This window comes from Leptonotus elevatus, chromosome 1 (genome assembly GCF_054856555.1).
Source record: "Leptonotus elevatus isolate MCC_2025b chromosome 1, RoL_Lele_1.0, whole genome shotgun sequence".
Lineage (NCBI taxonomy): Eukaryota > Metazoa > Chordata > Actinopteri > Syngnathiformes > Syngnathidae > Leptonotus > Leptonotus elevatus.
In genome coordinates, this window is record NC_141239.1 from 9,108,780 (window position 1) to 9,234,006 (window position 125,227).

At 39.6% G+C, this 125,227-nt stretch overlaps 6 protein-coding genes and 1 long non-coding RNA gene across 15 annotated transcripts in view; 4 read left to right on the forward strand and 3 right to left on the reverse strand.

Moving 5' to 3' along the window:
• The first annotated feature begins 4,055 nt into the window (after positions 1-4,055).
• On the forward strand, positions 4,056-19,093 carry jcadb (junctional cadherin 5 associated b). Its single transcript, XM_086070828.1, has 4 exons — positions 4,056-4,199; positions 9,905-10,312; positions 11,919-15,626; positions 16,514-19,093. Exons 2-4 carry the CDS (start codon positions 9,987-9,989, stop codon positions 16,521-16,523), a joined length of 4,044 nt encoding a protein of 1,347 aa, XP_085926954.1. The 5' UTR covers positions 4,056-4,199; positions 9,905-9,986; the 3' UTR covers positions 16,524-19,093.
• A 9,755-nt stretch (positions 19,094-28,848) lies between these two features.
• svilb (supervillin b) lies at positions 28,849-71,830 on the forward strand. Of its 7 annotated transcripts, none has more exons than XM_086073327.1 (39): positions 28,849-29,006; positions 31,432-31,495; positions 32,248-32,339; positions 32,406-32,463; positions 32,610-32,755; positions 32,830-33,658; positions 34,472-35,596; positions 35,795-35,968; positions 36,052-36,089; positions 36,442-36,506; positions 36,585-36,721; positions 38,110-38,214; positions 40,186-40,417; positions 40,628-40,687; positions 42,236-42,683; positions 46,337-46,832; positions 50,406-50,535; positions 50,718-50,774; positions 52,456-52,533; positions 55,776-55,932; positions 56,106-56,201; positions 56,284-56,364; positions 57,667-58,023; positions 58,100-58,258; positions 58,324-58,460; positions 59,163-59,310; positions 59,385-59,530; positions 59,639-59,814; positions 61,836-61,986; positions 62,074-62,353; positions 62,426-62,577; positions 63,108-63,213; positions 63,278-63,485; positions 64,857-64,990; positions 65,488-65,643; positions 65,724-65,867; positions 66,880-67,001; positions 68,518-68,673; positions 71,364-71,830. In XM_086073327.1, the coding sequence occupies exons 1-39, from the start codon at positions 28,946-28,948 to the stop codon at positions 71,448-71,450; spliced, it is 7,548 nt and encodes a 2,515-aa protein (XP_085929453.1). In that variant the 5' UTR covers positions 28,849-28,945; the 3' UTR covers positions 71,451-71,830. The 7 variants fall into 7 exon arrangements, with proteins under 7 accessions (XP_085929453.1, XP_085929416.1, XP_085929396.1 ...); XM_086073290.1 differs by lacking the exon at positions 40,628-40,687 and adding an exon at positions 70,529-70,551; XM_086073270.1 differs by lacking the exon at positions 40,628-40,687.
• Positions 71,831-73,287: 1,457 nt separating this feature from the next.
• On the forward strand, positions 73,288-74,521 carry LOC147180615 (uncharacterized). Its single transcript, XR_015094901.1, has 3 exons — positions 73,288-73,392; positions 73,966-73,992; positions 74,075-74,521. It is a non-coding gene; the product is annotated as an uncharacterized LOC147180615 (long non-coding RNA).
• A 616-nt stretch (positions 74,522-75,137) lies between these two features.
• On the reverse strand, positions 75,138-83,132 carry LOC147180616 (leukotriene B4 receptor 1-like). Its single transcript, XM_086076785.1, has 5 exons — positions 82,999-83,132; positions 79,326-79,905; positions 77,801-78,001; positions 77,681-77,724; positions 75,138-76,585 (listed from the first exon to the last, which is right to left on the reverse strand). The coding sequence occupies exons 2-5, from the start codon at positions 79,902-79,904 to the stop codon at positions 76,339-76,341; spliced, it is 1,071 nt and encodes a 356-aa protein (XP_085932911.1). The 5' UTR covers position 79,905; positions 82,999-83,132; the 3' UTR covers positions 75,138-76,338.
• Positions 83,133-85,130: 1,998 nt separating this feature from the next.
• On the reverse strand, positions 85,131-97,448 carry nfatc4 (nuclear factor of activated T cells 4). The gene is made up of 13 exons (XM_086093386.1): positions 96,956-97,448; positions 89,703-89,872; positions 89,137-89,643; positions 88,544-88,701; positions 88,232-88,394; positions 87,827-87,927; positions 87,587-87,688; positions 87,334-87,521; positions 87,118-87,258; positions 86,926-86,981; positions 86,395-86,521; positions 85,620-86,324; positions 85,131-85,393 (listed from the first exon to the last, which is right to left on the reverse strand). Exons 1-13 carry the CDS (start codon positions 97,095-97,097, stop codon positions 85,323-85,325), a joined length of 2,631 nt encoding a protein of 876 aa, XP_085949512.1. The 5' UTR covers positions 97,098-97,448; the 3' UTR covers positions 85,131-85,322.
• A 6,998-nt stretch (positions 97,449-104,446) lies between these two features.
• On the reverse strand, positions 104,447-117,083 carry myadmb (myeloid associated differentiation marker b). Its single transcript, XM_086076798.1, has 2 exons — positions 116,924-117,083; positions 104,447-107,173 (listed from the first exon to the last, which is right to left on the reverse strand). Exon 2 carries the CDS (start codon positions 107,114-107,116, stop codon positions 106,235-106,237), a length of 882 nt encoding a protein of 293 aa, XP_085932924.1. The 5' UTR covers positions 107,117-107,173; positions 116,924-117,083; the 3' UTR covers positions 104,447-106,234.
• Positions 117,084-120,688: 3,605 nt separating this feature from the next.
• Positions 120,689-125,227, forward strand: part of pex19 (peroxisomal biogenesis factor 19) — a 5,607-nt gene continuing 1,068 nt past the window's right edge. The window contains exons 1-8 of one of the 3 annotated variants that reach the window (XM_086097631.1): positions 120,689-120,792; positions 121,125-121,207; positions 121,674-121,845; positions 121,932-122,017; positions 122,231-122,413; positions 122,475-122,633; positions 122,725-122,769; positions 123,740-125,227. The exon at positions 123,740-125,227 is cut by the window's right edge and continues 1,068 nt beyond it. In XM_086097631.1, coding sequence (XP_085953757.1) covers positions 120,729-120,792; positions 121,125-121,207; positions 121,674-121,845; positions 121,932-122,017; positions 122,231-122,413; positions 122,475-122,633; positions 122,725-122,769; positions 123,740-123,829 — 882 coding nt within the window. In that variant the 5' untranslated portion in view covers positions 120,689-120,728 and the 3' untranslated portion in view covers positions 123,830-125,227. The remainder of the gene's footprint in view (positions 120,793-121,124; positions 121,208-121,673; positions 121,846-121,931; positions 122,018-122,230; positions 122,414-122,474; positions 122,634-122,724; positions 122,770-123,739) is intronic. The other 2 variants (XM_086097639.1, XM_086097648.1) reach the window with 2 other exon arrangements.

Below are 125,227 nucleotides of genomic sequence, written 5' to 3' on the forward strand. Positions count from 1 at the left end.
GGGTGACTGCAAGGTTTAAAAGGGTCCAAGTCTGATATAAAATCTCTCCACTTTCCTGTTCAAATGCAAGGTTTTTGTGATATGAAAATGAGACCAGATAATTTGTTTTAAAACTATTTCCTCTATTACCTTGACCTTTGACCTGTGCAACTCAGTTGAGATTTTTTTTTTGAGAGAGAGAGAGAGAGCAGAGGTTAAAAACAATGAGGTTGCACAAGTGTGCACACCCTCATGTAGCTGTGTTCAGAATTTACCAATCGCATTCAAACTCATGTTGGATGGGAACCAGCACTAATGCCACCATTTTAAACTGATTTAGATTACCCTCAAATTAAGTTCTGATGTTCTAGTATGCTTTTCTTGACATCTTGCAAGACAAGCCATTTCCCGTGGAGAGCTTCCGCAAAAAAAAAAAAAAAATATATATATATATATATATATATCCCCCTCAGGCCACATTATTGGTGAGAAAAGTTTAGAAATGATTTGTCTCCTTTTTTTTCTAGCCCAAAAACCTGCCATTTGAACAAGGATTCAAGTTTGTTTTTTTCTTTAGATATTTAGTGGGTTTGTTTTTGTGATACCACAATAGAAATGTACAAGTATGGCAAAGTTAAGAAATACGCTATTGACCTCAGAACCACAATTTAACTATTTGTGATGAATAGCGGTAGAAAATTGGCATAGCAACAAAAGTGCCACTGCTCAGAAAAAAACAAAAACAAATCAACAATAAACTGGTGTCATTTTCTTTACATATACAACAGAACCGCGAGTTTCACAAGTCTTTAGAAAATCTTGTTACATTTTTATATTAAATGTGACCAAAGATAACCACAGAACTGTCATTTTACTGCTCTGTGATGTAACCTATAGCATTAGCATGTTGACTAAAAGCGCCACTCTCCTGGCTGCCAAGTGAGTTCTGTATGTGTGTTTAATCTTAATGTGAAGAGAATCACAACACAAGAAGGAAAGACATCATCTGCACGCGTCGAATGGTAAGTATATACTGTAAATTGTTTACTGTAATGTGGTCATTACCAGCGATTACTAGCCTTTTTTTATATATACTTGAATGGCTGTTGAGAATTTAAAAAAAAAGTGGCATGTGTGATGTTTACAATCAGCAGCAGAGTGTGAGTACACAATTGATCATTTTTGGTTAACTTCTTTAACTTGCACTTGTACGACAGCCCAGTTGTTAGCATGTTGTGTTTTAAGGTGAGACATCAAACTTTCCATACAACACCAAGCGATAAAAATTAGCGTCATCCATCTTGTCTTTTAAACGGAGTTCGAATATTGTAGTAAACCGAAGAGAAATCTCGAGGAGTTGACTTTTGAAATATCTGAAATAATCTTAAAATGGCTGCCTCCAACCAAAATGGCCGACTTCTTGTTTCTCCTTGAGACTTTGCTGCTCATCACACTTTGACACCATGCTCAACCTACATTTGCTGGCATAGGCAATCAATCAATCAATAAATCAATCAATCTCAGTGTCACCCATCTGTCTGGGATTCGTGATTTGTCAACAAAATTTGAATGAGCCAATAGGAGGAAAAAAACTCACAAAAAAGTATACATACTGAAATGAGTAATGGTGACTCAATTTACCAACAAATTGACTTACTCTGTGTGATATCTTAGCCTGTTTATTTATTGAGTTTAATGGCAACAAGTGTCTCGCAGATTCATTTTACTTTCTGCCATCTAGTGGATGAGCGTTTAATTGTCTCGTTTGCATATGTCACTGACATGGATGAACGAAGACACTTTATTTGTCATGAACATTTTCTGACCAATTAAGTGAAATTGAATAATTTGCTGCAGCACACCTGATGATCTCTCATGACATAAGAGGCCAAGCATTTGGGAATTACAGAACTTGTCTAGGATTCGGAGCCCTGGAAATCCCACAAAATGGCGTCTTCCAAGCAAAATAGCCAACTTCCTTTTCCATTTCCTACATGGGTCCATGAGCCTTTTTCATGCACCCTCTCATGATAGACATTTCGACCCAATTTCATGCTCCTAAATGAAATACGTAGCGTATAGGTTTTGGGGACTACATTTTAAAGTACAAGTTGTTTGCAATGTAGCATCTAATTAGGGCTAATTTAATTCCTTATTTATTTATGTATTTATTTACTTAGCCAAAGTATATCAAAAGTCCTGGAAGTTCCACTCAGATGTTTGTGAAAAGTGGAATCGATCACCCAAATATTTAATTGTGGTGTCAAACACGCTAGCTGTGTCAATTTTAGCTTAGCTTTGCATTTGTCATTGGCTTCTCTGTCTTTTCTTGTCATCCTTTGTCAGACTTATTTACAGCCACGCAGGAAATTATTTCTAACTTAGAAGCGACTCCGCAAGGTGTTTAGGCACACTAGTAGCGAGCGGAAGCTGCCGCTAGCTAGCTGCTTCTTTAGTAGCACAGTGCTTCCTTTCCTACGACTGAAAGCTTTTTGAGACAGTCTCTGTGGCTCTTAGTTTTCTGCTTCCTTTTGACGATTGTCTCGGCTGTTAATTCTCAGGTTTGTTATTCGACGTGTTTTAAAGAGGCAAAAAAAAAGAAGAAGCTAATTTTGCTATGCTAACTGCGAAACCGCTAAAAGCCTGCTTTCCTGTTCTTCTTTGACTCCTGGGTGAACCATAAAAGCGTTAAATTACTTATTGGAAGGTCATGCATAGCTGGCCTTTTGTTCACGTTTTAGTTCAAACAGTTGTATGGTAAAAAAAATAAAATAAAAAAAAGGTAGGTTGAGACTACAGATAAGCAGCATTCACTCACTTCATAGTTAGTAGGGATGTAACGACGGCAATATCGCGATATTAAAATTGCCACAATGTCGTCGTCATCATGTCACAAAATTAAAAGCAGCATCTGTTAAAAAGATTCAATTTGACTCTATTTAAATAGGGACCAATTAGACTCCGTTTTAGAGTAATATTTACATTTGGAAGAAAGTAAAATAAAGAATTGGAAAAATTTAAAAATATAAGTGACTCAACGTAGGAAGGAACTCACGACCTTGAGTTTGGGAGACAGCCGATCTGCTCACTGAGCCACGCAGCTCCTGCTATCCGCTAGTATATCGCTCGTGTCAGCTACAGCTGATTTCATGATTGCTTCCTAACTCCATCAGACCAAAAACGATCTTTGGTCTCTTGGAGAAAAGAAAACAGTAGGCATAGCTCAGGTGGTAGTGTGGCAATCTCCCAAGCTGAAGGTCGTGAGTTTGAACCTTAACCCTTGAGTGAGTTTTTTTTCAATTTTTATTTTATTTTACTCTCTTCCTAGTGTAAATTTTAGTTTACTCTAAAAGTCAATTTGGTCCCTATTTAAATAGAGTCAAAATTGACTCTAATACAGTCAAATTTACATTACAGAATGATAGAACTCTCGCGTAGTTAGTTTATTAGTGCAGTGTAATTTTAATTAGGAATGTTTTGTCCACTGCTGCAGTTATCTCTCATGTTATTTATTTATTGTTGGCTGTATCGTGAGCTTTTTTATATCACCAACCTCCACACAATTTCGTGATAATGATCAAGGTTCATATCGTGATGTTTGGATATCATTACCTCCCTAATAGTTAAATAAAGAAACTTAAACATTGTCAGAGTTTGCATCGCTCATCATATCTGCTTCGAACTCGGGCTTATTTGGGCAAATTTTGTACGAATCCTGGATTGCGCCCAAAATGGCCGCTTAAAACCAAAATGGCCGACTTCCTTTTTGAATTTCAGACATTGCTCCTTTGAGATTTGTTTGACCCTCTTGTCAATATATCGACACATCCACCTAATTTTGTTGAATTTGTCACAGGGGCTAATATTGAAAAACTTTCCATTAAGGGACCTAAAAAAAAAGCAGGTTTTGGTACTCGTGCCGTTAAAACGCAAAGTTGAGCCGAGAGTTGGTAACCATTTGTGCAGGCAACGAGCGAGGAGGAGCGGCGGGCCACCCCACCCCACCCACACCCCGCCCTGCCTCCCCCCTTCCTCCTTCCTCCCCTCGCACCCCTCCCTCCCTGCGTGTGTCTCGGGGAGCCCATGCAGTCCGAGGCAGCCAGCAACCGGCGCGTCCTCCCCGCCTACCAATCGGCATGCTCGGCTCGGGCTCCGCGCTCTGTGAGCAAGCCGAACAGCAGCGAGCGGCCACGCACGCACACACGCACGCATCTCGCCAGGTACGTTTCGATACCAAAATTACTTATTTTTTTTGCACGCGTTGTTTCCCCACACCCCGTGCAATGTGCAGCCCATCGCCGGCTGCATGGTTTCTAGGGAGGGGTTGCTATGCATGCATGTGTGCGCGTGAGCGCGTGTGCGCGTCGGTAAACACTCCCAGTTTAGCGCATCTGCAACTTGTGCGTTTTCGCTTTAATTCTTATGATCGGTCTCCTTATTATTATTTTTGGTGGTGTTTTTTTTTCTCTCTCTCTCTCCCCTCCCTCGCACGGGCAGGGTTGGGTCGCAGCATGGCCGCATGTGCAAGTTGAAGTGCAGGTGCATGCAGCTGTCTCCAGGCAGGTATGATGATAGGGCTCATGATGTTGCCATATTGCAGTGCCCCCCCCCCCCCCTCTCTCCACCCATAGCGTAGCATCGTAGCATATAGCATAGCATGGCATGCGGCCACGCAGGCGTGGTGCACATGAAGCATGTATTATGGATGGCCGTGTGTTATGATACGCGTTTCACCTGCATGATTCATTCATGGCAGGAGGATGAGGAGATATTTACGGATTTTTGGGAGAGCGTGTGTGTGTGTGTTTGTGTATGTTGGTGTGTATGTTACTAGGTAAAGATCCAGGTAACACTCCCCATGCTGTGAGACGTGTGAATGTACATTATGTGGGCTGTTAATTTATGCACATTGGAAGTGAACTTTATGTGACCTCCTGCGTGAACAACTTTGTTTCATGGTGGCAAATGTTAGCATATGCACACTTTTTAGTCTCGATAAGTTTGCAGATGCATTTTTTTTTTTTTAATGATCTCCTGTGGTAGCAAAAAGTGATACTTTGGTTGTTGCTATGCAAATTAAAGGGGCTTTGAAGTCATGACCTTGTGTAAGTTGACTGGTGGTGCATTCACTGCCCATCAGATCCAAGAAGAAGTCATGCTGTGCATTTACTTTCCATCTTCTCCAGGAATAAATTAGCCTACTGTATATACTTAACAAGTTGAATGGTAGTGCTTCAGTGTGTCTCTGTTCCAGGAATAATATTGTTAATAGAGTAGCGACGATGCTAATTATTATACCGTAGTGCATTGGGTTGTATCATATTTTATCACAATGTGATGTATGTGATCATGTTCCATCAAATCATTGCTTCGTATCACATCAAATTGTACTGTATCACATTGTTGTGCATGATATTGAAATGTATCGAATCATATACATTAGGGGTATGCCCCAAAAAATCGATTCTCATAAGAATCGTGATTCTCATTTAGTATGATTCAGAATCGATTTTAAATGTCCCAAAAACGATTTTATTTAAATGATTTTATACTGTCTTGCCTTTGTCTGTGTGCGCCTTTATTCGGAACGCTGTTCTTGTTGTACCCGGTTTGGCCACTGAGAGGCAGTGTGGTTCCACGCGTTCTGATACACTGTTAAGTTGTAGCCACATTAGAGAGTAGAAGGAAAAAAAATCACGATCAAGTTATTCCAATAAAAGTTTTTTTTTTCAGCGTGGAGCCGTTCTTTTGAGTGATAAAAGTGCCGCGAGTAGCGCGCTAATTAGCATTAGCGAGTCAGACTGGAGTAGATCGTTACGATTCCTTGCACATCTATCGATTGAAGCAAAAATCATTGTCAATCAAATCATTTTGAATCGAAAATCGCTCCTAATCGAAAATTGATTCTGAATCGAATCGCAGGCCCAAAAATCGGAATCGAATCGAATCGTGAGACATTCAAAGATTCCCACTCCTAATATACATCATATCTTAGTAGCATCTCTCTACGAAAGACGATCCGATACGTTTTTTTGGATACATGCACTCTAAAAAGAGTTGGGTCAAAAATAACCCAGCTATGGGTCAAAACCGGACCGATCCTCTACTTGGGTCTATTTGAAATGGGTCTTTTAGTGTAAAACAACTCATTAATATTGGTCAGATCCTTTACTTGGGTAAAAAAAAAAAAGGTTCATTCTGTATGAAACAACCCAGAAAGTTCGGTCAAATTGACCCATAAAGTGGATCGGTTCATTTTTTATCCATAATTGGGTTACTTCTGACCCAACTGTTTTTAGAGTGTGAGGTGCGAAACAATTCAAGGACGGTTTCGACTCGACGATTTGACTCAGCAGGATTATGATTCGATTTGATATGGTACTCGTGTCACGATACCAACATTTTGGCTTCGATACTACACCCGCATAAAATATCTCGATACCGGTACTGAAACGTTACCTCGACAAAAATCGAAAACATCAGCAAAATGAAAACTGACAAAAGAACTTCAAATGGTTTTTAATTTTTATTCATTCCAAATATTAGGATGTATACAAGTTAATTTATGTAAATACTGTATATATTTATGTATATACTCTATGTGCTTTCACATTGCATTGCCATTTTCTTGAAGTGCTTATTTGACCGCATTTGATGTCATCTGTTTTAAATATTGGTAATACAGTGGCACTCACATGAGTCAACGTAACGTTGCTTGAGTGTGCGTACGTGTCTCTGCTCTTCTCCATTCCGCTCCCAATTAGTCAAATGCGTCATCAAATACTACAAACTGGGAACAAAATAATTCACACTCGGTTACTTTTAAGGGAAATGTCAAAAAGTGCGTCACAACCTGTCGCTCTGTCAGTCATCTGTGCTTATTTTTTTAATGCATTGCTGTGATTTCCTACTGCGTGCCTGTTCATTGAACGCACCTTGAGTCCACCGCAGGGACAGGAGGGATTGTTGCTTTTTCTTCTGCTTTCACCGCGAAAAACATTTGCACTTGTTACAAAACGTCATGTCGGTTGTCTTGCCGTGGCTGTCGGCCATTTAAGAAGAAGTAAAAATAAAGTTCCAGATGACACTTTGTGCACGGCCAGCGAGCGCTTCAGTGTTCAGTGCGTGAAGCCATCTTCCTGCGACCTCACGCTGAAAGAGGCGTGCGGCTTACTTAAGGCGTTTTCCGCATATCGGTAGACAGGCGAGGTATGTGTACCTGCTTTTAAAACAGTTGGCGGGCTGTGTCGTATTTTTTTTTTTTAACTAGTGGTACAAAAAAAAAAAGAAAAAAGATACCGAGCCGTTTTGGACGCCAAAACATTGAGGTACGGTACTGGTACCCGGTATCCCGTTTGACAGGGTATGATATAATTACTTTTTTGTTGTCATTTTAGATTCATTTGAATGAACTTTTCAGTACTGTAAATGTGTCATTTTTTCCCCTAAAATATATCACACCAATAAAAGACGATTTGATACACATCTTGATATGCAGTTTCCCCTCGCTATAACGCGGTTCACTTTTCGCTACCTTGCTCTTTGGCGTATATTTTTAATGCAATTTCGCATGCATTTTTTTTAACAGTAGTAATAAGTAGTATTATAGTAGTATAACAGTAGTAATTATTAAGGTTTGAACAATGAGGGTGTTTAATCGGGGTGCGCCAAAAAAATAATTCTCATTTAGTATGATTCAGAATCAATTTTAAATGTCCCAAAATCGATTTTATTTACATTATTTTATACTGTCTTGCCTTTGTCTTGTGTGCCTTTATTTGGAGCGCTGTTCATGTTGTACCCGGTTTGGCCACATAAGGGCAGTGTGGTTCCACGCAGTCTAATACACTGTTAAGTTGTAGCCACATTAGAGAGTAGAAGGAAAAAGTCACGATCAAGTTATTCCAATAAAAGTTTTTTTTTTTCAGCGCGGAGCACGCCGTTCTTTTGAGTGATAAAAGTGCCGCGAGTAGCGCGCTAATTAGCATTAGAGAGTCAGACTGGAGTAGATCATTACAATTCCTTGCACATCTATAGATTGAAGCAAAAATCATTGTCAATAAAATCATTTTGAATCAAAATCGTTCTAATCGAAAAATCTATTTTGAATCAAATCGCAGACCCAAAAATCGGAATCGAAAAAATGTAAATGAGAAAAGTGTAAAAAATGTGTTACAGCTTAAAAACATTTATAATAAATGTAAAAATTTAAGCTGACTAGATATAATATATAAAATTTGTGATTAATCGTAAGTGAACTAGTGAAGTCATGCAATTAATTAATTAAAAATGGTAATCGCCTCACGCCCCTAATTTTTAATAATTTTTTCTTTTAAAAAAAAGATTATAAAAAATTTGACAAAAATAATAACAATTATTTTATTTATTTAAAAAAGAAAAGAAAAGATTATAAAAAATTTGACAAAAATAATAACAATTATTTTATTTATTTAACAAAGAAAAGATTATTAAAAATTAGGGGTGTCAGGTGATTCAACTTTTTAATCGTAATTAATCGCATGACTTCAGTAGTTAACTCACGATTAATCACAAATTTTATATCTGTTCTAAATGTACCCCCCAAAAAATGTGTGATTGAGTGGGGGGGGGGGGGGTGGTTATATATGAGTGATCAAGCATGTGTTTGGAAGTGAAAGCGCGCACAGCAAGTTGACAACTGAAAAGTATCATCGTTGAATTGACTCGTCTATCATAATGCTACGTCAACAACAACAAAAACGGAGTGTACAAGCAATACTGGCACGTTTAAAAAAAATCTTAACTGTCATACAAGTGTCAAGGGGGGTAAAAAAAAAAAAAAGAAAAAAAAAATACAGAAAAAGCCCCATAAAGCAAAAAAATCACGTAGGCTATTTGATTCCTGTGGTGAAATCCAAAGTTTATGCGTGACATAAATCTTTCATCAAACTGTATGACATCAGGAGCTAATCGTTCTCATGTAGTTTGTCGTGCACATGTGAAGAATCGCTAACATCTCCTTAGATTTTCCAAAACGCAAAGTGCAAAAAAGTCAGGTCTTTCTTAAATGTAAGAAAATACTTTTGCATGCATGTGAACAAGTAACAGTAAATGTCAAGAAAACAGTAATATAAAAAACAACAACCTCAGCCTTTAACTCATTCACTGCCATTGACAACAATAGACGTCAACAATTAATTTGAACAATTTCTATTAGTTTAACATTTTTTCCACTTTTGTTAATAAGAGTATGAAAACCTAAACAAAAATGTATTGTACATTTAGAACAGATATAAAATGTGTGATTAATCGTGAGTTAACTAGAGAAGTCATGCGATTAATTATAAAAAAAAATAAATAATAATTGCAATTATTATAAAAATTTTTTTTAAAGAAAATATTATTAAAAATTAGGGGCGTCAGGCGATTAATTTTTTTTAACGTTAATCACATTATCTGTTCTCAATGTACAATCATTTTTTTCTAGTTTTTTTTAACAAAAGTGGAAAAAAATGTTAAACTAAACAAATGAAATGATGACGTTTATAACCGTCAATGGCAGTGAATGAGTTAAAATTCCATTTTGTTATACATGTATGGGGAAAACAGATATTAAAATAATCGATTCACTGTTTTATGAATCGATACCAGGCCCGAAAAGGAAAATCGATTCAATATTGATTATCCGTTTTCTTAAACCCAGCTCTAATGTATATGTGTGTATTTACGGTATGATGTGGGCATTCAATTATTTATTTATTTTTGCTTTAAAAATAGCATTAAAAGCATGAAATTAGACTTTCTGATACCCGCAGAAACGATATATTGCAACTGTACCGTATTTTATTGGCGCCAATCATATCAGAATGACTAGAAGAAGATATTGTACTTCGTGTGTGGTTAACCTTTTCTTTCTGTTTTTCTTTTGGCGTCTCCTTCCCTAAAGTAATGGCCTCTACTGAACATCACAGCACATAAGGCAACCCCCCCACCTTTACCCCCCCCACCCCACCCGTACGTGTGCCGCCATGTACAGCGTGGAGGACCTGCTCATCTCGCACGGATACAAGCTGCCCAGGAGCGGCCCGCCGTCGGCCACGGCGTACGACAAGCGGCCCGCCGACTGCCAGCGTGAGCTCCTGCTGGATAACCGGGCGGGCCGGGCGGCGGCGGCGGCGGCGCTTAACGGCTACGAGGCGGAGCGTGGCGGGGCCTCGGCGAGCTTGTTCGGCAGCAGGCCGGCGCCCCTCAAGGGTTACGTGGACAACGAGGGCGACAGGAGGAGGAAGGAGGCCTTCATGGGTATCCTAGGTGACGCTCAGCCCTTGGGGGATTCTTTGGCTACTGACAGCGGGTGAGTGCTTCCCCCCACTTTTTTATTTTATTTTTTACGCCTTTCCTCCCGTCAGCATGCAAAAGCTGCACTGCAGGTCCCCCCCCAACTCCCACCGCATCCCTCCTTCCTGCAGCAGCATGGCTGACAAATCTCACGCCGGCCTTCTGACGAACGCTTGTGTGCACGGAGCTAGCTCGACCCCCCCCCCCTCGTGACAGATGAAAACAACAGCGGAGCGGGATGGAGGTCGGGGGTGAATCGAACTTGCGTCAAGACAGCACACAGAGCCGCTCCACTGTAAACACTGGCACACCGAATCCCATCCAGCACGTGCTTTGTGATGTCAGCATGTTGCTGGGCAAGTGTGCCGCGGCTCCCCCCTCAGCCATACACTAGCATATGCTGCTTGTGACTCACACACACACACACACACACACACACATACTCACTTAGCGCAGGTCACACACACATTGTGGTCATTCATTTTTACACCTGTTGAGTTGTTTTTTAATAGATAACGGGGAAAAACACCTCTAATGATGATTGACCCTTTGGAGAACACATTGAAATTCGTGTTGTCACTATCGACTATTTTTAGAATCCGTTAACTCATTAACTGCCATTGACGGCTATAAACGTCGAAAATTCCTTTGAACTATTTCTATCAGTTTAACATATTTTTCCACTTTTGTTAACAAGAGTATGAAAAGCTAGAATTTTTTTTATTGTTCATTTAGAACAGATATGAAATTTGTGATTAATCGTGAGTTAACTAGTCAAGTCATTGATGCTTTATTATTATTATTATTTTTACCAACCGCCCTTTAAGTAAAGATCAGCACAATTAAAAATGCTGATCATATTGCAGAAACATCACAATTTGCGTCTTTAAGGGACGCTGGAGCAGTGGCTGACTTCAGCACTTTGTTGGAAAAGCCATTGCGCACACACAAATGCACACGCACACACACGTGTAGTAAAGTATGTCTGTCGTGTAAAGCCGATCAATGTGTGGCGGAACCTTATCAGTCACATGTTAGCATATTGGCTCTCTGACACTTTGATTTATCTGACGATTATTTTTCGACGTGATGACGAAGGAAGAATATTCCGATAACAGTTCCGTTCTGACCAATCAGCAAATTTAGGCAAGTGGTTGGCCTGTCAAGTCGGCATTTGAATTTCCCGTATTCTAAATTCAGTATTCAGTGTCTGAGTGAGAGAAACTAGCGTAGAAGTTTAGCAGCTAACTAATACTCGCTTGTCCCAATTTGTGATGGAACAAGTTGTCGCTGTTCAAAATGATGGCGAGTGTCTCTCGAACTCAGCTTTGCTACTTTTAGCTAATTAGGTAACGTGACAGCGACAGTATGCTTTCAACACAAAGGGGTATGAGCAATGAGTCTCGGGTGTTAAATTTCCTACTCTGGTCACAGCTGGCAACGTTACACGTCTGTTAGGCCTCCGGTAATATCTCTGAAGCCGGCGAATTCTTGGGTTGACTTCAACCCCTAACATGACCAACATTCTTGCCTAAATCAAAGAAAACCTACAAATGGTTCATGGTTTGTCCTTCAAACACCGCATGCAGTCTTACTAAGACGGAGTTTTTTTGTCTTCACAGTTTCTATGATGTCCCAAGTTTGACCTACTCTGAGCCGCTAAGCCACGACGAGAGGGATATTTCGTACTGGCGGAGGCGAGGTCAAGACTTTAGCATTCTTCTGGACTATGCCGATGGCAGGGAGCTGAGGGCTTCTGCGGGGGCATGGAGACCGCAGGCCCTCATAGCGGCCGAGGAACTCAGGGCAGAGAGGCAAGCGCAGCAGCTATGGGAGGAAATTTCCTGGCTGCGGGACCAAGATGCTCCCGGTCAGCTGAGGGTGACTGGGGAGCGAAAGTGTCAGAGCCTTGGTACTGAGGAGTGGAGGCCCGCCGTGGGCCTGGGCAGGCAGTTGTCGGACGGAGACGGAGAAAGGTGGGCTTTGGAGCAGTATCGCCTGAGGACACCTGATGTTTTTTTTCACCCAAGAACAAAAGCCAAGTCTCAGTCTCTCCCAAGAGTTTTGTCACCTGACGGAACAAACAGCAGAGAGCTTATTCCATCCAGACCAAGCTTACCAGACAGACCGCAAAGGCTAAGCAGCACTCTTTTCTCTGGGCCCTATAGTCGGTATATCTATAGCGGCGCTATTGGCAGGGAACGGTGGGGCAGGACTGCCGGCCCAAGCAGCCATGTTGCACTTTTACCAAAGCCCAGGTTCAGCAGGCCCTTAAAGCCGCCGTCATATGAGATTCACCAGCAAATTAGGGGTAGTGCAGAAATGCTTGCTATAGACCAGGGTCTCAAGCTAAAAGACAGGCCTATCTTTTATTCAAGGGGCGGGGAGCTGCGACATGACTATTTTGCACAACACTCACTCTCTGGAATGGAGCCCCCGGGCTACATCCCGCCCCCATCGTATAAAAGAGCCCCACCCCCAAGATCTCTGTCAATCAATCGTAACGAAATGCTTAACCTGCGGTGGAGATCAGACTCCCTGCAGCCCAGCTCAGACCCCGGGAGGTGGCTAACAAGGCACACAGGTGACTCGTGGCTGGAACACTATGGAGAACGTGGGGCGTCCTATCAAAAGCAAATACCCTCTGGACTCAAAGATCAACAAGGTCAAGCTCGTCAAGTACCAGCTGAAGACGCAAGAGTGAATCAAATCTCAGGAGGGCCCGGCGGAAATTCTCTCACCGACTCAGACAAGATCCGGAACATCAACAAAGAGAATCCATCCGCTAAGAATTTAGGACAATCTACATGTGATAGTGCCTTTCCTCCCCAACAGGGACAATCTCTCAACACGGGTCGCAAGACGACCCTTCCTGAAAATGACAGCAGCACTCGATGGGGAAACAGGGGATTGAACAAAAAAAGTGAGAGTGTAGGTCCTGAACAAAATCGTAGTCAGTTTTTCCCTTCATCTATTCTGGGTAAACCACCACCTCCCCCGTGCAAGCCGCCTGAGCCGGTTGTCCCTGAAACTGTGTCAGAAGTAAAGAAAGTCGAACAGCCCGAACCACCGGACAAGGATAAGTCCAAAAATCTAAAAAAAAGACTAAGCGAAACTATCTTTTGTTTGGTTTCTGTTCCGGTCACCCCACAGCTCACTGGTACAATCCGTGATCAAAACAACAATAATGAGAAATCACCAGACCCAGCTGACAGTCCCAGTGAAAACAAAACAGGCCATTTAACAAACCAAAGTCTCCAAAGCACATCTTCAGCCGAGGCAGAGCTGCAAGCGTTAACTGGTAGCATAGCGAGCAGCAAGACGAGCAGTCGAGCAAGCAGTAAAATGTTCAAAAAGTTGCCTTGTAGACCTCCTAAAATAAACCATTACAAGGAACTGAAGTTGTCAGGATCTTGGCCCGCAAACCAGTACCGTGACCAGGAGACGCAAACTAGCCCAGAGGCCGAAAAACCTGGCCCTGAAAACAAGGAAGCACAAGAAGACCACATACCACATACCACAGACCCTGCTGCTACTGAAGCCCCTGCAGATGGTGGCGGTGTAGCGGGCACTGCCTTCACTTTCCCCATCAAGGGAGTGAAGAGTCTAAAACTTTCGAGCAACAGCGCCTTCTCCCTGACCACCACTTTCTCCAACCAGCTGAATAAGAGCACAGCTCAGCAGCCAGCAGTGCCACCCTCAGGAAATGTGGATAGCAAACCAGCAGCGAGCAGTGGTAAGGAGGTGTTCAAGGTTCCTGAGTTCCTGATAAAACCGATTGTCAGCCAGCGTCCATGGGATGCTGTCAAAGAGCTGGAGGCAATCCAAAAAGAAGTCCAGGATCAACAGCAGCAGCAGCAGAAACAGAGCAGCAAACAGCCTAGCGTTGACAAGTGCATCGAGGACCTCAACGAGGCCTACAAAGACATCTTGGAGCTCGGTGCTGCTAGCAATAAAGTCCCAGATGGAACAGTTGAAATCCCCGAGCGTATCAAAATCCGGCTGACGTCCCAGCCTCTCAACAAACCCAGCAGCCTTAGGCGCAGTGCAGTCAGCTGGTCTGTTGATCCAGAGTACAGGGAAGTCAAGAGCGCCTTCTCTAGGCCCGCCACGAAGTCGGTCACATTCAGCAAACAGCTTAGGGAAGAACTTCCTGTGCCCCCTCGGGAGTCGGGCTTTAGAGAATACAGGGTTGTTCCGCATCTTCCACGTAGACGTAGCAACGACGGCAGGACGGTGAAACTGGATCTGCCGGACGAACCCATTGAGACGCCACTTTGTGACTTCGGCCCGACGACAAACAGCGCGGCGGCGGAGGTGCCATGGGCGGACCGACAGCCCATGCAGGATGCCTCCACGCTGACGAGTCCTCCTGACTATGAAGACATATGTCAGACTTTGCGTCACTCTCGGGATTCAAACGATCCTAATGACCCGGCGGTTCCTCAAGATTTCGATTCAGAGGAGGACTGCCCTATTTGCAAAAGAGAGCTGGAAAACCAGTTGAGACAGGGCCCGCTGCCTCCTCTCCACGAGGAGAACAGTTCAGATAGCTCGGTCAATCCACATGGAAGTCCACCGCAGTGTGCTGCAGCTGAAAGTCCTGCTGAGAATGCGAGCAATTGGGAACTGCAGAACTCGGGTACTAATGCAAGGAAGAAGGATTCATCAACACAAGACAATTTGGCCGAGGTTGAAGAAACAGTAGATGGTTCCGCAGATGGGTCAGCAGACTCAGAAGAACCGAGTAAAACTGAGTTGGTGGAGTCAGCACAGAAAGAAGTCACTGAGGGGGAAACAGCGCAAAGTGTTGAGGCTGACGCTGCACGGGGACAAGAGGGACAAACTGTCGCAACATTGGACGACAAGCAGGAGCAAGAGAGGAAGCCAATTGCTCTAGCGGAGCATAGACTTGTCCTATGGACCCACCCGGGACGAGATCACTCTGGGTTGCCAGAGTTCCCGCCAGAGAGACTGCCCCTTTCAGTCGTGCCAAAGCTAGACCGCAGGCTGTCTCTCAGCTTGGAAGGGGAGCGGCGGAGCGACGCCCTACCTGATAGAATTGAAGCTCTGCAGAATAAGCTAGCCATCTCTCCTGGCCAAGGGGCCGTGGAACGCCTGGGTAGGATGCGGGAGGTGGACGTGATGTATCGCATGAGACGCCTGAGCATCAGGAGCAATGACTCTGGGGAGGGAGACGGAGAGGGCAAGGACTCCCAGGATCCCCCCGCCGCTTCCCAGAGAGGCGGGGAAGGCAAAGATAAAGAGGTGGCTGGATCGTGCCAGGTCTTGGACAAAACTGCAAAGCGAAATGATAATTCTACTTTCAGGTAAGTTAAGAGTTATGCCAGGAGTTGTGGTGTGGTGGTTCTCTTGCCTGATTTTGGTGTAGGGAGCATGGTTTTGGTTTCTACTCAGTGGCACCGTACTTGAAACGCGACCAGTCTAGGGGTGCCTTTCACCTGGAGTTAGGTGGGATAGGCTCCAGCCTGAACAGGATAGTGCTTTTGAAGATGGATAGATGGAGGGAAGGATGGAGTTCTTAGATACTTTTAGGGCAGCGCATTAGATTGTGAGTGTGGTTTGTTTAAATGTGCCCGTGCTCGACCAGGCTCACCTGTAAAGTGGACCATCAGAAATAAAAACAAAATCTTCCAGAATGCTTTATGGCACTTGAATTTGTTCAGATTTCAAAATTAATTTACCTAAAAAATAATCCTGAAGGTCAGTTTACTCTAGGACAAGCTTCCCCAATCCTGGTCCTTGAGGGCCGGAGTCCTGCAGGTTTGAGATATTTTGGCCCACTAACACACCTGATATAATCAACTCATCAGCACGCTCTGCTGAAGCCTGATAATGAGCCTGATCTTTAGCATCAGGTGTGTTGGAGAACGGAAACATCTAAAACCTGCAGGACTCTGGCTCTAGAGGACCAGGATTGGAGAAGCCTGCTCTAGGACATTATACATAAAAGGTTTCATTTGACTGATGACTGCATTAGCATAGGTTACTAATCGAGGTTACATTGCCTCCTCCATTGTAAACCGAGGAGCCCCTGTATGTTTTGCGAGCTGCTGAATCCCGATACTCTGTGATAACATGATACTCCATAGGCTTGAGTGACGAGACCACACCCCAAATCTTCCAACCCCAATTCCTTTTGACCTGACCAAGCATGGCGGTCTCTTGTGCAATGACTCCTCTTTTTACGTGGCAGAACGCTGTGACAGGTGGAGACGGCGTGGAAAAAGACGGCGTCCATCGTGTCCCCATCTCGAGGTTTTAGCGCTCCACACAACACTGTGAACTGGCTGCCTAACTTAGAATGCCTTCATCTTCATCTCTTGACACTGAAATGGCCTTCTTGTCCGACGAGAGCATTGTGTACACACCCTCACCCTCGGCTTGACTTCTAAGAGTGCTGTTCCACTGCCAAAAGGGAGGTGGCCCCCTACCCTACCCTACCCTACCCGGCCCACGATTACCGACTTCTTCAACCCCCCCCCAGTCTTCTCCCGATGCTTTTCTCATTGGCAGACATTATGCAACTCATCCATGCATATGACGACAGTGAATACACTCGAGAATCTGCGCATTATGAATGTAAGCATTAATTTGAGGGTTTTGCTATTATTTGCTGTACCAAAATAAAGTCGCAACTAGCGGCGGTGGCGGCACCGCCCGTCGCGACCGCGTTTGGCTCAAGAACTGTTTTTGATTTCCCGACATCGCTCGGCCTTTACTTAACTCGGCGACATTGTGCCCCCCCCCCACCCCCACCATCCCTCTATCCCCCAGTTGCTAAGCTAATCACATGATCGCCCGCTCAGTTCATGGCATGCCGGTTGCCTTGTTTTCAGGTGAAGTCTAAACGCGCAGATACCTTCAGGAAGCAATAAAAATTGACAGCAACTCTTACAACAATGACAAACAGATAGAATAGAACACATTTTAAAAAGGAAGTGAGATAGAGCAATATTGTTGTACAAATAAGCTGAGCGGTGTCATGGAGCTACCTGTCGGAAGCGTAGTCTTGTGATCATTCTACAGGGACATGGTGTCAGGGTATTTGGGCTGCTGCTTTACATCATCGTCATATGTACAGCGCTTGACAGATTTATTAGACCACTGCCACCTATAGGATGAGAGTCCTCAAGACTGACTGCCCACAGGCAATTATAAAAACTCATTTCAAAGATTCAAATTTGGTAGCAAGGCCAAATCTGTAGGTCTAATTAGTTTTAAGGGACCCTGAAATGATGGCTTTAAAACAAAATGGCAGACTTGCTGCATCTTTTCAGGCGTGGCTTCTTGAGACTTTTTTTGTGGGTTTGAACACGATACACATTGCTGTTAAATTTTATGTAGCTAAGAGAAACTGGTTTTGGGTGCTGTGTTTCTAAGAATTCCAGTAGCTACTGCCAAACATAAGTGGCCCTTAGAAGGCCACTTTAAACCAAAATGGAAGATTTTCTGTGCCTTTTCGGGCATATATTCTTGAGACTTTATTGTGCGCCCACTTGTGGTAGACATTGCTATTAAATATCACATTTCTTAGAGAAACTGGTTTCAAAGGCTGTATTTATTTACTCAAAATTTCTTCAAAGTGGTCCAAGAGCTGCTGCCAAACATATATTTTCATTAAAATGGCCACCTAATCCAAAATGGCAGACTTCCTGTGTGTACTTAGGCATGGCTTCTTGAGTTTTTTGAGCGAGTTTACTGCTGATATACATGATAGACATTGCTATTAAATTTCATGTAGCTAAGAGAAACTGGTTTTGGGTGCTGAGTTTCCAAAAATTCCAAAAGATGTTCCCAAAAATAAGAAAATGACCCTTAAATGGTCACTTTAAAACAAAATGGAAGATTTTCTGTGCCTTTTCTGGCATATATTCTTGAGACTTTTTTTTTGTGTGTCTGCCGTCTACTTCTATTGCTAAGAAAAACTGGTATGGATTTTCACATGACTTAAAATTACTTCAAAATAGTCTTAAGAGCTGCTCCCAAACATAAATCTGAACCAAAATGGCCACTAAAACCAAAATGGCAGACTTCCTTACTATTTAGGCATGGCTTCTTGAGTTTTTTTGAGCGGGTTTACTCATGATATAAATTGCAATTACATTTTATATAGCTAAGGGAAATAGTTTTGGGGTCTGATTTTTCACATATGATTTTATTGATGATCCGTTCTCTTAAATTGGTGGTGGTCTAATACATTTGTCAAGCATTGCATTACATTTCACTGAGTATTTATTTTTCCTATCATCATCGCCTTTTAATCTGTTTGCATAATGTACAAAAAAATAAATATATATGAAATATATTTTAAATATTTTAAGAGGTATTTTGTATTTTTGCCATAAAGTTTTATTTCTCCACATGTGTGTCAGTAGAGTATAATCATATGGACAGCGTCTCTAATTTTCTAGAGCGTTCCAATGGAAGTTTGTTTGTGGCGTTTGTCGCGTCGTCTGCGCCGTGTTTCGTGCGTCGCGTTGTCGTCGTCGTCTCGTCTTCCAGCTTTCACTCGCCCGGCCGGCTCTTCTGTTGTTGATCCCGTGGGGAAAAAAAACACACACACGGAAAATGGTTTCCATCTTTGTTGTCCAACTTCTCGTGTGAAAGCTGAGAGATTAGCATACGCCCCAATGCTAACGTGTGTAACGTCGCTGTCTTATTCCAATACAAGTATCTCCACGTCAACTCACTTCAGTTCTTTTGCACGTTTGCAATTTTTCAAAATCATTGTCATTATTGTAATTGCTACCCTGCTCTCAGCATTCACACATGATTTCCGGGGTGGGGGGGGGGGGGGGGGGTCGCAATTCTTTGGTAGTTGTACTTAAACGCTACAATGCAATGCTGCAGCTAAAACACAAATGCGCCAAAATATCGTGGAATTTTTCAATGCATACAGGGTTTTTAGATAAGACTTTTTAAATAGAGAATAATGAAAAAAAATACTTTAAAAAAAATAGCAGTAGTAGTAAAAATGTGTTTGAAAAGTTGTGTGTGTTTTTGCATTTATCCAGCATTGCATTGTAACAAATCAACAACGGATGTGTGCGAATTATTTGTCATAACGTAACATAATTGTTATGTAGCCTTTTTACACTTGTAGCATTTTAGCGGTTGTCTCAGCATTTCTTGTAAATTTCGACGTCGCCTTACTAAAACAAACGAGGAGTATTAGGGCCACATTGAAAAACGTTTATTTATTTATTTTTTAGAGAGCTCAGTATTGTTCATTCCGTAATGTCATCATCATTGCTCTCTTTTTTTTCTTTTCTTAAAAAAAAATAATTAAAAAAAAGAAAAAGAAAAACGTTTTTTTTTTAGATTAAAGTCATAATAATTGGAGGAAACAGTAGTATATATTTGAGAATGTTATTGTATTCTCGAAATTGTCATTTTTCATCTTGAAGTATGTTATTTTCTTCCTCACAAGATTACAGTTTTTTCTCGAAAATGTACGGCTGCTCTTGAACGTATTTAAACATTTCAATAAAAGATATCTGCCTTTATTGCTTGAAAATTTCAGATTTTCTCTTGAGAATAAATGACTCCAAAAATGTCACTTTTTTTCCTCAAATATTACGGGAAAAAGTTTTTTTCCTAAAAGTATATAACAATTTCCTTCAAACTTTTTTTTTCTCTTTTAAATGGACAATTTCCTTAATGTATACAACTTTTCTCTTGAAAATATTAAACTATTTTCTTGGGGGGGGAGCCTCAAAATATAAGCCTTTTTTTCCCCAAAAATATATTCCTTTTAAAAATTAAGAAAGGCCATATTTTTTTTGCAACTTTTTCTCGAAAATACCATATGGCATCTATACTTGCATATACAAATTTTGTACTTTTGACTTTCACAATTTGTTTTGATAAACACACAACTTTTTCCCTGAAAATATATGCATAACCTTGTAATTATGACTTTTCTCCCCCTCAAGAATAGCCATATATTTTCTGTAACTTTTTTAAAATTATGACTTTTTTGTTTTGTTTTGCAAAACACAAGGTAACTTTATTTGATAACAACTTATATATGATTACACTTTCCCCCCCAAAATATCCAATATTTTTCCTTGAAAATACAGGTCTTATCTTGAAAATATACAACTTTTTCACACAAAAAAAAAGTACTATATTTCTCCCAAGATTTCAATTTTTTCTTGAAAATCTTCAACTGCCCTCAGAAGTATTTTAAAATTCTGAATAATAAACGATGCCTTTTCTCAAAAATATACCTCTAAAAGATAACTTTTTTTTACTTTAAAACATTTTAACTTTTTTTTTCAAATATACAATTCTGAAAAATATCCAGATTTTTTTTAAACGAAATATCTAAACATTTTGAAAATATGCAACTTTTTTTCTCAAAAGTAAGTGACTTTTTTCTATAAATGTTTTTTGTTGTTGTTGCTTTATTGGTGAAGATAAAATACTCTTTTTTTTTAAAACATCCCCAAAAAAATACTAAAAAATGTCTGACCATAGTATTGATAATGTCAGACTTTTTAATCGCAAAATTACAATATTTTTTTTCTCGAAAATATATAAACCCTCTAAAAAATGTACGACTTTTTTCTCGATCGTAAACCCTTTTCTCGAAAATACGTGACTTATTTTTAAATAAACAACTTTGTTCCTCAAGTACATCCAACTTCATTGAGAAATTCCGCCTTGAATTTTAGAGTGTAATCATTTATTGTTTTGAGTGTGGCCCGAGTATTCTTTGTTAATAACAAGCATCGCATCACACTGCAGCCAAATATGTTCTCCAAGTCTACGCAACACTGTCGTCACAGGTCATTTAGTGGTTTTACTTGACAAGTAAAACCGGGGACGCTGTAGCAGATCGAGCGTAAGTTTGCGTTATTTTTTGAAATAACGCATAGCTGACCGCTGTTTTTTATTTTTTATGTACGCAAACTTGCCCCGCCCACATAGAAACGGCCCCCCACGATTGGCATGTGAGCGCTAACACTTGAACGTCGAAATAATAAAAGAGTCTGGTTGGACTTTTTTTCTATACGACAGGTTGACGTGCAACGTGAGCAGTGATTATGCACACTTGTAATATTTTCTATTTTCATAAGAGATTTAAGTGCTTTTTTCTACATCTTTTTTTCTTCCTTGCATGGAGTGCAAGTGAGCGGGACGAGGGGGCAAGAAAATGTTTTCTTTTTCATAAAGTATATTTGCATTTGGTACGCTCTCGTGATTAAAATAAACTTAAAAAAGGGTCATAAAAAAAAAAAGGCGACGACGGGCAAAACGTGTGTGTGTTTCGTAGTTGAATTTACGAGACTATGCCAAGTATTTAAAAGCTATTTTTAGAGTAAATGAAAAGAAAAAAAATGGAAGAGAAGTCATTCATTGTTTCTTTTCGACATGCCTTTGATCTTTGTATCTCTACATATAGCAGGAGAATTCATAGAGTCATTATGATTGTGCTACTGTTGTATGATACTGCAGTCTCATTCACAAATAAACTCTTTGCATGAAACTGCCTCTTGTTTTCTCATCAGTTGAGAATTTAGATGTGGACTAAGTGCTTTTCACGGGCCAGAAATCATCATGTCATATAATACATGATTTTTTTTGACAAAGAATACATATATATATATGATAGAAATAATATAAATATGAATGCATCTTTTAGTCATTGATACAGTAATTTCATAATAATTCATAAAATTGAGTTAAAATTCAAAAATATGTACTGTAATGTAAAAAAAAAAAAAGGTGTGATATTGATTTGTGTTGAGTTCAATTATCTGCCACTAGATGGGATAATTGCATTTGTAAGACAGTGACAGCTCAGTGCATTTTTCTTTTCATATTAAGAGCTATCTTGTGAAATTGTGCACATTTTTTAAATTGTAAAATACAACTCGAGCCCATTCTCCACCAATATATGCATTATTATTACATTTATTGCTGCTACATTTTGACGTGGACGTGTCTGACTGGAATTCCCCCAGTGCAGGCTTTACAAGTAAAGGGTGGTCATTAATCGCGCGTAAAAAAAATAAAATTGTGGTGTTAAAGGAATTTTAACTCAAAATTCACGTACTAATTTTGACACCTCTTATATATATATATATATATATATATATATCGGTTCCGATTCCATACAAGCTTATCTCTCAGAGGAACTATCTCCATCCTTTTTTCTTTGTTGAAGCTTTTGTCTAGCACATTAGACTAATTATCAGGTCCGTACGGTCCAGCCAGGTCCAGTCAGATGACGGCGTCCCGTCGCGCTCTACTCGAGTGCCATCAAAGTGTTGGAGAAGTTGGCACATTTGCGGCGCGAGTGAGTTGGCGGTGGCGGCCATGCTTGGAGGGCAGCCATCTTCTCTCTCTCCTCTCAAAGTAGGAAGTCATATATTGGGTGTTGTTTATTTAAATTCTTTCCACTGATTAATACATTTAATTTAATAAATTTAAATAATTTGATCATTAGTTTTGATTGGAAGTTGTCTTGTCATTCGAGGCTAGTGTATGCCCATACAGGGCACTATATGAAATCAATCAATCAATCAAAAGCATAGTTAGATAAATGTGAAAATTGGTGAAGGATATTACTGTTTTGTGTGGTATTTTTTTTTTCAATATGCAAATCTGATTAACATAACCATTAGTAGTTTCGCGATGAAATTTGCGAAAATTTGAAAACCTTTTTATTTTAAAAATTTAATTTAAAATAGCATCAACAATTTTTGGATTAACTTTATATCTAACAAATTATAATAAATATAAATAAAATATTGAGAACGAATCTAATTACTGCCGGCAATGCGGGCCAAACTCTGACACCGGTCGTACAGGGACCGAACAGCTCGTATCAGGGGGCTCGGTACCTCGAACTCCCGGAGCACCCACACAAGAACAAGATCCCGGATACGAGCGGCCGAAATTAGTTTCCTCCGCAGGGTGTCCGGGCTCTCCCTTAGAGATAGGGTGAGAAGCTCGGTCATCCGGGAGAGACTCAGGGTCGAGCCGCTACTCCTCCACGTTGAGAGAAGCCTGTTGAGGTGGCTTGGGCATCTGGTTCGGATGCCTCCTGGACGCCTCCCTAGAGAGATGTTCCGGGCATGTCCCACCGGCGGGAGGCCCTGGAACGACCCAGAACACGTTGGAGAGACTACGTCTCTCGGCTGGCCTTGCAGCACCTTGGGATCCCGCCGGAGGAGCTGGTTGAAGTGGCTGGGGAGAGGGAAGTCTGGGTTTCCCTCCGAAAGCTGCTGCCCCCGCGACCCAGACCCAGATAAGCGGTAGTAAATGGATGGATGGATAAATAAAATATTATATCTAATAAGACTAAAATAAAATCAGAAATAAAGGAAAATACAAAATAATTATTCAAATTTTTAAGTTAATAATGTGGAAAAAATATTTTAAGAATGTAAATTAAATTTGGGGAAAAATGCAATGTTAAAAAACATACTTTCAGTTCTTGATATGGAGTTGGGCATTTAATTTGTTGAGAGAAAAAAAGTTTAATCACCTTTTATCTTTGTAGTGTATTGCCATATTTCTATTTCATAACATTTTTGAAATATGATATGCAAAGATGTGATTTTGTGTATATTTATGTACAACATTTTGAAACATGCATAAAAAATAACTAATTCAATCAAGTCACAGACATTGTATTACACAAATCTAATACATTTAATTTTTTTGGGTGCAAAAGCAATTTTCCTTTATTATTCATCTTGGGTAAAAAGATGAATTGAATAAAAAACAAAAACTATAATGGACTAACCAGTGCGCTATTTTAAAAGTATGGGAGTTCTTGTCACCGCTAGATGGCGACAAAGGACTAACAGGAAGCTCACTAGCTCACCAAACTCTACAAACCAATTTCCTGCAAGTTAGCATGTGCACTCACATGTTGCAGCCGCATGCGCCTTGAACCCTCTGCTCTAATAATATGCATGTGTAATACCGAGCGTGTCTTTAATCCCACCAATGACTCCCCTCTTGTTGCAATCCCAACAATGTGCCTCAGATTTGATTTAATCCCTTGTGTCGGGTGCGTAAAGCGGGTGGGCCTGCCCCTCCCCGGGGGTGTCGGGACCCTCACGCGGGCTAGCAGCCGATTGGACGGGGGGTCCGACCGGGCTCCTCCCGGCTATTTATGGCAGACGGCGGTCCAGGGTTGAGCCCATACATGGAGGGCCCCGAGGTTGGGTTACCCAGCACACGCCGAGCAACCCTCCCCGCTGGCGGGTCACCTCTCCCACCTGCTCCCGGGTGAATATTGCCGAACTTTAAGTGTGGACTTTATGGATTAATTTCTTCCCAGACAGCACAAAGCAAAGCCGCCACATTTATCTGCGTATGTCGTTTTTGGGTTGTTTTTGTTTTTTGGCTTTACCTGCTCGCACCGGCAGCTTCTGCAGCACCTGAGAAAGGAAGCGGCGAGCCCTGATCTTGGCCTCCAGGATACATGTGAGTAGTGCCAGCCCGTCCTCTCTTCCTTTGATGACGTTTGAAGACGAAAGCCCCATCAGAAACAATCGGAATGTGCCAGATTTGAACCCAAGTCATGCAGAATTTTTTTGCGTGAAAGTATACAACATTTTTCGTAAAGGTCATACACTTGATCTGTGAAAATATAGCTTTTCTTATTTAAAGTATATCTCTTTTTTTTGGCTGGGAAAAAATGTAAACAAGACACTTTTTCTCTCTCACCTACTGTCAAAAATAAACTTTTATTTCTTACTTTTCGCCCCGTAACTTTTTTCCAAGAATGGCAACTTTATTCAAAAAGAAAGTAGCCTTTTTTCATACAAAATATATATTTTTTCCCCAAAATAAATAAAATATATGAAATTGTCTAAAATGAAAATCTTTTTTTTTCTTCCAAAATTCATCTTTTTTAGAATTGACCTTTTTTTCTTAAAATGAATTGACATGACTTTTTTCCTGTCTATACTTCTTTTTTTCCTTGAAAATGGATAGTACTGCTTTTTTTCTTTATTGTTTTTATATAAAAAAAAAATACTTTTTTAAATTATCTACATTTTTAAAACATCTGACTTTTTTTCCTTAAAATTTGCTCTCAAAATATACTTTTTTTCTTATAAGATTCAACTTTTTCCTCACAATGTACTTGAAGGTATTACTTTTATTTTAATAAAAAAAGCATTTTTCAACAACAACAAAAAAAAAAATCTAAAAAACCCCATTCTATTTTCCTTTGGAAAATATTTAAAAATTTTCATAAATGTATTACTCTTTTCTCAAAAATATTATATATATATATATTTCTGACAATTGCAACGTATTTAAGATAGTTATCATCACCCTCATCGCCATCATGATGACATGAATATGCGGCGTGTAGTTCCCACACAGCTGGTCAGCGAGCCGCCTTGTGATGCATGTTGTGCGTAGCGCCAAACACCTGCTCGGCCCGTCGCGACACACATGACCACATGTTAGGACACACATGGCTACAGACAGACACAAACACCAACGTGTGTGTAGTACAATACCGACCATATAAGAAGATCATTATTGTTTATGATGTCACTGAGTGTATGAACACAGTGAAATTGTTTATTCTGGCAATAAGCCGCCTGATTTATACTAATACTTTAAGTGTATTTTGAGTTTTGAATTAATGTGTAGACACAGTAGCTCAATTTCTGTCTACGGATTGTTATGGCTTGCGATATGCGTGTAAACTCATTTGAAATGGCAACATGCGGCATGCCACCGTGAATAGGCTATCAGTAAAGCTTAAGCAAAAATCAATAGAAAAGATTAAATCCATTATATGATTCATGTTTGTTTGATTGTATATTTTGTTGATTTGAGAATAATTAATTTCTTAGAAAATCTACTGCTGGCAGTTTGCTGTTGCAATTTCCTAAAAAGAAAAGATGCACTGTATATTTTTAATAAATATTTCAGTATTAATTTCATCATTTTAAGAAGCTATGTCTGTGTGTAGTTTCATTAGAAAATGGACTCCTTTTATGATGCACTGTCCTAAAATGAAACGATTAAAGTTTTTATATACTAGTAAATATTTAGCCTTCATTTTATACACTACATTGTTTTGTTTACTAGAAAAAAATTCATTTCAGTTTGATGTTGCACTTTCCTAAAAAGAAAAGATGCAAACTGTTATGTACTATGAAATATTGACATCTTTATCTGCCCTGAGTGTGGACTGTAAGGCCCATTGGATGTTAGCCAGCACATCTGGCCTCTGACTTGGTGATGATGATGATGATGATGATGATGCTGATGATGATGATGACAATTAGGGAATGGAGCTTAAGCACCTGATACTTTACCTAGAGCGGTAAAATGACGTTCAAAAGCTCATTGCAACCTCTTAACATAATATGGATTGCGCAATATCACATACATGCACAATCATGGGGGGGGGGGGGGGTTAGGGGGTATGGTGTGTGTGTGTGGGGGGGGGGCACAACAAGGCTGGCTGTCGTCTTGTAAACACAAGCCTCTGCTGGTGGACATGCTGACCTCCTCGCAGCAGCCACTCACAACATATGTTGCCTTATTAGGGGAGAGCCGCCTGGGACAAGTGTGTAAAAGTGCGAGTGTGCGAATGTGTGTGTGTGTGTGTTTGCGTGTGTGTCTGCCTGTGTGAAAGGGTGAGAAAAAGCATCAGAGTCAACAGTGTGATTTGACACCGGGCTACTTTTTGTACTTCAGCGCGTGCACTTTATACATTGAATATTTCAGACATGTGCAAAATACAGTATACAGTACATATACATATAACACGTTTTTTTTTTTTAGACAGTACTTTAAGTCCATAATAAAGTATTGAAAATGACCAGACTAATTATTATCCATCCATCTATCCATCCATCCATCTTTTCCGCTTATTCCTCACTAGGGTCTCGGGGTGCTGGAGCCTATCCCAGCTGGGTTCGGGCAATAGACGGGATACACCCTGAACTGGTTGCCAGTCACTCCAGGCGAATTATTATTATTATTATTATTATTATTATTATTATTATTATTATTATTATTATTATTATTATTATTATATTTAACTTTTATTTAACTAGGTAAAATGTTTGAGAACTAATTTTCATTTACAAACATGACCTGGACATTGTTATTGTTATTGTTATTGTTATTGTTATTGTTATTATTATTATTATTATTATTCTATTTCACTTTTATTTAACCAGGTAAAAATGTTTGAGAACTAATTCTCATTTACAAACATGACCTGGACAGTATTATTATTATTATTATTATTATTATTATTATTATTGAATGGAATATAATGTATTGTCATTGCACAAGTCGAGTTCAGAGCAAGGACATTCACTTAACAGTTACAACCCATCCAAGAGACATAAAAAAACCAACAATGACCAACAGAGGGAGACAGAACAAGAAGCCTGATGGGTCACCAAACAGCAACCCTGATTTTCTTCGATGAAAATGAAAAACATAAGGGAGTGGGGCGGGGGGAGAAGAGCCCCAAAGTATGCTCCCTTAAAAGCATGGGTTTTGGAAGGGAAAAAAAAACAGGGCAAACATTAATTTGAATTAATAATAATAATAATAATAATAATAATAATAATAATAACTTTCAAAATTTATATAAATACAATATATATGAAAATGTGTTTTTTAAGTTAACATTTGAGCAATAACAAGTTGGACAAATATGTAAGGTATACTGTATGCATGCATAGCTAAATGTAAATTGATATTATTTAAATATATTTTCTATTAAATTTTTTCACAATAACATTTATTTGTCATCCATGTCAGAACATATGCAATCCTGTCATTAGGTTTTAACTGTATACACTGTATTTTTTAAAGCAACAGTGTGTAAAATTATTATTTTTTTGTTCCATTCATTATAAAAACTAATATTAATTTCAATAATATGCACAAAAAAAGTTCAATCACATCAATGTACATTTTTTAGAGTATAATTGTAGGTCTAGTAATCGCTAATTATATTACATAGGTTGTGCCGCGCCCTACAGGAGGTTGTTTCGCCGCCATATATCTGCTACAGATACCCAAAGAAATGAGTTAGTTAGTTAGTTAGCTAGCTAGCTGAATACACAAAACACACTATTTTGAGACAAAATTGTTGCATTCAGAAAACCATGGACTCAATTAAGTAACACTTGAAATTAGAAAAAACATAAAGAATATTGAATCATAGCAGATAGCGACCAGTCAGTGAAAGTCTAGAAGTAAACACCTCTTATCACACAATCCTAGACGGGATTATGGCGCAAATGTGTTAGCTTGCTAATGCTAATTGACGTGCATGCAGCTTCACCTTCAGTTGCTGGCCCGAGAAGCACCCCCCCCCCCCCCCATTCCCCGCCCTCGCTGGCACATCGCGTCCAATCCCCTGTCCCGCTGTTTTGATCATCGCGGCTAATTTCTGACTGTAATCTGATTAGGCCGCTGAGCAGCTTTGGCGTCCCGCAGTGCTGTCGTTCTCCGACTCGGGTGACATTGCGATCAGTCCGCGAGGCCGGGTGGTGTCGTTGGCGGGTGGCGGCGGCGGTGGTGGTGGTGGTGGTGGTGCGAGCGCTCGGGTGCCGGTTAGCGACCTCTCGCCTCAAGCTGTCCCTCATCCACGCCGTTAAACATGTTCCGAAACCCTTGGATCTCTGGTTACCATGTCAACCATGTGCAGTACTGCGGCACAGGTAAGGCCTAGTGGTGACCAGATACACTTTTCTAAGGACGTGCCCTCATTTAGCGTTAGCCCCCCAAAATTAAATGCAGTGTTATATCGTGTTGTAGAACAATAGTGATTGGCGGGCATAAAAGGTTTATGTTTGTATAAAAGGTTCTTGTGCTCTAAACTTGAGATGACCAGGTGTCGTGTTTTCAGCTGATGTGCCCTTTTGGGACCAAAAAACAAACTGGATAACAGTGTTGTATTATATCAACATATAGTATCAATAAATTAGTTTTAACTGTACATTTATTACCATATTTCAGTGTGCAAAAACCTTATTTTTAGGTAATGGTTGGTGCTGACCCAGTGTCTACTTTTCCAAGGACTTGTTCTAGTTTTGTGACTCAATTAGTGTTAGCATAAACTATAGATGCAGTGTTATATTGTATCATGGTTTAATATTGACAGGCTGGCATAAAATGTTGACATTTGTTAGCTTTAGCGAAAAATATAGCTCAAAGGGTTCGGGTTAGGTATAGTATAGTATACAGTACTACAGTACTATCTATGTTGACAGAACATTAAGTACTAATTTCTTGCCCGTTATCTGACGATTGAGCTTACGCCACAAGCCAAAATGGCGGTTAACTCGGGGAAAGGAAGCTCTCTGCTCATTGACATTTGTTAGCTTTAGCGAAAAATATAGCGCATGGGTTTAGGGTTAAGTATTGTATTGTGTTATATTGTATCATGGTTTAATATTGAAAGGCTGGCATAAAATGTTAACATTTGTTAGCTTTAGCGAAAAATATAGCGCATGGGGTTTGGGTTAAGTATTGTATAGTGTTATATTGGATCATGGTTTAATATTGACAGGCTGGCATTAAATGTTGACATTTGTTAGCTTTAGCGAAAAATATAGCTCAAAGGGTTCGGATTAGGTATAGTATAGTATACAGTACTACAGTACTATCTATGTTGCTATTATTGACAGAGCATTAAGTACTAACTTCTTGCCCGGTATCTGACTATTGAGCTTACATCACAAGCCAAAATGGCGGTTAACTCGGTGAACGGAAGCTCTCTGCTCATTGACAAGCATTGCACTTTGGATTGTTTGATTTGTGACTATGGGGATTATTTCCATTACAAAATGTGATAAATTGTCATTTGGCTACTATAACAATCTGCCTGGTTTGTGTGCTAGTCACAGACAAAAGCAATACAATCCGCCGTTTGTTGTCACCGTATAAAGGAAGTCTTTGCCTTGTGTTGAATTGGGTAATCAGAAATGCCTGGATATTCAGAATTGTCAATAGAGATGTGAGTCTCTCCTTGGCCTATGTGTCACTCATTGGTTACGTTAGGACTTTATAGCAATAGTCTAACTTTTTGAACAGACTTTGACAGTGGTTGGGCAAAATGGTCTGACCCAATAATTCCATTTTTGACTTGCTTTAATGTTGCAAGTTGGTCCACAACGCAACAAAAAGTATTATGACCTTTTTCTTCCACAAGTCTACTTTTCTGCAGAGAATATTAATAGAAAACCCGAGCTGTCGCCCGGCTAAGCTTTTTTCTGGCACTGGCGGCTTTGAGCTTCCTCTGCCCGTTGGCAGCGCGCGGGCGTTTCCGAGGAAAGCTGAACTGACTTGACGTGCACGGGGCTTTCCGAACGGATCACGCACACATTGCACAAGTCCTGAATGCGAAAAGCATACACATGATCAGTTTTGACAGCCAGAGATCATATCTTTTTTTTTTCTTTTCTTTTTTTTCAACTTGTGTCCTGTTGAAGGTTCAGTGGGGCCAATAAATAGACCCAGATATGTTCTCGTGGTGTCTGGAGCGGTAACTGAATCTGTCTGCGATAAAAAGGGAAACAACTTTACAACAGACTGCTGTGCTTGTTATGGGAGTTGCTATGGACTGCATGTTGAGCTACTGACACGCTATCAACCCCCCCAAAAAGAAAAAAAAATTAACATCAAACGTTAGCAGTTGTTTCTTGTGACTTCTGTTTTATAATCAATGCTATAAATCTTTGCTAAGCTAGCGCAACAACTGTCATTTGATAGTCTGTCTTGATAGTTTGCGGCGTGACCGTCATATAATGTTGCAACGTGACCTGCGAGGAATCTGTACTGGTGCGCATTTGATTGACATGCGTGTCACTGTTATCATGGTCATCGTCGTCAAAAAGGAACTATATGTGTTGATTGCAAAATGCTATAAAATTATAACTTACATGTTTCATTATGTCGATATTTTAAACCAAGAGGGGTGGGCAACCTAACTAATTTTAGTACGGTTTGGATAGACTCATCTAGAATGTAAATGTCAAACAGACAGGCGGTAAGCAAATTTTAGTTTGCACGAGTCGGCAAGAGCATCTTTCTAGAAGTTTGAATTTTAAGGCAAGTCATGAAACTTTGCTTGTGCCCTGGCAGGATTTGGATCAGAAGCCGTGGGCAAACTTTGCTCTTCAACTTCGTTGCCAACAGAAGCCTTAAGGTAAGGAACCATTAGCTCGGGTCACAGACAGAAACTAGGCCTCGCCTCACTTTCACTTTCACCTCACTGTGATGACATCACACCGTTGTGTTTTCCAGAATACAAGTACAAAGCCAACTTTGAGCAAACAAAGTTGCACCAGTTGATTAGAATGACTGCATCGCTGCATATTAGCATTTTGGTTAACACGCTAACAACAACGTAGCATCACTTTACTTGTTGATAGCCAAACTTTGAGCAAACAACAGCGTACCCTATTTTTATGGTTCATGTTTGGTCTACAAGACCTTGTCAGCAAAGGCAGCTTTACATTGTCATGCCTGTTCTGCATTAAATGCTGCTGATGTCTGGAACAGCAAATTCCACACAGATATAAAAAATAAAATAAAATATGAATAACATTCCAATTCCACAAAGCCTCTTTTGCATCGTTTAGAATAACTCTTGCAGTTCTTTAAGCAAACGCCTGTACAGTTCTAACAAGAGCTATATTGTATGAACAAAATTGTCATAGTTAATTGACTTTTTGTGCCAGGTTGATATAGAGTGCCAAGACCTCATTCTTGAGTTGGATCCTGATGGATCATGTGACAATTTCACCTGGCTTCACCTCTTTAAGACGATAGGTCTACGCCATATGGTCAACAGTCACTTACCACAAAACACCCTAGCCGTGCAGTGTGCATTCTGTTTTTATTTTCAGTTCATTTTTTATTTATATTTTTGGGGCATTCTCCTGTTTTGACTTTTAGTTTTCAGAGTGATTTCGCCCTGCACGACAAGGCCACACTGGTCAAGAGCGTTTCAGATACAGATGCCAAACTCCTGGTGGTACTTCCTAAGGGTGCGTATTAATTTCTTGGTTGTTTTTTAGTACCATACATTTTCTTAAAACTGTTCGAAAATTTAGTTTCAGAATTGAAGAAATACTTCGAGGGAGCTGTTCCGACAGATTTTGAGATGAACAGGTATAGACTCACAAAGCGTGGTACAAATAAACTAACTTAAATGTTGTTTTTTTATGTGAGAGACCCCACACATGACAAGAAAAAAATTGGGGTGTACTGGAAATGGAAATTTTTACCAAACAGCAAGCCTTTGCCTTTTATTTCAGGAAGGAGAGGATCGCCCGGCGTCTGGAAGGGATTGAAAGTGACCCGCCAGTCCTCCTGCCCGACGGTTTGGTCGCCAACAGAATGCTGGAAGAGGATCCACCCCGATACACCCGGGCCTCGGACCCCTGCGAGCCTTGCGTGATGGGTGAGCTGACGCCGGACTTTGCCGGACTTTGGGAACTGAAAGATCACGGTGTCTTCGCTTATTTCCGACTGCAGTGAGGCGCTTCAGTCGAGAGGAGCTTGACGCGCCCCAGAAGCCGGTGACATCACCGCAGCGCCAGGCCAGAGGAAGACTCAGCCGCACAGATCCGATGTTGGTGTACGTCGACCCTGTGGCGTTATCTTCCTCGTCGATGCCAGCGTCCGCACCCTCAGATTCTCTGAGTTCCAAGGCCGAACGCATCGCCCGCTACAAAGCCGAGAGACGGCAGCAGTTGTCGGAGCGGTACGGCATCCTCCTAGACCAGGAAGCGGATATTGATTACGCGCCACGCTACCGTGCCCGACTCGATCAAGATGCTGCTGCCGACAGACACTCAGCTGCAAAGAGAGATAGACCAGAAACAGAACCAACAGATAATGAAACCAGTGGCCCGTACCGGTCTGGTGTGGGAAAGGTTTACATGAGAACTCACCCAGACCTCGCACCCGCAATTCCACCAGGCCCGGACAACACAAGCCAAGCTCCGGCCCTTACGCAAGACAGCATATTTTCTGAGCGGGAAAGAGCCATGAACATGGAGAACTACCGGAGAGGTGGTGCCCAAGATCGTACATCGCGAATCAGGGCCCAGGAGCACCACGTGCCTCCACCCCAGCATCATCATTATCATCATCAGCAGCAGCAAAATCCCAAACGCCACCACCACATAGACACGAACCATCCTGAGCCAAGTCCCAATTCCAGCAGGGACTACAGTGTCGCAGCGATACCCAGCTCGCCTCGCACTGCCCGCCGGGCCTCACTGCCATCCACCCGCTACGGTATCTCACCTGGGGATTTGTTTATTGAGCAGCAGGCACAGAGCATCCTCAACAGGCAAGGGTGAGTTCATGAAAAGTAACCGGAATTTTGTTCTGGTCTCAAGACTCGGGGCTCCTTTCTCTTGCTTGGGATTTAGATGATCTGAGTAAAAAAAAAAGTGTCTCAAAAATGATTTCAAAACCTTCCGTTGAGGTTTTTACATAGTTTCTGCAAAATTATTACATCATATACGGAACAGTAGAGCCTATTCGCACAGACCACAATGAAGATATTGTCCTTGTTTTCAGACATATTCCCTCCTTTAGACCTGTGTTTTCAAGCCTTTATTGATCTAAGGCAATTTATTACATTGGAAACATTTCACACCACCAAACTCAAATATCAAAAAAAGTATACATCACATCACATCACTAGCCTGACAGAACAGTTGACTATAATGACAAGTATCTGTGAACATTTGACATAGTCCGTAGCCTTGCTGTTCTGTCAAAGAGCGACTGCTTTCTCAACACAGACACAGAGTGTGATCCTCAGACATTCGTCGGCTGGTCGGCGAGGTATGACGTACCAGTATGAAGTAATGATCTCTTCATTAACTTCTACTGATCACATAATCACCTCAGACGGTTTTGTTGCTAAGACTGACTCATTCCTAACAGTCCTTACTTTTGCGATTGATTTGTAATGGATAGTCTGTGGGTCAAATGAATCGACCGATAGCGATCCTTTGAGGTTTCTACCGCAAACATAAAAAAAAATCTGTTTGCAGTTTACCTACCTTACATCGAGATTTAAGTGCTTGACTGGCTAAACCCTTTTGAGGGTCTTTTTTTTCATGCTTACTGATGTCCCTTGTACATTCCTTTCCCTAAGAATCAGAGGCAGTACACAGAGACCTCCTGAGTGGAGCGCAGACAGACACCACTGTGAGAGATACCGGACTCAGGAGAACCCACTCCCACACGGCCCGGAACTCAACCAGCACAGAACTGTTCCTCAGCCTCAGCCCAGTCAAGGTCACCCTCAGTCTGCACAAGAGTATCACCCTGCTGTTGACCACCAAAACTTCCCCGTGTCTACTGGCAAACTCCACGGTCCCCCGGAAGTTCAACCACGAAGGCGAGTGAGCGCCGACCAAATCTACGCAGCCAACAAGGAAGCACGATTGGAGACCCGGCAGGCCTCCAAAGAAGAAGTCCACACGGAAGGTTTGTTGAAGAGCCGAAAAGCGGTGCTGCCGTCCGAGATACGCAGACGGGAAAAGACGGCGGATGAACCTCAGAGAGTTCCCAGCAAACATACAGAGTGGCAAACCTACAGCCCAGAACAGAGGATAATGAGTCAAGGAGTGGAGGAGGACTGGCATTCACCAAGAGAGCGAAGGCGGGAGAGGAAGACAGAGAAGTTCCGAGAGCGAGCGAGGCACCGTCACTCGGGTCACGAGACTCACGAGGACAGAGTGGTAAGACCCGTGCACCCGGAGAATGCCTCTGAAACCGCCAACCAACCAGAGTCACTCGTGCTTCGGACAGAAACCAGAAAGGGTGCTGAAGAAGATCTTCACAGACAGCATCAGTACAACCCCTCAAGTAAGCCTCAGGAGCCCAAAGGAGAAAACCAGACAAGACAAGAAGCTCATTCGAAGAGAGTGGAGGAGGTTAGACAATTTGAACCCTCAGAACCTCAATGGCAGCAAGAATTGCAGAGGAGTGACTCTGCTGTTTACATTCAGAAGGTTTCTTCGTTACCTCAGGCCAAGCACAAAAGCACAGAGGCAGGCGGAGGGCCCAAACCCAAGGCGCGAACTCGCTCCATGTCAGACATCGGCATCAGCCAGCATTCTGTCGTGTACCGGAGGGACAGGGCTGCCGAGACCTCAGTCAGGCCTGTGCCTCCATCAGGGGTGGCTAATGGCGAGATGGGAACCTTGGACACCCGGGTGTCGGTGGCTCAGTTGCGACACTCTTACTTGGAGAATGCCAACAGAAAGCCTGACTTGTAGGTCCGCCGGCATGGACTCTGTCGTGTTGCATCGCATGACTAACTAAGTGGAAATGTGTGTCAAAAAGGGTGTGCAAAGTTTTGTTCGTCTACCACTGCATGCGAACTATGGCTAATTGCTTACCACGATTGGTACATTTCCACCCCTCAACTGAACTTGTTCTCTCTCTCACTCTTTGTCTCTGTCAACTAAAGCGAGAGCAGCCAGTCCTCAGCAATGGAGGCGGACCCTGCGGCGAGTGGAACGGACCCCCAGGGGGAGCGAGCAGCTCGGAGGCCCCGCCGCTACATCACGCCGGGGGATGGCCGCACATCCGAAAGGAGTCGGACTCAACCCATCACGTCTGCGGAACGTCTGGAGACTGACAGGTGCGAGAGGAAGTCCTCACAGAAAACTTCAAGAGTTAAAATCCTGATTGGATGTTGAAATGCTTTCACTTTTATTTTCGCAGGTCTCATCTCAGTCCAGCACAGCTGCAAGATATCGAAGGTGATTTGTAATGCATTCGCCTAACAAATCCCTAATCTGAAAATGTATCCCTTAATTGAAAGGCTAACTTGAAACGCTAGGGTTAATGTTAGGGTTTGAATTTCTATTATTCAATTCTAACCATGAAATTTGAAAATCGAGCCCTGGCTTGTAAATTGAAACCCTACTTTGAGACCACCCTAATCTAGGCTAAAACGCCACGTGAGATAACTTAATTTGAAACCCTAACCCTTTATTTGACAACCTAAACCCTGGTTTGAAGCCTAACCTAACCTAAAATAATTAAAAAAAAAAACACAAAAAACTAACCCTGACTTGAAACCCTAAATGTTTTTACTCTTTCGCTTTATAGTGGATGAAGAAAAACTGGACGAGCGAGCCAAGTTGAGTGTGGCGGCCAAGAGGTCTCTTTTCAGGGTAAGGAGCTTCCACTTGTATGCACACATCTTCAAGTCATGTTGCGTCTGAAAGTCGCCATTTCCCTGCTCTTGTCAGGAGTTGGAGAAGACTTCGGAGGGTGGCGTCCCCAAGCCTCGCTCTCGAAATGCTGCTGTGGAACGTCGTCTGCGGAGGGTCCAGGACCGCTCGCACACTCAGCCCGTCACCAGTAAGGAAGTGGTCGACGCTTGCAGGTAGGAACACTTTGACATTCTTGTAACCAGTGATGCAAAGTACAAATACTTTCTTCCGTACTTAAGTCGATTTTTCAGGTTTCCTTATTTTACTCCCTACTTTCTGCTCTTGGCCTTGTCAAAATAAGTTTTACCAAGCTCTGTGGGTAACAGTAATGGTAACGGTAACGCCAGTCACGGCTCAACTGTTTTCTGGGTTTCTACATGTAGCATCCGCAAGCTGAGCCCTTAGGCACTGCGATGTTGTGTTCCGTCAACAGCAAGTGGCAAAATGGCTTCCCACTGAGATCTGGTGGATTTTGCTGCTCAATTAATTTTTTTCCACAAACACAATATTAATCAGGACACCGTGTTAAGACTAGTAGGCGCGCATAGACCAAATTATTGTAAAGAAAATTGTTGACTTCACCTTTTATGTAGTTGATCTTGGACTTAATAAAAACCACATAATAACCATTTGGATCTTCATGGTTCTCATTTGGTGGCATGAGCTAAAGGTTTGCTATAGAACTACAAGGAACGTGTGCTAAATTGTACCCAAGAGCGCGTTCCCAATGCGTACAAGGTGAAGAATCACATTTGGGTGCTATGTATACCCTTTATTTTTAAGTTTAAAACCCCCTTTTTTTTTTAACATGTACACCGCCAGCCTAGTAAAAATGGATCTATGACGTCTACAGCCGTCAATGGCAGTGATTGAGTACAAGTACAGATACTTGTGTAAATATAGACTGGTAAAAATACAAGTAGTGATTCAACACCTTAAAAGTAAAAGTGAAAAAGTGCACACTCAGAAATGTGAAAGGGAATTTTTAACTACTGAACACACAAAATAGCAAAATAACTCATTCACTGCCATTGCCGGCAATAGACGTCAGAAATTCATTTGAACTATTTCTATTCGTTTTCCACTTTTGTTAATAAGAGTATGAAAATAAAAATAAAAATTATACATTTAGAACAGATATAAAATTTGTGATTAATTGTGAGTTAATTATTGAAGTCATGTGATTAATTATAATTAATTATATATTAATTATAAAGAAAAAAGATTATTAAAAATTAGGGGCGTCAGGAGGTAATTTTTTTAAATTGTAATTATTCGCATGACTTCACTAGTTAACTCACGATTAATCACACATTTTATATCTGTCCTAAATGTACAATAAAAAAAATTCTACTTTTTCACACTCTTGTTAACAAAAGGGGAAAAAAATGTTAAACTAATAGAAATAGTTCAAATGAATTTTTGACGTCTATAGCCGTCAATGGCAGTGAATGAGTTAAATTACGGAGTGTGCGTACTACTGCCACCTGTGCCTGCAGCAAATGTTGCTTGTGCACCCGCAGTTCTTTTCTTCATTCAAGTTTTCTTTTTCTACTTTAAGTGAGCCTTCCACATCATCACACACTGTGGGAAGCCAAACCAGCACCAACACCAGCACCAGCACCACCAGTTCAGCTGTTGTCAGCACCACTGTGACCACCATCAGGTAACACGACACAATGGCAAAGATGTCATGGAAAATGCAAGAGAACATGTGATCAGGCACAATTTGTCTTGGTGAAGCAACATGCGGCTCATCGCTACTATAATATTTCTATTGAGACGGTATTTTTTTCACTCTGTGGCCCCTTGGTGGTCTCGATGCTGATGTCCCACCGTCCAACCCTCATGAGCGCCTTGCTACACCTTATAGGGGAAGGAAGCAGCTGTGTACACAATAACTCAGCGGTGATGATCCCCAGCATTCCCGCTTGCTGCATTCCTCGCATTCTTACAAGGTCCACATGTCAGAAGTTGGGCACCAGAAACAAATAAACGCTAAACCTTCCCATCCCATTACACACACTTCTCAACCAGTGATTTGTTGTGCAACTTCATCTGACGTAAATCATAAAAAACTGGATGATGCTGACTGGGACACTGGGTTAATAATATTCCGTTGTTTGTCTTTGAAACCCTAACAATTTTTTTTGTAAGCGTAACCCAGGCTTGAAATCCTAATTTGAAAGCCTGAACCTGGCTTGAAACCGCACTTTTGGCTTCAAAGCCTAATAAAAACCCATAATACTTGTTTGATTATTAAATTAAAACCCTAGTTTTGTCTTGAAACTCCCACGTAAAACCTTAATTTCCTGTTTGAAATGCTCATTTGAAACCCTAAATTCCAAATTGATACCATACGTCATATTCGAACCCATAACACTTTCTTGAAATCCAAACTCCTGGTTTGAAACCCTAACTTTGTCTTCAAACGATGACACTTTTAATCAGATTAATCACATTTTAGAATTTTGATTAATCACGATTAATCGCTTAATTAAAAAGGCTTTTTTACCTAAAAAAAAATTCCCGCCAAATTTAAAGAGCACCTGTTATGTGTTAATTCTTTCGACATTTGATGCTATGAGGATGTCTTCAATCAGTTAATTACATGCATAATTTAAAACAAAAAAAATGACCCCAATATTTTGACTAGAACAAACATTTATTAAATGCTTTACTTTAATGCAAGTTATGTTTATTGTGCTACCTTTAACGTAACCATCCGCTGTCAGCTAAAGGATCAACTGCGATCAAAATGTGATTTTTTTGAGAATTTTTTGTGATTAATTAATTAGTTAACGCTTTAACTTTGACAGCACTACTTCAAAACTAAACAGAAATCCATAATCCTCGCTTGAAACCCTAAATTAAAACCCTAACTCTTGTTTGAAATCCAATTGGAAAACCTTCAAACTCAAACTTTAAACCTTAACCCTTTTTTTGAAACCCTAACCAACGTTTGAAACCCGAATTTCAACCCCAAGAATGAAAACCCTAACATGAGACACTACCTTGGCTTCAAACTTTCATATAAACCCTAGAATCTTATTTGAAAATCTTGAAACTATAATCCTTTTAAAAACTGTTTTTAAACCCTAAATTGAAACCCAAACCTATTTTTTAAACCCTACCCCAAACGTGAAACCCTGATTTGACACCTTAACCTTGACTTCAAACTCTATTTTGAAACCCTAACTTTGAAACCTCAGCCAAACTTTCATTTTAAACCCTAAACTCTTGCTGAAACCGATTCCGATAATTCTGATAACGATCACATGGATTATCTGCACATTTTTCAATTTTAGAGCTGCTATTTTACTATTTCAGTAAAATAACTCAAACCCTAACTTGAAACTCAAATCCTTTAAAAAAACAACAACAACAACTCTAATCCAGGCTTGAAATTTTAGTTTGTAACCTAACCTCCAGATGTCAGAAGGTCAGAAGTTGGGCACCGAAACCTACAAACGTATCACACAAATTTCTTACACATTTATATTACTGTAAGCATAACTGTAACAGGGCTGGACTGGCCCTCTGGCATACAGGGCAGATGCCCGGTGGGCCGGCGTCTTTTAAGTCATTTCTCAGTGCGTTTAGCTTCAATTTCTTAATACTTGGACCGTGGTCTCAGTGTCCAAGCAGCTCCAGCCCCCCAGGAAAAGGTCCAGGAGTCTCAGCGCGATGAGACCTCTGAGGTGGAGGGGGACAACCTATCGACACTCAGCTTGGCTGAGAAGATGGCCCTCTTCAACCGACTCGCCCATCCTGCCGAAGAGGCGGCGCCGAAGAATGACACCTCTCGCCAGCGCCGCACGCTGGCCCGCTTTCAGACGCAGCCCATCACTCAGGGCGAGGTGGAACAGGTACTTTGTGTAACATCATAAGCTAAGCTAAGCTAAGCTAAGCTAAGCTAAGTTTTTAGCTGGTGTTTCAGGATCAAGGTTACAATGCCTTTTAAGTTGATCCTGAAATTTTGACCCGACAACCTAACATCCTTCACTTTTAACCTTTTCATTTGAAATGCTTTTAATGTTACATTATATTCCATAAATAAACAGCTGGTGTCCTGACAGGTGTCTGAGCCTCCTGTTGGCTCGTCAGTCGACCATATTGAGTCCGAGGAGGAAGAACATGTAAGGTTTCCTAAATCAGATGGATGCATTTGAATGAGCTAATTAAAAAGCTGCATCTTGTCCCGATTCGGCCTCGTTGCTGCCCCAAACGTACATGATTGGCATACAACACACGGCGGTGGTGTTGTCATGTGACTCACTGTCGTAAAGTTTGTTTACTCCAGCTGCCTCTGTTAGTTGCTGGGTTAGTGCATAACAAGCATGAGGTGTCTTACTAGGGAAATGGTGCATGTTAGTTGCAGGGTGTACCAATATCTTGTCCACTTCTACTTGCTGTAGGTATCCTAATAGATTTTTTTTTTCCGGTATTCACATATTAGAGGTGTCCCAATACTTTTGCCCAAACCTCAGATTTTCTCTTTTTTTTTGGTAACTTAGATATAACAAAGCTAAACAACAAACTTACATTTGGTCATCAGTTTCACATTACAGGAAAAATAATACAGTAATTACAGGTCTTTTTTTATATATATATATATATATATATATATATAGAGAGAGAGAAATGGTTCAAGAGTAACATTTTTTGATTTATAAACACAATCCATTTTTCCCAAAACAGAATAATTTATTTTTATTTTTAAAGAGAGAACTTTAAAGAGAAAGTGACTTTTTTCCATACTTTCAATTAGATTTTCACTTCTTGTGCCCCAAACTTTTCACACACATTTTCTTCTTCACCTTTGCACTTCCTGTGGGTCCTTTTAATTTTGTCCAAACTCTACTTTTTCATTTATTGTAGATGTTCAAATACTAATACAAATCCCACTTTGAACATATCTTAGGTGTTCCAAAACTTTCATCAAAATGCCACTTTTTACTTCCTGGTAGTGTTCCAATATTTTTGTCTAAACTTTCAGTCACACTAGCAGGATTGTCTCTAATCAATTTTACTAAATCCATAATTTACTACTTAGTTGCCTCCACGCTTATGTCCAAACTCAACTTTTTATGGTTTGGATGTGTCCCAATACTTTGGTAAAAAGTCCACATTTTCTTCACTTTTTAGCTATTTTAGGTGTCTCATTACTTTTACATTACTTCACTTATATATCACTAATATTCCAATATTTTCTTCCTGTGAATCAATAATTTTGTCAAAACTCCACATTTTCTTCACTTTTTAGATTCTTGTACCTGTCCCAATACTTTTATCCAAATTCCAATATTTTCTTCCTGTGCATCAATAATTTTGTCAAAACTCCACAATTTCTTCACTTTTTAAATTCTTGTACGTGTCCCGATACTTTTGTCCAAACTCCACTTCTTCACTTATTGTTAGTGTCCGTCCCAATACTTTTGTCAAAAGTCCAAATTTTCTTCACTTATTAGTTATTTTAGGTGTCCCAATACTTTTGTCCAAACTCCACTGTTTTACTTATTGTCAGTGTCCCAATACTTTTGTCCAAACTCAAATTTTTTCTTCTTGTGCATCAATAATTTTGTCAAAACTCCACATTTTCTTCACTTTTTAAATACTCAATACTTTTGGTCATATTTATGAGTTATAATTTTATGTTGTGTTTTTTTTTTTTTTTTAATCTTTAGTTAAAACATAGCAGCCAAGTCAAACTAGAGCCCCTCCCCGCCTCGGTGGTCCGCTCTGTGGCAGCTGCCCCCTCCCATGCTTCCATCACCACGGTAACCGTGACGCCTGCGTGCAGCAGCAGCACTATCGTCTGCGAGGGGAGCTCCACCGCCCAACAACGGACCCCTACCACCGCCGCGGACCACCAGGAGAGGGCATCGCGCTACCTCTCCATGACCCAGAGCACGGGGTACCCGTGCCACCCCAAGCTCCTCCCCAATAGCTCTGAGGGGGCTCTCCCTTCTTCCGTCACTCTTCGCCGGCATCAGGCGCAGGCGGACGACAAGGAGGAGGCGCATCCCGGCCCAAAAGCCCTCGGAGATACCCGGGAGGAGAACGCGGCGGAAGGGGGAGGAGGAAGCCACCACCCGGGAGACGGCGACACCCGCAGCCAAGAACGACTCTCAGGTAGGAGCGGAGAAAAAAAGCGGAGAAAGGGCGGTGGACTCTCCTCATTATCCTCATTGTGCTCCCACGCATCATTGCTCGACGAGACCGGGTGGGGGTGGGGGGGGGGGGCAGTAGGGGCAGGGTGGCAGAGAGAGAGAGGGAGAGAGAGTCACCTCATTAATATTCCGCCGTACCGTGTGGATCTCTTTGTCCCCAAAGAGATGGAGCTAGCGGCACATTTCCTTAAGGTGACCGGTCGCCGTCAGTCGGATTACGCCAACTGGTTATGTAAGGACACAATAGAAGTGTTTTACAATCCGGCTGCCATTTAGAAGGGTAATCGGTCACTTGAGTTGGTGTTACTGGGTCAGACTAACCTCCGCCAAGGCAGATTAGCACCAAACCAGATGACAACATTTTGAGGCTGTAACTCATTCACTGCCATTGACGGCTATTGACGTCAAAAATTCATTTGAACTATTTAAATAGTTTAAATAGTTTAATTAGTTTAAACAAGAGTATGAAAACCTATAATTTTTTGATTGTACATTTAGAACAGATATAAAATTTGTAATTAATTGTGAGTTAACTACTGAAGTCATGCAATTAATTAAAAATTTTAATCGCCTGACGATTTTTGATAATCTTTTCTTTTTTCTTTTTAATCACGTCAGGCGATTACATTTTTTAATTGTAATTAATCGCATGACTTCACTGATTAACTCATGATTAATCACAAATTTTATATCTGTTCTAAATGTACAATAATAATTTTTTTCTAGGTTTTCATACTTTTGTTAACAAAAGTAGATTTTTTTTTATACTAATAGAAATAGTTTAAAAAAAAATGTTTACGTCTTTAGCCGTCAATGGCAGTGAATGAGTTTTAAGCACCAATGCTGTAATTAATCAATGATAATGTAGCAATGTTAGCTACAGATACAGGGCAATCCACTTCTTCCTTGAAAATCATGCTATGTTGTTTTTGGTTCAATCAAAATGTAAATGTAGAATACACGCACAATATGTGGAAACTCACATCGTTGTTTCCCAATGAGAACACCCACGGGTCGCGGTTTTCCTACTTTCCTATTGCAGCGCGTTCAATTCGGTCGCATTACTCGGTGTGCAGCAGTCTTTACGGGTTAGACTTAATGGTTTGTTTGGGAACCTTTACTTTCAAAAGAGACATTTGAGGCCAAATAAAAAAAAACAAATCTGTCTGGAGCCCAAAACATTTGAACGTTGTGAGAAACGAAACAGTGTGTTTAGTGTCGAGTTTAGTAATTTTTGTAATTTTTCCATATTTAATTTTTCATACATTTTTAGACTTTATTGCCTTTCTGTCAAATTTTTGACATTTTTGGCAATTTTATGGATACATTATTATATATTCCTTCTTTTTTTGGACATTTTCTCTGCCTTTTTTATTATCAAATTTTCTGTAATTTCTGGCAATTTTGTGAAAATTTTATTGTAATTTTGGGGATTTCTTCTTTTGTTTTTGGACATTTTATGGTTACTTTTTGAACATTTTCTTTTCTCTTTTTTAGTCAATTCTCTGACATTTTGGGCAATTACATGGACATTTTATGGTCAATTTTTATTTTTTTTTAACTTATGAGAAAAAAAAATACCTTCTGACAACTAAAACATTTGGACTCTTTTTTGCTTTTAATATTTTATTATTGTTTTTTTTTTAATTTAATCATTAATCCATTTGAAGAATATTTAAATATTTATTGTGCTGTTTAAAAAAACATTAAAGCTTTTTCTACATCATGCATGCTCCGCCAATGCCCAGATGAGTACGAAGAGTCCTGACTGTTTTACTCTGACTGCACCTATCAGCTTTTATCTTCCTTTTTATAGTAGTGTGCGGACCCTCACACACAGTTTCTTTGGGGAGCGGAGGGGCGGAGTTTTTCTGACCTCATTTGAATTCATGTCTTCGTTTGTCAACTGTGGCTGTCGCTTTAAGATCGTGCATATACTCGTACGCGCATCATGAACGCGCCTGACACAGATGCTGCAGTTACGCGAGTAAAAAAAAGTGACAAAGATCCTTTCCTCTAAAAGATAAAAATAATTATGTAAAAAAAAAAAGTTAATTTCTACCATTTTATAGCGATCCACAGGAGAGGGACTAAAAGCCACATGAATGTATAATTAAAGCAGGGGTGTCAAACATACGGCCCGCGGGCCAAATCAAGCCCGCAAAGGGGTTTAATCCGGCCCGCGAGACCATTTTGTAAAATTAACAAAAAAATTGTAATGCCAAACCAATTAATTGACCAGCCAAAATCAAAACATATACATTTGCAATTTCGCAAGCAGTCCTCAAATGAGCAATGCAGCGCGTCCTGGATGTCATTATTTTACACACAACTTAAAGTTACGATTTGTTTAAAAAATAAAAAATAAAAAATCATAGACTGACATAAACGTGAATATACAACATCAATTCAATTACTGGTAACACAAATACATATGACAAGGATTAATGTCCTTATAACTTCATAAACTGCGCCACAATGCATTCTGGGAACAATTTGCATTTGTGTTACTTTTTGGAACAATATGATTACAGTTGAGCTCTGTAATTTAGGGCTAGCCCGCAAATAGCGAAGATCTGCGTATAATTGAGGGTAATTGTTCTTCAGGTAAATACCATTATTTTACCGATCCGGCCCACTTGGTATTATATTTTCCTCCATGTGGCCCCTGAGCTAATAGGAGTTTGACACCCCTAAACTAAAGGGATGCTTAAATTATTGCGCCATTTTCAGCAGTAAAAAGTTAATTTTGTCCAGAATTTATTTGATAACTTCATTATTTTTCATATATATATGTATATATATATTTGATTATGCATAAAGATTTTTGATTCAAAATGATTTGATTGACAATGATTTTTGCTTCAATCTATAGATGTGCAAGGAATTGTAATGATCTACTCCAGTCTGACTCGCTAATGCTAATTAGCGCGCTACTCGCGGCACTTTTATCACTCAAAAAAAATGGCTCCACACTGCAAAAAAACAACAACTCTTATTGGAATAACTTGATCGTGACTGTTTCCTTCTACTCTCTAATGTGGCTCAAATTTAGTGTATTAGACCGCGTGGAACCACACTCCCCCTAAGTGGCCAAATTGGGTACAACATGAACAGCGCTCCAAATAAAGGCACACACAGACAAAATCAATTCTGAATCGTACTAAATGAGAATTGCGATTCTTATGAGAACCGATTTTTTGGCACACCCCTAATATACATATATATATATATATATATATATATATATATATATATATATATTTATTTATTTATTTATTTATTTTTTCGGGGAAGTGAACCCACGGCAACCTGCATTTTTGATGTATAATTAATACCTTTAAAAACAAATTTTTCCACTCCTGTGCTGAGGTAACGACCAATCACGGCTCACCTGTTTCCTGGGTCAGCAAACTGAGCCATGATTGGTCGTTACCTACTTCCTCAGCACAGCTGATGTCATCTTCAGTCAACAGCAAGTGGGAAAAAAACGCTTTTAAAGGTATTAATTGTACATGCAAAATAATTCTGAAAATGGCTCAAAGAGTCAAGTATCTCTTTAATGTTGTGGATTATGGGTTAGTCAGACACATATTTTGTGTGTTATCCTTTCAGACCCGCTGGATGGCACCGCACCACTGAGACCATCGATAACCAAAGTGTCCTCCACGACAACATCCCAAGTGTCAAGCATCCAGCAGATCCATCCTGTCATTCAGCCTCCCCAAACTCCACCCAAACCTTTCCTGCTTCAGACCCACGCAGAGCCACCCAAGTCCCAATTATACACCCAAGCATCCCAGTCCCCGCCAACGTATCCCAAACCAGTCACTCAGCCCCAGCAGAGCCAAGCCAAAACTCAGGAATTCCTCCCCAAGCCTCACATCCAGCCGGACCCTCAGCCTCCGCCCAAACTTCAGGTGCCTCCACCCACGCCGCCAAAACCTCAGGGCTTCCCCCAAGCGCTGGTCAAGTCTCAGTCGCTGCCGCTGGAGCACAGCGACGGCTACAACAAGCTCAGCGTTCATTCGATTGATCTGCTGTCACCCACGGGTTCCGCGGACCGGCTGCCTTACGGCATGTCCAGCAAACAGATGTCCATCAAGGAGAGGTGAGGGTGCCAGATGTTGTCAGTCAAAATGCCAAGATTGGATTTTTCTATTGATCGCACCTTGGCACCCAAAATGTCACAGTATGTCACAACCTACTTAAACTCATTCACTGCCATTGACGGCTATAAACGTCAAAAATTCATTGTAACTTTTTTTTATTTGTTTTAAAAAATATATATTTTTTATTTTTATTGTACATTTAGTTTTGGTCATGAAATTTGTGATTAATCGCAAGTTAAGTAGTGAAGTCATGCGATGAATTACGATTAAAAGCTTTAATCACCTGATTATAATATTTTCTTTCTTTCTTTTTTTTTATTCATTCACTGCCGTTGACGGCTATAAACGTCAAAAATTAATTTGAACTATTTCTATTAGTTTAACATTTTTTTCCATTTTTGTTAACAAGAGTATGAAAACCTAGAATTTTTTTATTTTACATATAGAATATGTGATTCATCGTGAGTTAACTAGTAAAGTCATGTGATTGATTACAATTTTTAAAAAAATTATCGCCTCTTGCTCCTAATTTTTTAAAAAAATTTTTTTTTAATGAATTTATGGCAGTGAATGAGTTAATAGATTTAAACCTAGTGCTTAGGAGTAGGAGTAAAACGGTCTGGGTTAGTGGATTGGGTTTAAGGTTACTAGACTGCACTGTTTAAAACAACAACAACAAAAAACTAAAATAACAGAATTTCAATGTTTAATTTATTTTATTTGACAGAGATTTTCCTATATTTTTTAAAATATAATTTAATTTTCACAAGTAGACTGTGATCTTATATACTAAATGTGAAATAACATGGAATCATTGTAAATGTGAACAAACACAATATTTCTGTTCTTTTACCCATAAAACACATTAGAAATACATATATTTATTGTTAAAATATGTTCACAAATGAATCTTAATTTCACAAATATTTGTCAGTTATTGAAGAGAATAAACTGTAAAATGCAACTTTTAGTGAAAAACATTTAAAATTACAAAAAAATAAAATAGTAAAAATTTGATGATAAATCCTTTGCTAATTGACTAATGTTTTTTTTTTTTTTTGTAAAAATAACTACAATTACTGTAACGTCCTAAATGGTAACATTCATTGACTTTGTGTTAACATTTATTTTGAAATCGAATGAGATATAACTTGGGTGAATAATATGCAAAGAATTAAACTTACGGATGCTGCCTCTTCTTCGGGGCTTCCAATTAAGTATACATTTCATGTGATCTAAAATTACAGAAAAAAACAGTGGCGGCATGGCTCAGTGGTAGAGTGGTCGTCTAGTGTCCCTGAGGTTGTGGGTTTGATTATTTTTGTGAACACGTTGAAGGAAAAATGCTATATAAATGAATTACTATGAGAATAAGTTGTTGCAATTTTAAACCCAATATCTAGTTTTTCAACAGTTTTTTTTTACATGTTTTGAAAGATGAATTTTGTGCCACATACATATATTATTACATCAAACACAAATTATTATAAAACCACTTTCCATAAAATCATGTCATCAAAAACAACTAATACCAGCACATTTCTGTAATTTTAAGCCTTACTATTCGTAACACGTTTACCTACTATATTTGTAGGAACTTTCATTATTATAAAATGTGAAAATGTTTCTAGTTAAACATTAAAACAACCTGAAAATAAGACAAAATGTTGTTGGACTAACAACTGCACACTATAGACGTCAAAAATTAATTTGAACTATTTCTATGAGTTTAACATTTTTTAGAGTATGAAAACCTAGAAAATATTTTTTTATTGTACATTTAGATCAGATATAAAATTTGTGATTAATCGTGAGTTAACGAGGGAAGTCATGCGATTAATTACGATTACAAATTGTAATCGCCTGATGAATTTTTACTACTCTTTTTTTTTTTTTTTTACCCATAAATAAAAAATAAAAAAATATCTTTTTTTTAAAGAAAAGATTATTAAAAATTAGGGGCGTCAGGTGATTACAATTTTTGATCGTAATTAATCGCATGACCTCACTAGTTAACTCACGATTAATCACACATTTTATATTTGTTCTAAATGTACAATTTTTTTTTCTAGGTTTTCATACTCTTGTTAACAAAAGTGGGAAAAATGTTTTACTAATAGAAATAGTTCAAATTCATTTTTGACATCTATACCCGTCAATGGCAGTAAATTAGTTAATTATGGTGAAAAACTGTATTTTTATGAGAAGTATGTTCCTTTTCTGTTATTTCACTGTATTTTTTGGGCGCCCCAGCTGCCGGAAATTTACAGTTTTTTTTATTTTTTATTACAATGTGGGTTATGACTAATTTACTGCATATTGATTAAAACATGCCATCCCTTGTTTAGGGTTAGTTGTTATTTTGGGGGGGGGGTGGGGTTTAGGTGTTAAAGTTCATAAATTGCACTAAATGCATTTTGGGTTAGAGTGAGTGTCCGATGTAGCTGTCTTTTAAGAAGTAGTTGAAAATGAGCTCCTTTTGCTTTTTTTGGGTCCACGTTCGGGAGACGTGATGACACACTTTCTCCTCGATCAGCTTTCCTCGTCTACTTGTGCTTGATGTGACCTGAATTATCACAGCACAGTGGATATAAGAAGTCAACATATCTACATTCAAGACCTTTTTTTAGGGGGGAGTAAAAATTAATATTTGAAATGATGTGGTTGCATAAGTGTACACACCCTTTTATAACGGGGATTTGTCAATGTTTTATATTTTCACTTATTATAGGTGTCCCAGTACTTTTGCCAGAGCTTCAGATTTTCACTTCCCAAGTTACGTTAATTCTGAACACAGCCACATCCTAGTTCCAAGAGGGTGTGCACATTTGTGCAACCATATTATTTCATTTGTTAGTTTTTTCTTCTTTTGACAATATTTTTAAGCAACTTCAATTGAATTGTACAGGTTATAGGTCACATTACAAGTGGAAAGTTCTGATTAGGTTTTTTTTTGTTCTACTGATCATCTTCGTGATCCTCATCATTTGACATCATTTTCTATCCTATTTTTGTCTCATTTTTTATTTATCACAAAAACTTGGCATTTGAACAGGGGCGTGTAGACTTTTTATATACACTTCATTAGGGCTGTGCAATAAATCTAAATCTCAATTATTGCACTCTACAATTACAAAATCTGCATAATCGTAAAAAAATAAAGATTTTTAATCCTAATTTTTGAGTTATTTCAGTTGTTTAATTTTTTATATTTGCACCTTTTTTAATTGTAAAATAACTAATTTAATAAATGTTGTTTTATCCAAAAGTAACGTGCATAATTCTAGTGTTTTAAAGAATTTTATATGTCTTAATATTTAACATTTTCTTGTTTTGTACCAAAAAAAATCATCGTCCTAATCGTGATTTGAATTATTACCAAAAATAATTGTGATTAATATTTTCTTCATAATCTAGCATCTCTACACTTTATCTTCATGGAAGGCAAATCAGAATAAACACGACCCCGATGCATGCAAACTGTAACAGCATTTCATGTTTTGGAGGCGCGACCCTCAACAGGCGAGGGTTTTATGTCGCATATTTCAAAAGTTTTTGTGCGTTTGTGCCAGAGTGGCCCTGCTGAAGAAGAGCGGCGAGGAGGATTGGAGGAACCGAATCAACAGGAAACAGGAAGTGGCAAAGGTGGCGTCCGCCGAGGCGCCCCAGCGACAAGAGGCGGAGCCGACGCATCAGAAAAAGGTGCGGCGTCAACACACCGTGACAGTAAAGACTTCATATCACGCATTTGTCATATGCATTACATATTGCCTGCTTGGCAAAAAAGACAAACCCCTTGGTGAAGACCACCCTCCCCCAAATATCGCCGGCTCTCTAACCGCCCCTTGTGTCCTCCCTGCACCCCCCACATCCCTCCCTCTCAGGAGGAAGAGGTGGTCATCCATGACCACTCTGAAGTGTGCGTGTCAGATCAGCTGTGGGTAAGCCAATCGCCTTTAAGTGGGCGGCCGTGTCATCCAATTACATTTGTGGGTTGAATGCACCACCTTTGCCTGCTGGTTGGCGCACTGGCCTGACTTTGTGGAATAGAAGAACACAATTTTGTGTTCTGGAGTTTTTTTGTTGTTGTTGCTTGGAACGCAAAATGTAATAGCAACAAGTCTATCATGAGTTTCAAGACGCCATGCCTGAAAATACAGAAGATGCTGTTTTGATTTAAAAGTAGGAGTAACAAAATGAGTGCATTAATTTCTTGTTAATTTAAAGTTCCTTTAACGCCACCAAAAAAAATTTAACGCGCGATTAACTCATTCACTGCCATTGACGGCAATAGACGTCAAAAATTAATTTGAACTATTTCTATTAGTTTAACATTTTTTTTCCACTTTTGTTAACAAGAGTATGAAAACCTAGAATTTTTTTATTGTACATTTAGAACATATATAAAAATGTTGATTAATCGTGAGTTAACTAGTGAATCTATGCGATTAATTACGTTTAAAAATTGTATTTGACTGACACCCCTAATTTTTAGTAAAAATAATTTTTAATCACGTCAGGCGATTAATTTTTTTTAATTATAATTAATCGCATGACTTCAATAGTTAACTCAAGATTAATCACAAATTTTATATCTGTTATAAATATACAATAAAAAAAATTCTATGTTTTCATACTCTTGTTAACAAAAGTGGAAAAAATGTTAAACTAATTGAAATAGTTCAAATGTATTTTTGACATCTATAGCCGTCAATGGCAGTGAATGAGTTAATTACCTCCCCTTACTTGGAAGGCCAGTACTGGGGGAATTCCAGTCGCAACGCAGCAGACACGTCCACGTCAAAATGTAGCAGTAATAAATTGAATAACACTGCATATATTTGTGGAGACTGGGGTCAAGTTGTAATTTACAATTTTAAAAATGTCCAGAAGTTCACAGGTTACTTCATGTTAAAGATTAGATAGCTCTTAACATGAAAAAAAAAATGCACTGAGATGTCACCAATGTCTTACAAATGCAATTATGCCATCTAGTGGCAGAAAAATTACCTCAATATCACACTGTTTTTTTACAGTAAAGTACATCCTTTTAATTTTAACTCAATTTTATGAATTATTATTAAATTACTGTATCACTGACCAACAAATGCAGCCATATTTCTATTAGTTTAAAAAAAATCCACTTATATGTTAACAGCAGTATCAACACTTTTTTTTATTTTTTATTATTGTACATTTTATTGTACATTTAGAACAGATATAAACTTTGTGATTAATCAAGAGTTAACTTTTGAAGTCATGCGATTAATTACGATAAAACAATTAAATCACCTGATACCCCTATTCAAAAGTATAATTTCCGGGTCTTTTTGGCCATTTCAGTCAGAAATTACACTAGTTAGCAACACTAGTTGTATGGGGTTTTGGGGCGCGCTTTGTGTCAGTTGTAGACCCAAAAACAAAGGCTCTGAACCCGAACCGACTCCTCAAGATTTTCAAAAAACTCCTCCCTGAAGCCAGTCTCTGATAGCAATTTGGTTCGGCATGAAACTGCCATGAAAGTCGCAACTGCTCCCGTCCGTATCTGACGTGCATGCTCATGCATCCTTTCCTGCCCTATCCTCTTCCCTTCACTCTTCCTTCCACCTCTCCATCTCTCAGGAGCCTGTCTTCTCCTCCACATTTTCTCCTCCTTTCTCCCTTGGACAAAAGTGTCAGTACATTGACCATCACGCTCAGGTAAGCAGTGGCGGCTTTGATTTGCCACGCTCGGTGTGCAACCTTGTTTTGGTTGAGATTAGATCCTGGTGAGATGATGTATGCTGTTATGCTTGAGTGTATCAATTCTTCTTCTGCTTTGATGTTGTTCTTGCGCGAGTGAATCTTCTTAAAGGGGAAGTCAACCCCCCCAAAAAATTCTTGACGATAATTTGTTCTATGCAGCCCCACTAGCAGGCTTTGGGGAGTAACGGAATACATGTGCCGCCGTTACGTAATCAGATTGCAAAAAAAATAATGTAACTGTATTCCATTACAGTTACAGGAAAAAACATGTAATCAGATTACAGGTACATTTATTAAAAATGGGGATTACCTCGAGGGATTACAATTTCTACGATGAGAGAGAGAGAGAGATAGCGCTATCTATCTATCTATCAAACTGTGAGGTGTGGTTGCTTTCAGTGACAGCTCGAAAACAGCATATGGTCTTCAATCAATCAATCAATCAATCAATCGCCTACATGCTTTTTAATTACACAAGGATCTTTGCTATTTGTAGGCTGCCCGGGTACCTATCACCCGCAAATAGCAGGGGCACATTGTATAGAATATATAGTGTAGTGGTTATTTTTATTTTGTCTTCATGAGCATACTCAATATGAGAGTAATCCAAAAGTAATCCAGTTACAATACTTTAATATTATGGTACTTGGATTAAGTTACTTACAAAAAAATAGCGGGTAACTTGTAACTGTAATGGATTACATTTTAAAAGTAACCCTCCCAACCCTGCCCACTAGTCTAAACACAGTACTTTGTTAAGCAGCAAAATCCATCAGTTCTTATCAATAGCAGAAGGCAGCCATTTTGCTGTCGAGTGAAGATGACATAACAGTTGCTCAGATCTCAGGTAACAACCAATCACAGCTCAGCTAACAGAAAACAGGTGAGCTGTGATTGGCCGTTGCTTGAGCCCTGAGCAACTCTGATGTCATCTGCAGTCGACACCAAGTGGCAAAATGGCCGCCGTCTGAGATTGATAAAAATGCCTGGATTTTGGCGCATAACTCATATTCCGCAAATGTAATATTAATCAGAATGTCATGTTTAGACTAGTCAGGTTGTCAAGAAATGCTTATGCTTTTGTTTAGTTTTTTCCTTAAGAGCTCAGTATTGTTCATTCGGTAATTTTACAGATTTGAAATGTCATCATCATTGCTCTTTTTTAAAAATGTTTAAATTTTTATTTTGTATGTGGGTGAGTATGTGCATGTGCGTATGTGTGCGTGCGTGTGAGTGTGTACTCATTAGTTCACCTAAAACCTATTAATAATCCCATACCGTTCACCTAAATCGAATACTTCAGAATCCAGCTGGAGTTGTGAGGTTGACAGGAGACCCGAGTCGCCGCCCCCCAGACCCCGACCCCCAAACCCCGGGGACCCCCCGTACCCAGGAAGGATCAAAGAAAAGAAAGGAAAGTGAAATCCAGCACCGACCAGACATTACCTACTACCCACCGGGTTACCAACCAGAATCCTTCACCAACCCCAGAAACATCTAAATTCCACTAAATTAGGGAGACCTCAAGAGACAAAAGGAAAGACTGAGGAAAGGAATGAAGGATAGATGAAGCAGAGTGAGATCCACAGACATCAGCCTCCACCGATTCAACGACCAGAGGAAGAAGCAGATTGTGTCTGAATTTCGATAGATGCTGGTGTGGTGGATCTGGCATGCATGAAAACCTCTACCAAAGAGGGGAGCCGTCGACCCCGGCCAGTACAGAGCAAGCACAACACCTCAGGGCCCCCCAGGCCACGGCAGCGCCAAAGGACGACCCCCGGGCCCTACAAGAGCCACCGGCCGGAGAGCAAACCCAGGAGCCAGGAGCGCCCCTCACCCCAACACGGCCCGCGCCCCCAACCCAACGCAGCAGGACGGGGCACGGCAGGCCCGCCAGGCACCCCACCGGCCCACAGCCCCCGCTCCCCCCACGACCACCCTGCCCCCCATCCACCCCCGCCATCCACCACAACCCAGCCCCACCCACCCCCAGCACTCCCCCACCCAGCCACCCGTACCACCCCCATCCAAGTCGCCGCCCCCCAGACCCCGACCCCCAAAACCCCGGGGACCCCCCGTACCCAGGCATCAGTGCCGGAGAGGGGCTGGACAGCGGAGTGGAGCGGAGAGGGCACCCGCGCCCACCCCGCCTCCCACTGCGTGGAGGGACGGAACACCGGGGGCAGAAGGGGAGATGGGGGCACCGGGGAACGGGCGGCACCCCCGAACCCCAGGCCCAGCGGGGAAAGGCCCCGGTCGTCACGCCAGCGTTCTTAGTGAAAGCTAACCCTGTTACTGAGTTCACCAGCTCGCCGACTGGCGAACTCTACCCCTACACCGTGAATGTGACCCCACCCAGTGTATATACAAGTGTGTGTGTGTGTGTGGTGCATTCAAATTGGGAGCAGGTGAACCGGAGCAGAGGGAAATTATATCCCCACGCTCCGATCCACCCGCCTCCCAGTCATGTCAGAAATGTTTATGGTTGACTTCCCCTTTAATAGGGAGGCTCTTAACTCATTCACTGCCATTAACGACTATAGACGTCAACAATTCTATGAACTATTTCTATTAGTTTAACATTTTTTCATTTTATTTAATTTTTTTATGAAAACCTAGATTTTTTTTATTGTACATTTATACCAGATATAAAATTATCATGCGATTAATTACGATTAAACGGCCCTTATTTTATTTTATTTTTTATTAGGCCCATCAGGCGATTAACATTTTTAATTGTAATTAATCACATGACTTCCCTTGTTAACTAACAATTAATCACAAATTTTATATCTGTTCTAAATTTACAATATTTTTTTCCCCTAGGTTTTCATACTCTTGTTAGCAAAAGTGGAGGAAAAAAATTTAAACTAAAGAAATAGTTCAAATACATTTTGGACGTCTACAGCCGTCAATGGCAGTGAATGAGTTAACTACAAGCTAGTTGCAAAGTAACAGGGCACAAAAAACAGTCAAAGGCATACTGCATGCTTTGAATGGGGAACAGTAGTGCCATCTGGTGGACAAAAATAAGAAATTGAAAATGCCTCTTTGATCTCATAGGGGAATTTTGGTCTAGGTTTTGATATAACCCTATCGAAGAAACTAATCCAAACAAATCCCACCGAAGCTAAACGTGACCCTTGCAGATGACGACGAGCATGAATCTTCTTATGTTTTTGTTGTCGTTTCAGCCTCAGTCGGCCAGAAAGGAGGTGAAAGAGGCCCAGATGACCATCGAGGAGAGGAAGCAGATGATCTCTATGCGAGAGGAAGCCTGGAAGAACAAGGGCAAGGGTGCGGCCAACGATTCCGGCCAGTACACGGTAGCAGCACGCATGGTCAAGAAAGGTCAGCAGAATATTATGTTTTGGTTTCTAGACTTTGTGAAGCAGCATGTGGTTCACCTGCGCTTTTTTTTTTTTTTTTTTACTTACCTTATTCCATGCTGTAAACAATTGCATGTTGGTGATCACAACGTTTGGATGATAGCTTAGCTTGTCCTTTTTTTTTTTTTGGGGCAGGTCTGGCCGCCTCCTCCTCGGTCATCGGGCCGATCCTTTCACCCGTCTCCACCAAGCTCAAGAGCGGCACCGCGGTTGTTGGGAAACCACAGGAGGGTGCGAATTTTTTCCACGCATCCTTTCCACTTAAAATTGTTTCGTAAGCTAACTATCAATGATATCTGTCCTTTGCTTGTAGACATTGAAGCCAGAGCAGATATGGAGTCGGATAAAAAGCTGGACAAGTTGGATACCTTCTTAGGACGTATCAACAGCAAAGGTACATTCTTTGTTAGTTAGTTGGTTAGTTAGTAAGTTAGTTTAGACCAGGGGTCTACAACCTGCGACTCTGGAGCCACATGTGGCTCTTTAAAGAAAATTGTAGAAATTATTATTTTTTTCATATTTATTTTCATTTTTAGATAAAATCTTATTTAAATGAATAGTCAAAGCGTTAACTCATTGGTTAATTATAATTTTAAAAATCGCATTAATCACACTATTAATTTTGAGCGCAGAGGATACTTTAGTTTGACAGCAGATGGTTATGTTAAATGTAATAAATGTTTGTGTATGACATTTAGAATATTTGTTCATGTCAAAATATTGTGCTCGTTTTTTTTTTTTACTCATGCAAGTAATTAACTGATTCGAAAAAGAGGAGGTGGAGAGTGTGCAGTGGATCAAAACATGTTGAAGACGTCCTCGTAACGTTAAATGTAGAAAGAATTGACACATAACAGGTGCTCTTTAAATTTGGTGGGCAAAAAGTGTTGACAAAAGCCTTTTTTATTTTTATTAATTGAGTAATCATGATTAATCAAAATTCTAAGATGTAATGAATCAGATTTTTAAAAATGAATCGTTTGACAGCTCTAAAAATAATAATAATTAAATATTACCAAAAATGTCAGAGTCCAAATTTTTAGGTTTTCAGAAAAAGGGAGACGGTTTTTAAAAGGTACTCAAAATGTCCAAAAAACAATAAAAGAAAGGCAGAAAACTACCATAAAATGTCTTTGGAATTGCCCCCCCAAAAAGTCAGAACATTTTTTTTTTTTAAAGGCAATAAAGAAAACTATTCAAAAGTTATCATAAAATGTCCAAAAACAAAAGCCGAAATCCCGAAGAATTACCATTAAATGCCTACAAAATTGCCAAAAATGTCAGAAAAAAAGGCAAAAAATAATCTTAAAAAGAGCCATAAAATGCATATTAAAGAAAGAAAAGAGAAAGAAAATGACCACAATACGTCCATAAAATTGCCAAAAATGTCATAAATTTTACAGAAAGGCAGAAAAATGAAGTATGAAAGATTACCAAAAAAAATCGGAAAACAAAAGGTAGAAGAAAATGAATCACAAAGTATTGGATGCTGCATATTTTTATGTTATGGTGCAGCTCGAATGAGCTCTTGGACCCTCAATACATTAGGCTAACACTAACACACTGTTTCCCTCATCACAAATCAAATTGATTTCGTCTAAAAAAGCAAAGTAATGATTTTTTTCAGACAATGCTCGTGATTGTTGACCGGGCGTCATTAACTGTCTATAATGCTCTGGCGTGTCGTGTCCGTCAGTGTCCGAGCTGCAGGAGAGCACGCTGACCGTCACCGACACGGCGGTTAAGGAGGTGATGAAGCTGGACGACGAGATCTTCTCTAACTTCTACCGCCGCGTGGCCGAATTCCCAAACGTGCCCTCGCGTATCGAGCTCAGCGAAGACTTCGACGCCATATTCGGCTCGCGGCAGGGCTCCGGTAGGCTGACGTCGGCCATGGTGCGGCACAAGCGCTCCGTGCGTCCGTCCAGGAACGTGCAGGCCTCCCGCAACCCCATCAAGATGCTGGCCGCCCGCCAGGACATACGACACGAGTACACCGAGGAGAGGCTTAATGTGGCTCATCTGGAGAGTCAGAGGATGTCGTCCGACAAGAGTGAGTGAAATTTTTGACGTCTATAGTCGTCAATGGCACCGAACGAGTTGAACAGCTGTCCTCCTCTGTGTTTCAGTGATTAAAAGCTCGGAATATTCTGATGCAGCTCTGGCGGGTCTGTCCAGTAAGGAGAACTACAGCACCGTGAATTTGCGCAGCGTCAACATAGCGGAGACGCCCACGTCCAACAACAGCGCCATCCCATACAAAAACCTTATGCTGCTGCACATCAAAGGTAGTAAGGTTCTCACCCGAGGCACCCGTCGAGGCTCTTGTCTCATCCGCGGTATTCTCTTGTAGGCCGTCGCCATGTTCAGACCAGACTAGTCGAGCCCAGAGCGTCGTCACTGAACAGTGGGGATTGTTTCCTGCTGGTGACGCCCGAGCACTGCTTTGTGTGGGTAGGAGAGTTCTCCAATGTCATCGAAAGGGCCAAGGTGATCTGTATTCATACATTAGATTATTACTAGGGGTGTCAAAATTAGTGCATTCATTTTAATTTAAAGTAATGTCATAAATATTTCTAACGCGTGATTAATGACCGCCCCTTACTTGGAAAGCTGCACTTGGGGAATTCCAGTTGTTCAAAATTTTGCAGTAATGATTTTATTAATAATGCATATATTTGTGGAGACTGGGCTCAAGTTGTATTTTACAATTTAAAAAATTTACATAATTTCACATATTAGTTACAGAATGTTAAAGATTAGATAGCTCTTAATATGAAAAGAAAAATGCACTGAGCTGTCACCAATGTCTTACAAATTCAATTATGCCATCTAGTGGCAGAAAACTGACCTCAATGTCACACCTGTTTTTTTACAGTACAACTTTTTAATTTTAACTCAATTTTATGAGTTATTATGAAATTACTGTATCAATGACTAAAAGATGCAGCCATATTTCTATTAGTTTAACATTTTTTTCCCACCTTTATGTTAACAAGGGTATGATTTTTTTTTTTTACATTTTATTGTCCATTTAGAACAGATATAAAAGTTGTGATTAGTCGTTAATTGAGGTCATGCGATTAATTACAATTAAAAAAATTCATCGCCTGACACCCCTGATTATTACGTATAATTCATCATTTACAAGCACTATACTGAAAATCAATGGATGGATTTTTTTTTTTGTAGGCAATGGATCTGGCCATGTTCATCCAGACGAAGAAAGACTTGGGCTGCAGGGCGACCAAGTTGCAGACCATCGAGGAAGGCGTTCATGCGCAGAGTCCAGATTCACAAGAGTTTTGGACCATCCTCGGGGGACACGGTGCTTACCAACGTAAGAAATAAATTCAAGTTTTAGCTACAAATGGTTAAAAAAAAGTTTGACACATTTCCCGTCTGGGTGAGTAGCTGCCGGTCCGCCCGAGGAGGACGACCGCTTCGAGAACGCCATCGTGGAGACCAACTGCATCTTTCGCCTGATAGATGACAAACTGATGCCCGATGATGATGAATGGGGGAAGGTCCCTCGCTGCTCTTTGCTGGCATCCAAAGAGGTCAGCATCAAAAACGCCACAAACAACCTTTTTTTCTGGAAAATGTTCACCCCTCGTTTCAGCATACCACGGGTTGCCACATTTTGAAGCTCATGGTCTGCCCTCCAGGTGTTAGTGTTGGACTTCGGCAGCGAGGTGTACGTGTGGCATGGCAAAGACGTGACGCTGGCCCAGAGGAAGGTGGCCTTTCAGCTGGCCAAGCACCTCTGGAATGGTACCTTCGACTACACCTGCTGTGACATCAACCCACTGGATCCCGGAAGCTGCAACACCCTAATACCAAGGTACCTAACCAGGGTTGGGAGGGTTTACTTTTAAAATGTAATCCATTACAGTTACAAGTTACCTGCTAAAAAAAATGTAGTTAGCAAGCATAATATTAAAGTCATGTAACTGGATTACTTTTGGATTACTCCAATATTGAATATGCTCATGAAGACAAAATACAAATTAATACCACCACAATATATATTCTATACAATGTGCCCCTGCTATTTGCGGGTGACCCGGGCAGCCTACAAATAGCGAAAATCCTTGTGTAATTAAAAAGCATGTAGATTGATTGATTGATTGATTTAAGGCCATATGCTGTTTTTGAACTGTCACTGAAAGCAACAACACCACAGATAGATAGATAGATAGATCGTCATCCAACTGCAAAATGAACTTTGATCCCAGTCACAAGTTTAGCCGTGTATATGTTGTGTGGGATGTTTAAATAGTGAATTGGTGGGAGGAGCATTTGTTTGTAGGCTAGCGGGCTAGCTAGCAAGAAGCTACAGCGCGTAGCATGCCGCTGGACTCTCAGCTCAAACTTTCGCTCCGAGTAAGTTCCAGTGAATACCGGTCGCCATTTCCTCCTCCCGTCCGTGAAGTTTTTTCAAAGTGCCCGCGTGTGGAGGACACGACTAGTCAGTTCGTTCGTTCCCACCTCCCCGAAATGTAGCAACGGTTCCACTCGCGCGCTCTCTCGCTCTGTCCTTCTCGCTCTGACTCTCTCGCCCTCTTTCTCACTCTCTCTCATCGTAGAAATTGTAATCCCTCAAAGTAATCCCCATTTTTAATAAATGTGCCGTTTTCATTGGAGCAACCCCCTTCAATACCAACCGTTTTACTGGATCACAACTTTGACTTTAACACTACTATTTTTTCTTTTGTCACAACTCAAACATCTAAATCTATCTGTTTTCGTGCAATAAAACAACGTTCCAAAAAGTGCTTTTGATAACAAAATAATGGGGTAAATGCCACGGACTTCCGATTTCCGAGGGCCACATACTGAAAATTAGAAGGATGAATTCAAAATAGTAAATGGTATAAAAAAACAACAACAACGTTTTAATGTTGTTTATAAATTGTAGTTATTAACTCATTCACTGCCATTGACGGCTATAGACGTCAAAAATTCATTTGAACTATTTCTATTAGTTTAACATTTTTTTTTCCACTTTTGTTAACAAGAGTATGAAAACCTAGAAAAAAAATTGGAGTACTTTTACAACAGATATAAAATTTGTGATTAATCGTGAGTTAACTATTGAAGTCATGCAGTTAATTACCATCAACAATTTAAATCGCCTGACACGATTTAAAAAAAAAAAGAAAAAAGAAAAGATAAAAAATTTGGGACGTCAGACGATAATTTTTTTTAATCGTAATTAATCGCATGACTTCACTAGTTAACTCACTATTAATCACAAATTGTATATCTGTTCTAAATGAACAATTAAAAAATTCTAGGTTTTTATGCTCTTGTTAACAAAAATGGGAAAAATGTTAAACTAAGTTAAAAAAAAAAACATCACAGGTTTCTGTAAAGCGGTGATAAGCAAATTTTGGTCAGCAGCCCTGTGACCCACTAAAAAAGATCCGCCATTATGTTTCTCACCAAAATGAGAACCAAAACAAAATAAATCTTTAGTAAGCTGACAATTTTAAATTTACTTTTTCTTTATTACTTACTTACTTTATTCACCTTAATTCAGAGACATTTTGCTCTTATTTTGCTACAGTAGGTTTCTTTGAGTCTTTGCATATCGTTAGCATAGCAACTTTTCCCCGACACTCACTTTCCACACCCCACTTTAAAAAATAAAATAAAAATAAAAATAAATGGCCGCTGGGCCACAGTTTGAACACCCCTGCTATAGACAGTTATCAAAAGTGTCTACTTTCTCTCTTCGCTTGATTGAATCTTGTCTCATGAGAGTCATCCAAAAATCTAAGCTCAAAGGGAAACTCTAAAAGACTGTCCAAAAGATGCAAACCACACAAGCCTCATCAGTGTGATAATCTCCTGCCACAGAAAAGGCCAAGGCCGTCCCGAATGGGCGATATTCGGCAGGCTGACCGAGCACAACGAGACCATCTTATTCAAGGAGAAGTTTGTGGACTGGTCCGAAATGAAGCCACCGCTGTCACCGACAGAAGGGAGCGAGCAGTTACCGGAACAACAGGTTTGTATCAAATACTTGTTGACAAACCACAACTTTAAACCTAAGAATTGCTTTTTGGCTTTATTTAACATTGATTTTGTTTCCCAGAAGTGCACGGGGCAAGAGTGCCGGCCGTACGACGCCAGCCTGATGCTGCCGCTCCTCCAGTCGCCCGTCGCCACCATCTTGGATGGGGTGAATGTGGGCCGCGGCTATGGCTCGGTGGAGACCGAGGATCACATGAGGACTCAGGAGATCAGCACCGTCTCAGTGGACGTATGGCACATCCTGGAGTTCGACTACAGCCGCCTGCCACGCCAGAGCATCGGCCAGTTCCACGAAGGCGACGCCTACGTGGTGAAATGGAAGTACATGGTCAGCACGTCAGGTACGTCCTGCCTTCTACTCTGGATTCTGTTTGCGCACACTGGATCGTTTTAACTTCTTGTTTTTGTTTCAGTGGGACGCAGAAACAACCCAGAGGTGAGGAGCACCGGACCAGGCCGGGAGAAATGTTGCTATTTCTTCTGGCAAGGCCGACACGCTACTGTTAGCGAGAAAGGAACGTCGGCATTGATGACGGTTGAGCTGGATGAGGAGAGAGGGGCTCAGGTAGAAATACAGGTTTTTGTTTTTTTCCTTTTTACATCACTTGTTGCTAGGTAGGGTTCACAGGGTTTGTGACTGGCCAACAGATCCATTTTTTAAAAAGTAATATGAAATTAAATATAAATAATAAAAATTCATCATTATTAAATAGGCATATTATTAATATGATTAATATAATGATGATCATAATAATAATAATAATAATAATATTGTAAAATAAATGAATTAAAATTAATTAATTAATCACACACTGTTTAAATGATAACTTTCGGTTGGGGGCCTCTGAACATCAACGTCAATTTATTGTTTTTTTTTCTCGTCATGTCACATGTTGCTAGGCAGAGTTCATAGGGCTTGTAATCGGGCCATAAAAATATTCAGAGCTCTCCGTTTTACAGAATCTCTGTATAAGGCTATTGTCTGTATTCTGGCTTCATCTTTAAGATCTCTGTGTAAATAAGGTGAATTGTCACACCTGTGATGCAGCAATTTTTCTGAACACTTTGTGAATGTCTGCTTTTTGTGCTCACAAGGTACAAGTACAGCAGGGCAAAGAGCCTCCATGTTTCCTGCAGTGCTTCAACGGCGGGATGATCGTCCACGCCGGAAAGCGGGAGGAAGAGGAGGACAACATCCAAAGTAAACATCTTTTTAGTCCATGATACGAGTCTATCGATTTGTGGCATTCACCGGCTTTTTTTAGGCGAGTGGCGTCTGTACTGCGTCCGCGGCGAGGTGTCGGCAGAGGGCTACCTGCTGGAAGTGGCGTGCCACTGCAGCAGCCTGCGCTCCCGAGCCTCCATGATCTTGCTCAGCGTCGACAAGGCAGCCATCTACCTGTGGCACGGCTGCAAGACACAGGCGCACACCCGCAGTGTGGGCAACACGGCGGCGCTCAAGATAAAAGAACAGTAAGGGTTTTATTTCTTTATTTTACAAGTCCTTAAATAGATAAAAATGCTATTAAAGACTTTATTTTCATTAAATAAAAAATAATTAATAAACCTATACAGTACTTAAATAATACATATGCCGTTAAATAAATAAAATGTTCTTATATAAATACACAAAATAATATCAACTAAACTTTTAGTAAATTTGTAAGAAGTCATTATCAAGAAATAAGTTCAATAAATAAATGAATAAGGAAAAGGCTAAGTGGCAATTCAATAAAATATGAAAACGCTGCCAATAAAGAAATGTCATTAAATAATTGCAAATTAACTTAAATAAATACAAATTGTATTTTTTTTTAATAATGTCAGTATATAAAACAATCAAGTAAATTCCAAAAATAATATAATAATAATATCATTTAATGAATTTCAAATGCAATCAAATAAATACAAATGTCCTTAAATAAATAAAAGTGCCTCTGACTGAATTCTAATATCATTAAATAAATTCAAATCCTATTAAATAAATACAGCTTCATTTGGATAAATAGAAATGCCATTGAATTAACAAAAATGTCCATACAGGTAAATAAATTAAAACATCAGTAAATAAATTTCCAAAATGTCCTTAAACAAATTATTTTATTATATAAATCTTTCATTAAATAAATGCAAATGCTATTTAATAAATTGCAATGTCAGTAAATAAATATGTGCTGTTACATTACTAAGAAAAAAAATTGATTAACTCATTCACTGCCATTGACGGTTATATACGTCAAATATTCATTTGAACTATTTCTATTAGTTTAAAAAAAAAATCCACTTTTGTTAACAAGAGTATGAAAACCGCGAGTTAACTCGTGAAGTCATGCAATTAATTACGATTAAAAAATGTATTCCAGACGCTCCTAATTTTTAATAATCTTTTTTTTTAATTGCGTCAGGCAATTAAAATAGTTTTTATTTATTTAATTGTTAACTCACAATTATTCATAAATGTTTTATCTGTTCCTAAACGTACAATAATTTTTTTTCTAGGTTTTCATACTCTTGTTAACAAAAGGGGAAAAAATGTTAAACTAATAGAAATAGTTTTTGACGTCAATAGCCGTCAATGGCTGTGAATGAGTTAATTATAATTAATCACATGACTTCAATAGTTAACTCGCGATTAATCGCACATTTTATATTTGTTCTAAATGTACAATAAAAAAATGTATAGGTTTTTATACTATTGTTAACAAAAGTGGAAACATTTTAAATAGAAATAGTTGAAATGATTTTTTGACGTCTATAGCCGTCAATGGCAGCGAATGAGTTAATAGGTTATATATAATGATTAATGAAATAATACCAAAACACTTATGAGACTTCTTCCTTCAGGTGTCCTCTTGAAGCCGGACTCCACAGCAGCAGTAAGGTGACCATTGATGAGTGCGAAGAGGGCATGGAGCCACCGGGCTTCTGGGAGGCTCTGGGACACAAGGACAGGAAGGCCTACGACTGCATGCTGCAAGGTGACAAACGTCCATTTCAGGCAGCTCCAAATATTGTCTTTGAGCTTTTATCCCATTCTTTTTTTCAAAATAATAGGACATGTACAGGAATTTCAAAGAGTTTGACAAAAATATTGAGACATCTGCAGCAAGAGAAAATGTGAAGAAAATGTGGTGTTTGGACTAAAAGTAATGGGACACAGACGGGAATTGAAAAACTTAAGAAACACACCGACACAAGCTCTGTGTGTGCCTCGACCACGCTGATTTTAAAGAGAATGTAGGGAGCCGCTTCAATTGGCCAGGAGTCAGCTGCATTCCATCCCAGAATGGCACAAAACCCCCTTTTCTCTCTGCGCTAGTCGAGCAAAATACCAAAAGAAAGAAAACCCCACCTATGTGCGCAGTTAGGCTGCACTTTGCGCACAAAAATAGAGCTCAGGAAGTGAAAATACTGTATTTACTTCAGACAACAATATCGGGAAAACGTAACAAGAAAATCTTCATTTGTTTCTCAGACCCTGGAAAATTCAACTTCACTCCGCGGCTCTTCCAACTGACCAGCAGTTCGGGAGAGTTTGTGGCGACAGAGTTCTTCCACCCGTCCCGCGCTCCGGATCTTGTCAGCTCGCTGCCATTCCTGCAGGAAGAGCTCTACAATGCAGCACAACCCGGTGAGACTCGTTTCAAGGCCGGTTTTCTCCTTTTTTTAGTTCAGGTGTCGTCTAAAGACTGGACTGTGTGGGTTTCCCAGCATTGTTCCTGGTGGACAACTTTCACGAGGTCTACCTGTGGCAAGGCTGGTGGCCTCAGGACAGTGAGAGCACTGGATCAGCTCACATGCGCTGGGATGTGGACAGGAAGTGCGCCATGGAGACGGTACTACAGTATTGCGAAGGTAAATAATTGCCCATTGTAAGCGTAACCATAATACGAACTTCATAAGCTTATACCGCCCAGCACTTTACGACTAACCTAACTATATAGTTCAGTTTAGTTTATCTTAGTTTTTTTTAGTTTTTTGTTTAAAAAAAATATATAATTATTATTATTTATTTTTTTTGCTGTTGTTTACTGACTTACTTACAACCATACAACATGTGAAAGAGACACCCCATAGTATACCAAGTCAAAACAAAAACAAACAAAAAAGTAGAGATGTCAGATGATTAAGATTTTTAATTGTAATTAATCGCATGACTTCAATAGTTAATTCACGAGTAATCGGAAATTTTATATCTATTCTAAGTGTACAATAATAATAATATAATAATATTTCCCTGTTTTCATACTCTTGTTGGCATGAAAGTGGAAAAAAATGTTAAATTAATTGAAATAGTCATTGATACAGTAATTTCATAATAATTCATAAAATTTAGTTAAAATTCAAATGATGTACTGCAAAAAAGAGTGTGATATTGATTTGTGTTGAGGAAATTTTTCTGCCACTAGATGGCATAATTGCATTTGTTAATTGCATTTGTAAGATGTTGGTGACAGCTCAGTGCATTTTTCTTTTCATAGTAACAGATATCTAAATTCTGCACATTTTTAAATTGTAAAATACAACTTGACTCCAGTCTCTAAAAATATATGCATTATTATTAAATTTATTACTGCTAAATTTTGACGTGGACGCGTCTGCTGTGTTGCAACTGGAATTACCCCAGTGCAGGCTTTCCATGTCAGGGGTGTTCATTAATTGCGCGTTAAAAAAAATGGTGGCGTTAAAGGAACTTTAAATTAACGCACTAATTTTGACACCCCTAAAAAAAAATTTTTTTACAATTAATACTTTACAGACAAACCAAATCAAACAAGATGTTGATGCCAGTCAAGAGGCTTAAACAGATCCCTGAAATATAATTCAATATTTAGTTTCCTCTTCAATCTGTTGTGTTTTTTTGCAGAGAAGAGTGACAGGAAGTCTCAGAAGTCCTACCTGATCCACGCTGGATTGGAACCGCTCACTTTCACCAACATGTTCCCCAGCTGGGAGCACCGAGAGGACGTCGCCGAGATCTCAGAGAGGGTAATGTCACGTTCAGTGGCAGTATTTGCTTAAACGCCGCTTTAGGTCAGACCCCACTTTTGGATTCCCCCCCACTGACCCTACAGCGAGCAAATACATGACGGTTTTCTTTTAAATATATTGAATTATAAGCAGATGGGATAGGCTCCAGCACCCCTGCGACCCTTGTGAGGAATAAGCGGTCGCGAAAATGGATGGATGGATGAATTATAAGCAAATAAGAATATAGCATGAATTAAAAAAAATAAAATTTTACTTAAAGCTAGCGACTGTGTACATAAAATTATATTTTGAATCACTACTGCCACCTGTTGATCAAAAATGAAACTGCACGCACCCTTCTTCACATATACAATGTGCACATGACATCACATCCGCAGACAGAGGGCGGGAAGTCTGAAAACTATTGGCCAGAGGTTTGCAGGAGTACCCATTGTAAACAGCTAAGATGTTAATCTACTAATTAGAAGATGTTTCAGTCATAAATGGTCAAATAAAAAGGCTATTGTAAATATATTTTTGGCCAAAGAGCAGCTTTAAAGGTTAACTCAACACCAAATCAACTTTTTGTTCTGGTCATTACTTTAACATTTTAATTTGTTTAAAGCCTGAATTTGGGGCAAAAGCCGTGTATTTGGCGCCATCTTCAGGTAACACACTGGGATAAACTCAATTTGGATGTTTGTCCTCTCATTACGCGAGACAATACATACTACGTCACTTGCTCCGCATGACGTAGTCGCCCCCGCCACCCACAGGCTCATTCTCGTACCCGCCTCCTTAAAACGGCTTCTTAGCGAGTTGCTGTTGTCAATCATCACAGCCAGGCCACGCCCAACCCTCTCCCTATTGGCAACCCAACGGTCCACCAGGCAACGCCCCCTTTGAGCGCCAATTTCAAATCTTAGTGAGGGGTGGAGCAAGAGTCTGACTTCCTGTTGAGTTATTCTTTAAGGGTACAAACAGGAAGAATTTTTTTTTTTTTAGGAACCCCGACTGTCATGACAAGTTTGCTCTATATTATTTATTTGGTTGTTACTATGAGATAAATTTTTCAAAAATCATTTCCTGTTTAATACATGTTGAAACTTTATTTGGAGGTACGCCGCCATTGTTATTTACATCGCAACGTAGAATGGCGGCAGGCTCTCTGCCGAGCAATGTGAAACGCCTATAAAAAAAAAAGCAATTTAATTCTCCGTCGCGTTCCTAAAGGGACGATCAAAACTCTCTTGACTCTCCCGATCGCATGTTGTTTCTTTTGGAACGTTACGAGGCTTAACTTGCTTTCTTTATCTGTCAATAACAGTCATTTAAATTTCGGTGCGACAGAAAATGCACATAAGCAAAGTGTGATAAAAAAACGTGACGTGGCTGATGTACTATACTAATGATTTTGCACTGAAGTGGGTCGACAAGTTGTAAAAAATAAATTACAGGGGTTCTCAGTTAGTACCGCCATTTCAAAAGAAATTCAAAAGAGTTTCTCCTTAAATGTCCATTTTTGTGGTTGCAGGAAGCAGAGGTGTGCAACCAGATCATCCTGGTGGAGGACGTGCTGGCCCGACTCAGTCGGAACACGTTCCCGCTGGACCAGCTGCGGGTCCGGCCGCTCCCGGAGGGTGTGGACCCACTACGCCTGGAGATCTACTTGTCAGACCGGGACTTTGAGGTTAGGGAGATGCACGTTGACATTTCTTAAGATGAGAAATGGAACCCGTATAGTTAAAGTGGAAGTCAACCTGAAGCATTTCTTGACAATAATATGGTATATGTGACCTCACTAGTCTAAACATGACATTCTGATTAACTCATTCACTGCCATTGACGACTATAAAAAAATAAAATAATTCATTTGAACTATTTAGATTAGTTTCACATTTTTTTCCACTTTTGTTACAAGAGTATGAAAACCTAGAACTTTTTATTGTACATTTAGAACAGATGTCAAATTTGTGATTAATCGTGAGTGACTATTGAAGTCATGCGATTAATTACAATTAAAAATGTTAATCGTCTGACGCCCCTAATTTTTAATAATCTTTTCTTTTTTTAATTAGGAGCATCAGGCGATTAAAAGTTGTAATTGTAATCAATCACATGACTTCACTATTTCACTCACGATTAATCACAAATTTTATATCTGTTTTAAATATACCCCCCAAAAAAATCTAGGTTTTCATACTCTTGTTAAAAAAAGTGGAAAAACTGTGAAACTAATGGAAATAGTTCAAATGAATTTTTGACGTCTATAGCCGTCAAGGGAAATAGTTCAAATGAATTTTTGACGTCTATAGCCGTCAATGGCAGTGAATGAGTTAATATTACATTTGTGGAATATGAGTTATGAAGCAAAATCCAGCCATTTTTATCCATCACAGTGGGCTGCCATTTTGTCACTTGCTGTCGACTGAAGATGACATCAATGTTGCTTAGGGTTCAGTCAACGACAAATCACAGCTCGCCTGTTTTCTGAAGCTGCGCTGTGATTGGTTGTTACCTGAGACCTGAGCAACATTGATGTCAGCTTCAGTTGGCAGCAAGTGGCAAAATGGCCGCCTCCTGAGATGCATAAAAACGGCTGGATTTTGCTGCTTAACTCATATTCCACTGACACAATATCAACCAGAATACCATATTTAGACTAGTGAGGCGGCATAGAACATATTATTGTCAAAAATAATTAGGGGGTTTGACTTCCGCTTTAAAAACATCAGTCAAATTCCATTGCATTTTAAAGGTGAAATATCGTGCTTTTTTTCATATTTTAGTTCAAATCCCAGGTGTCTTAATAATAAGGCCACTAATATTATTGAGTCAAAATATACAAAGGATGAGGAATTACAGCACAATTAAAGTCCTTTAGTGAAAACAAATGTCTTATAGATTTGGCACAACACAGAGAAGAGTGTTATTAACAACCCTGCCAAACTTTTTTTTTTTTATCGCCATCGTGCAATTTAAAAAAAACAAAGAAATGTATTGTGTAAAACTGTGTAAAAATGTCACAATTTGGTAAAATTCAGTGAGGCTCATTCACAGACACATTTTGAGATGCAGAAGCACATCGCAATGAAAATTCCTTATTATTAAACACCAGGTTTGGGGAGCAACGGAATACATGTACCGCCGTTACGTAATCAGATTACAAAAACAATCTAACTGTAATATATTACAGTTACAGGGAAAAAAACATGTAATCAGATTACAGGTACATTTATTAAAAATGGGGATTACAATTTCTACGATGAGAGAGAGTGCGAAAAAGGGCGAGGGAGAGAGAGAGACAGAGAGAGAGAGAAGGACAGAGAGAAAGAGACAGAGAGAGCGCGTGCACGATATTTAGTTTTATTTTGTTTTAAGCATGCTCAATATTGGAGTAATCCAAAAGTAATCCAGTTACATTACTTTGATATTATGGTACTTGGATTACATTACTAACCACATTTTTAGCAGGTAACTTGCAACTGTAACGGATTACATTTTAAAAGTAACCCTCCCAACCCTGTTAAACTCTCACTTTTCAGAGCAACTGCTAGGGTACATTGAGGTAAGATTACCCTTCAAGCTATCAAACTGCTGAGTCACATTTCTGTGCACGATGAGCACCCTTGAAATATAAGAACTAAACGAGGGGAAGTTGCATTGTGGGTCGTCTGCAGCTATGGATTTCCTGGCATTCTTTGCGTTATCCTCTTCCATACCGTATGATAAAAACACTCTTGTTCTTCCTGACTGTTCACTTTCCTCCGAGGAATGAATGAATGCATCACTGTTACAGTGTATGAACTGACGCATGGCAAATGAAGCACATGAATGACGAATAGCAACGAGCCACAGAGATGTTTTTGCATGCATGTCAAGAATTCTCACACTTTTCTTGAACAACACTGCAATGTCATTAAAAAGGATTACAAATGTATGCTTCATTAAAAAAAAAAAATAATCATGACAGTCACTGTGCATTTAACGTGTAAGTCAAATAAAATGTATTAGAAGATGTAATTAATATAATCTTATCTATCTTAGGATATAGATATGTATGCTTTTTTATATTTACTGGTTTAATATATGTTAATATTTATATACTACATTTTACATCATTACATTTTTTTTATTTACGTATTTTATTATTTAACAATATTTTTATGTACAATATTTCAAATGTAGTTAATATTTCTATGTTCTATTTTGAATTTAATAATATAATTATGTAATATAATGAAAGAGGATTTAGCGCTACAAAAAAAAAAGAATGATTTCATAATTTCATTTTGTCTGTTTTGTGAGTTACAGTCGCTGTTATTATTTTCACTTTGCCATATACTCTCATTAACTGGCAAGTGTGCGTGTACTTCGCAGGAGGCTTTGGAGATGAAGAGGGACGAATACGAACGTCTACCAGGGTGGAAGCAGGTCAACTTAAAGAAGGCCAAAGGACTGTTTTAAGCATGTTGCATTAAAGATGGAACAAGAAAAGCACCAAAAGAGTGAAAGAGGGAGATGGAGATACGCAAGAAAATAGTGTGAAGACTTGGAAAGCACTTCCTGCTCTGTGCCGTGACATCCCAACACTAAGTCTGTTGGTTTTTTTTGTGGATTTGACACCATGTCGCACAAGTGTGCACTTTTGGCATCAACTTTGTAATGTAAAGGTTTGATTTTAAATGATGTATAGTGCCTTTGATTTTTTTTTTGTGTACAGTTTATACAAAGACATTCTAGTGTGACGTCCTTTTGGCATAAAACAAACACATAGTGAATCCAAAATGGAGTCATCTTGTGTCTCCTGCTTATAATAAAGGAAAGCACTTTTGAGTCCACTTTAACTGACTGAGAATTTCTTTTTAAACAAAAGTATGTTGTTTCCATTGAATAAATAATTACATAAATGAAACAATGAGAATAAAGTGAAATATTTCATTTTTTTATTTCACAATTTAACAAGACAAAAAACAACAACAATTCCAGTACTTACCGGTACTTTAACTCAACTTCAAATTATTATTTTTTTGTATTTCTGCTTGTCAATAACAAGTGTTTTAGTTCAATTAAATTAAATAATAGTAGTGGCAATTTTAGGTAGTTATCTTTTTTTTTAATCTTTTTTTAACAAAAGGAACAAAACATCTTCACTTCCATGAACACAATCAATACAATATTAATGACAATTTAAAAACGACTTAACAAAACAACAGAAGAATCTAAATGCACATTGAGCAAATTATTAAAATATTTAATTTGAATTTTTAAATGGGAACTATATAGCCTACCAGGGCTGGGCAAAAAAATCAAATGAATTTGATTAATTCGTCATTTTAAGAATCAACATTTTTTTAGGTTAATTCATCATTTTGAAAACCAATAATTTGAAAATTTGCTAAGTCGAGAAATTGAGGAAGGTAAGAGTTTAATTTGAATCAATCACAACTTGTCCTGACTATTAAACTGTTATATTCCTCCCTATGTTATTTTAAGTTGTAATTTTGCACAATTGGCAGAAATACTGGATGGGTGGTTTACAAAACATGTTTACAATAGTTATTAACTACTTCATTGTGGCATTTAGGCAAGTTATGTACAATATATGAAAGTTAAGTTTACGTTAAACATGATTCAAAATCAGAATGCATTGTTGTTGTCTGAACATTTTGTACAAGATTTATTTTTTAATAAATCTGACTTTCTTTAAATATGTTTGTTGGGTTTATTACTTAAATTAAAATCGATTAAAATCTCGTCCAGAATGACTGAAAAACATAGATATGCTATTTTTTGGCCATATCGTCCAGCCCTAAAATATAATAAAAACAATTTTAAAACACATCTAAATACTTAATCTATCATGATCATTTCAAGGGCCCTCCTCTTTCTTTCTACTGCAGTACTGTGAACTATTTCATCGTCATACAGCTTGTGCTTTTGCGGCTTATACAGCTTGTGCAGCTTGATTCAGGAAGAAGGTAGCAAAATAAAATTACAAACTTGTTGGCATATTACGAGAAGAATACAGTTTTCCTAATGGAGTGAAGAGGAGGACAATAGAGAGGAAAACAAACTGGTTTTATTGATTGTCAATTCTATGCAAAAACATAATATTATTATTATTATTATTATTATTATTATTATTATTATTATTATTATTATTATTATTATTATTATTATTATTATTATTATTATTATTATTATTAAACTGGCCGGAAGAACGCCACTCCACACCCGGAAGTCTTTATTGTTCCGTGTGTGGGCGGGAGCAGGAGTCACGTGACGCTGATAACCACATAAAAGGAGCGGTAACCCTGTTCGCGGTCTCTCTCTCTAGTCTGTACATCATTTGCTGATGCTAGTGGTCGGCCGTGATGTTGACTGACTGTTCAACACTTTTCACACGGTAGGTAAAAGTTTTGCACCGTCCCTTTTTTTCTCAAAATAGCGTTTAATTGTTTGTAGTGTACTTGTGCGTTTCATGAGCCATTTCCGTGTTGAATTACTGGCGAGCTTCCTGCCTTGGCAGCCCACCTCGTGGTTCTCATGCCGCTCCTAGCAAGATGGCAGCTTAAGCTCGAGTGGTTTATTTCAGCTTTTATTGAACCTTTTAAATTGTGAAGCAGTTCCTTACTAAGTGAACTAGTTGAGCTTTGGGTAAAGGGCCGCTCATTTTAGATTACCAAGCACTGTTTGTTTTTATTTTATTTTATATTGTAAGGCGCCACCTGCCATAGCGTTCTATTTGGACATTAGCCAAACAAAATGTCGTCTTTCAATCAAAATGTCGGGGTTTTTTTTTCTTACTTGGTCAAACATTGAATGATGAGTTGCATGTGAGTCCGTGTTTCAGCTGAATCTGATGATTATTCTTCACTGCACTGACGAGTTTGACCTCACATGGCGTTGAGGTGGTGCATGTGTTAAACTGAACCGTTTCTAATGCAAACATATCCCCCCCCTTCTTTCCCCCTCTTAGGTTCTTGACCCTGCCATTGTTAGTGAGGTGAGTTCTCTTACTGCCCTTTGCACCACGTGTGTGGATTGGATGTACACTACAGTTTTAACATGTACATTTGTATTTTTAGGTGATGTTCCTGAGATCACGATGCTCCAGTATGTTGAGTAGATTTTAAATCAAATATGACTCGAGTTCCTCCAGTTTTACATCTTAAACATGAAGTGTAATGCAATGTTGAGTTTTTTTGTGTTTTGGGTTAAAATTGACAAGATGTGAATCTATTTTCTTAACTGATGGACATCCAGCTCTTTGGTAAATTCTATACTGTGTACTTTGCCCTCATGTACTCAAGACAATAATATAAAATGTTTAGTTTAAGTGGCCAAATCTTTTTAACATACTTGTACTTGAAGGAAAAGTTGTACCGTAATCTGGAGGAAAAGGTAAGTTTAGATGAATCGTGAATGCCAATTTTCATTTTGTTTCCACTATTAAAAACTGCAGTCTTGCGCACTAAGACTTGAGTTTTGTGCGCGCACCTCAGTGAAATAAAAAAAATAAATTGAAATTGTGTTTAAACATGTGTCAAGTTTGATTTGTGATCTGTTGCATGACTGACAGGACACACACAATTGGGCCAGCTACAGGAAATTGTTAAATGCAAAGCACATTTTAAGAGTTTATATTAAAATTGAATCAATTTGCATATTTAGTAACTGAATCAAATTGACAATTTTATAATTAAATTATGGGAAAAACCTACATGATTGCTTTCTGGTTAACTGGAATTAGAATTGTCAACTTAAAAAAATAGTAATGCAATTTAATTACACTAGATTAATTTAATTTTTTCAAATTAGCGGGATGCAAAACATTTTCAGCAGCATAAAAGGGTGATATTTTGGCCAGAATTGATGCTGGTGTCATGATTATTTTTCATGTACAATGAATACCTTTTTTTTTAATGTGTTTCCACTTGCTGTAGATATCAAATGGGTAAAGACCAATCATGGCTCGCCTGTTTTCTGGGTTTGGTCAGCAAATTAAACCGTGATTGGTCATTGCCCGTTTCCTGAGCACAGGTGATGTCATCTTCAGTCAACAGCAAGTGGATTTTTTGAAGGTATTAATTGGTCATGAAAAAAACAATTTAAGTTATCACATTAATTATAGACAAAATAACTTCTTACTGTTGAAAATGGCTCAAATCAAGTATTCCTTTAAACTATAGTATGCCGTGGGCATACTCAAAGTCTAGGTTTGAATCTGATCAAAATAAGCGAAGCGTGCATCTCGGCTGCACGGTGCATTATGGGTAGAGGCGTGGTGCATTGTGGGTAGGCCAAACTACCATACGGTCATTGAAAATGAATTGCATCTGATGGAATGAGCTCTGATTTCTAACATTTCAACCACTGGAAAGCTGCAAAAAAAAATAAAAATTAAGAATTTGAGGAGCGGGCAAATGTTTTTTCGCAGCTCTATATAAGCGGTTTGGAAGATGAATGTACCTATTGTACCTATAATTCGTATAATTGTACATATACGAATCTATAAATTGATTATTGCGATTTTTCCCCCCTCAAATTTAGAAAATACTAATCAGTAAACTTGTACATGTACACTGTAAGATTTGTATGAAAATGTATTTATTTATCTGGAAATTCAAGTTGCAGTCTGTTTCATGTTTGAAATAACTGAAATTAAATATTAAGGCTTAATGTTCCATTAATATAACATTCTTCCATGCTTAATGTGTAAATCCTAACCCTAAGTAAGACGTTTTGTTGAATATTCCCATAAAATATTGATGTTTTAAAAATCGATTCGGCCGCATATCGAATCGATTGGAGAATTGCACGCTGTAATATCGCGATATATCGGCAAATCGATTTTTTCTAACACCCCGACTATTAACACAACTCCAGGTTATATCACACACAAATGTATTTCGGGTGGTTTGATTAGCTACAGTGTCCAGTCGGTGTTCAGTGCAGTGAAGTTTTCCCAACATGTATTGGGCCAATTCCACTTATTTAGAAAAAAATCTCACGGCACACCGCTAAACAAAAATGTCATAAGTAGCTACGTTATTCAGCATATACAAAAATAACAATAGTCTATTTACACACTATTTTACTTTGTGTTGAATGTGGGGCAGTTCAGATAAACACAAAGCTGACTAAGTGTACCGTCTGCCATCGAGGGTAAGAGTCTCTAATTTGCCCGTCATTGTTTGTCCCTCTGGCATAGATCACAGCGCACAAAAGGTGGAAATGAATCAAGTGAAAATAAAAAAAAAGTCAGCGTTTAATTGGTTATCGTTCCATAACCAAATGTCTACATGTTCCACATGCATTTTAATTTGTGTGCTCTCCATTTTAAGTTCCTTCATCGTCCATTTTGTGCCGTCGCCGAGGCCGTGCTGGAGTCCACGTTGCTGAGCGTCACGTCTTTACCCCGTTTGGTGCCGGCCTGGTCCAGGGACGTCCCCTCAAAGAGGCGCGCCATGAAGCCTAAGCCGTTCTTCTTGATGTACGATTTGCCGGCGAAGGTGTACAGGACGGGGTTGGCGCAGCTACTGATGAAGGCCAGGGCCGACGTGACGGCGCGACTCGCCTTGCAGATGTGGTCCAGGCTGTGGGGAGGAGATGCAGCTGCTTGAGTCATGAGGTCAAAGGTGAGCGGCGCACTGGGTCAAAAAGCTAACTGACGTTAGGGAAGGGAGTCTAAATACTCAAATGAGGTTAGTTTAAGAGAGTAAATGGATTATTGTGTTAAATTTTTGCGTTTGTTTTGTTGACAGTATTAGATTATCTTTGATACGGAACGAACCATTCGTTAAGGCTAAATTCTGGGATGCTTGTGAAAACGCTTATGACTGCCTACCAAGCTTTGGAGCAATGGACTCGATGTGCTGGTGTTATGTAATCAGGATACAGTAAAAAAAAGTATTCCATTCAGGGCTACAACAAACGAATATTTTAATTAACAATTTGTTAATTTTGGCAATTAATCGAGCATTCGGGTTTAAGAACTTTTAAAATCCATCGCTCTATTCTAAAACATTAACAGTGTATAAAATGCACAACCAAGTTAACTAGTTTGGTCCGTAATAGGGGATGTTAGAAAAAAAACGATTCGGCGATATATCAGGATATTACAGCGCGCAATTCTCGAATCGATTCAATATTAGGCCGAATCGATTTTTAAACATCAATTTTTTATGGGAATATTCAACAAAACGTCTTACTTAGGGTTAGGATTCACACATTAAGCATGGAAGAATGTTATATTAATGGAACATTAAGCCTTAATATTTTATTTCAGTGCCGTTCAAACATGAAACAGACTGCAACCTGAATTTTCAGATAAAGAAATACATTTTCATACAAATCTTATAGTGAACATGTACAAGTTTACTGATTAGTATTTTCTAAATTTGAGTTAAAAAAAAATTGCAATGATCAATTTAACGTTTCGTATCGGGATTAATCGGTATCGAATCGAATCGTGACCTATGAATCGTGATACGAATCGAATCGCCAGGTACTAGGCAATTCACACCCCTAGTCCGTAACATCTTCCAAGACAAATAAGCAAAATGTTTTACGAAACAAGCACAGTTGTTGATATCACTTGCTTTTGCAAAAGACGTCTTTTCGATTCATTCACGCAAAGAAACACAGAATCGATTTGCGATATACAGTTTTTGTTTTTTTTGAATACTCACATTTCTCGTCTGGGTGATCCCTCCGAGTACCACTCAGCTGCCACCTGGGACCAGATCAAAACATAGTCAGCGTTCACTCAAAAGATGAACCCATTGAGGTGTGACGATCACGGGGCAAACCTGTATCATGTTGATGACGTGGTACGGCAACCAGAAGAGACAGAACATCACCACGATGGCCAGGATGAGCTTTTCGCTGCGGACCTTCCGCCGGAACCTGGTCTGTCTCAGGCGTCTTATAATGAGCACGTAGCTAGTGATGATGACGGCATAAGGCAGAATGAAGCCCAGCACCGTCTCCAGCGAGTACTGAAACCTCACCTGCAAGCAGTGATAGTTATTGTTAACATCATGAATCGGGTAGTTTGTTAGAGTGACTAGATTGTGTATAATTTGTCTGAATTTTTTTTTATTTTTTTTAAACAAAAACAAAAACGTGTTTAACCCTCAGATTGACCCATTTGAAAGGTAAATCATTACGTATAATCAACATATCGAATAAAAATAGATTTTTTTTTTTTTTTTTTTTTTTTACACGTTTTTGTTTAAAAAAACGTCGCTTAAAAAACATCAATGAAGCATGATGTGTGAGAGGAAATATTGACTGAAATTTTTAGTGATGAAGTTAAAGGGAGATTTAAAATTGTTTTTAAATTAAGCCAAATCTGTACTGTATTATTATTGCTGTTCTCGTCTGGGGCGCTTACTTTCTAATGCACGCACACATTGAGCTCTTCCACATATTGACTCGGTTCACAAGCATATTACGTTCCCCTTCATCTGATGATTAGCGTGGATTTTAAACATAGAAGGGCCAAAACATGCCTTGTGAAAATTAAACTGCTCTAAAAAAAACTAGCCACCAAAGGGTCCTAGAACGGCACAAATGGAAATCAATCTGACTTTTTGAACAGATGTGCAGTTTTTAATATCGTGACATGACGACGACGATATTGTGGCAGTTTTTAATATCGTGATATCACGATATTACCGTTATCGTTACATCCCTAGTACTTAATATATTCGCTTTGGACTAACATAATTCAATCGTGTGTTACCAATTGAAGTGATTAAAAAAAAAAGTTATCAATAATTCTCTTTTTTAGAGTGTATGTTATGTCCGTCAACGACTTAACAATTTTTAACTCATTCACTGCCATTGACAAAAATTCATTTGAACAATTACTATTAGTTTCACATTTTTTTCCACTTTTGTTAACAAGAGTATGAAAACCTAGAAAAAAATAAAATTTGTGATTAATCGTGAGTTAACTATTGAAGTCATGCAATTAATTACAATTTAAAAAAATTATCTGACGCCCCTAATTTTTTAATAATATTTTCTTTTTTTTTAAATTAGGGCCATCAGGCGATAATTTTTTAAAACTGTAATTAAGCACATGACTTCACTAGTTAACTCAAGAGTAATCAAGAATTTTATATCTGTTCTAAATGTACAATACATTTTTTTCTAGGTTTTCATCCTCTTGTTAAGTAATAGAAATAGTTCAAATGAATTTTTGACGTCTATAGCCGTCAATGGCAGTGAATGTTTACAAAACACAGACCATTTTCAACAAAGACTAAATTGCCCGACAGTTTTACGAAGAAACATATCCGGTGCGTTCATTGCAAGGATGCTTACATATCGAGGCAGCGTGTGGTTGGGCGCGCACACGTGCCGCGTCTTGTTCCGCTCATCCTTGTCTTCCCGCACATCCCGGAACAACAACGAGGGCAACGCGCTGACGGCCACCAGCAGCCACATGCCAAAGATGACGCGGCGCACAATCTTCCTGCTCAGCCTGGCCGAGGTTTTGCGAGGCAGCACCACCACCACCAGCCGGTGCACACTCATCAGCGTGATGAGGAAGATGGAGGCGTACATGTTGACATTGCACAAGTAGAAGAGACCCTTGCACAGGGCCGTGCCGAACACCCACGTCTGCATGGCCAGGTAGACTATGAAGAAGATGGTGAGCGCCATGAGGAAACCGTCGGCGCACGCCAGGTTGAGGATGAGCAACGTGGTGACGGAGCGGCGCCGGGCGCGGGCCAGGATGCTCCACACGATGAAGAGGTTGCCGGGCACGCCCAGCAGGAAGACCAAACTCAGGATGAGGGCGCCCACCGTGGTGGAGTAGTCGTTGCTCACCACGCTGCCATCTTCGGGGTTCTCGTCCGCCGCCATGGAGCGCCTGTGGACCTCGCTCAGGTTGTCCATGCTGGATGACGGAGAGGAGAGAAAGCATGTTTGGTGGGCTGGTGGCCTTCTTTTAGTTATCAAATGCGCTTTCGTGACCGACAACATGTTGGCTTTGTTGTAACGTGGCTCTTGATCGGTTCTTTGTTTGTTTTTTTCTTGACACGGTTTTTGTCTGGTTCTTGATGCTGAAATGGTTTTTGATAGTTTCTTGGTTTTTGACTTGTTCTAATGTGGCTCTCGTCTGGTTCTTAGTTTTTTTTTTATTGACCATTTTTCACTGCTTCTTGACAGATTCAATGTTTTTTGACCGGTTCTTGACATGCTATTTGACTTTTTTTTAATGGTTCTTGTTGATTAATCCAATGATTCTTGCCCTCTTTTGTTTTTTTCCCTGTTTTTATATGGTTCCCCCCTTGATTTTTGACAGTCTTTTAAAATGTGTGTTTTTTAACAAGTTCCTTGAATAAAATTAATTAACAAGTAATAGATGATCAAATTAACCGCCAACTAATAATCAAGTAATCGTTTAGAGCCATTTTTTTTATTTTTAACAATGTCCAAATGCTCTGATTTTACTTTGGAGAGCAATAACCGAACCGGTAACATATCACTTTACAAATACAAAGTACGAAATTAATAACAATCCTTTGTCAATAAACAGTAATTAGGAAAAAAGGCTTTTGTGATACACTTTAATACAAAATCTAAATGTGTCAGGTTATTCGATTAATCAATAAAATAATCCATTCTGCGACAGCACGGTTGAATGGTTTGACTGTGGTTCTTGATGTTCTCAACTTTGTAGCACTCAGGAACTTTTTAACCTTAATAAAATATTTTCACAACTCTTCTGATGAAACATCGACTTAGAACTAGTTGAATGGTAGCAGAGGGGGTCTGTATCATTTTTACTGGCACTATGGTAGGAACACTACCACACAAAATACTACAAGTTTTCTCTGAGGAGACAAAAAAGAAAAATGGGAAGCTACTTGGATAGAAAGACAGTCAAGAATCAACATTGGCTCGGCTTTCACTCGCTGGCGTGAGATCAAAAACTACAAATGCGCTTGTCCTCATGGGAAATGTGGTCTTCCTTTAGGCATAACATTACCACTTTCGTCCATATGGCGCCGCCATAATCAACATAAACTGAAAGTTCCTTAGTGTTGCTTTGATGTTGTAGTTCATGACTGGTTCAGTGGTTCTTGATAAGTTTTGTCTGATTCTGGACATAGTTATCGACATGGTTCTTGGTTGATTTACTGATCTTGGTCACTTGTATTTGTTTTTTTTTTTACTTTTAAATGTGGCCCCCCCATGAATGATGAGGCTATACATACAGTGCATGTTCTTGCATTTAAGAAGGGGCGGCCCTGGATGTGGTTTTTGTTTTTGTTTTTGATCCGGTCTTGTTTGTCTTCTTTTTCCTTAACAGAGTACTTGGTTTGTTTTTTGGGACTGATTCTGGACTATTTATGGTTCTGTCTTGGCTCTTTAGATGTGGCTGTTGTGGTTGTCAACATGGTTCTAGATTGATTTGCTGATTTTTGTTTTGTTTTAATAGTTCTTAACTTTTTTGATGTTATTCGATTGTTGTCTGTCTTATCTTCTTCTTTTCCTTTCAGCTTTTTCCCTTCAGGGTTGCCTCCATCTAACCCTGAACTCTGCTTCCTCTGCTCTCACACCAACTACCTTCATGTCCTGCTTGTGTTTTGGGATGGTTGTTGACTTGTTTTTATTTTTTAATGACTTTTTTGGGTTCTTGACTTGGCTCATTTGATGTGGCCGCTGTTGTGGTTTTTGACTTAGTTCTTAAACTGGTTGTTAAATCATATCCTGTTTTGTTTTTTAATTGATGTTTTTTTTTAAACTTGGTTCTTGAAATGGGTTTCGACTTAGCTGTAAGTTTTTTTTCAAGTTCCTGATGTTATTGGTTTCGCTGTTTCGGTTTTTGGCTTAGTTTTTTTAAAAATGGTTCTTGATTAGTTCTTTACATAATTCTTCGCTTGTTTTGTTGTTGTTCTTTACTAGGTTTTAATTTGGTTCTTGATTGAGCCATGTCTTGTTCAGTGTTTCCCACAGTGTTTCCTACTGGCGGGGGAGGGGTTCTCAGTCCTCTAGCCTCGCGATCCACAAGTGAGTGACGGCGAACTAACGTTACATGCGGTATATCCGGTCGCGATGTTTTTTTTCCCCTTTTTAAAGAAATTTTTAATAGATTTTCTTGAAAACTTCTTGGGTGGTTGCCAGTTTACTTGGGTGGCCCACCCAAGTATTAATATGGCGTGGGGAAACTGTTTTTGGATTTTTCCCAGCAGGTTCTAAGCATTTTTTTTTTAATAGCGTTTTGACTTGCACTTGGTGATGCGGTTCTTACTTAATTTTTTTCCCCCCCATTTATTTTACAGCTTCTTGATTTTTTTTTTAACTTGTTTTCTGTAGTGTCGTGACTTATCATCATGTTTGTCTTGTTGATTGGTTTATTTTACATAAACCACCAGCCTGACGCAGTCTCGCAAATATTCACTCAGGATATGACGTCAACCAGTTTAGCTCGGCGTGCTAAAACACGCAGCCCTGCAAATTTCACTGGAAATGTCTGTTACTACATTGACTACACTGTACCTGTAGCAAGGCTTTAAAATACAAACAATAGATTTTTGGTCACAATATTTAGGCGGTTTGTGGAGATCACCACACTAGATCTATAAACAATAATCTAGTTGAGGTTTTCAAGCATTTTTAAAATCACCCAAATTAGACCACACAACCTAAAGAAATATATATTAAAAAAATACAAAAAAAATTGATGTTCTAATAAAGGATTGATAAACAGTGCATACATTTATTTCAACAAATTTAATTAAAAAGTCCCTTTATAATAAGAAGTGTGGCCTATCTGATGATATATGAGATTAAATATGTTCTTTTTAGGAAGATGTGGTATGAATGTTTTGTTCATTCCAGAAAAGTCACTTTAATCAGAAACCAAAATTGATGGTAAAAAATACACAACAAACAAATAAAAAGCAAGTCGGAGAAGCAAACGTTTAAAGCGATATAAAGGAAGTATATGCTGGTGTGCAGTGTTCTGATGAGAGTTACTGACCTTTCCAGGAAGCAAATTGTTTGTAAATATGAAACTATTCCACTTGTCCTGATCCGTGCTCCGTATGTTCCCTTGTGAAACTTATTATGTCACGGCGCTCCATCATAAAGTGAATCACACGCATACACTCACACGTACACACACATGCTGCGACATGCACATGGGCGTGTACACTTTCCTCTTACTATGAAAACATTTAAATTCTATTCTACTGGTGGTGTTCTTCTTGCTCAACCTTTTTACGCCAATCATCAGTGACTAAAGCCTTTATAGTATAAAGTGATGTTGAAGACACACTATTTAAGAAATGTCGTAACTTTCAGCGGAATAACTGTACGGTGGTGACCTGAATTCGTAAATCATAACGCACCATAGTCTATCACTAACCGAGGAAAACGACAGTCGGAAAGCCACAGTAAATATTTGTATTACAAATAGTACCAGGCGATTAATACCAAACAAATGAAAAACAGGAAGTACAGTAATTTCATGAATTCACCCATTCAAAATTTTTTTTTAAACCTAGCTTCCATTATTCGCAGAAAAAAAAAAAGAAGCTATTTGAGTTTTTTGTGATCGTCCTTAAATTCCCTAAAATGCCACAAGATGGTACCAAAGCACTCTAAATACAAAAGTACTGTGCAGTACAGTGGTCCAAGTAGTAGCATGTTGAAAGAAATACATCTGACCAAATAAACCGAACGAATACGTCGAACCTGGTTCATTGAGGCGAGTCTTGGCCGCATGTACATGTACACTAAGGATGCATTTCAGGGCAAAATTAAATCATCTGTAAACCATTTCTTTTTTAAGGGTAATGTACGATGATTTTCAAATGATATTTAACTGTCCGGGATCACATAGTGGTATGTTTACGGTTTATACAGTATCGGCAATTTTTAGAGGGACGTCAATTACTCGCTCGTTTCCTCAATGCCATTCGTACCCTAAATCATCATATGTCGGCCAGATTCTTTGGACTCTTTTATTAAACCCCTTTATCGCGACTAATTTGGTACCTTGGCGAAGAAGTTGCTCATCTCAGGCAACGCTCGAATGACATGAAACCACTATCGCTAAAAGCTAAGCAGAGCTGCATTATTATTGGATTTGCAGATTAGTGTCTGCCTTTGATAACAACGCACTAAATAGGAGGTCCGAATCCTCGGTTTACGAGAGTTCCATTCCTACGGCGGGGACGTAGCAGGCCTTATTTGTATGTCGGAACGTTTTCCACTATGGTAGCAAAAAGTAAAGTCATACGCAGCTCTCCAAAACTCACTCAGTAGCGCCTCCTAGAAAGTAAAAAGAAAACAACAAGAAAAACTGCCCCCGACACAAATTGTGTTGATATACACAAAATTTAGTGGGCTTGCCTATCATGAAAGAATGTACAAAGTAGTCTTACGGACTCGGGCTTGAAATTAAACAGGAAGCCAGACATTTTGGTTTGAAGCAGCCAATTTTGGGCAAACTCCGGGGCTCTGACTGGAGTTTGCCTAAATGAGCCCAACAGGATACACTTGGTGGATGAGCACCGCTAATGTGCTATTTGCCTATGTATGTCAACGGCGTCCAAGTTTGATCGTTTTGCGAATATACCATCAAAAAGATGGTTAAGTTCAATTGCTATTTCCGCAAGTATTAAGTGGGTGATTGGCTATGATTGGTCATTACCTGAGCCCTGAGCAACTGCAATGTCGTTTTCAGTCGGCAGCAAGTGACAAAATGGCCGCCCACTGAGATGGATAAATACGAGTTGCTTTGTTGCCTAATTCATATTCCACACATGCAATATTATTTAGAATGTCATGTTTAACCTAGTGGGGGCACATACAACATATTAATGTAAAGGCAATGTTTGGGTTGACTACCCCTTTAATGCTGATGACATCCACAGTATGCGTGTTACGTTTGTGTGATACATTTGATTGTTACCGCCTGAAGGGAGGCAATTATGATTGAAGCACCAAGCTTCCTGTTGCGCATACACACACACACCCACACACACAATGATTACATAACAGAGAGCACACAAGGCACACACTCACCCGTTTGAACAAGCCAGGAATTTTGCTTTTCCAATAGGTAGCCATGACAATGTCATTTTGAGGAAAAAAAACGGACTTCACTCGCTTTCGTAGATAATTTATTTGCAAAGAAAAAATACTTTCCCTTTTATATAAAAAGAAAAACATATATGTACCTATGGCCATAATCACATAAGAAATGTGAATTCCCAGCAATGAAACAGAATAAGTGGAGCAGGAAGTTGCTTAATAGCGAGTGCATTGCGAAAGGACTGATCCTGGAAGTTGCCATCATCATTGTGGTTGCTCGTCCGCGTGTGAGGCGACCTGGTAAGATTCCAAGTCTTGCCCGATGTACTCCGACACTGTCAATCAAGAATGACAAAAAAAAGTGGTCATGAATTGATATTCTATCTATGCGCTTATAGTCAGTATGTCAGACAAAGGACTGTACTAAGAATAATATAATCCAATATGAAATTTAATTTATAATATATATATACATATATATATTTTTTTTTTACAAGAAAAAAATATAGTCAAATCAAAGTGTCACTCATAGTACATTTAACTTAAAGACCTCTCATTCACCTTCCTCAAATGTGATGGGATGCATGGAGTTTGAGCTAGTGAACCCCAGAGGACAATCTTGTATCTTGACATCTCTCTCGTCCCCATGACCCATCCCCGGAACCCTTCCCGGGAGGTCCCAGCTCTCATAGTGGGAGTAAGGCACTGAATACATGTCCTGGTAGGCGCTCTGGGATGTTGGAGGGGAGGGACACATCTCTTGAGGATAAGCGGTGTACTGGGGGTATGGTGGGGTGGGAACAGGAGGCAGAGGTGATGAGGAGATGGGGCTGCCAGCTGGAAAAGGGCTAAGAGAAGAGGAGTGGGAGGGAGAGGGCGAGGAGGACAGGTAGGGTGAGTCTAGCCAGGGGGAAGGGGATGGTGGTTGTGGACCGCGGAGGTACAGAGGTGGAAGGAGCTCAGTGAAACCCAGCTCCAGGTTCTCAAAGCTGGGGTGATGCTCAGACACGGCGGGACCCATCCCACCAGGATCCTCTGTTACAGTGTCAGCGCTGTACTCCTCCTGGTAAGCCACGCTAGTGCACGGAGGGGAGTAGGGTGATGGGTACGAAGACAGTTGAAAGCCCAGGCCTGTCTGCTCTTCAACTATGGGGTCGCACCCCACGTTCATTCTGGACTGACCCCCCACCGAAGAACACACCACCCCTGCATCCAGAGGCGGCGCCTGGGGCCGGGACAGCAGTGGGTCCTCTTCCTTGAACATGACTGCAGGAAAAGCAACACAAAAAATTGAACCACCAGTACTGTAGCAACATTTTACGACGTTAATACTAACTGGGGACGTATTTAAAGCAATGAGTGCTGCTCCTTTTCCTCTTCCCATTGGAGACGTAAAGAGTGACCGACACTGGACGAGGGATGGACAGGTCGCAGTAAGGCGGCACCCTCGCGCACAGCAAACACTAATGGAAGCAACAACACATTGATGCTGAATGACAGGCGAAATCATCTATCCTTCCACTTAAACAGAGTTAGTTGCAGAGGAAGCACAGTAGCTCAGACTTCCTCCCCCAGTCACTTCATCCAGCTCTACCATGGGAATTCCAAGGCTTTCCTAGGCTAGCTGAGAAATAGTCGCTCTAGCAGGTGCTGCGTCTTTCCCGGGGCCTCCTCCTGGTGGGACGTGCCAAAACACCTCACCAGGGAGGTGTTCAGGAGGCATCCCAAGCAGATGCCCGAGCCACTGCATCTTCCTCCTACCGATGTGGTGGAGCAGAAGCTCCTGTTCTTTGGGTTACTGTCCACAGCTCGTGAATATGATGAGGTGAGTGAAGGAAACGTAGACAGAAAACTACGCAAGAACTACCTCGTTGCAGTTGTCACGGTCCACGTAGGCATCCTCTTCCCACTGAAGTTTACCATCTGATTATTTGGGAGACAGAGCAGGAACAAAAACTGTCATCAATTAATTGTCAATCAAACATGATGGAAAACTCCATCATTCTATTCCATCCTTTCATTGGGATACTACCAACAATAGAAATGTTACTCTGCTCACCTGTGCTTCTCTCCATGAAAACAACTCTAGAGATAGCCATGAAGTTGGTGCCGCTCAGCAGGAGCTCCTCCCCACCCTCTACTGAACAGGAAGTGAGGCTAACTGACTCGATAACAGGCAGCTCCTGCGCTGACCGCTGGGCTGCGACGGACACAGGACAAAATCAGGCCTGCGTTTCACTGCCTGCAGCCACTGGAGGCCGGAGCGACCACTCACAGCATTCGATGGGCAGTGAGGCCACCTGCAGGGCCAGGACCCGACCAGGGGGGAAAGCAGGGGGGGACACAGGGAGGTGGGTGCGGAAAACCAAGCGGACACGTGTGTTCTTCCTGCCGACATCAGTTTCGCCCTTTCTCAGTTCAATGTCCGAGTTCCTCAACTTGAGAATTCCGGCGCAGTCGATGCTGCGATGTTTAAGCATGTGATTGTCAACCCCATCATCTTTCAAACTGAATCTCAGTCTACTTACAGGGCAGTCATGTGGTTCTCAGGGTTGAGGGGGATGTCTAGAACTTTTGTTCCTGCCTGGATGTTCTCATGACTGGTGGTACCCACCATTTTCCCTGTCACCCTGAAAAGCAGATAAACCTCGAGGAAGCAACTTAAGTCCATTGTTGTTACGTGGTTCGATATCTAGTTTTTGGTCATCTCCAAATCAGAAGATTTATGAGATGAGATCTACATCACCTTTCTGAGAGCTTCATAGTACCTGTGTATCTGATAGAAGGGGTGTGGCCTGATGGAGCGGTCATCTGCGGTTCCCACGAATACCTGGAGAGAAAGCGGTTTCCTCTCATTGTATCCAAACAGCTGCAAAGAGGGAAAATAAACCAAAACTGAGATTAGCTGATGTGTCCAAAAATATAGAAATTGTAAAATTATTTTCTGCTGTCAGTATCAGTGCATGGTGTCCAGGTGCACCGCCGGGGATTTAGAGAAAATAATAACATGGTTTAAGTTAATTTGAGCATGTTTTGAGTCTTTGACCCCTGCTTTAGAGGGAGACAAAGTCAAAGTTTCCAACACTGCTTCAAAGCTACAATTGGCCCTGTCAGCCATCGGCCCTTACACTCATTACCACTTTGCCCTTCTTACGGCGCCCCTACGGTGTCACCTTGACAACTGGATGCCCGGTCGGAGTGGCCTTGACGGCTCCTCTGCTCCCTTCAGTCTCATAGTGGGCTCGGTGGTGTGGCCTGGGTTGCACCTCGATGCGCAGCTCGTACTGGTCAAACTGGGAGGTTAGTGGCCAGTCGAGTGGCGGCAGGGCATTAGACCTGCACACGTTTATATGACAAGGTTACACTGGCAACATGTAAAGTAGCTCATCAGACCTCAGATTTGGACTCCCCTGAGACTTCATCCTAAACTGTGGTTTAAGTGAAATGGGGCCCGAGATAAAGGGTTTCCCCTAATGACTCCTTGCCTGAAGAGAGGACTGTGGGCGTTGGCTCGGGTCCGGCCCCAGGCCAGAGCAGGGGGAACCGAGAGATAGTCCATACTCATCGAGGAGGGCTCTCTCCTGGTCTGCAGGGTCTCTGCTTGCTGTTGCCCAGGGGCCTGCTCCTGATCCCTCGGAGACAACTTTGGGGAATGACAAGTTGAGTTAAGTTTTCCAGGTGGAATCAAAAACCGTCTTGGAATTTTGGTTCTAAAAACAGATGGTTTGGTTTATGTTTCAGGTGAGAGAGGGTTTTGGGGTTAGGGTTGGTATGGGGTTAATTAGACGTTAGACTCAGGGGGTTGGCTTGGGATTGGGTTTGTGACAAGGTAGGGTTTTGGGATAGTGTTAAAATCAAGTTTTTTGGGTGGGGTAAGCCAGTGGTAGGCCCAGGGTTTTGGATTGTGGTAGGGGCAGGGTTTGTGGTTAGGATTGGGATAGTGTGTGTGTCAGATTTTAGGGTGAGGGTTGAGTTTTGGGTTAGCGTTGGGGTTCCTCAGGGTTTTGGGTAGTGTTAGGGTTGAGCATGGGTTACGGTTAGGCAATCTACAACTATTTAATCATGTGGCCACCATTACCTGCTCCATAGATGTCTTCCTCGTTTTCTGTGGAACACTGAGCTCACAGCTGCCAGGTGATGCTTGTGACAGAAGGCTGGAGTCTCCCCCCTCCATGACGCCTCCCTGCAACTCCTCGGAGTAACTCCCCCTGCGGGACGAGCAAGGGGACGCTAGAGGCGAGTTCCTCCGCTTCTTTCCGCCCGGCGAAGTCGGCCGGGAGGACGGTGAGAGCCCAAAATGGAGTGTGGCCTCGCTGAGCTCCTCTTCTTCCACCAACAGGGAGTCACAGCTGGAGGCCGGACTCAGCCAGCCACGGGATGAGGGGCTGGAGGCAGGGCTGGGGCTGAGTGAGCCGGGGCACCTGTCTCGGTAGGTGAAGGGGTCCATCAGGGGAAGATAGAGGCGCTCCCGGTCCCACCTACTGCCGCTCTCTACGTCCCAGGAGAGTGCGGGTGCTGGCTCATCCTCGGGCGAGATGGTGGTGATCTGGATACTGGGACACTCCACCACACGGGACTCTGAAACCTAGTGCTTTCTTTGAATCATCTGTTTCTATAGAATTAACTTTTGCTAAGTTTTCTTACCTGAACGGAGCGGGCTGGCAAGCTTTCATAGGTTCCGCTGAATTCTCTGGCCGGCGCTCTCCGTGGAGGCGGGGAATGCATCCCGGCCCTCTGTTTGGCCGAGGGTGGCGGGCTGGGGATGCTAACTGGGGAGCGCTCTGCATGAGAGGTGGCACAGTGGCCGTCTGCAACTGATTATTGAATAGGGTCGTCAGAACACATGGCACAAAAACATGAAGACTAGGTGTGGTGGTACAGTACACTGTGTGTGTATATATATATATATATATATATATATATATTATTATTATTATTTATTTTTTATTTTTTTGCATGTTAAACCAAACCATGACGGCTGCCCTTAGCAACATCCCGCATGGGAATACCTCATTATATGTCCATAGAATGTTGTAAACATCTTTGTGGCAAGTGTATCCATTTCCATCACCGTTAGCCATGCGTCAATTTCACTTGGTTTGCTGAAAGCTCATTGTTGCCATACGAGCGACTCACGCACAGTTAGCATCTTAGCAAGGCCTTTTCAAGGGAAATGTGCATTTTGTACATTTTCAAGCCATCCATTACAAAATGTTCACTTATTAGCCAAAGAATATGGTGCTGAAAAAGTGATGCATCATTTTTAGACATTGTTATTGTGCGGCAGTGACAACGGGAGGAAGTTTGCATGCTAACGAGCTAACAATCTGTTTAAAGTAAATATTTTTGATGCTTTTAAAGTTGTGTCCATTATGTTTTCAAATTATCTGTAGTATTCAACACAATGTGAAATAATAGCACATGAAGACACTTCTATGATGCTGTGGTAATGTGTTGGAATTGGCATGCTAACCAAATAGAAGCAGTAATTTTAGTCCATAGTGATCACCAATTATTGCTGCAATTAGCACGCCAGCAGTTAGCTAATGTCTATAATCATATCTAATATCTTTCGAGCTATCTAATATCTGAACGAAAATAGATCAAAACAAAATGTTTTCATATTTTTTAGTTATTTCATCTTGCTGCACTACCAAGTTGTTTACATTAGCGCCGTCTACTGTATCTAAGATTTCTGAAGGAAACCTAGAAAGTTTATACACCCATTTAAAATATAATTTTTGTGAAGTATGTCTCTTAAAATGTTGAGGCAAAGTCCGAACACCCAGTTTGCATATTTTAATATGTATTTTTTTATAATTAAAAATAACTGACTTTGGCATAGATTGTAGATTTTGTTGGTTATTCACGGGCACTAGTCTATTTCTTAACCAACAGCTAATCCTTATGCGAAAATAACTTGCTTGTGAAGGTGAATAAAGTGCATTTTTTGGTCTGCTAAACCTGAGCTTTTTTGGAGTTGTTAAATCCAACTGCTTTGCCAAAAAAAATGAACAAATGGCGAAAAATAAATTGTTGCTCAATCCTCGCACTTTTGTGCACAATCTATTTAATGGGAATAGTTTTATAGTGCAAAAAAGCCCCAAAATCTGGCTGCCCATGTCAAACTTCATTTGATCAGATAAGTATAAATGTCCCATAAATAATCAGGCCCTTCTCATAATTCTGCATAGTCATATGGAAAGCATTTATTCAATAGCCACTACGCGCACACACACGCGCACACACATACACCACTTTTTTTTGGGCCCTGACAACAAAGACTCACAGCACTCACGAAATGTTGAAACGTACATTTGGCCCGCACAACGCTACCAATAATTATCTTCTGCTAATGGTGATTATTCACACCATGATTTCCTGTCGTTTTTTTTTATGTTCATTTTTGGGGGGGGGGGGGGCAACATTGACGCACAGCATCAACTCAATTAAGGTAGGGGAAAAAAGAAAAATGTTTCCTGGCAATAACAATATTTCCAAGTCATTAACGCTGCTGCAGTACTGGAATGTTTCAGGTTTAAACAAATAAAAAATGAAAAAAGATTTTTTTATAAAAAACCCACAAAAGTTAAAAATAAATAAATAAAAGTCTAAAATATGGAAAGTGATTGCTAGAGGGTAAAATAAAAAAATACATTCAAAACTACACAATGAAAAAAAAAAGTGGAAAATACTGTATTATAAAGAAAATAATGGATGATAATAATGGCAATGCAAATAAAAGGTAAAATTCAAATTGAAAATATATATAAATAAAATGTAAAAATGTAAAAAAAAAATAATAATAAACAATGTAGCTAAATCATATGCTAATCAATGTAATAATACAATAACATAGTAAATGTTGTCAGTTTACACTTTACTAAGGTCCAATAGAATCTGTTCTTGAACCATCCGTTTCAATTTCAAAACAATTTTTCTCCATTGAAAATAATGGCAATAGAAATACTCTTTTTGTTTCAGTTTCCGTCATTGAACTTCTTATGTGTTTACCTTTAGTGGCGAAGGTGTAAAGTGAAGTCGACTTGCAAAGAGGCCTTGTATGTCTCATTTGTGGGCTCTCGTTAAATTGAGCGCTCACATCAAATTATGCTTTTACTTTTGCTATGTAACTAGTGTGAATTCCAAATTCTGAGACTTAAAGAGGTGTTGGAATTTAGAGCTTCCATTGACCCAAACCCCCAGAGGTGGGTGTCACCTTTAGTGGTTCTCCCATGCTGCTTCGGTGTATGAATATCTGAAGGCCTTGATTTACATGCTTAAATGATTCTGTGACCATGCTCATAGCTCAATGATATCTCAAATGTATCCATCCAGCCACCCATCCGTTTTCTTCCACTTATCCGGGGTCAGGTCACAGGAGCAGAAGCTCAGACATAATCTCCCCAACGTTTGCTGGTTTGTCCCAGAGGGACGTACAGGAAACATCTCACTAGGAAGGTGTCCAGGAAGCCTTCTAAACAGATGCCCGAGCCACCTCATCTGGCTCCTTGCGATGGGGAAAACCAGTACCTCAATTATGAGCCCCTCCTGGACGACCGAGTCTCTCACACCAAGGGTGAGCCCCGGACATCATGCGAAGGAAACCCATTTTGGCTGTTTTTATCAGGTGTCTTGTTCTTTCAGTCAGGATAAGGGTAGGAACATCGATTGACGAGTAAATCTAGAGCTTTGCCTTTCCGCTCAGCTCCTTCTTTACCTCAACAGACCAATGCAGAGTCCTCATCACTACAGTGTCTGCGCTGATCCGCCTGTCAATTTCTCGCTCAATTCTTCCCTCAATTGCAAACAAGACACTTGAACTCTTCCACTTGGGCAGGATCTCATCCCCGATCTTGAGAAATCACTCCCCACTTTTCCGACTGGGGACCATGGTCTCAGATTTTGGGTCATTCATTCTCTTCCCAACCGCTTTAAGCTCCAGTGAAACCAACAGAACCACATCCTCTCCAAAAAAGCATCGATGCAATACAGTCACCAAACTGGAACCCCCTCAACGCCTCGGCTGTGCTTAGAAATGCTGTCCGTATAAACAGAATTGGTACCAAAGAGCAGCCTTGGTGCAGCCCAATCCTCACTGGAAACAAATCCGACTTACTGCTGTGGTTCAAAGACGGTCCGACGAGAAACATGGGTGAATTCCTTCTCAAAGTCCACAAAGGACATGTAGACTGGTTGGCCGAGCTCCCATGCACCCTTGTGGACCCTGCTGAGGATGTTGAGCTGATCCACTGTTCCACGGTCCAGGACAAAAACTACAGCGCTCGTTCTGAATTGGAAAATCGACTTCCCGATTGACCCTTCTCTTCAGCACCCTTGAATAGACCTTACCTGGGAGTCTGATGAATGTGGCCCTCTTGTAGTTTCAAAACACCCGCTTTCCCCTTCTTCTTAAAAAGGGGGACCATTCACTGTTGAGTGTAAACCAAGACAGCCCCACCACATCCAGAGCCAACAAGTCTTTGCCAAGAAAGAGCTTTCTCACCACCTTGGAGATAGACGAGCCCATCTTAGAGACCCCAGATTTCCTCACGGAAAGGTGTTTGGAATTGACTTTGAAGACCACGAAGTATTCTCCCCACTGATTCACACTGTTCAGACAAGCAGCGCACCGTCTCCCCTATACAGAGTTGATGATGCACCGTTTCCCCCTCCTGAGACGGCAGACCACAATTTCTTGGAAACCAACCGGAAGTCTTTTTCCATGGCCTCGCTGAGCTCTTTCCATGCCCAGATTTTTTGCCCCAGCGACCACCAATGCTCCAACTGTCGAGACCTACCAACCCAAAGGCAGAAGGGCGCTACCCTCGCGTTCACCGAAGTAAACCCCAGCATATAGGCACCAAACCCGGCGGGCAGTATGTCCATAACTACTCGACACATCTCAACAAGGGCACTTCCAGATTGGAAGAGAGTCCAACCCCTCTCAAGAGTACTGGTACTAGAGTCCAAGCCATGTGGAGGCGAGCAAGACTACAATATCTAGTCGGATCTTCTCGACCTTGCACAATGTACATCCTAACAACATAATTAAATAGAATGTAAATAATAAACCCCATCTTTATTTTACCACCAGGTGGCAGTATAATACATACAGCCATATTAATCATAACTTTAGATTTAATGACTTGACTCAAAGTCTCGACTAAGCTGTGAGTATTGTTGTATGCTAGTTTACATTTGTTGCTAATGTAAAAATAAACAAATATAAGTTCAAACCTTTATGACTACACCGCAACATGGATGCTAGTTAGGGGCGGCATGGCTCGGTGGTCGAGCGGTCGTTTCCCATCTGTGAGGTTGTGGGTTCAATCCTCACCCCTGGGGTCCATTTCACAAAGCAGGTTCAACAAACTCTGAGACTAACCCTGAACAGCGACTTGGCCTACCCTGAGATAGGAAACTGCGTTTTCGGTTCCAGGACAGCTGATTTGAATTAGTTTTAAAAACGCAGAGTAGGTTCACCTGGAGTTACCACCACAATAAAAAGACCGCAACAATGGAGCCCCGATTGGACGAGGCACCATGGCCACCATACTCCTCTCAACTGGAAGTCTTAATGCAATCATATGGCAAATTTAAACACGTCTTTAGAAAAAAAGTGCAACACCGCAGCGGCTCCCCGTAGAGGGAGGCGGCGTGGGAGAATGTTGCTGCAAATTTAAATGTAGTCCTTTCCAGTCACAATAATATTACAGGGGAAACCTGTTGAATAGTAGCTAATTATTTTTATTTCATTTGAGTGCAATTCTGCGAGAGAGGAGAAAATAAAATATAAAAAACTCAAGATGAAATATAAAAACATTATTCAAATGGGTATAAGAAACAAATTGCGCAACACAATATATGCTGGGATGACTACGGCTGGTAATGTTGCAAATGTAAGGACGGATTAGTTTGTGTATGTGGATGTGAAAAGGTACCGTTCAAAAAGGTAACTGTCAGGAAATGCCAGAACATCTATGCACGGCCTGATAACCATCTCACGGCGAATATTGAATTCCCTGTGCATTAATGCTGCCTGCACACTCTAAAAAGAGAATTGTTGAACCAATTTAAGATTACAAATTGAATTGTTGACCAACTTAATAAAATCGCATCTAAGGCATTTTGCTGTGTGTTAGCATTAAGCTAATATCCTTTTCTAAGATAAAGTTAACTTAACTCATTCGCTGCCAGAGACGGCTATCGACGTCAAAAATTCCTTTTAACATTAGTTTAACATTTTTTACCACTTTTGTTAACAAGAGTATGAAAAGCTAGATTTATTTATTTATTATTGTTTTATTGTACAGATATAAAATTTGTGATGAATCGTGAGTTAACTAGTGAAGTCATGCAATTAATTACGGTTAAAAATTGTAATCGCCTGACGCCCCTAATTTTTAATAATCTTTTCTTATTTTTATTTTTTAATAAATAAATAATAAATACTTCTCTTTTTTTTGTTGAAAAAAATATAAGAAATTGGGGGCATCAGGTGATAAAAATTTGTAATCGTAATTAATCACATGACTTCACTAGTTAACTCACAATTAATCACAAATTTTACATCTGTTCTAAATGTACAAAAAAAATTCTAGGTTTTCTTACTCTTGTTAACAAAAATGGGAAAAAAAACGTTAAACTAATAGAAATAGTTCAAATGAAGTTTGACGTCTATAGCTGTCAATGGCAGCGAATGAGTTAATGTGCTTAGGTACACAACGTACCTAACGTACCTACGTTTCTCTTTGTTTTATGTTTAGCTTTAAACCAAAAGCTCAATTTTAAAGTACATTTCAAGGGGAGTGCCCTCAATTTTGAAGAATTGTTCCCTGACTGCCAAACTACTTCTTATTGTGAAATTGGCTCCCAACATCTACTGTTCGTAACTAGGGATGTAACAATAATGGCAATATCGTGATATCGTTTTATTAAAACTGCCACAATATCGCCGTCGTCATGTCACGATATTAAAAGCAGCACGTCTGTTAAAAAAAGTCAGGGTGATTTCCATTTGGCTAGGTGGCTAGTTTTTTTTTTTTTACTGCAGTTTAATTCTCACTTGGCATGTTTTGGCCCTTCTATGTTTAAAATCCACGCTAATCATGAGATGAAGGGGAACGTAATATGCTTGTGAACCGAGTCAGTATGTGGAGGAACTCAATGTGTGCGTGCATTAGCAAGTAAGTGCCTCAATATTAAGCGTTATTAGAGATTGTAGGTTATTTATATGCATTGCTGTAATGTACAAAAAGCACAATATTGTGGGGGGGGGGGGTTTCAGTATGAGCTCATTTTTTTTTACAATATTGTGACCTTTTTTTTATATCGCCAATCTACCCACAATATCGTGATAATTATCGTGCCGTGACCTTCATATGGTGATAATATCGTATCGTAATGTTTGGATATCGTTACATCCCTACTCGTATCTCAAATTTTTGCTTGCAACTCAAAAGCAACAATTGCCAGAGTCTTGGCTCGTATCTCAAGAAACTCACAAGTCGGCCACTCAAAGTTGAAGTAACACTGTACAGTGGTGTCGTGAGATACGAGTGACCCAGCTTACTAGTTCTTTGAGCAATGGCATAGTTCAGCCATGTTTGGAGAACATTTTGAGATACAAGCATGTATGATGGCAGTGAACCTGGCATCTCAAGGCACCACTGTATTTGTGTGCGCGTAAGGAGGGGGGTGAGCGTGTGGAGGTTCCTTCCCACATGGCAGCTGTTAACTTGCACGCACGCCTGATTAGAACCACATTGAGTCTGCATGCACACACACGTAAAGTCCACCACACACACTTCAAACACACATGCACGAATGTTCCCATGCATGTCAGACCTCCCGGGGAGATCTCCTTTCACATACGAGAATCGCTTGTGACTGACCCACACTGCTGCCGCTGCTGTCAGGGGGCTCCACGGAGCCAGAGCCGGAACCCTCCTCCTCCGGCCGCGGCGAGTCTTCCTCGAACACCAGCTTGAACTCGAACTCGCCCTCCTCCCAGCCGGAGCCCGGCGCGGCCCCCATCGGCGAGGAGATTTCCCAAAAAGAAAAAGTCGTGGTTTTTTTCTTCCGAGGAGGAAGAAGGGGGGTTTCTGTCCTTTAAGTGCCCGTCATGACGCAAACTGCCTCCGCTCTTGGAAGAACTTTTCCAAAGGTCTTCTTCAAACTTGATGTCTTGCTTATACTAAAGTTTTTTTTTCTGTTTGTCCCAGTCAGTCTTTTCTTTCATCCTCACGCTACTCCGAAGAAGAGGAGGAGGAGGAGGAAGAGGAGGAGGGAGGAAAAAGAAGTTGATGAAATATTTTTGTCGTCCTTTACCCTTAATTGCCTCTGGGTGGGTTCTGCGCCTCCGTCGCTCGGTCCCCATAGGGTCACCCTGCCTGTCAATCATCAGAACCCCCCGCCCTCTTACCCCTACTTCCCTCACATCCTCCTCCTCTCATCAAGTTTGCCGTGTGACCACCAGGGCCCTGAACGCATCACTCCCCCCTTTTTTGGCTCTCGTTCTTCCTTCGCCGCCCCTTACCCGTCCCCCCCCCTCCTTCCTTCTTTTTCTTCTCCCCCGTTCCCACTTTATGAGCCCCCCTTACCTCCCTCCTCTCCTCTCCGTCAGAGATCTGTTTCTCATTATCCGCTGCAGTCTGTCTGAGTCAGGAGACGAAAAACTTAAATAAACACCCCTCTCTCCGGCTTAGACCAGCTCCCCGGGCCCAGCCCCCCTCGCCACTCGGGAATCATCGGGAATCACGTCGCGCTACTTGAGGGGTCTCGTTCGCCGACACGCCCCAAAATGCGTTGTGAATGTTTGGCCTAAGATTGCTTGTAAAATGTACCGTAGTGTTATCACATTCAATAATCAGTGACATAGACAGAAATGTTTGACAAGTTTGTTATTTGTGAATTTGGCGGCAATCAGATAAAATCACTGTAGAAGTTCGTAGACTAACTTTAAAAAGCTCGCTTCAAAGCAAAATGTGAGATTTTTTTGTGGATCTACCCATAATGTACATTGCTTATCATTTTCACACTGCAAAAAGGACAGTAGAAAATTTAAGGAAAAAAAATTGTAAAATAAGAAAATTATGACTTCAAATAAACAAAATGATCTGCCAACAGAACAAGAAAATTTTACTTCAATTTACCTGTAAGATTTTGAAAAATAATACTAGGCCCATATCAACCACGGTGGTCTTGAAAATAGTATTTTTAGAATAAAAACAACTCATGTTGACTTTTTAAAGCTGTAATAAGTAGAGCTATTTTTCTTTAAATACATAAGGATTTTTTTTACGCTTGTGTCAAGCAAGGGAGGTGACGGGTCCCATTTTTATAGTCTTTGATATGACCCAGCCAGGGATTGAACCCACAACCTCCAAGTCCGAGGGTTGGCACTCTACCGCTGGTAGAAGAAGAAAAAAATTGCTTAGTAAAGATAACAAAACGAATCACTCAAGCTATATTGCACTTTTGTCTGATTGTTTTCATACTTGTATTTTTTCCATTTATCTTATTGCTAAATTATGCAAAATCTTAAAATAAGAAAATTCAATTTAGGAAACCCCAGTTCAGGACCTTTGATGTTGGTTAGTTGTCATCTTAAAATGTGGGAAATGCTTGTTTTAAACATCGCAGTACTGAAAATTGGCTGTTAACACTCGAATAAGATAATTATGTCATATGTATCTTAAAATAAGCAGAATAATCTTGCCTGACTTTCAAGTAAAAATAAAAATAACAAAATAAGCTAATTTAGGTTAAATTTAAGAAATTATATCTTACTTAAGATTTCAGTTTTTGCAGCGCATGTTGATAAAGGAAAGTAGCTTTGGGTGTGTTTTATGGTGACACATCAAGAAATTTGTCTTTGAAGAACCCCTGGAATTGACCCCAAAAGATCCAAAAGACCTCCCGTGTCTTTTCAGGCTTGCCTTCTTGAGACTTTTTTTGTGGCTCTACTCATGACCGCGGTGCCTACAAAATTTGATGCTGCTAAGTCAAACTGGCTTTTCAAAGAATTACAACAGACTTCATAAATTTAAATCAAAATGACCCCAAAATGACTGATTCAAAACAAAATGGTGGACTTGTGGTGTCTTTTTCAGCATGGCATATGGAATATTCATGGTAGACATTAAATGTCGTGTTGCTAAGGGAAACAAACTGGTTTTAAGGGGTGAATTTTCAAAATAGTCCAGCTGCTGCTACCAAACTTAAATTTACTAAAATGGCCAAAAGACTTCCTGTGGATTTTCAGGCCTGGATTCCAGATACATTTTGGTTGGGTTACTCACGGTAGACAATTGGGGCTTTTCCACCGCCGGAATTTTTGAAGAACTTTTCAATTTACCTTGGTAAAATTCAGTTTGCACGTTTTTCCACCAACAAAAATTTCCGGGGTAATTAAATTCCCCAGGGAACATCCGAGTACTAGCAGCAGGGTCTTGCTGAGCCAAGCTGGAACTTTGAGGGGACGGGCTGCACTTATGGAGGACCAAAATTTCCACAAAAAAAAAAAAAAAAGACTAGATAAATAAATAAATGACTAAAAGTGAAAATAAAAATGGATACAAAAAATTATTTTCAAAAATTTAATTCCCAAAAATAAATATAAATGGAAAAAAATAAAATAAAAAAATATATATGCATAAATAAATAAAAGTAAAAATAAATGCAAAAATAAAAAAACGAGATTCAAAAAAATAAATATAAAATTAAATGTCGAAATAAATACAAAAATAAATATATAAATATAATTAAATATCAATCAATAAATAACATTTCGTCCTGGCAGAGCGTCTGCAGTATGAAATAAATAAATGTGAGAGCAGAGTGTTTTTATTGATTGATTGATATTTAATTCTATTTGTATATTTATTTTTGCATTTTATTTTGACATTTATTTTTTTTATCTTGTTTTTTATTTTTGTATTATATATATATATATATATATGTTATTTTTATTTCCATTTATATTTATTTTTTGGGATTTCGTTTTTGAATTATATTTTTTATATCCGTTTTTATTTTCACTTTTAGTCATTTGTTTATTTATTTAGTCATTTATTTATTTTGGCAGTTTTGGTCCTCCATATGCACTGACAAAGGCTGATTGGTTGTTCAAATTGGGGGGGGGGGGGTACATCAAACTCATACGTCATCAAACTAATTTGAATTAATTGCCGAGAACTCTTAAGACGCTGTGGAAACACAAATTATAAATTCCCTGCGGAACCTTCAAAACCAAGAACTTCCTTTACCCAGAACTCAAAGATCCTGGGCTTGTTGGTGGAAAAGCAGCTAATGCTATTAAATATCATATTGCTAAGTGAAAACATGTTTGGGGCAAGTCATTAAACTTCGCTGACATGCTCCATCCACACACAATGATGCAAACGCTAATTAATTACAATTAAGCAACTGTCTAGTATATGAGGTTCAAAATTGGTAACAATTGGACAAAACATCTCAAACAAGTTTGATTGAACGACCTACATGAGCAAAATGACCCTTAAAAGGGGCTGCTAAAAACCAAAATGGTGAACTTCTTGTGTGTTTTCCAGCATGGTTTTCTTGAGCTGTTTTTGTGGGTCTCTTTGATATAGAACAGCAATCTCAGAAAGTTGGAGAAAGCTATCCAGATATTTAAAAAAAAAAATGTGTACATCACATTTTGTACGAAACCTTAATAAATTCTTAAGTGAACATATGACATTTTCTTTCTACAAAATAGAAAATACATCACTCATAACACTAAATTCTCATGAGAATGGGCCCAGTTGTACTTTTTGGATAACATTATACGTCTTTATGTAAAAAAGGAAAGAGCATCACATTTTGTCAGAAATGCCATTAAACCCTAGTGAAAATGGGTCATTTTCTACTCGGGTAAGAATGACAATTTTACAGGAAATATGACAAAATTCTCAAGAGAATGAGTCCTTTTGTACTCAAAAATTTGGTAGGAAGTCCTACTAAATTCTTCAACAAATGTGTGCTATACTTTTTAAGCAAAAAGAAAAGAACATCACATTTTGTCGGAAAATCCATCTTATTTTTTTAAATAAAAACTTTGTGCAAAAAAGTGATTTAAAAAAAACTACTAAATTCTCTAAATAACATGCTGAATCGTCTCTCTGCAACAAAAAAAGAGCATGCATGTTGTATGAAATCCTACCAGATTCTTGAGAGAAAATCATGCATTCCTTTTGAGCAACAACAACAAAAAACTCATTTTTGTAGGAAATCCTGCTAAAATCTTTATTAAGAGAACTTTTGGTAAGATAAAGGGCATCATCATTTGTTGGAAATACTACTAAATGATCATATAAATGGGTCATTTTCGACTAATGCGTTACGTTTTGTGGAAAGTCCTACTAAAGAGTTCATCTTGCAAAGATAATCAGATGATGCGGTGAACTCGTCCAACGTGGAAAGTTTGCTCTTCGCGAGTGTGAAAATGACATTCGGCCGTGAAAGAAAGCAAGAATAATAAAGTGGCTAAAATTATCTTTTGTCAGATGATGACCGAAGAAATGTTGTCCTCGACCTCATGAACAAAGAAAAGACAGCTTTTCAGATGTGGTGTGACCTTTCATAATTCATGCAAAAGTGTGGATTGTCCTCAAGGTTAAATCTTACTTAATCTGGCTCTTGTTTGGAAAGTGTCGCCCCCAAGTGGCGGACTACGGGAACCTACACCCACTGTGAATGGCATGATTTATTGACCCTAATGTTTTAAGACATGCACCGCCTTCAACATACAGAGGAAATAATTAATTTGTCATGACTCTTTCTACCATATTGGCCTTTTTTTTTCTCCATTGATCCTTTATCATGCACTCTTAGAGATTTTATTCTCATTCATACCATAGATCGATAGAGAAACGGATAGATTGATTTTAATCTTATACACCCACGCAAAGTGGCACACAAAGTTTGGGTAAGTCGTAAAATTACAATAGTAATTGCTTCAGGGGAGTTTATTTTTAGTTGTTTTTAATATAAAATATTTTTCAATCAAAATTATCTTTTTATTTGGTAGAATGTGTTTTCTAGGAAATTGTAACTTTTTTTAAGAAGTCCTATTTTGGTCAGTTTTTGAGATGTTTATTATTTTTTTGGGGGGGGGGGGAAAGATCATAGATTATTATTGTTAGCAAAAACATTCAATGAAAACATTTTTTTATTTTGAAAATTATTTTAAAAAGTCATTATTTTTAAAAACTTTTTTAGGGGGGGAAATTCCTTTAAAATAAGTAATATTTTTCTGCAGGAAAATCGAAGGGAAAAATATTGACTTTTTAAAGTCAGTTATTCTACTAAAAAGATTCTTAAAAATGCATTTTCAAGGAAGCAAAAAAATACTTTGAAAAAAATTGTTTTAAATATAGTTTTTTTGGTGCTGTTTTTTAGAATAATGTCACCATTTTAGGGAACGTGTACTTTTGAGGAAGACTATATTTCTTTTTAAATAATCATATTGTAAGTCAGACCTCTCGCAGATTCAATTTTTCCTGTGTGTGCGTGTGTGTGTGAACACTCTCTCAACAATCGCACAATAAATTCCGTTGACCTGCTCTGCTCTGTTTAAATGTACATATTAGTCACAATTTACCTTCATCTTAGTGTTGAGGTGAAGTGCAATTGAGCTCTTCTTGTTTACGGAAGCCATCAACACGTGGCCCCGCCCCCTCCACTCACTGACAGCTGTATTGCAACGTGATTGTCTCCGCCAGACAGTTGCTGGTGGAAAGCCGGCATCACTGTGACGGGACGTTTACTTTGCGGAGCAAAAAAATCTAACTGTTGGTTGGAGAACATGACGAGTGGAACAAACCGACCGTTTTTGCGGCTTGGAGAACACGAGGCAAGACAACACCTTGCAAAAACCACCGAGTTTGTATTTCACACTGGCACATGTTCCTCTGGAATAATCAAGCTGCATTCTTTAAACTCATCATAGTGCGTTACATTTTGTTGGGAATTCCACAAAATTCTTTTGAAAGCAACCCTTTACTACTAAATAAATAGTTATTTTATAGCAATTCCTGCTCAATCCTCGTGAGAACAGCTCCCTTTTCTAGTCAAAACAGCCAGTTACATTTTGTAGAAAATCCTACGAATTCCCATGAGAGCAGACCCTTTTCAACTCAAAAAAAAAAAGGGCATCACATTCTGGAGTAAGTCATCCTAAATTCTCGTGAGAACAGACAGTTGCATGTCTCATGAGAATAGAAAACCAAACGCCAGATGACATTTTAAATATCATATTTATTACTATGACAAAGACGTGACACATAAGTCGAGCGAGTCTTTACGTAATGTACGGGTATGATTTGTGACAGAAGAGTCATCATGCAAAGATAAACCGACCGGTAGCGCAGTAATTGTAGTATAACTTTAGTAATACTGTCACAAGGGTATGTGCAAAATTGGCAAATATTTTGTAAGGTGCCATATTGGAATTTGGAGTCAACTGTTTAGGAGATTGATGGCAAAAGGGAAAAAGCTTTTGGAATGTCTGCTGGTTTTAGTCTGCATACTTTGATAGCGCCTACCTGAGGGAATGACCTGGAAGAGGTGGTGACCAGGATGTGGAGGGTCCGAGAGAATTTTTTTCCCTTACCCTTGTCTTGGTTCTTGTAGTGTGCAAGTCCAAGAGCTGATTGATGCGATAGAAAACCATTTCAAGTAGCAAATATTTTTTTAAACAAATGCTGTTACGTTTTATAGGAACTCCTACCAAATTACGATGAAAACATGCCGTTTTGTACTCTAAACAGTGCATTATACTTTCCTACTAAAGTCTCATAAGGACACGGCCTTCCCTATTCTCGAGGGCGTGTTACATTTTGGAGGAAATCCACAAAATTCCTGAAGACAAGCCCTTCGCTACTAAAACTATTCAAATGTTTGCAAACTGTTCTATAGACGTCAAAAAATTCATTTGAACTATTTCTATTAGTTCTATACTTTTGTTAATAAGAGTATGAACCCCCCCCCAAAATTTTTTTTATTGTACATTTAGAACAGATTAATTGTGAGTTAATTACTGAAGTCATGTGATTAATTCAAAAAAAAAAATTGTTTGCCTAGCGATAAAAAAAAAAGAAAAGATTATTAAAAATTAGGGGTGTCAGGCGATTACAATTTTTAATTGTAATTAATCGCATGACTTCACTAGCTAGCTCACGATTAATCACAATTTTATATCTGTTCTAAATGTACAATAAAAAAAATCAAGGTTTTCACACTCTTGTTGACAAAAGGGGGGGGAATGTTAAACTAATAGAAATAGTTCAAATGAATTTTTGACGTCTATAGCCGTCAACGGCAGTGAATGAGTTAATTATCTAAATAATAAGACCAGAAAGTGTGTTTAATATGTTTTTTATTGAAATGCAAAAAAAAGGTTACATTTTCTTACAACACTGATGCGGTGGTGCACACGCTGGGAAACACAAAATGGCAGAATACAAAAGCATGAATTAAAAATAAGTACAACAGCCTTCCGAAACCAACATAGCTCTTGACATGTGATGAAATAGCATTTAAGATATGCCGTGTACATATACAGTGTATATATGTCTGCTTTTGTGAAATCCACACAAATTCCACATACCGGTCTATATATTGTAACGTGCAAGTATGTTGCACCCTGTACAATAGAAATCGATAAACATCAAGTCGCTTGTTCATTTTAGTGACGCACTGCTTCAAGTAAAACAAAACGAAAAAAAGAGCTGGTTATTGATGTTTATAAGGCTAAAAAACAATAACAATACACTACCATGTTTACATGCACATCCCCTCCAACTTATGTCAATGTGGAGCGACGGAATGACGTTTTTGTTTGCGTTTCAACTTCATTAGCATTAGAATGTTCTGGTTCACACTCTTTGGAGTCCTTCAACACATGGACACAAAGCGCACGTGTAAACATAGCGAAATAGCACAACAACCCCCCCCCCCCCCCCCCTACAGATTTACCCCTCCCACATACGAAGACCCCGCGAGATCTAATTTGTCAGATTCGAGGATTTATCAGTGGTGAAACCTCATTAAGGGAACATTTTAGTATCATCTTAAGATTACAATAATAATGTGGCAGTCTTACAGTAAATGCGTCCACGTAGTACATTTTGTCCAAGTAAAGATTTGATAAAGTTATCATGGCACATATATGGACATACAATATGAACTTTTTTTCCCCCCATTTCCTGTTGATGGCATTACCCCGTCGTTGCCATGGTAACCTTCTGTAGCGGCAACAAAAAAGCAAAAAATAGTAGTATTTACTGAAAAGGCATATTTTTAACGGAAATTTTGTTCAAACTCCAAATTGTGCCGATTTTAACATTTTAAAGGTCACTTTCTATTGAAAAAAAAAAACAACAACATATTTTTTCCCATTTCCTGTTATATGGTCATCATTACCCTTTCCTTCTTTTTCATCCATCTACCCCAAAAAAAAAAACACTGAAGAAAATGCAAGACGTACTTGTGAGGTCATATTTTGGGATACTCATTGAGCTGAAATCTCTCATATTTTTCTGTCAATGCATATTATCTCCCAAAAAGATTGAATTGGTTCCTATTCTATAGCTGTAATCACATTTTTTCTCTTTGCCATCATTGGACTGTACTATTTAAAGAAGTAAAAGGCACTTATGTGGCAAGGAATTAAATTGGAACCGTTTCCTCATCCAGGTTGTAAAAATAAAAACACAAAATGCCAGAGGAAAGAGAAACACATTTTTAGAGTTTGTCTTTAAGGCGGAGAAGTCTCATTAGATTTGCTGATATCAGGCATTTTTCAAGCCAATTTTTCATTTAAAATTAGTTTCAACTCCAAATTGTATACATTTGGTGGCGGAAAATGACTAAAACTACTGCATCTTATTGAGTCACTTAGTTTTAAAACTCTTCTTCATTTGTGTCTGTATAGCTGCATGGTACTGCCCCCTGGTGGTCAAGGCGCATGCACCAGAAGGAGCGCAATGTGGGTCTGTAACGAATCATTGGCATTTCCATTGATTTTGATGGGGAAAGATGATTTGAAATTGAACTTGTCAGTCAAGTCGGCAATTTTTCTAGATAATTTCATTTGAATTTTGGACTGTTCCATCTTGCGGAAGCCGATTCGGAGTCAAGTTGCAGCCTCAAGCGCTGACAAACACCAAGCGGGCGGAGTAGATGAGGTCGGCCAGGTAGAGGATGAAGTTGACGGCGGTGAGCACGGCCACCGCCATCAGCTTGTCCCACGTGCACAGCCCCGGCGTGGAGCCGCAGCCGGACGGCCTTTGCTTGCTGCCGCCTTGACTGGGGTTGAAGTTGAAGATGGGCCAGATGATGGTGGCCGACAGGTAGAGCACCACGGCCAACAGGGCGTAGCCGGACAGGAAGCGGGCGAAGGGGAACGGCAGGCAGCCGGTGCACTCGCCCACGCACAGCACGATGATGGCGGCGGACAAGATGAAGCAGATGCAGTAGACGGACATGCAGTACTTGAGAGCGTCATGGCGGTCGTACAGCACCGGGTCGCTGATGAACACGAAGATGATGCAGGCCACGAAGGTCTCGCACACTTTGAGCAGACCCGGCGCGGTGGCCATATAGCCGGCCACCTCGCCCGGCCTGGCCTTGCTGATGCTCACCTCGCTTATGTAGGCGATGGTGGCCAGACAGGAGAAGACGGTGGTCACGATGCGGTAGTCGCGCACCTCGCTAGGCCCCGTGGAGCCTTTTAGGTAGTACAACGGGAAGATGATGGACGCCGACAGGCACAGCAGGGCGGCGTAGCAGGCGAACGTGATGGGGAAGTTCTTCCAGGAGATGGGCGCTCGGGTCTGCAGGCCGAACAGCTCCACCAGGAGCACCAGCAGGGTGCCGGCGAAGCTGAAGGCCCAGCAGAAGATGCACCAGTCGCCCGTGCCGTGGAACAGACGCCCGCCGTGGACCGCCACCGAGAAGGCCACGCAGGAGAAGATCAGCGCTGCCAGACGCATCCACAAGAGGGGGGTAGAGTGCAGGACGATCGCCATGTTGATGCTTGGTTGCCTCGTTCAGGGGAAGACCAGCGGATGCTCGGGTAGACAAATCTGAAGAAAGAACGTAGGAAGGATTCATGAGGGTTTAAGCATACAATAATCCCACACAAATAAATAAATCTTCGAGTAACTGACAACCCCCCAAATTTAGAATTTGCTGCCATTAACTCATTCACTGCCATTGACGGCTATAAACGTCAAAAATTCATTTGAACTATTTCTATTAGTTTAAAAAAAGAAAATCCCACTTTTGTTAACAATAGTATGAAAACCTAGAATTTTTTACTGTACATTTAGAACAGATATGAAAGTTAACTACTGAAGTCATGCAATTAATTCCAATTAAAACTTTAATCGCCTGATGCCCCGAATTTTTAACAATATTTTCTTTTCTTTTTTTTTATTCATTCACTGCTGTTGACGGCTATAAACGACAAAAATTCATTTGAACTATTTCTATTAGTTTAACATTTTTTCCACTTTTGATTAGAAGAGTATGAAAACCTAGAATTTTTTTATTGTACATTTAGAACAGATATAAAATTTGTGTTAACTAGTGAAATCATGCAATTAATTACAATTTTTTAAAAATGAATCGCCTCTTGCCCCTATTTTTTAATAATCTTTTTTTTTTAATGAATTTATGGCAGTGAATGCATCACTCTACACTCTAGAATGTTTCCTTTCATAGAATGTGAAGACAACAGTTTGTGCATCATGATCATTTAATTGGCATTGTGCCGCTCCTTCTGGTGTGCGCACCTTGGCCAGCAGGGGGCAGTACAATACATACAAACATACTAAACATAAAAAACTGTCTTGACAAACTGCAATAATATTCATTTTTCTCAGAGGACAGCAACATATAAAGCACTATTGATGCTAGTCTCAGTAGCCCCTCTATGGTGTTTTCCATTGTGCGTTAGCGTTAAGCTAGTAAACGTATGTATGACTGGTTTAACTTGTTTTGAAAATTGTTCATTTAATAATACCGATTTTTTTTTGGGGGGGGGGGTCATTCACTTTTAATGTGAAAAGTGAGATGCTAAGAAAAACGCATGTTTAAAATGAAGATAAAAAAATATATGAATACAATACAACAAATCACATTTTCATTTTTATTATAAATGAATTAAAAATATTTTTGTATTTTTTTTCCACGTAAAAATCAAGAAGTCACATTTTCTTGAATGCAAACTTAAATAAATAAAAACTAGATGTATGAATGAATTTCTTTTTTTTAAGATAGCATGAGAAAGGTGTATGAATCATAACAAACATACAATTTTAATTTACCATATCCTGAGCTCTAGAGGGTTGTTATAAACAAACATAAAAGGACTATATAAATAATAAATAAGCGGCCTGTGGGCTGCACACTAAACTACATTGGGTGTGGTGGCTATAAATCAAACGTGTCCCCGTGGGGACCACTGCTTTAAAAAGCAGTGGTGTGAAGTGCAAATACTTTGTTATTACTGAACTGAAGTAGATTTTTTTTTTTGGACGGCTTTTTACTCTTACTCCTCCCATTTGAAAACAAATATCCATACTTTGTACTCTGTGTTTTGCCAGCCCGGGACCGTTCTCCAGTGCAGCTCGCTATCAGCATCTTATGACCAGACTGCTTCCCTGGCTGATTCCATTCAGTCTATGTCATCAGCATCAAGTAAGGACAAATATGTACACTGGTTGTATTGTGCAGTGCGGGTTAATGTGATTATACAAGCTAAATTGTGTTCCGGGAAGCATGCTTGTATTTCCTTTTACTTTTGCTTTATTTCCAATGAGCAGACAACAACGTATCCATACTTAATTTTTTTTTTTTTTAAAGGGTTCTCTCAATGCCGCCATCTATATAGTGCCCCTAGTGGTGGAACCAATACACCATAATACGGATTTTCAGTATGTTTATAAATAAATGTTTTTTTAATTGTTATTTTTATTGGAGGTAGATTAGTTTTACTTGGTATTTTTTTAATGTAGCTTGCATGCTGAAAAAAAAGTGTGGCCATTTCATACTGCAGTCGAAAGTGCAACCAGGGCGAAAAAACATACGGACAGTGTGGGGGAGTCTGATAAACTGTGGAGTTAAAAATAAATGAATAGCTGGTGGAAATTCTGATTGGCTGGTAATTTTAGAAAGTCACCAGCCACATTTGCTGGTGAGAAAAAAAAGTTAATTTAGAACCCTGGTTATAATGTTGTTACATTGAATGCTATGTGTTAGCCTGTCGCTAAATGGTCAGTTGAGTTGAATTCCCTGCCACTATACAGAGCTTGTAGCTCGAGTTTTTGCTCATCAAACCAAAACAATTGTCTGAAACAGGGCTCATGTCTTGAAAAACTTCTTGAAAAGTTCAGTGTGGGGTTATAATAGTTTAGGATTTTTCATTGTAATTAGTTGTTTTTTTTATTCAGGTAATTTAAATTATAGAGCCGGTTTATTAGGTTTCTTTTAGAAAATACGTTGCTTTATTTAAGTTTTTATTCGTTTTAGTATTAGTTGTATTTTTTTTCTGGGAGTATTTGTGGAGTTAAAAAAGTCACTAAAGTAACGTGTAAAGAATTATACTACAATTCCCAAACGACTGTTTAACCTTCTTGCATGTAATTAACAAAAGTGAAAACAAAGGACATTTTTGTTATCATAATAATGTTTTAATTAGTTTATTACTTTTTACTTTTCGTTTTTTTAAAGCACTCTTGCTTTTGTTTTACGTTAACAGAAATGCTTTTTCAATTGTAGTTTTAAGTAGAATATCCTTGATTTGGTTCATTCATATCTATCTCATTCTCAAGGCACTACTGTTCTTTTGCCACTACAATACGAGTAAAAAGATGAAATAGCGCAACTGGACCACATGAGGGCGACGGCTTCCGAGTTCAACAAAAAAAAAAAAAAAAGGAACAAGCACACACAAAGGTGTTATTGTGTCTCCAGCACAAATAATGACTCCTGTGTGGTGGACACATTTACATCTGCTTGAATAATCTGCTGAGAACTGGCTTCCCCTTTTCTCTCGCTAGTTTCCAGTCTGACTTTTACGGCTGCTGCAAGTCATTCCTGCTGCAGAGACTTGGCCCGCCTCGCTCCAACATTCCATCCGTGTTCGTGTTTGAGTCCTCGGCAGGATTTGGCGTGGCGTGGGGGCGGCGCCCTCCGCTGACCCCGCAGTGTTTCTGTCATCGGTGAGGGCGGACTTCTTTTTGGAATCCCCCTCTACTTGCTTGATGCATTCGAATCACAACTCAGATTTATGGACAGGAACACTGGATGGGCAGTTTTTGGTTTAAGGCTTTGAAGTTTCTGCCCTCAGTCAACGCTGGAGCTCAACTGGTGCCCCGCTAGACATAACACGCTTGTGCAGGGGTGAGAAAAGAGCCATGCGACTAATGGAAGCCCATAGTAACTTACAGTGTCCATGTTTACATGGCAACTGGTGTGTTTCGAATGTTCCCCACTTTGCTTGCAAAAAACACATTTCTTCAATTTCAATCTTGTGATCCATTTATAGTTTCAATTCCTCCAATTTGGATCAATCTAATCCTGTTTGTGGTTTTATGCTATTTAAACGCTGTACTGTAATGTGTTTTTGTTGCTTAGTTCAAATATGTTCTATTTATCTTGTCATAAAGTAGAATTCCTCCATTTTAGATCAAATTAAGTTCTGTGTTCTGTTTATATTTGTGCTATTTATAACATCAAAGCTATTTCTGTTTAGTAGGGGTGTGCCAAAAAATCGATTCTCATAAGAATCGCGATTCTCATTTAGAACGAATCAGAATCGATTTTAAATGTCCAAAAATCGATTTATTTTTTATTTTATTTATTTTTTATACTCTCTTCCCTTTGTTTGTGTGTGCCTTTATTGGGAGCGCTGTTCATGTTGTACCCGATTTGGCCACTTAGGGGCAGTGTGGTTCCACGCGGTCTGATACACTGTTAAATTGTAGCCACATTATAGAGTAGAAGGAAAAAGTCACGATCAAGTTATTCCAATAAAAGTAGTTTTTTTGCAGCGTGGAGCCGTTCTTTTAATTAAATGATAAAAGTGCCGCGAGTAGCGCGCTAATTAGCATTAGCGAGTCAGACTGGAGTAGATCATTACGATTCCTTGAACATCTACAGATTGAAGCAAAAATCATTGTCAATCAAATCATTTTGAATAATAAAATCATTCTCAATCGAAAATCGATTCTGAATTGAATCGCAGGCCCAAAAGAATCAAATCGAATCGTGAAACATTCAAAGATTCCCACCCCTACTATTTAGGCATTGACTTTTCTACTATTCCCCACTTTGCACACTGGATAAAAGTTTAGTTTGGATTAAGGTAAAAATGTATTTGGATTATAATAATGTTAAATAATTCCTCCAATTTAGATACAATTAAGTCTTTGTTTTGCTCTTATTTGTGCTATTTGTAATATGTCACAAAATGTTTGTTAAGGATTTTTTTTTATTGCCCCACTTTGCTTGCCAAAAATTACAAGCCACCAATTTTGATAAATTTGAGTCACATGCTCTAGTTGTGTGTGTATTATTAGTAATAATCACTCTTCCTAATCAAAATTGTAGTCAATTTTCCAATTTTGATCCCATTTCTTACGCTAGTAGCAAACGGCTAGCAGCAAACGGCTAGCAGCCTGCTAGCGGCTGCCCAGCTCACACAGTCAAAAGAAGACTGAACAGTTAAAAAAAAGAAAAGCCATGTTTTGCTGAAAAGCAGCCAAGGTTAGCCCCATGTGGAACGCTAGTAGTAAAAAGTCCAAAACTGCAGATGCCTGCCACGCCCGACAACTCCGGGAGATCCGCCTCTTCCCGCTACTCCACCCAACAATGTCGTAAATAAGACAGCGGCCAGCTGCTTGCCTTTAGATTTATAGTCAATGAGATCCACTTATAAAAATGTAACTTCGCCTGAGCGATGTCATCCTTTCCAAGTCCGCCTTATGTATTTATTGCGAGGCAGCCATGTTTATGTTACCATAGGAGACGCGCATTCTAATGGTTTTTAATGGCGTGCCGTCTGAGGGCGTGTAATCCTGTCTTTCTTTGGTGTTCCAGCTGTTTTAGTATTCACATGCGATTTCTCAGGAAGTGTCTTTGTCCCTGTTGACATGGAATGGGGAGATGAAAGTATTTACTATTTTTGCATGTTTACTGTACCTCTATTACGATCTATGTCAGTAAAGACCAAGGTTATTTTAGTTAACTAAAACTAACGAAAAAACTAAAATTAAAAAAACAATTTTGTTAACGAAATAAAATAAAAACGAAAATGCTTTTTAAAAATAACTAAAACTAACTATAATCATAGCAAAAATGTCCTTCGTCTTAGTCTTTGGTAATCAATTTAATGCATGAGCCTTTGGGGATGATTTATTTCTATATTAACCTGAATAGTTTCAAAAGAATTTGAAAGTGTGTCACACAAAAGTGACATCATCTCGCAGCAGCCAATAGAAAAGCACCTTCAGATGACGTTGATCCCATGGTGTTTTTTAAAATATTGCGCACAAGTAATGCACACTTTAAAAAAAAAAAACTAAAACTAATACTGAAACTAACTAAAACTGAGCATTTATGAAATAACTCAAACTAATAAAAATTCTTACCCTATGATTATGATTAGTGTCGTCATTTAATTTTCCAAGCAAGGGGTTGACGAGCTCACCGCCCATCCGCCAACCGAAATGAGCCCCGGTAGCCCGTTAGCTCACAAGCTCGCTTGGTATTGACCACACACACACACACACATAAGGATCAGTTTAATTAATTAATTAATTTTATGAACTGATCAGGGAGGAAAAATCATTGTTAACCCAACCCACACTGCAGATTAATTAATAAACTAAAAAATGAATAAAATAATCAATAAATAATCAATGTTATTTATCAATGTGTATAGATCCCGATTAGATGGATTATAGTTTGTTTCACATCGCAATCAGGAGTTTGTGGCTCGAGCCCAGCCTGCGTTGATCAGACACAAAAATTATTTGCGATCATAAATATTGAACAGGTTTAACATGTATGATTGCCAATTAATATTTTCCAATAATCCTTTCAAGATACTCAGTCAATTCTGTAGAGCAAATTGGACTCTATTTAGAGTAATATAAATAGACTCAGTTTTAGAGTAATATTTACACTTGGACTAAAATAAAGAATTGAGAGAAAAAATATAAAGGTCACTCAAGGGTTGAGGAACAAACTCATAACTTTCAGCTTGGGAGGCTGCCACACTACCACATGAGCTATGCCCCGCCTATTGTTTGCTTATATCCAAGAGGAGAAAATCCGAGTGCTTACTATCCCTTTTTCAGTTTGAGGTAGTTTTCACCGGCGTTATCTATCCTTGCTCAGTGAACGCATCTCTCAACTTTCTTGTGCAATGCTTCTTGGGAATTTCTACATTCTTAACTAGCAGCCTACTGGAAAAGGCAAGATTTTAACTCATTCACTGCCACTGACGGCTATAGACGTCAAAAATGAATTTGAACTATTAGTTTCACATTTTTTTCCACTTTTGTTAGCGAGAGTATGAAAACCTAGAAGAAAAAAATATTGTACATTTAGAACAGATATACAATTTCTGATTAATCTTGAGTTAACTAGCGAATTCATGTGATTAATTATGATAAAAAATTATAATCTAAAAAAGAAGAAAAGATTATAAAAAATTAGGGGTGTCAGACGATAAAAATGTTTTAATTGTAATTAATCGATTAATCACAAATGTTATATCTGTTATAAATGCACAATAAAATAAATAACAAAATAAAAACATTAAAAAAATAAAAAATAAAAAATAAAATGAATAAAAAAATAAAATAAATGCACAATAAAAAATTCTAGGTTTTCATACTATTGTTAACAAAAGTGGAAAAATATATATATATTTTTAAAATAATAGAAATAGTTCTAATTTATTTTTGACGTCTATAGTCGTCAATGGCAGCAAATGAGTTAAGAAGCATAAAAAAAAAAAAAAAGAGAGAAGAACGCGGAAAGTAGCATTTGGACCACACTGTCTGTCCTCCGGCCCCCCTCCCCACAAACATTCATCACACGCTTGGCTTTACGCCGCGCTCGCCTCGTACCCCCAGAGATGCTTATAAACAGATGGAATAGGCCTTGTTTACATTAGCCGCCGTTAACAGCACAGGAGGTATGAAGGCAAAGGAGGTGAAGAAAGGGGGGGTGGGGTTGGGTCTGATGGGCAGAATTGGAAGGGAGGAACCCGGGGAAGCCCTGAGCTCAGGCCACATTGACACACACACACACACACACGCTTGAAGGCCGGTGATGGAGTGGAATAGCAGAGCATTGAGTCACCATGGGGCCCCCTTCCTCTTTCAACGCCCACATTATTCCATGTGTAAAAAAAAAAAAAAAAAATTCCAACTTACTGATGTGTTCCAGATGGCAGTCTGGCTCCCCAACTTTTTTTCGTTCCTCCCTTTCTCCAATTTCTTTCCCTTCCCTCTGTGATGTTCCTTCCCTCCCCTCCCTTTTCCCGTCTCGTTCCAGCGTTAGCAGCAATTACACGTCATGTAGAAGAGCTTCCAAATATCTTGCACTTTTTTTTGGGGTGGGGGGGGGGGGGGAAGGCGCCTTTTCCACTGTATAGCATGGAAAACATAAGAGGAAAACATGCATACGCACAAGGGTGGTAGGGTTCAGAGTGTGCTTGTGTGTGTGTGCGGGGGTGGGGGGGAGACTTCCCCAAAATGGACAAGGGCTGAAAATAGTGCTTGCAGGTCTCGGGATGGGGACAGCAAAACAGGACGTGACCCGCCCCCGCCACTCCTGACCGACGCCGCCATGAGTTCAGTTGCCACGGCGACATGCGGCTAACCTGATTTCATCCCCTAATTCGTTTAACGCCAAGATGAGGGCGAAGCTGAATGTGCGCTTGGGAGACCACACTGAATCTTTCAGCGGGACAAAGTCCACTTTGTTTGTGCCTTTTACGATTTTGGAGGAAAATTTGTGGCAAAGCTTCCAAATGTCATGGAGGAAAAGGGTAAACGATGTGGGAAAAGGCTTGTTCGCTGTTTTATCGTATGGTTCAGACTTTGATTAGGGATAAAACTCGGGATAGGATTAGCGTTAGTGTGCCTTGAGTTACAAGTTGAATTCACTCTGTGACCCAACACGTATCTCAAATCATCTTTCCCCATAGAAATGAATGTTAATGCAAATAATCCGTTCCAGAAAACCCAAGGAACACCAAATATTCTTCTTCTTTTTTAACATAGAGCGCTCCACGTGATTTGCAAACAGAAAATGCAAGCCCAAAACACATCTGTGCTTAATTTTTTTGTGCTTCTTGTGGGTTGTTTATTGGCAAGCCAGCTTAATGTTGCATGGCCGCCCCCAATTGACATTGTCCAAGGAAACCAATGTGAATTGACGGTGGTCAGATGCTGTAAAGTTTGCTGGTGCCATCTAGCTGAGGGACTCTGAAGTCCACTTGTATCTCAGATGTTTGCTCTTATCTCAAAGCAATGAGAGGCCTGGTATCTCAAAAAACATTTTTATTGAATACGTATCCCTAGAATTTGAAAATATTTTGTTCATTGACATTTTATATCCATTAAGATAAGCAGTGTTGTAATGGTTTTGGATTTTTCATTGTAGTTAGTTTTCATTTTTGTTTTGACTCTTGTTTTTTAAATTCAGTTAATTTTAAGTAGTTTTGGACTGGGGTTCTTAGTTGTTGTTGTTGGGGTTTTTTTTTTTTTTGGGGGGGGGGGGGTGGTTAAATGCTTTGCTTTAGTTTTTATTAGTTTTAGTATAAGTTTTAATTATTCTGTTATATTTAAATTGAGTATTTGTAGAATGCAAGATTAAAAACATAAAACCGGTTATACTAAAATAGAAACATTTAAAATCAACTCCAAATGGTCCGGTAAAAAAATTCAGTGATCAATTTAACGAAAATGTTTTTCAGTTTTAGTTTGACTTATTTCATCAGTTTTCATGAACTCTGGTAACCTTGGTGAGAAGGGACAATGGGGTAGAGGGTTTAGCATTAGGTTCAGGGTTACGAAGGGAGGAGTGAGGAGGTTAGGGTTAGTAGGGGGGAAGGGTTCGTAAGGGTCAAGGGTGGTTCAGGTGACTGGTAGTATGGAAGTGGGTTCGTATTTGTGCTGCTAACGATGGGATTGAGTTAGGTAATGGTTAGTGGATAGGTTTAGGATTATGGCTCAATTAGGGTTTTCTTAGCTAGCTGGCTAATTGGCTTGTTGTTCTCCAACAAAAAAAAAAAGTCTACTTATAAAGTGTGGTTTGGGTTATTTGTGTTTTTGGACTCTTTCTGAGGTTCATTCATTAAGAGCAGTGTAGTGGAAGTGGGTGTGCCGCCTGCCACGCCCTGCAGCCGCCAAACACACACACAGATTCGATTATTTGACACACGTACGCCTTCCCTGCACATTTTCAACTATACAAACGCAAGTGTAAACACGCCCAAAAGACCATCTTTTCCATTTTTCTGTAACATGACTGCACAAAATCAAAGGGGGGAAAAAAAACACTAGCTCCTTTACTCTCAAATGACTCCCTGCATATTTGAACTCACGTAAACAAGCACAAAAATGCCTTCCCCCCCCCCCTATTTTCCTCCAGTGTTACCACACATTAGATACATTTTCATCATAAAAACAAAACACAAAAAGTAGCCACGACTTCATTTTTGTCAACTTTTAGCCTCTCAGACTGAACACGCGCTCGCCTAAAGATAAAAAAAAAGTACATATTTGTACAAGATGCAACAAGTTCTTTACCTCGTGTGTTCGGCTGCAGCGTCTCACGCAAACATCCAGCGGTGGAGAGTCTCTCACACACACAGAAGGCGAGTGAAAGAAAGCCAGCATAGCAGACTCCCACTTGACTTCCTCGCCAGTTACCTCCCCGCCCCAAACTCCAAATTAGGCATTGAATGTCCGCGTACCGTTATTCACATCTGTACATGCCACACCTCCCTCCAACTTACTGCTACTCCTCCTCATCAACATCCTCCTCCTCCTCTTTGGTCACCTCGGAGACGGTGACACACACACACACAAAATGTGGTGCAAAAGTTCACCACGAGTACTACTCTTAGAACAGTAGTGTTTTTTGTTTTTTTTGCACACTTATTTTTCTTGTTAATCCATGACAACAAAACACACTCACGGGACACTTCATTAGCCCCCCCCCCCCCCTCCTCCACATCATCTAATCCAGGGGTGGGCATTTTAATTTTAGACTGGTCAGATGGCCAAGTCATTCATATAGACGGGGTTTAAAAAAAAAAATTTTTTTTAAAGGTTTTTCAATTTAACTCATTCACTGCCATTGACGACTATAGACTAAATTCATGTGAACTATTTCTATTAGTTTAACCATTTTTCATTTCATTTTTTATGAAAACCTATATTTTTTTATTGTACATTAATAACAGATATCAAATTATCATGTAATTAATTACAATTAAACGGCCCTTATTTGAGTCCCAGAGAAATTAACCACTAATACACCTAAAATAAAATCAAACTGGGCAGCATGGTGACCTAGTGGTTAGCACGTCTACAGTTTAGAGGTTCAGTCCCTTCCCGCAACCCCTCTCTCAGCCGAACAACGTGTATTTTGGGGGGAGATTCAGATGAAATTTTGGACGTCATGTCACGAACATATTGAAGCGTTCCCTCACATTGGTAAAATGTCGCATGTCGCAATGCGTCCCCTTGCGCAAAACGGGGCCCCCACGCAAGATGGGGGCCTATACGAAGGGCAGCTCTGGTTGCAGATGTAACAGCCAATCAAAAAATGTCATTTTGTTGACATCCATAGTTGAAAATACTTATTTTTGTGTTTGCGATATACCGCAAATAAACTTTTTCTAAAAAGTAGGGGTTGCCTGCCCCATCCCAAAAATAGAAAAAAATTATTTAATTAATCAGGCGATTAAAATTGTTAATTGTAATTAATTGCATGACTTTAATAACAATTAATCGCAAATGTTATATCTGTTCTAAATGTACAATAAACATTTTTTTTTTAGGTTTTCATACTCTTTTTAACATAAAGTGGGAAAATGTTAAACTAATAGAAATATGGCTGCACCGTTTAGTCATTGATACAGTAATTTAATAATAATTCAAAAAAATGGAGTTAAAATGAAAAAGATGTACTGTACTGTAAAAAAACGAGTTTGATATTGATTTGTGTTGGTCATTTTTCTGCCACTAGCTGGCATAATTGCATTTGTAAGACGGTGACATTAAGAGCTATCTAATCTCTAACATGAAGTAACTTGTGAAATTCTGCACATTTAAAAAATTGTAAAATACAGCTTGACCGCAGTCTCCACAAATATATGCATTATATTAAATTTATGACGTGGACGTGTCCCCCAGTACAGACTTCCCATGTAAGGGGCTATCATTAATCGTGTGTTTAAAAAAAATTGTGGCTTTAAAGAAGCTTTAAATTAACTCAAAATTAACACACTAATTTTGACACCATATTGAAAAAAAAATCTGTAAATAGATGAATCCAGCCAGATCACGGCCGCCTAAATTGGTGCTCCCTTTCCTATAAAAGTAACTTCGTTCCATTCCCTGCTCTGTGGTTATCATCACACTTTACAGGTCCATTTGAATTACGTAAAATATGATGAATTTTCCTGTACGTGATGGGCATAGCGGGGGCTCTCGTGTTAGATTCCAAGTAATATCGCAAAGGGACAGCAAAGCAGAAGTTGGCAAAAAAAAAATTGCACAAAGTGAATTTCCTGTACTGGAAAAGTGTTGTAACATAATCCTCCGGCACAGCAGTGATAACTCACTTGCCATGGGAGTTCATTGCGACGCCCTGACTCATATGAACGGAACGGCCCACTGGTTGTTTAGAAACGTTGCCTGGCAACCGTACAACGTCACCTCTAACAATGGTTTTTATTTAGTGACAGAAGACGCTGTTATTTAAAACAAGGAGAAAGACTTAGACAAGGAAGATAATAGTCTATCGTGCACATTCTTCCAGATTAGATTTAATTGTCTTCAATTGAGTTATGCTGGTGTTAAGTTTGTCTCATGGTTCTATTCTTCTTATCAACAACAACTAGATTCTCGGTAGAATCCCTGAAAATACTCAAATACCAAGTATTCTTTTCAGTACAGATGACATGACTTAAGTTTAAATGGCCTTTGGATGTATTTGTTTTAAAGCATTTATCGATATTTATCCTTTCCTTGAGTTTGTCCGGTTCTGCTGTACTGTACTAATAATAACAACCATAAGACTGCATATTCTTAGTTGAACTATTTACTGGATGCCAGAAAGATCGCGTACCTTTTCTGCTGGATGTAGAAGATCTAGTCTGTCCAAAATGGTTTCAATTTATACTCTCTTGGTAGCCTAGCCCATGTGACAATGTCTGGCCTGATGGTCTGAACGGGTTTCAATTAGATATACAGTATGTGCCAGAGTGCAAATAGTGATAAGAAGATGCTGAGCCAGGACAGGTCACAGCGACACAACGGGTGAGCTCAAGTCACCTATCGAATCATTAAGAGGCATAATCTAAAACTGTTTGGATTCATTTGTTCTTTTGATTTTTTTTTTTATATATATCATTTTAAAGCTTTGTTTCTGAGATTGTATAAAAAAAAATCCAAATGTGGATTGATTCTTTAATTTTATTTTATTGCATTGTGTTGTATTCTAATTTTAATTTTAATGGGGTAGATGCCACGGATTTCCGACTTCCGTGTTTCACACATCAGCGTTCTTTCTGGCCACTGATGGCCGCGTTCCAACACTCGCACCCCCGCCCCTGTGCCCCACAACCGCATGTGCGGGAGCGCGCTTCAGGGCGTCTCAACTCTCTGAAATGCTTCGGACAACTAAAACAGACACACTAGTGCACTAAACACCCGCACCCGTCGACGGGAACGCGCAACCGAGGGGCACAAAGGCGGAAACGCAAGAACTGGGACGCGGCCCACACGTCGCAAACAGGAAATTGAAACAAAGCAGATGTGTGAAAACCAAGAAGACGGAAGTCCTGCCTCCTCCGTGGAATCATTGCATTTTTTTAAATTACACATTTTAAAGAACTCCAACCACAGATTTTATACGATTGACTTGATTCTGAGTTTCATCTAGATGAAAAGTAAAAGCAGAACTTTTTTCTTTCATCTAATGCTGTTGCTGCTTTGCCAAGAAAGATGATTTGGTTGGTCTAATGTTTAGACCACCTCAATTTAATTTGATTAATTTTCATTTTAAACCTGGCAACAACAAAAAACAAAACAAAACATCTGTAAAGATTTATTTTGCTATTAAAAAAAAGATATTCCATTGTGCCAGACACACCAATGTGACCCGGACTAAGGGCTGCTCGCAGCTCGAGATTATTTTAATTTCAGAATCTGCCCAGTTATTAAACAACGCAATTCCTTTCATTTACCACAAGAGTGCACTCGACCTCCATCTATCCCTATTTGTCGAAAAAGCGCCATTGGGTGACGTCTTGTCAGGCGACTTTTGTCTAGGTGACGTCATTTTTGTGAGACTTGCCGACCGTCATAGGGAGAGTCCATCATGGCGTCCGGACCAGGAGAGTCGCAAAGCGGTCACGACGCCGAACTGGACGAATTACTGGACAGTACGGTTATAATTAACATATAAAATATGAAATTAAATAAAACTCAACATTTTTGGGACTTAATCTTGTTATTAAACGTGGAAAATGGCGGTTGTTACTTCGTCGAATGCTGTTGTGGATCCCAGTGAAGTTGTCAAACTAAATTGAAGCCTTCCCGTGTAGTACATATATTGCTTACAATTACCATTAAACGTGTGGTCTTGTACGTTATAAGGAATTTACCAGGAAGGTTGTGCTCAGCATGCTATATCACTCGCTTGCTATATAACACTTGGCTTGTATTATGTGTTTATAGTACAGTCCCTTAAAACTTCTATGTGTATTTTTTTTAGGTGCACTGGATGACTTTGACAAGCAGTCCGCGCTTCCTGAATCCAAAGCTCCTTCCTCCTCGTCCAGCCATGAAGCAGAGACGGTTAGTGCCATTCATTTGTGTGTGTTTTTTGTTACGAAAGCACATAGAATTTGTTTGTTTTTAAGTGGATATTTTGCCGTGACCGGCAACGCTACTTTGCCGTACTACATGTACAAATTATAGGCCAGCCAATATATACTAGCTTGTGGCGCAATAGTTAAGGTGCTCACCCTGAAAGTAACGGGGTCACGGGTTTTGTAATGCTTTTTTAATACAATTTCTTGACAACAGCCTATATGCTCTGAGGGATGTTTAGGGTTAGGCTGGTCATGCCGATAGCAGCCTGTCTTTGGTGGTAAGGCAAATTTAAAAAGACAGAAGAGGTGATGCGAAGCAGGAACCACACAAGTGCATGGCTTGGTTTGGCAATTGACCAATCAGAACCATTCACAGCAAAAGCCAGTCATGGCAAAATATCCACTGCCAAAAATAGACTCATTCGTTTTTCCGACACGTTACCCAACAGCAGCAGCAGCCACCGCTGCTCGAGGACCGCAAGCTCTTCGAGACGCTCTTCGAGGGTGACATGGCGGCCCAGGCCCAGCAGGAGTGGGAAAAAGCCATGACGGAGCTGGCCCAGGAGGAGCCCGACCTGCTCCAGCACTTTCAGAAGCTCTCCGAGGCGGCCGGCAAAGTTGGCGAGTTTGCCTGTTTTCTTTGATTCTTTTTGACCAACTGTAGTTTTGGTACCCACCTGGTTGAAAAATGTGTTTATTATACGCAGGGACTGACACGGCTTCTCAGCAAGAATTCACCTCCTGCCTCAAAGATACCCTCCGTGGCCTTGCGAAGAATGCCGATAACTTGCAGGTAGATTTTTTATGACTGATATGCTATTATGCTTGTCCGCTAAACCCTCACAATTAGCTGGGGTTAGTAAACTAACAATGAATGTTCCCTATAGGAAGTTATGGAATTCCAGATGACAAATATTAACGTCCATGGCAGTGAATGAGTTAAGAGCGTAACAACAAATGAACTATTTCCACCGTACTCAACTTACACATGTTTGTTTCCCCACAGTCTTCTGGTCTGGCCGGAGACGATCTGGTCAAGGCCCTGGAAGGCTTGGGGTTGGACGAGGGTGGCGAAGGCGGCAGCGGCGGGGGCGACGATGCCAACATCCTTCCCGTCATGCAATCCATCATGCAGAATCTCCTCTCCAAGGAGGTGCTCTACCCGTCCCTCAAGGAGATCACCACTAAGGTTTGTCAGCGCGCTCAATGTATGGCAGCGGATGTTTTTATTCAAACACGCTCGCCCTCAGTATCCAGAGTGGTTGGAGGCCAACAGGTCCAGCCTGAGCTCAGAAGACGTCCAACGCTACGAGCAGCAGGCCGAGATCATGGGAGAAATCTGCCAGCGCTTTGAGACGGAGGAAGACGGTGACAATGTCTTTGAAGGCATCATGGAGCTCATGCAGAAGGTAAGAGGACTCTCGTCGAAGGCTCGAAGCGCTCCTCTGGGTTATTTATTCATCTTTCTCTGTCCTCATATCACCTTGTTTTGCGTCACAGCTGCAGGACCTAGGACAGCCACCCAAAGAGCTCGCAGGAGATGCTGTAAGTTGATGACCAATTAACATTTTGGTAATGTTGTTGTTTTTAAAGTGTTTATTTTCACTGATAGGAAGGAATTCTCCTTTAGTCAGTCTTTCTCAAATAGGGGTCAGTGCAGTAGTGCAGGCATTGCAGTGCAATGCCGAGTGGAAAGGAAGGGGGATTTTTTGTTTCTTTAATCAGTTTTTGTTTTTTTAATTGCCATACAGGAATGAGGTGTAATTGCACATCCACTACAGTAGGTGGCAGTGGCTCTCTCATTGTCAGAGAGTGCCCAAGTAGTATTAACTCTTCTGCAGAAGTCTCCTACGGACAAATGATAGTTGGGGGGTAAGATGGATTTATTTCTTTAATAAATTGTTTTTTTTGGGGGGCAGAAAATGTTATTTTATAGAGTAAATGCTTGAAAATTTCAATTCAAATAATTTGACTTGAATTATTTTTAAACTTAAATTTGAAATTTGGAAAGTCACTTTTTTACAGAAAAAAGTTTTTTAGGAAAAAAAAGTTTTAAACCACCTTTCTTAGGGGAAAAAATAACTCTTAGATTTATCTTTCTAACATTTTAAAAAATTTTCGGGGGGAAATCAAAAAAAAAAGTAATTTTTTTCGTTTTTGAAAAGCTACTTTTAAGAATATTTTGTAAGAAAAGGTCATTTTTGAAAATCACTCATTCTTTTTCGGAAAGTCACTTTTTAATAGATTTTTCAAATTGATATTTTTGAGGGGGGGAAAACTTGAAACTTGACTTTTGTACATTTTTAATTTTTTAGGAAAAATAAATGTTTTTTGTCACTTTTTTTAGGGGAACTTTTTTTTTTAAACAAAATTTTTGGTTTTGTATTATATAGACAATTATGCTTGATTTTAGTAAAAGGAAGTTCATACTCCTTTTGAAGTCTTTTTTTGTAAAGGAAACATTACAGGCAGATTGAATCGATTGATTGATACTGTGTTTTTCTCCCTTCGCCAGCCTCCTGGCTTCAACTTGGACATGGACTCCCTCCACCTCCCAGGTGGCCTTGCGGGGGCCGGGGCAGCCGACCAATGCGCCATCATGTGAGTAGGCGGCGACCCGACCCCCGGCTGTGGACACGGCCACACCCACCAGGAGTTTGGTGGTGGCATTGTGACGCTCACGTCGCACATGCTCGCCTTCACGCCCGTAACACGCAGACTGATGCGGACGAGGTTGAAAAGTTCCAACACACGTTCGAACATTTAAGCATCTGTGCGTTTGTTATTTTTTCCATCCAGCGCTCTGATTTTAACTGTATTCCCTCCTGCAGAATGATGGTACTGCACCTTCCCTGGCATGTCTTTAACCCTCCTGTTATGTCCTGGGTCAATTATCAGAAAATCCCTCAGAAAAATGAGGAACTCCATTACTAACCATTTAAGTCAATATTTAGTGCATTAACAGATTACACTTCAATAAGGATCATTAACTCAAATTTTGTTGTACATATTGATTATACTTAAAGGACAGCGTGTTGAATTTTTAGTTTTTTTTCAATGTTATTTAATTTTAGGAACCTACAATTCATTTCAATAATATGCACAAAAATAGGTTCTATCACATCGTGCATTTTTTATATAATCATAGGTCGAGTAATTACTAATTAATTATACAACATGGCGCCTTACAGGAGGCTAACATGTTTCGCTGCCATCTTCCTGATAGGAGAAGAACTTTGCGAACCTCGTACTTGGTGATAGGCTTGCAAAGTGTGGTTTCTCTGAGACAGTGCATGTGGTTCGAAATGCATGCACCTTGTTGCATTCCATTATCTTACCACCAGGTGGGACTAAATTCTACACACTCTCTTTAAAACCAGTATTTCATACCAAATTTGTGTGGGTTTAAGCCTTTTTAACCAGGTCAATTTTACCTGAAAAGAATAGGATCAAAATGTGCATTAAAAAAAATCTTTACAAATTTTACAGGTAAGTTTGACCTAGACTAGAACAGCAGGATTAATATGGCTAATAAAAAAGGGGGTGAGGAATAAAACTAGATTATTTACTGGTTTATTTGAATTGTAGTATAACAAATTGTAGGGACTTAAAAAAAAAACTAAAAAATATATAGATTTTGATCCGCCGTTTAAATAAAGTCTTAAACAAAAACAAAAAAGGGGGGGGGGTGATAAAAAAAAGGTACATTTTGTGGTTTTGGGACAATATGAAAAAAAAGAGAGAAAAAATGATAATTCAATTTAATTAAACAATGTAATCTAGTTTTCCCCATGTCAATCTGGGATACTGAAGAACAAGAGGGGCAGACTAACAAAAATAAATGGCATGGAATTTTCAACAAAGAATGAAATCCTGATTTTTACAGGACAATTTGACCTACGGTATGAGAGGAGGCTGAAACAAAAGAAGAGGCTAAAAATACTGTAGTTTATAAATTCAAATATTTACGGGTCAGTTCGACTGCCGATATGATATGACTGTT

What these genes read in the sequence shown, in the direction of transcription:
- jcadb (XM_086070828.1), top strand. Translation starts at nt 9,987, where the DNA reads ATGTACAGCGTGGAGGACCTGCTCATCTCGCACGGATACAAGCTGCCC. An exon ending in TCTTTGGCTACTGACAGCGG is followed by an intron (nt 10,313 to 11,918) that starts GTGAGTGCTTCC and finishes TTGTCTTCACAG; the next exon opens with TTTCTATGATGTCCCAAGTT.
- LOC147180616 (XM_086076785.1), bottom strand. Translation starts at nt 79,904, where the DNA reads ATGGACAACCTGAGCGAGGTCCACAGGCGCTCCATGGCGGCGGACGAG. An exon ending in ACCACACGCTGCCTCGATAT is followed by an intron (nt 78,002 to 79,325) that starts GTAAGCATCCTT and finishes CACTGCTTGCAG; the next exon opens with GTGAGGTTTCAGTACTCGCT. An exon ending in GGATCACCCAGACGAGAAAT is followed by an intron (nt 76,586 to 77,680) that starts GTGAGTATTCAA and finishes TCCTCCCCACAG; the next exon opens with CCTGGACCACATCTGCAAGG.
- myadmb (XM_086076798.1), bottom strand. Translation starts at nt 107,116, where the DNA reads ATGGCGATCGTCCTGCACTCTACCCCCCTCTTGTGGATGCGTCTGGCA.
- svilb (XM_086073327.1), top strand. Translation starts at nt 28,946, where the DNA reads ATGTTCCGAAACCCTTGGATCTCTGGTTACCATGTCAACCATGTGCAG. An exon ending in AGCCGACGCATCAGAAAAAG is followed by an intron (nt 50,536 to 50,717) that starts GTGCGGCGTCAA and finishes CCTCCCTCTCAG; the next exon opens with GAGGAAGAGGTGGTCATCCA. An exon ending in TGCAACACCCTAATACCAAG is followed by an intron (nt 59,815 to 61,835) that starts GTACCTAACCAG and finishes CTCCTGCCACAG; the next exon opens with AAAAGGCCAAGGCCGTCCCG.
- nfatc4 (XM_086093386.1), bottom strand. Translation starts at nt 97,097, where the DNA reads ATGGGGGCCGCGCCGGGCTCCGGCTGGGAGGAGGGCGAGTTCGAGTTC. An exon ending in GAGAACCACATGACTGCCCT is followed by an intron (nt 87,522 to 87,586) that starts GTAAGTAGACTG and finishes TAAACATCGCAG; the next exon opens with CATCGACTGCGCCGGAATTC. An exon ending in TCCCATCACATTTGAGGAAG is followed by an intron (nt 85,394 to 85,619) that starts GTGAATGAGAGG and finishes CTTGATTGACAG; the next exon opens with TGTCGGAGTACATCGGGCAA.